Source organism: Sylvia atricapilla, chromosome 6 (assembly GCF_009819655.1).
Source record: "Sylvia atricapilla isolate bSylAtr1 chromosome 6, bSylAtr1.pri, whole genome shotgun sequence".
Taxonomy (NCBI): Eukaryota; Metazoa; Chordata; class Aves; order Passeriformes; family Sylviidae; genus Sylvia; species Sylvia atricapilla.
In genome coordinates this window covers 46,723,451-46,833,179 of record NC_089145.1, presented here as the reverse complement: position 1 = coordinate 46,833,179, position 109,729 = coordinate 46,723,451, and the positions used below count along the sequence as shown (strand labels likewise).

Below are 109,729 nucleotides of genomic sequence, written 5' to 3'. Positions count from 1 at the left end.
TTAATGTTCGTTGATTGACATTTTCAGGGAGGAGGAAAAAAAAAGTTTTGCGTTTGTTTTGATTTGTTTCTTTACTTCAGATCTCTGCAAAAGCTTTTAATGGAAGATAGAGCAGATTTCCGTCGACTTTTCTGGTGGGCTTTTTATGGCACCATTGATACAGGAAAAGATATGGGGGAAATCCAGATGATGAATGTGCTGTTCAATCAGCTGGGATTTCTTTGCTTGCAAGGAGATAACTCGATGAAGTGCAAACAGAGACAGGGAGCAGACGTTGACTGCTTGTCAGCTATATACAGAGCTATCTCTGGCTGGGGCTGCTGGAAAACACAGCAGCTATTAGTCCCCCTTTGCCCTTTCACAGCGCCCTGTCAGAGGGTCCCCAAGCACTGCAGCCAGAGCCATCCATTAAACCTCAGGGCAACAAGTTCTGTTAAATTGCTGCTTCTTTACAAGGAGGGGGATGGCAGCCCTGGGAGGATTCAGCTGACATTTTAACCCCTGGTTCCCTGAACTCCCACTGAAGTGGGTGAGTGAAGACATTCCTGTGGGCACTCTGCATCTCCAGCAGCAGGTCCTGTCTTCGTCCTAGAGGGATGGATGTAGGTGACCCATCTCTACACAGGGACCTTCATCCCCAGGGCAGAGGTGGGGAGGGCACCAGAAATCCCCCTGGGGGAAGTGCATTCTCCCTTCAGGCCTGTGGAGATGCTGGAAGAAGGTTTTGAGAGGTTTCTTTCCAACCCAAAACATCCCCAGGCACAGAGTGAGGCCTCTTGGCCGATGCTGTTCCACTTGAGTGATGGTGTTGGCTGGTTTATCTGGCATTTGAACAAATATCTTTATTAGAGCACCCAGTGGGCTGTGTCAGCTGTGAGGCCTAATTGCAGGGTGAGATGAAAGTGTGAAATGTCCCTCAGAAAGAGCTAAATAGTCATAGAATTATAGGATGGTTTGGGTTGGAAGGGACTTACAAAGATCGTTTCGATCCAACCCTCATTCCTGCCATGAGCAGACACACCTTCCACTAGACCAGGCTGCTCCAATGCCCATCTGGTCTGGCCTTCAATACTTCCAGGGATGGGACATCTGCAATGTCTCTGGGAAACCTGTTCCCGTGCCTCACCACCCTCAGAGTAAAGAATTTCTTCCTAATATCTAATCTACCCTCATTCAGTTTAAAAACATTACCTTTTATTCTGTTGCTGTCTATCCATATAAAAAGTCCCTTTCCCTCTCTTTTATAAGCCTCCTTTAGGTACTGGAAAGCACCAAAAGGTCTCCCTGGAGCCTTCTCTTCTCCAGGCTGAACAAACCCAACTCTGTCAGCCTATCTTCATGGGAGAGTTGTTCCAGCCCTCAGATCATCTTTGTGTCCCCCGTCTAGACTCCCTCCAGAAGTTCTCCCTCCTGGGGCCCCAGAGCTGGACACAGGGCTCCAGGTGGGGTCTCACAAGAGCAGAGTAAATATCAAGAAAAGATAAATGATCCTTTCTTTCTGCCTCTTGCAGCCTGACCCTGCAATGGAGCGGCAGCGTGTCAGCGCAGATGGTTAAATCACCATACTACATTTGACCACATAGTATTTTTTTTATCATTGCACAAACAGAAATGAGCTCGTCTGATCCACTCTTGAGGCAAATTCTTTGCATTTATTGCAGGATTAATTTTTCCCCGATGGCTGATGCATCAACCACCCCATCCCTTTCTCCCGTAATCGCTGGCCTGAATTCAGAGGCAGAAGTGAGTCTTGGGGCCTGACCCTAATGCTCGCCTGCAAATAGGCTTTATGACTTATGCTGAACAAGACACCCAAGCAGTAACATTATATACTGGTTTCTATATTATATTTCTTATTCTTCCAGCATTTTCCTTATGAGGATCTCAAGGCCAACTGCAAGGTTTGACTAATTCTCAACAGTCATCTGTGCATTACGTTCTTTTTGCTGAAATGTTGCCAGGGCTGAAAATTGTTGTTGTTGGGCATCTCTCTACAACAGTATACAATACTTTCACTCAGGACTCTAAAAATAAATTGTAGCGGCTACAGTTCCTTGCATTTTATCATTTTCATTGAGGATTTTGACGTTTGTCTTAAAAAATTTCAAATCCAGGAATAGTAAATGCCGAGTCATAAAAGCTTAGGAAATGGGTCGAATCCAGAGTGCAAGGCAGCATTACAGTGTCTGATCTGCTGTCTCTGATAATACCCTCGTAAGACAAGGGTCTCTTTTTTTTTTTTTTTCCTCCATTCCTGAATAAATGAATTGCAGCATGTATGAAATCTCCAGAGGCCATCTGTGACTGTAATTCATTTACCCACTGTATTATGGAACAGATTTTCCAGTGAGTTCAAAACTCAGGAAAGGGGGGAAGGGAATAGTATGATGAGAAGGATCTGTGATGCATATCTAAAAGTAAAAATATTATTCAATTGTCATATTTGATGAATAAAGTGTCTGACACACCAGGCAAAGCCACAGCAACTAGATAAATATGTTTAAAACATTTAATTTTGATACATTAAGAATGAGTTGGAGCAAGGGCTTATCGACACTGAAATTAAGCAGACATTTCTAAGTTTCTAAAAGCCTCTGATTTTGTTTAGTTTGGAAGAAAATTTGCTGTAGATAACTTGGAAGTGTAAGGGGAAGTTGGACATGGTGCATAAAGGAGCAGCTCTGACAGGTCAGGACTAGCAATTACCTTTCTTCTTCATCTGTTATTTTCCAAGTGCCAGCAGCCCCTACTTCATTTGTGTTAGACCACAAGAGGCCTCTCAGCAAACTTACAGACCCTTGGCTTCTGCTTTTAAATTGAAATTAGTACATTCATTTATGACTTCAGCTGCTACAAAAATATTTTTATATATAGGGCACTCTCAGTACTTCTGTAGTGCTGTTAACTTTCAGTAATTGTAATGAGTAACACATCCTCATGAACAGCCATTTGGTTATGTGGCTGTAAGCATCAGATTTCCTCCCTGAGTAATTCCAAGGATGTCACTGAAGCTGCAGCAGGAATGAATTTGGTCCATGGCAGCTGGCAGGGTTCATGTTTACTCTGCAGGTCATGCTGCTACCTGCTGAAGGGTCTTCGTTCTGCACCAGGTCATGTGTTTGTTCATAAAGTGATACTGTGCAGAAGAGGGAAAAACTTCTAAAAATTGTTTTCTATAGACGTCTGATCAAGAGAGGAAAATGTTCTCCTCCACACAGTAATTAGGGGGCTCTGTTGGAGAGAAGTGAAAGGAAGGCAAGAGAAGGAACAAGGCTCTGGAGGAGAAGCTTTGCCATCAGTCTGAAATCGATGGGATGTGCTTGCACTGAGCCCTTCACCTGCAGCCCCTGGCACCTGCAGGAACCAGCATCACCTTTTTCCTCGTAATGCATGAGGGCCTCAAGTGTCTTTCTTCTGAGCCAGTGCAGAAGTGAAGACACATACAAAACCACCTTCTTTTCCTTCTTTTCCAAAGGCTGGCAAATGCACTCACCTTGCCTGACTCATGGTCACTGTGGAGCCTGAATTGAGCAAGGGCAGGGGAAGAGCTGAGCATCAACAGTGCAGCTTCCAGCCTCTGGAGAAGGAGTCACAGCTCCTCAGCTGAGCAAAGCAAGCCAAGTGCTTGCCTGGGGACTGAGTGAGCCAAATACTGCTAACACAGCTGCATTACTGCTTTCAACTTGACCATCACAGCTCACGAGGGGTGAAGTAAATGACAATTGTATTTCTTTTTTGCTCACACCTTCTCATCTATAGCAGATAGAATACTATGCCGAGTGCCCACAATGCTGAGTGTAATTTTTTTATACAATACTGGCAAAATATTCCGTGACAGGATTTGGTGCACACCAGCAGAACTGTGTCTTTTCAGCAATTCATTTTCCAGTGGAGAACTAAGACGTTGACAGAGATGTGTTTTTATTAGTGCAGTTATGTCTATGCAACAGGCTTTTTTTGCACGCCAGTATATACATACATATATATATATATTTTATATGTATATATATTTATATATATGTATATAATGATAGCCATGATCAACAAACTTTGTAGTGCTTGTCTTGGTGAATGCAGACTCTAGGCAAGAGGTTAGTGAATAAAACCAGTGTAGGCTCCTCTCTGTCTCAGCCCTTCCTGCTACTCTTCAAAAAATGAGAAGATGGTGAGAAATGTGACTGATTGCTTTGGCATTATTGCTTAATTTGGTCCCACAAAACTGAAACCATATTTAACAAAAACCATTCAAACCCCAAATTTCCAAGGCTAAACGAGAAAATGGAAATAAAGGAAAGATGCAGCAGTAAGGTTAAAAGCAAAAGAATAATATAATTTATGTATGGAAAACAAAAAAAAACCACATAAATGACGAATGAAGAGGCAGTTTTCTAAAAAAAAGAGAAGAGGAAAACAGGGTGAGCTGTAGATGAAAATGCTGTTCCAGGAGGAAGAGGAGGGACCTGGCAGGGAGTGGGAGTGGGCAGGAAGGATAGGGCTGGTCCAGTGGGAGGGTGACACAGAGGTGACAGCCTGAAGACACAACATGCCCTTTCTGCTTCCAGCTGGGCCATTGGTGTCTTCTGGTCACAGGGGGAATCAGGGGCAAATCCTACTGTCCCCTGGAAGTCACTCCCAGAACTCCCCTTGGGTGTCCTTCATTTCACAGTGCAATGGCAATTTTGCACTTTGGGAATCTGGCTTTAAGTGGAGAGGAACTAGGGAAAATGTGATGTTTTCCATGACCAGCTGTGAGTATCTGACTTGCAGGAGACCCATGAGAGGCAGGGCTGCAGTAAAGGCACAGTCTCAGGCCATGTGACCCATTGGACATGGGAGCTGCATCCTGGTGCTGCTGGGGGATGCTGATGCCAACTCCCATCCATCCTGTACAGCTGAGGTGAGACCTCCAGGAGCTGATCTGCAAAAAGGGGATAAGCAGGGCTCTGCAGTCAGACCTGCCTATGGATCTCATGAAATTCACACCCCAGCTCTGTGCCCTGAAGCCATGCTGGGTTTCCCAAGGGCAGGGGATGCAGCCAGGCAGCATGTCAGGCAGTGAGGATCCAGTCTGGGCACAGCCATCAGCCTAGAGAGGCACAGCCATGCCAGTGATCTGCTATCCACACCTCAGCGCTGACCAGAAAAGCCAAATGCCTTCTGCCAATAATCACATCTAGAGATACTTTTTAATAACACTTCCAATTGAGAGTCATGTTGCTTATGGTAAGAAATTCCAAACTGATCTTCCACATTGTCACTCTCTTGCTGTGCTTGGCCCTCCAGCTCTCTTACAGCAGCTGGCAGGGAAAAAGTGCTCCTGGCACAGGGGAATGCCCAATCCCCTGCAGAGGAGCCAGAGGCTGCACAGCAGCTGGCCCCAGCCCCGTGTGCAGGCAGGCTGCCAGGGAACCTGTGAGTCTGATCTCCATCAGACACTTGGCAGAACTGACCCCTACCCAGAGATCCTTATAACCAGCAGTTACACCCGTTTTCCCTCCAAAACCACCTCGACAGTGCTGCACTGAAGGCAGAAACCAACCAAAATCAGCTTCTGGCCATGCCCATTGCCACAGGGCACCCACATGCTGTGTCTCTGCCTCCTGGGCTGTCTCCACACACCTTGGACAGTGCTGGGCAACACAGCTGCCTGCCAGCAGCACAGTCCTCTCCAGAGGGCACCTGGCAAAGCTTCAGGAAGGCTAGAGGGGAAGGTTTGATGGAGAGCAAGGGTAAATTTCTGTATGGAAGTAGTTAACCACTGCTAGTGCCTGTCTGCTGTGCTGGAAGGGCAGCTGGAGAATCTGGGTATCTCCTTTCACTTCAGAGCAGTCCCAAAGCACAAGGTTTCATCCCAGAATGAGCAGTCTTGGCCACAGCTGTCCTCCAGGGGCCAGATTTTGAGAAGAGCTATTGCTGCTCTTGTGTGCAGTGCCCTTTCAGACAGTGACAAATGGTTTGTATTTGTCCTTGATAAAAAGCCACGCCTTGTCTGAGTTATTTTTACAGCATTTTAACCACTAGTCAATCACCTTGGTTTTGCTGTGGGAAGAGCTAAATGCAGCAATTAGAAAGAACCAGACACTGTGCAACAATATTTAGTGGTGTGTTTGGTACTGCTGTCCCATACTCACCTCACATGGCAGAGTGCACGACCCTGTCAGCTGGCAGATGGGTCCTGCAGGAGGGGAATGGCTAATGTGTGCATTGCTGGATGATTCCTCCAGGACAGCAAAAAGGGTTTAATTTATTATGACAAAAACAGGGTCGAGAGGAAAAGGTTTGTGATGAGCAGGAGGAGAAATTTTAAGTGTTTTCTTTGGTACCACTTTCTTCCCAGCATTGGAAAATAGAAGTCAACATCCTGGAGAACTGTGTTGGATCAAGCTGGTAACTCAAGGTAGCTACCATGAATACAGGTGTCATGTCATTGCTGTCTGGATGTCACATTGCCCTGGATTTCTTTGCTTATATTGAGGAAAAACTTGGGTTCCATAAACATGGACACTAACTGTTGCATTTGCACAAATTTATTGATAATGGAGAGTGAAGAAACCCAGAACTTACCTACTGGCACCTAAAACATCTCTAAAATCTGACAAAAATCACAGCCAGACATGCATGCCATGCTGCTCACTCCCTGCTCAGATGAATGCAGGTAGGAGTGCCAGCAGCTGGTAGGAAAAGCAACTGGTTTTAAACCCATTTATGTCACATCTCACCTGTAAGGAGCCTGGTGGGTGGACAGCAGTGAGAAAAGTTGGGCAGTTTCACAAGCAGAGAAGTCCCTGGGGTCTCTGTACTGGGAAGATTCCTTCCAGAGAGATATAATCCCAGAGTGTTGGGCATTCACTCAGTAAAAAGCTGCAAAATGAGAGCAGCTGGGAATGGATTAGAATCTGCAGAATAAGAGATGATCTGAGTTTTTAAGGATTTCTGCTTGGAAGACTTGCCTGATAGGACCCTCCTTGAAGGCCCCATGTGCTGACCTTGGATGCAATGGAGTTCCTGGTTTGTATCTCTAATTTGCACTGTTGCTATGGGAAACTCTTTTGGGGCACACGTGTGTGCATGCACACGAGGCTGTGCATGCTTCCCAAGGGAAGGTGGCAGGTTCCATTTCCTCTGCCCCTTTTATACCACAGCCTGAAACATTTCTGTTTAATTTCCATTACGACGTGAAAAACCTCTTCTGTTTCAACCATCCAAAACCAGCTGCTATTTCTTCCTTTGTTTGAAATAGCAAAGCAAAACAGTGTTTACTTTAATTCTTGTGTGTCACAGATAATCTGTGGGATGGAGTCCTCATTTTCCATGCACTCCAAAACCGTGGAGTGTCACGCACAGCTGTCAGTAGTACAAAAAATGAAAACAAGTTGCTTAGCTGAGACAAAAGCAGATAAAAGTTCTGTGTTCATTGCCCTGTAAGAAAAAAGGTGGAAGGGATGAGGAGAAGAATCTTAAAAGAAATGTGAGGATATTAGGCACTCACAGGAGGATAAAAGAATCTGAAATCTGTCAGTAAAGAAGGATCTGTTGCCTTCCTGGAGCATGGGGATCTAATTACTCTTTTCTTCCCCTTCTTCATTATAAAGCAACTATTGCAGAACATAAATGACCTTGTAGACTCATTTTGGCAGAGATATTCCTGCCAAAAAGCGTGTCCATTATCAAGTAATACATTTTCTGCTTGTGTAGTTCCAGTGTGCTCTTTTGAAAAGCAGTAAGTTCTCTTCTGTCTCCCTTATCACATTTCAGGATGCCTTTAGACATAGGACTCTGCTTATTCAGTAGTTCATGTCAAATTTACTTCAGTAAGCAAAACTTAGAGTTCTTTCAGAATTGCTTTCCTGTTCCCTAGTGAGGGAAGTGTTAGGCTTGCTCCTTCTCTCACTAAAATACATTTGAGGTTTGCTGTTGAATTCATGGAGGCCACAAAGGCGTGAGACAATAGATTTTGAGCCTAAGTCTCTCCAGAGCTATTCTAATTTACACCATCTGAAGTGTCTTTCTGCAAGAAATCAACAGTGAAAAGAAAATAAGCTCTAGGGACAAGCACTTCAGAAAGTTAGAAACTAATTTAAAAGTTCACCCTAGATCAAGTCCTCCTGGCCAGCTGTACTGTAGAGCATGAAACCTGGGTCTTTGATAGGGAATAACTTCAGGCTGAAATCAGGCAACAATAATCCCTGATAAACAATAACCCCCAAATGCTAGAAGCAATCTGAAATCAGGAGGCTGCACCCCAGTGCCTTCAGGGACTGCTGTGACCAGTCCTCCCTCTAGCCCAGCCACAAGATGCTGGCTGGCACCAACTACAGCCAGGCCATGGACCATCCCAACAGGTTATCCACACACATGACGGTGGGAATGGTCACTGCAAAAAGTAGTAATATAAATGCACCTGAGAATCCCAAAGTCAGGTAAGTCTGTTGTCCTCTGATGTCAAAACCTCGATTTGAGACCTTTGCTTTGCTGTATCACATTTAATGATACAATAACAGAAGGCTATGGTTTTGTTACGAACGAGCAAGTACCCACTATTTTGGCGAAGAGAGTGAGCCTTTTGTTTGCTCAAAATAACTCATAAATTGGAGTTGTGCCCTTAATAATACAGCTACTTGCTTTCATTTAAGAAAAAATTTAAATTGCTACTGTTATTGTGTCCCAAATTTTATTCAGTCATAATGGGACTCAGGTTTTTATTGTTGCTGTAAAGCATTCAGGCATTTCAGTCCCACGAACAGAACACCAACCATCCATGTGTGGTACATTTTCTATCAGACAATTGCAGGTTTGCAACAAAAGAAAATTTTAAAAAAGGAAACAGAAATTGCAATAAAAGAGTTGAAGAAATGCAGGAAAATTTTCTGAATTTTAAAAGAGATATTTCTTGCTGAGAACTGTGAGTTACAATCACCTCTCCAGTGTGCTGAAATACTGAGTGTCCCACATTCACACCAGGGTCATTAATGGCTGTCCCACAAGCACCATGCTCCCAGAGAAAGTCATGTTTTCCTTGCCATTTTGTGTTTTCCCCAAATCCTGACACAAAGTAAGCTAAACTTTTGCATGTACTCACATTAGATGTTTCAGGCTTTTGTTGGCCTAAGAAGTCCAGTGTCATCACCAGGCTCAGGTTCGTGGCTCTTCCCAGCTCCAGCCTCAACTCCCATCCTTTTGACACATGGAAAGAGGGCAAAATCCAAGCATGTTTTAGTTCAAGTCAAAGCTGTTGCTCAACACCCTGGACAAATGAAGCTGGATGTGGACAAACAGTCCACTTCAGCAGCAAATAACTTGGCTTTGGCATGATTAAGGCTGCTCTTAACTTCTCATTACAAATGGGGCCAGAATGTTCTTTTGCAGAACTTGGAGTGACCCAAACCTAGCTCCTTATGTTCCTGGAAATAATCATGAATACTTGAGAGAAGATTCCCTTCAAGGATTGTGTCACTGTCCCCACTTACAGAGGGACAAGGAGAAGCCATGGGCTGCCTTGTAGGGGTTTACCTGGCATTTCAAGGACCTCAGAATGACAAGCTGGTGTGATGTGTCCTTCACAAGAAATGCAGTTTTTGGCATGGGAGAGCTTTTCCTGAGCCCAGCGTCCCTTTGGAGCCAGTGCTGCCCCAGGGAGACAGACAGTTGGTGCTCTAGGGAGATGCCTGATATGGCACCAGGATGCCAAATCCTGCTGCTCTCTATGCTGCATTGCAGCCTGCATCTCCCCCAGCCATGGGCAAAACAAACCTGGTTTCTGTCTCTCTTGAAAGAATTAAAACGCAATCCCCATAACTTCTGCAGGAGCAGGGTTCCTGGGAAAACTGAAGAGCCACTGATTTATTGGGCCATGAAAGTCTCCAACAGCACATCACAAAGTTCTCTCTGTTGACCTGAATACAGTGGATAAAAAAAAAAAAATACCTTCTGTTTTCATTTCTTTTGGTCAGTTCAAGTTTTATTTCTTGTGCTCAAAATAGGCAAATAAATTTTTTTTTTTTTTTAAATGAGCTTCTTCTCTACTAGTAATGTCCCCACAGCTTTGTCTGTGTGGATGTGACTCCCAGGGTCTCTTCTGTCTCACTGCTGACGTGGGAATGGTTCAGCCAGATCACCTGTAGGCTTCAGACAAGTCAAGGGTATCAGTCTCACTGTGTCCCAGTTTTCTTTTTCTGAGGTAAAATATAGTGTAGCATGAGATGGTTCCACCTTTCTCTATGCCTGGAAAACAGCTTCATGCTGGAGGAGAAATAGTCTTCCAAGGTAAGACAGTGGACTTGTTTGATACAGACTGTCTTCATTTCTTTGCTATCAATGTCTTATTGTTCTGAGACAAATCCTCTGGTCCTAAAATACAAATACTCTCTCTCAAAAATAGGATTATTAATGTGTGTCACATTAAATGGAAAGTATCTATTGATATTTTCTAGAGTGCTGATAAAATAAATGCCACAGAACTGCTTTATAATTACCTCTAAGCAAATAACTATGTCTATCTGTATCATAAGGAACAGATCCTGTTTTCAGATGAATTTGCATCTTGTAGTTGACTCTTTTTTAAAAACTGCATTAGGGTAAATCTGCAGGATGCGTTTGTGAGAGAAGACTTTATGAATGTCCATAGCACCAGAAAAAGCTCAATCAGAATTACCTTTTACTACACACAGGATATGGTCTTCATCCAGGAAAGACAATTTGAATGATTGGTGGATTTTTATGTCTAATAAAGCATTAACTGTGATCTAAACTTTTCCTGCAGTTGAAGTATTTAAAATGGGTCTTTCCTGTGTGGATTCTCTGATACTCTCTCCTCTACCCAGCTGTTTATTTAAGACAGAAATTGCAGGAGCCTCCTATCTTTGTGATTTCTCCTTCTCCATCAAATCTGGTTGAAACTGGTCCATAAGTTCAAAAGTTACTGAGAAGAGCAGTCAGAGATGCGCAAACACACACATGGACATTGACCACATAGGCCTTTTCACCCAAGCTAAAAATAGAAAACCAATTAAATACACAAAAACTGCTTTAAAAGATGGAGGCTTAGGCTTAGGCTGGAAAGAGGCTTTTTTTTCCCTCTCCAGTATTACCCATCAGTGTTTTGGTGTCTGGGCTCAGCACGCTGATGGGGTGCAGGCTGGTGGTGATGGGGTGATGGGGTGCAGCAGTCCTGGCAGTGGTTTCTGTGATGTGAACACCAGGCAGCTGTACCATTACCCCATTCCCAAAAGGACTGTTGCCTCTGGGGAGGAAAAGCACAGTCCTGCCCTTGTATCCAGGCTGCCACACCATCCTTTCCACAGACTGTCTCCATGGAATGCCACTGCCCTCTGACTTACATATACTGATATCACAAATAACCATGGAAATGAGATTAAACCAAGATTCAGATCAGAATTTCTGTGAAAATTTGGATCAAAATCCTCATGGCAGGGTCCACTGAGAACTTCCAGCTTTAGGACTTTGGTGATGTGCCTGCAAAGGCTTGTCAGTCTTTCCTCACAGGACCTTCCCCACGACAACAAACCCACCATCCTGTAAGGCACCAAATCCATCTCTCTTAATGGAGATGATGCACCCTGATGTACCTCAGTGAAGCATGGATTACCCGAGCAAAAACCATCAAGTCAATTTAGCAAACAGCAGCTTTTTGCAGGAATGTGAGCTGCTTGTCTTTGTTTACCCAAATCCGAGGATTTCTCAGCTTTACAGGGAACTGTTTTCATTCCACCTGCTGCCTGTCACAAAGGTATAGTTGTGCTGCCAGGTAAAATGGAGACGGCTGCAGAAAAGCACCCAGACTGCATCAACAAAAGGTCTTAAACATGAGGGAAATAATAAAAAAATAAGGCAGGACATGTAGCTCAGCCAATGCAAACATGTAAGAAACTCTGCAAGGGCTCAGAAGAGAAACCAGATTGCTGTTGAAATAGCTGGTTAACATTTTGTCTGGAAGCACAGCTTCAATAAAAATAGGTAAGGAAACCAGCTAAGGACCCCCAATGGCAAACATATTTATTGAGAATCCAATAAAAGTCTCAGAACAAATAGCCTGAAGGACCTGTAGACACAGCCTCTGCTGTAATAAAAATGCAATACAAGGCATCAGGGAAATGGTAAGGGAAAAGGGCTGCTCCATGAGAAAACCAAACAAGAATCCCAGAGCACGAGGCCTGGAGACACAGGCTGGGATGTAATAAAATAACTGCCATTGGGGAAAAAGAAAGAAAAACAAAACATCTAACAAAGGCACAAAGAAGCCCCAGATACCCCAGCTAGTCTAGAAAATCACCACAAGTTGCCATAAAAACACATGGGAAAATAGGAAAAGGGTAATGGCTGCGAAGTGATCAACTCCTGCAGGTACCTAAGGGCAGTGTGTAGGCGAAGGTCCACAGGAAGCTGTGTCAGCTGCAGTAAACTCTGAGGGTGCCTAGGAGACAAGGCTGTAAAAGGTGACAAAACAGCAGCCTCAGAGGGGCTAAATCTCTGCATGGGAGAAAGATTTACTTTAAATCCAAACCCCACATTTCATGGAGCCACAGTTTTAATTTTATTTACATTGGTCAGCACAGCAAAAGTGTTTTGGTAAGTACAAAAAATGCTAGATTTTTTTCTATCATAAGTGTGCAGGAAAAATTGTTTTCAGAGACATCTGCTAGCTCAAAGGTTTGATCTGCACCCGCTTACTGTGAATTTTTATACACCACAAAAGCAGCCAGAAAAATGGGCAATTATCGTCAAAGTCATTGTCATGTTAAGTACTGTTAATGAAAATTATATAAAAGAAGGGTTTGTAAGAACAAGCACCATTTTTTAAGGGGAGTGAGTAAATTGAGAAAAGAAGGTGATTTTCATTTCCTGGCTTCAGCCACACGCTGCAGGTCTCAGCCATAAAAGAGCAACTCCCGTGGAAAGGTGAAGGAAGAGCTGCGGTGTCGGGCTGTGCCACGGCTGCCTGGGGAGCCCAGGGGACAGGACAGGACAGCATAGGGCAGGACAGCACAGCCCAGAGCCAGGTGACCACACACACCTTTCTGCACTGCCCCTGGATCTACCATCAGTGGGCAAGGGCAGCGTTTGGCAGTTCTGCCTGGGCTCTGCAGGGATGGCCCCAGGACAACCCAAGGTGCAGACTTCACCTGGTTTTCTCCAGGTAAATGCCAGCCCCAGAGGAGCTGTGGCACACAGAATAACACAGGTCTGCAGCGGAGATATGTGCATCTCTTCAAAAATTTATTCAATCCATGTTTAGGGGGTTTGCTTCTTAAACAAAAAAAAATATATATACATACATATACACACACACATATGTATACACAACACATGCTTCTTCTGGAACAGCTGCAGAATTAATTTGCTTATATATGTGCTCGAAGTTGTCAGTAGCAAAGGGTTGTTTTTTTTTAAATTAGGACACCTAAAACTGACAGTGCTTTGGATCCACTTGTCAAGTTTACTTTTCATTCTGATCAAGAATTATGTGGTTTTCAGTAACACTTCTTCCACCTGCTTGTCAGTTCTGCCCCTTGCACCAATCAGTTTAAACCACCCATACTTTTGAAATTGTCCTTCCTGAGCTGGTCTGCCTGGGCTGCACAGTCCTAGGGTTTCCTGGGCACAGGGTTTAATGGTAGAGGATATGGGATTAAGATTTATGAATGAATCCCCAGCCAAGCATGTAGTGAGCTGTTCCTCACAGCTTTGATCTCTCCAGTTCCCATCAATACTTTGGGGCAGAATTTGCCCTTCTTGTGTAATTTACAGTGTCGTTCCCTTTCAAAGACACTTTAAGTTATAGACACTTCTTCCAGCCCACCTGAGGTGGATTTATCCATCATTTCCATGCAGCTTCCATCTGCTGCTATGCCACAAAATGCTCCAAGGACACGGCAGTGTCTGCAGTTCACCAAGCCACACGTGCAGGGGTGCTCTCATCACACGCAGGTCTGGAAGGAAAAAAGCCCAAAAAGACCAGTTACAGCAGAAAGGTTAAGCTCAGAAAGGTTAAGCTGTTATGTCTGTGGTCCAAAAGAGCAGTGAGCTGAGCTCATTCCACCAAGTCTCTTGCTAATCTGGTGCTCTCATGGGTGTGAAATATTATCAGCTGTTAGAGTTATTAACCAGTGTTAACCAGGTAGTGTGTGCACTGAGCTATGTTTAAGGTTAACTGTGCCATTAAGGGCTTACAAACTCAATTAGAGATTTTAGTGCTCAATAGCTAATGGTTAATTTCTGCAGATGTCCTGTTTCCAATTACTATTCATATATAATGTAAGCAGCATGGCATCACACTTCAACTCAGACAGATGGATTTTTTTAATATATATTTTAGACCAGCAGAAGGTTTCACTTAATTGTGTAATACCAATATTTAGTATTCCTGGAGTGTCTTTGAAATCCCTTTTAAATCCCAACTATTTTCACCTTTCTTTTTCTATTATTATCACTGTTCCCCACGTCACTTGTGCTCACCTGCCCTCACAAGGTTACAGAGATGTTCTCTGCTTTGTGCCACGACCCTGCTGCCCAACAGGAAAAAGGACTGCTGCAAAGAGGTCCTTCTGCTTCCCACAATCACGGGGGGAAGCTCAGAGGGTTTTGCTTTTTTTTTTCCTCTCACTGGAGATGACGTGGGAAGCTCACAGCCCCCAAAGTGTATGGAGGAGCTCAAATACAGATTTAAAAGCCTACATTTGATCCTGCTGAGTTTGGAAATTTTTAAGCAACAAAACCCCTCTTGTAAGACCCACTCTGATAAGAGAGAGTTTGACTAAATCTGCAGAGGGAGTTGAGTGGAAAGTTCTGAGTCCTGGAGTTACACCCAGATGGAAGGAAACTTGCTGCTGTCAATAAAGAAAAAGAGTGAATAAATCAGCTCTCAACTAATGAGGCAAATAACTTCATAAATTCACCCATTAGGAGAAATCAATTACTTTCCATACATGCAATTGTGAAATTCCTCCTGAGAAGGACATGAACGCATACCTACCTCTGCACAGACAAGTAAATCTATGCTTATCATTAAATCTAAGTTAAGACTACAATTAAATTGAAATTAAATATGAAATGCCTTGGGAACTACTCATGAGCTTGAAATTCAGGCATTTAACTGCAATGTTGAACTGGGGCCTCTGGGAGAAAAGGAGCCCAGGGAGATGCACGCCACACTGGGCTTGCAAAACCCTATGAGATGGTTTCACAAGCCCTCCTAATGACTACACTGCTATTAAAAAGGCATGTCCCACCTCTTCTCCCTGCCACGCTTCCCCAGCACGGCAACCAACCACGTCATTTGGCCAACTGCATCAGCAAACTGCATCAGCAAACTGATCTGGACCAAAAACAATCCTCCAAAACGCCCAATAATTTTCAGATGGGTGTGTTCCTTGACTCACATGACGACGGTAGGTGCTGTCCTGCAAAATGGTAGGGTGGGAGGGCAGGCTGATCCAACCTCTTCTGGTGGCTGCAGAGCCATCATCTGGTCAAGCTGGTAAGGAAACTCCATGTGCTCTGAGGGCCTGCTATAAAGTTTGTGTCATCTGGAAAGTATTTGCAGTCACTTCTGACCTGTTTTATTGTGTATGAAATCATGGCTGTTTGAGTTTCAGGTACAAGAGCTTTTTGGATGATATCTAAGGAGATGTTGTTCATTGACATTTATAGTCAGTGCAGGCAGTGTCAGTGCCTGTCATGGACATTCAGGTCAGTGTTAGTCTACAGAAAAGGCATGAGCCAGCCAATGATAGAGATCTGCTTTTTTCTGTATGAAACACCAACCAGAGTAATTAACCCCAGTGGTGTAAGTGTGCTCAGCCATTTTAAACTGGGAAAGACTTGAGCAAGAGATTAACAGAAGGGAGATAAAACTTCAGCTCCTAAATACAAAAGAAGAAAAGCTAAGTTCATATAATGGAATATCAAAAAATTATCGTGGATGGGAATAGCAGATGGTTTGAGCTCATAATTTGCCTAGATGTCCCTGAAGTTTTGGGGTGAGATCCACCCTTCTCAGATGTGCAGGGAATTTACATTGTGCATAAAGCTACTCTGGGCAGGGGTCTCCACTCTGGTGGTTGTTCAGAAGCTGTGGGGGGAATTCCAGCAAGATGTTAGGATCCATCCTTATGCTCAGTGCTTTTTGCTGCACGTCTCCCACAGAAATTCAGACTATTGAGCACCTCTAAATGCCCCCCACTAAGTCCCCAAAGGGGAAAGACTCGCCCACACAAGGCTGTAAATGGAAGGCAAGAGAGAGGAGGAATAAGGCACGTATGACAGATATTCATCATATTCTTCAAAGCATCACTGGATGAGGTTCACATGGATTGTGCGAGTGTGAGCAGTATGGAACATATCCAAAACAGGATTCATCTATCCTGCTTAAGGAGTAATTTTCACTTAGCACTTTCACCTTGATGAAGATATTTATTTATATCAGACATTATTTACTTTACAATGGCAGAAGCACCTCTAACCAAGACCAGGCAGAGAACAGCCCCAGCTCCCTAAAAAGAGGCAAAATCAGGAGGAGTTGAAAGGGTTTCTTAGACCTCATAGGATTTTTCCTTGCCTTTTTTTTTTTTTTTCTCAGTAGAAACTCAAAAAAGCACTCAAGTGAATGGCAAAGTGTCTCACAAATATCTTGAATAATTTGGCAACCGCAATGTTCCACATCTAATTTCATTACAGCACATTGAATGTTTTGGGGGTTTTTACAATGGTTTTTGCACCTTTAACAACATGTTGATTATTGCATTTTGAAATAACTCACTTCTTTAAGAATAACTTAAGTGAAAATTTCATTTAGAGTAGCAACACCTGGAGAAAATCAACATCATGTGACTTGTAGGCACTTCTAAACAGGAAATACTCCATTTATTTTTTTAGCTGTGTTTGTGTAATAAAGTCTAGCATCCAAGTGTGAGCAACACATTTTCTCGTTTTATTAAACAGCATGAAAGGATTTATTACTTCTCCTCTGAATGCACTTCTGGCACCAAATTGAGCTGGACAATAATTGTCAGGCACAGAGTTTAACATTATGAGAAAACACCTTTGGTGGAGTTCAGAGTTTATTGTGTAATGAAAAATACACCTAGATGGTGAGGCTTCCTTTGAGAATTTGTTTGGTGAGTATAATCTCAGGTACTGCTGCTAAGAAATTGGATTCGTTGAAACAGAAATTAAAGTACTGAAATAATATCCAAGACAGTTATTTTTCTTTTCCTCCTCCAGCTATGCAAAGTTCCCTGAGAAGGAAAATAAAAACAGAGGGAATGGAGAACACTTCTTCTACCACTCAGCAGGTTAGCACTCTGAGGTGCTCGCAAGAGCCATGTACCACATTTGGAATTTTTCTCCCTTTCTCCTCTGATCTTTCTTGAATGCTCAGGCTGTTCCTCCTCCTGTTGTTCCACCCCTGGCCAGAGAAAGGCTTGAAGGACTTTCCTCTCTCTCTTTGTTTTATTCCCTGTATTGCAAGGGAAAGTTGCCCCAGCCAGGGCAGGACCTTGAACACGGGCTTGGCTGGAGAGAAAGTCAGTGAGTGTTTTGCAGGTGTGCAGCATTCCTGTACCCTCAGGAGTTCGTCAGGAATGGAGACAGATGAGAAAAATGTGGTAAAAAAGGTGTGGTAAAAATTGAAGTCCTGCTCTTCAGAGGATGGGCAGCAGGGAGCGATCAGCAGCACCCGTATCTGAGTGCCCTGCAGCTCGTACAGGCAAAGGTGCCTGTGCAAAGTGCCTGGAAAATGTGGCAGTTTTATGCTCTCTTGACTCAGTCACAAATGACTGCTCAAAGTTGAAATAATAAAAAGGCCCTGTGTGTCTCTAGGGTCCAGGGCTGACAAATTCTCCCCCATGTCTCTGTGGAGCATTGCAACACTCACCATTTGATTTGTTTTCCACTGAGACTGGCAGCATATGTATTAGAGGTTTCAGGTTAACTACAGGAATGGGAATAAGCTTTACACAACCCCCCCAATTAGGGGCTGTAACTAATGAAAAGCTCTCCCATTTCCTGCCTTCCTTGGTGCAGGACAGCAGGCTGCAGGCACCCCAGCATGTCCCACTGGGGAGCGCAGGAGGGTGGGGAGAGGAGCAGGGGTGGGACTGGTGCCATAAGGCAGGGAAGCACTGAAACCATCTTTACTGCCACAATCTTTCACACCCCCTCGTAGTTACCTGCAAATTGGGTTATGGCCGGGAAACCTCATCCTATTTAAGCATCCCGAGATGCGGGCGGGCGCCAGGAGAGGGCAGCGGTGCCCGGGGATCAGCGGTGCCCGCCCGGAGCGCACCACGGCCGGCTCCGCGGGGCGCCCCGACCGGGAAAGGAGATTTTCTGTACCAACCACAGAGGCTCAGATGTGCTGCTTTGCTGCGGTTCGTGCTGCCCGTGACGGCCAGACAGCACATGAGCCATCAGACACATAGGCATTCATTTGTCTCCATCCCCCGGCTGCAGCACAAGCCATTTCTGAAGGGGATGCAGGTTTTAAGGCCAGAAAGGACCTTTATGGTGAGGCACAAAGTCTTTAGCAGGGCCTGTTGCAATAGGACAGGGAATAATGGTTTCAAACTAAAAGGAGGTAGATTTCGACCAGTTATTAGGGAGAATTTTTTTACGATGGGTGTGGTGAAACACTGGTACAGGTTGCCCAGAGAGGTGTGTGGGTGCCCTATTCCTGGAAGCATTCAAGGCTAAATTGGATGAGACTCTGAGCAACATGATCTAGTTGAAGTTGTCCCTGCTCATTGCAGAGAATTTGGACTAGATGACCTTTAAAGGTCGCTTCCAAGCCAAATTATTCTAAATAGCTCTTACTTGGTTACTTTAGTTGCTTCTTCTGAGTTTAAATGATCGTTTTCATTTGTGTGTACATCAAATCTCATTGGCAGTGCATGAGAACCACAGGTGAAGCAAACTGCCAACAAAAGGAAAAGTTGTCAACTGGTCCATGGTGCTCGCAGAAAGGATATAGTAAATCACAGTCAGCAAATACATTTAAAAGTAAGATAAACCTTGAAAATTGTTTGTGCTTTTACATATTAAGGTCTCGATGCAGAAAACAGTTATGCATATAATTGATGTTACCACCTGATAATACCATCGTGACACATTAGCTGTAGGTATTTGTGTTTTTATAGAAAGTCACAACAAGAAAGCACAATAAGGTCTTTCAGTTCTACCTTAGTTAGGCAAGCTGCAGGATTTTATGTCCTTATGGACATGTGGATAAATGACATTTTGAGGAAAATTATTATAATTAATAGATATTACAGGATCAAGACCTGGTTATAAATAACAAGGTCATTGCTAAAATGGGAATACTTTCCAACCAGTTTTAAAGTTTGTTGAGCAAAAATAGGTCAGACCATACTAAATTGCTTCAGGCAATTCTGAAATCAGTTTGGAGGAATTGATTTAGAACTTACATGAGATGTATAGTGAAACTTCAGGAAGCTCAGATCACATTTATGTGATTCTGCTCTGAATATGAAACTTTGGTTTCAAAAAGCAGAATAATAACTGAACCTCAGAAATCAAATGCAAAAAAGAGGTGGTCAGAAAATGTCCTGAAAACAATCTTTTACTTATGAGATAGGTATGTATAGCATGAATGAATGGCAAAGTTCTGAGGCAGATCTCAGGGGCATGTTAATTACCTTCATAATCCTGACTCCTCACAGATCATAGATGTCTCCTTGGCAATCACACCCTGGGGTCACTGATAAAAGCTTCATTTGGCTGGGAAATGTCTCCTTCTGAGTACTGCAGTTGCACACACAAAGGTACATACTGTATGAAGCCTGTTCCTATGGAAAAGTGCTGCTGGGATTCAAGCCATTGCTTATATTTGTACTTGGTTTGTTTTTTCATGAAGTTTCTCCAGTGTGATACCAATGATAATTCTTGCCTGACTAGACAGCTCCGTGCCTGGACACTGTTCCCAGAGACAGAAAAACCTAGCCTGATAACTCACACTGGTGAGACTGAAGTGTGATAGGAGTAAAAATAATAACAAGTATTTTTAAATATGTGGCTACTTCCAAGTTTCTACACAGAAATCTAGAGCTGGCACTCCCATAACATTTTTACAGAGTGGACATTGTTCCTGTCTGACAATTTCAATAAAGCAGCTGACCATGTGTTTAGATATGAATGATGAGGGGAACAGAGAGAGAGAAAAACATAATCAAATGTAGCAATTCTTCCTAGGTGGGCCTGGATCTTGGAGATAATTGGGATGAGGAGGTGATCCTTAGAAACTGGGTAGTTACATTAGAGTTAGCCAGAAAAATGTTACCTCTCCAGAAAGGAGGGAATTGGAAAGACCTATCTTGTACTTGCAGAATATATAACAATACATATATAAATATATAGCCAGCCTCCAAGTCAAGTCCTCTCCAGCGTCATCCCCATGGAATGTCAATAATTCCATCATGTCAGTGTCTGGTACTTGTGCAGGAAGAGGTTAATTCCGCCTCAGCCTCTACTAAGTAAAAGCTCTTGTTATTTTTGTTTTGGTTTGGTTTTTTTAAACTGTGTGAAGAAAGAGGCAGGCTTTAAATATTTGCGTAGGCTGCTTGGCAACAGATTGCATGCGATCTTTACAAAAACAGTGAGCTCTCATAGAATTTGCATTGTTTGAACTGGGTGCTAATGGCTTCTGACCAGCGCTCAATGGCTGGTCTGTGGGAAGAAACAGGGAGAGAGGTGTTACATTGTGCATTGTGTGCTGCTGCTCCAACTTTCCCAGAAAGAGGCGCTGGCAGAAGCTGAGGACCAGGGCGGGAATAAAACCGCGGCTTTTCCAGCACATAAAATGCATGAGGAGAGAGCTGACACCGGCTGTGGCCGTGGGGTTAAATCTGCACACACGACATGGTGCTCGCAGATATAACCGAGGGCTACAGACCTGTCTCCTTTGGTCTCAGGAAACAGCACCCTGCCCAATAGTTTTCCTTCAGAAACGACCTCTGTTTGTCTGCAGCAACAGCACTATTAAGCAGATTGCAATCCTTTCCCTATCTGCTGGGAACTGATTTTAAACTGATATATCATCTGTTCAGGAAAGGTAGAGAATCCGTGTGCCTGCCAGCTGTTCAAAAATAATTGAAAGCAGCTCAGAAATTATGAGATGTCTCAAAGCAATAAGCACTACTTACTTTGTTTGTTTGTTTGATTGGCCCTTTCACCTCTAGGATACAACTGCAGCATGTTTTCTTAGGTTTCTTCTAATACTGTTGGAGCAAAACCATACTTCATCTCTCCCCCAAATTTTCCTCCTGGCAGAGGGAGGGACTTTAAAGCAAATACCTTTTGCAACAGCAGTGAGAAGAAGTCCGAGAATTTCTGGTGTTTCCATAATCTGGGGAGATGACACTATTTCCCTGCACTAACAGCCTTAGGTTAAGAACTTTGGAACCATTCCAGATGATCACAGAGAGGTTAAGCACATGCAGCACCGACTGAGATCCTCAAAAAGAAGACATAAAAGAGCATAAAGGACATAAAAGACCATGGATATATCTGATACCCTACCTTAAAACATGCACAAATAAAAACTCTGATCACTATTGCTTCACTTTCACCAGCCAAAATACAGGCATTGCTTTCTGTTTACACAGGGAATAATGAAGCCACATATCTTTCCTGAAACTACCTCCACATGAAGACAAAAGTGTAGCAGTTCACAAGAGCTGGGAAAAGTAGGGCATAGTAAACCAAGAGCATCCCTATACAAAAACACAATATGAATTCAAAGAAATAAAGTGATTACATATGATCATGTATGCCTTAAGCCAAAGCCAAACTAATATGCAGACTTTTCAAATTCAAGTGCTCTGAATTGAGTGAATGATGTTGATAACGTTCTGTATTGTCACTATTGGTGTTCTAACTCTCAGAACACACCTGAATGGGGAACATGAGCTCTTGACAAGCATCACCTAGTAACGGGGCACACACTGACCCCCTGAGCATCTCTTTACAGATACTGTCTCAATGTTTATGAGTCCTTATGAAGTTACATAAGAGAGGCAGGAGGCAGTAGCTTCTTGTGCACAGATGTGTGCAACTCACAGAAATAGTGCTGAACCAACCAGACATTCACATGCTCATGTTCCACCAACAACACTCTTCTGTTTACTCCCGTATTTATTAATATAGATACACACACGACAATTTTATACACACCTTTGGCAGAGAGGCCATTCAGGTTAGGTATACACACGGCTATGAACTGTACTGTAACAACCATCCAGCAACACATATTTTCAAAGGTTGTTGCATTTACTACAAATTCAGGATAACCTCGCAAAAATGGACTGCATGATTTAGTGACTGTCGTGCTGAATTGATAGAAGAGGATTAAATTATGACTATCAAACCATTCACCTTTGTCAGTGGATCTAATCACGATCTGTTTGATAGCGACAGGAAAAAAAAAAAAAGACCAAAAAAAAGCCGTCTGACGGCAGCTTTGTAGCTTTGTGAATGAGTGAATTAGTTCCCACTGGCTGAGCACTAACTCCTAACTGTTATCACTTCACAGTTGCTATTATGACTTTTGCTTTGCTCAATGGCTTCATTTTCCAAGGTAGAAATCTGTAAGGAATGGAATGAAAATACTTTGACCTACTCTGTGCAAGAGCTGGAAAAATGAAAAGAAAAGCAATACTCTTTTGAGATAAACCTCACAAAACTAAAGGCAAAGGACCATTAGGCAGATCCTCTGATACAGCTTTTATTTTACAAGTCATTATACTTCACACAATTAACCCACTTTTGAATAAACTGTACTGTTAGTATGGCACATCTTCTAGAAAGGCACGCTCTCTCTCTGAAGACATTATGAGTTGGCAAATCGTCATTTTTTTGGATGACTGACTCACTATTAAAATCTCCTCATTTGGATTCATCTTGGCTTCAGCTTCTGGCCATTGGTTTTTGTCTTTCTTGTCCCCAGTGCATTTTAAAACCCCTCGAGGCTGGTGTTTTCTTCTTAAGAAGGAAATTAACTGTGTGTGTGAAGAGCCTCTTCCTCAAACACTTCAGGGATGTTTCTCACCAATGATCATAAGAAAGAGCTCCTCAACATATACATATTTTAAAATCAGTTGTGCAATAAAATGCAACAAGCTTTGTAAATGCTGGTAAAAATCACTGAATACAAAAGGCAGAGCTGTCCAGCACGCCTACACGTGGTCACACTTTTACCTCAACCTGGAATCTCAAAATGCTCCCATAAAAGTTTTTTGGATCAAATGGGATAAGCCATTGACTTGTATAAAAACACGAGAAAGAAAACCTTTGATTTTTAAGTTTTGTGCCTTTTGGCAGTCTTACTCAAACTTAAAAAAGTGGGAAACTTGTCAGATTTTTATCTCAACAATTCTGCAGTACTGGAGATCAATACTGCTCTTGGGACTTGCATTCAAACCCATCACCTGCAACTGTGTTGGTTTTGTGAGGTAGGAGATTGCACCAAATGCTTTTTCTGGTCTCTTTGAAGGGGAGAACTAAGGGTATTTTCAATCCTCCAAAATTTCTTCTCAAATTAGACCAGCTGAAATTTGTACTGTGGTATCTACGATCATCTGCCAGTTCAAGTCAAGGGAACTGCAACATAAATAGATGTATTCCCAAGCTTCTCTTAGAACTAAAGTACAAACATTTCCATCAAAGCTGACTTAAGCGAGGATGCCTCATACTTTTGCCTTCCTTGTTAACTGTTGTTCATTTTTGCAAAGTACTTATTATAACAGGGAAAATTATGCATAAATACATTCAAATCCATTCCTTTTTTCCCCCTCAACCTAACTCTCTGGTACAGGAGGGACTGGGTGATGCAGAGAGAGGCTGGACATGGCAAAAGGCAACATTAATGAAACTTCTATAGTGAACCGTGGGCAAGTTGTCATTCCAGCCTGCATTTCAGCATTTCTATGTTCATGCACACACCAACACCTACAAACTGAGCACAGAAAGTTCTTCTTGGTACTCCATACCCACAATATATTGCTGTTGTTTTCTCTCCAGATTCCAGATTTTTCTGTTCAAAGGATGGGTTTGAAGTCCAGGGGTTGATTTGGAAAATGCATTTGGAAAAGAGGACAAGAACAGACCAGAAGGAAGCAGGCTGCCACCTCTCACTAGAAACCCTTCCTGGCTGGGGTGCTGCTCTCCACACCACCACTGAGGGCCCTGCTGACCACAGTAAAGCAAGCACATCAAAATCTGCTTAAGTAAAAGCTCCACTGTGTGATCTCTTACATGACTTTTAAGGTGATTAGTCTTTCAGGGCATACTGGTTAGAGGATGACAAATCCTGACAGATGCTTGCAGTTAACTATGCTCAGGTGAAATACCACCAACCATGACTTCTAAACTGCCCCTACAAGCACCACAAGGACATTCCTAGCCCTCCTCAAGGTCACACTGAAACACGATAAAGAGAAACTTTCTAAATCATCAACTTTCTTCTGCTAAGGAATGACTGATGGGGTTTAATTCTCCTTATTTTCAGAGGCTTCTGGCAGAACTGTGACATTAAATATTCAGTGAAATATAAGTAAGGTTTGAAAATGCCTGCTCTGAAAGAGCTTGGAATCATTAGTGAGTGTATCTCATACTGCAAAAGCCTCCATCTGGCAGGTTATGCATAGGAGTCTTCCATTTCTTACCTCAAAAAATTATCAGTTTATTTATCAGCTACAGGGTACAGCCCCTCTATTTGAAGCACTTATATATTTCTGTTACTTTCCAAGCTAATATTGATTGGGAAGGTCAGGGAAGGAAGCTCTTCTCACATCTCTTTCACAATCAAACTGACTTGACATTGGATGTAAAATTGAAACCCCTTCTACAAACAGAAACAAACAAATAGGAAAAGGTTGAATTGCTTCAGAAGGGTGCAGCACTGACAGGCAGTTTAACTGAATGTTGCATTTGAAGAATATTTGACATCTTCAGTGCTGTGAAAGAGGTCAGGCAGTTCAAAAGAAGCCTTCTTGCTTGCTGGCTTCTAAGAAACCAATTCATTTTGTTACTATGGTGAAGTACGCAGAATAGATCACACATAATTCATTCCTCCACAAACATTTTATTGCAAAAATATACTGGTTGTTTTCTGTAATACCAAATATTATTTCAGGGCTTGTAGATTTTGTTTCAGACGGGTTATGCAAGGAAATCACAGAAAATTGTAATATACAAGAGATTTGAAATCTGCAGATGGAAAGCTGTGTATAAAAGTCAGCAATGTTAGCATTGTTTATACAGCAACTGCAACTGCAGTCTTGAACACTACTAATTACCTGCTGCCCAGCTTCCAATACTAATATTCATGGGGCAAAAAACCAGACCAGCCAATCTCCATTTTCACTTGATAATTCACTTCTAGTTGGTGTTGAAGAAGGCTGATTCATAATTTACCCCATATTAAATATTTGTAGTTATGTCCAGAAATAGTCTTTGCCAGCAAGTACAATTGCAGAGGCCTTGATTTGTATCTCTGGGGTATACAATGAATGTACCATGAGTTTCTCTACCAAGATAACTGAGGCAGAAGGTGGTAACCAGGCTAGCCAGGGTCACTCAGAGCTGAGCACTGTGCAGGGATGGCCACCCCTGAGCAGCCTTCAGCTGGATTGCTTCTTCCTGCACCATTTCACCAGCTGACACTGCAGGGCCCTCCTGCCACCATCAGCATCTGCAGAGACATTCACACACCAAGACAAAGCTTGCTGTCCCTCTCTCCCTCCATGCAGTAAGCCCTGACACAGAACTGGCCTCTCTGTTTCCTGGGTTACTCTTTAAGGCACTGCTTGCAGCAGGCTGGCATTTCTACCTTTGCACAGAGATCAGACAGAATGAACCCATGAAGCTCATGTTATGGGAGCAGGTTCTGAAGAGATGGAAACCTCCAGGAGATGCTCAGATACTCTCAAGGTGAAAGCTTTGCTTCTTTGGTTGTTTCCCTGGCCAGTGGGGTGCTACACAACATCTAGAACTGGAAAATTGATTCCTTTAGTGGTAAACATTGCAACCTTTGTTCAGTATCTACTGGGGAAGCAAATCTTCATAGCGTGCTGGAGCACACAGAAGGGAATCTGAAGGTCCTGAATTCAGCTGGTCACAGATGAGTGAGAGCAAGTCAGGCTCAAAGGGGCAGAATTACACAATACTGTCACATGGATGAGACAACTGCATCCCGCATCCATCAGAAACAGAAGGAAAACAGAAGAAGAATAAAGGGAAAAAAATAACAAACAAGTTTCCAGAAACTAGATGGAACTTTTTCTGTGTCAAGTCCTCTCTGAATCAAGGAAGGGTTTTGCCCCAGGAAGGGGAGATTTTGAATGAAAGGCTCATGACAACAGAAAGAAATCTGTTCCACAAGTACATAATATTCAAATGAGTTTTACATAACTACTCTCCTTTTCTTCCAACTTTCATCTGCATGAAAGAACAGCAGAAAACCAAACTGAATGTAAGAAAACCAGCCTGAAGGCCAGAGAACAGCCTTTCCCATTGCCTCTGTCAGATAAAGCACATATTTTCTCAATAAATCACACCTTAAAATGAACCACATTTACCAAAGAAAATGAAAAACCAACAGAGGGAGGACTGAGAGTGACCCACACAGCCTTGTTCCCACCACACCAGGTGTCCTGATAAAGAATCAGAAGGAACTCACCTCTAGAGCACTAGCACATGAAAGTTATGCCTATGATCCCACCCTGTCACCCCAAAAGACCCAGACTTCAAAATACCCAAGTGTATTTTGTTACTAAGTCAGTTCAAACCACCTTACCTTGGTAACAAGCAAATAAAACAAATTCACCTTCCAAGTTAGAAGCCACTGTAACTCCTGGCATTAATCATGGACTGTGTGATGAAACTTATACACAGCACATAAAGACCTTCCAGCAATTTCCATAATCTATTTATTGCCAGTATGTGGCAACAGTTGTTGTGAATCACTGTAGTTCATCAGTGTGCCTATGTGGTGGACTTCTGGGAGTCAAGGAAGGAGGACACAGCAGAGGGAGGCTGCTCAACACTACCACAGTCTGTAAATGTGCTCAGTGGTACACTGAGGCAGGGCCAAGAGTCATCACTCCTCTTCCTGTCTTACCATCTGAAAGGGACTAAGAGGAAGATGGGTCTAGTGGGGCACAACACTCCGATTTCTAAGTTCGTATTCATTTTACTGATTATATACATTTTATAAACTAATTCATAACCCTAGTCATCACACTTTGGTTGGACAAGTAGACCACACATTTTAGTGTACACTCCCTTTCCTTCAAAGAAGTCATAAAGCACTTAGGTTTCATATCTTACTTGGGTTTTTTTGCACATGACTTTACTTCCTCCAGTTGCTTAATCCTCTTATTACATTTTTCTCAGTGTCTCCTCTTGACTTGGTTGAATTAGACTGTCTTTTTCTCTCCTGACTTTTTTGGTGTTTTGCTTTGAAAGTATGTTTTACATGGTACCCCTCCCATTGTTTACATGTGTGTGGGCAGAGGAGCCAGACTCTGGGGTGGCTGCTGTCAGACAGGGTAATAGAAAATAAATCTTCACTTACCTGTTCATCTGGGAGAGCTAACGAGTCTTTTCTCTGGGCTGGCCCTCCTTGGTATTTCAGATATGGGCTAAGCAAGGAAAATAAAATGTTGATGAGACCTACAGTGGCATGATTATTGCCTTAAAATGGAGTGATCACTCAACTCCGTCTGTTGTAATGTATCTGTAAAATGCAAGAGTTAAATAAGAATGTGGATTACTTTCCTGTGTTACAGACTTTAACTTTCCTCCTATTTTCTCATTCAGCTATAGGGTAAGACAGTATCCATTTTCAGCCCTCTTCCTGTAAGACTTCAGAAAAAGTGTTAAAAATTGAGTGAGATCCTCACATACTCTGCAGCCCCTTTAACAAGCCAGAAGCACATGCAAACACTCAAGGGCTATGCCAGCAGTGCAGGGGCAGGACAAAAAATGCACACCACCTTTTCTGAAACACTGCTTGTCATGGGGAGAGAAACACCTCGCAGACCTGTGGCACTCAGCAAGGATGTTTTGGGAATGTGGGCAGAGGGAGATCTAGAAAGGATCAGTGGAAAGTTGTTTTTGTAGCTCTTTGGTCAGAGCAGCCATGGATGGCTGAGGCATGTGTGCATAGGAAGTTACACTTCTCTGAGGTTTGGATTGAAATGCAAGCTATTTTCACTTGTTGCAAGATAAACAACACTTTTTTCTGGTCACCACTGGTTTGGAACTATTTTAAACAAAAGCAAGAAAAAATCCATTCCTAGAATGACTGTTCATGTGGAGAACTCTGTTTATTAAGGCAAAGCAAATTATCTACAATGGCATAAATCTCTTCCTTAATTTCAGAAATAGCTTCCTTTCTGTGAGACACCTTTCCTTGCCATTTTAGCAGGAATCACAAGGTACCCTCCACCTGGACAGGCACAAAGCTGAGCTGCAGAGCCTGATGGCTTTGTCCCTACTATTACACAACCCTCAAGTGTAAATTTTCTTCTCAAACTGAGAATTCAACTCATTAAATCACTCACTGGTAAGATAGGCAAAGGATGGAAAACAAAAAGCTTTTAACATCTTTATTCTGCATACACTAAAAAAAAAAAAAAAAAAACAAAAAAAAGAAAAAAAAAGAAAAAAAAAAAAAAAAAAACAAAAAAACAAAAAACAAAAAAAAAACAAAAAAAAAAACCCAACAGATAAAGGCTATGCAGAAGAGTGGTAGGTTCTCCATGAACTTCCTATCAGACTCCCTGCCTTTTCATATGTGACCAAATTCTTTTTTTAATAAACCTGCTATTAGAGTTCAGAGTCTCTGCCAAGTGTTTACAGCATTGCCCTAAGTAACAAGTCTGAGCCAAGGGACTTAATTAAATCTAACCTGCTTTTTCAGTTATAGAATAGTTCTTTAACATCAAAAGGCAAGTGGACTTTGTTAATAAAATCTGAAATAACTTTTTGTTTAAGAGACATTCTGTACTCCTCACTGCATACAATCAGTTACTTCTTAGAAGGCATACAGTATTTTCACAGATAATTTCCACGTCTTTACAGAGTTTGCAATGACTAAAATAACATTTGCTGTTCTAGCTTTATATGAGAATCTCAGATTTCATACTTTCTTGCTGAGCTGTTTCACAGACCCCAGGTTACAGGGAAGAACTCAAAAACTTAAAGAAAAATGTTGATACAGGATACCTTGTTGATCTTACAATTTTTAAATATTCTTTCAACTTTAGAGGCTTACCTTTCCATTTTGGAGCACTTGGTTCTGCATATATTGCAAAGTTTTTTACAGTTACCTCAAAGGATGTTTGAGGAATACATATGAGGGCTTCTGCTAACCACAGAGCTGACTGGGGAAAGCTGCTGCAGAGCCATCTGAAAGTCTTGGGTGGACAAACACATGTGACATGGCTGCTGCCATGGCACACAGCTGCACACCTGCTAAGGGAAACTGGATCAGGGTTTTTATTTGCAGCACCTCATGGGCCATGGTGTTAATGTAAGATGAGGGTGATGTGCCAGGCCAGAAACTGGAGTGATCAGACCTGGCAGAAGGGCAGAACCCCAGGCTGAAGTCCTGCCTGACTCGCTGGCAAGAGAAAGGCAGGCTGCCCTGCTGATGGTTTTGCCTCCACTGGCACAGGCAGAACTGGCAGCCCCAGCCTGTGCTGCTGCTTGACCACAGCAGCCTCTGCTATTGTGCCTTCAGAATACAGGTCAACACAGAGCAGGTGCTTTCCCAGATAAGAACGGTTTAATGCCTTTTTCCTCTGTCTAAGAGGAAGTTTAAACTTCTCTGTGGCCACAGTGTTAATCATTTACATCTTAAACCCAGCCTGACTCTGAGACCCAGACTGTGCAGGTCAAGTGCAGGGACCTGGCAGGCCTGGCAATGTCAGTGACATGGGCTGCTCCCTCAACCACCACAAGAGTGGAGCTGAGTGGAGTGGCAGCTCTTGCATGAGGATAAAGAGGAGGGTGAAGGCAGTAATTAGTTCCAGGTAAATCTGCAAGAACAATGAATCACAGCTGTAACATCACAGGTCAGGTGGGGCTGGCAGTGAGGAGTTACAGCAGAGAGTGTGGCCAGCAGGACCAGGGCAGTGACCGTCCTCCTGTACCTGGCACTGGCACAGCTGCACCTTGAATCCTTTTCAGTTTGGGGGCCTTCATTGCAAGGAAGACAGCCAGGTGATTGTGGGGATGGAGCACATCTTAACAAGGGCAAAGAAGATGGTGACAGGTCTGAAGCTCAAGTCTTGTGAGGAGCTGCTGAGGGAGGGTTAACCTGAGAAAAGAGAGCTCAGGAAGGTTCTTACTACTCTCTACAACCACCTGAAAGGAGATTGTAGCCAGGTGAGGGTCGTGCTCTTCTCACAAGTAACAGGTGATAGAACAAGAGGAAATAGTCCCAAGTTGTGCAGGGGAGGTTTAGATTGGATATAAGAAAAACAATTTTCACTGAAAGAGTTGTCAAGCATTGGAAAAGGTTGCCAAGGGAAATAGTGGAATTCCCATCCCTGGATGTATTTAACAGACTTGTAGATGTGCCACTTAGGGATGTGTCTTTGTGGTGGCCCTGAGAACTAGTTTGAGAGAGTTAGTTTTATGGCTAAGCTTGATGATCTTAAACGTCTTTTCCAACCCACACAATTCCAAATCTGTGCGTCTATGATTCTGCTGCAGAAGGTTGCAGGTTTGTTCGCTTCTCCTCATTCATTTGTCCGCATCTCATACTGCCTCCCTTTGTCCAGCTGGTGTGCTGACCACAGCAAATGGCCACTCAGAGGTCTCACAAGCAGGCCACTGCAGAATGGAAAAGGCTCTTTAGAGAGCTCACGACACTACAGCTCCTGGAGGATGCTCATATACAATGGGACAAAGCCTCAGCTGTCCCTATCCGGTACTGGGAGTAGTCCTGCTTCCAGCTGCAGTGTGGATTAGGGATCTCCAGCTGCCTCTGGCAGACAGTATTTCAACTGATGCTGTGAAGTCATTCACCTGTTTTTCCCACAGCCACACTTGCTCAGTTTCCAGCTCCACCTCTAAATGTGGTACAGATGCATTCAGCCAACTTGGATAATGTCTGGAATAAAAACAGGTCCTCCCAGTGTAAAATGAAGGCAAAGCCTGGCATTGTGATTTGTGCAAATCTATTTGAGTTCAAACACTTTTTCTTTTCCACAAGCTGTTTTTTTCTGCTCCTTACATTCAGGCTTATAAACGTCTTGTCATGGTATTCACATGTCCTTACACCTATGCAAAGCTTTCCAGTCTTGATATGTAAACAGCTGAAGACTGCCTCAGACTCTTGGAGACTGCATTTTGGGATAGCAGACTGCTGCATGTTATGGTGGTGACGAATCCTTATTAGATGCTTAAGGGGTGACTTTGCCTTCTTCCCATCTCCATCTGATTTTGAGTAGTAATGGCAAAATCACCAGAGGAGGCTGTGGGAAGAGCGCTGCATTCCTGAGCTGGGTGAAACAACTGGTTGTGTGGACTATTTGCTTGAGATCACATAAACACTTTAGACTTGAAAGAGCCACAATTTATAGATTCCAGTTTGTTTATATTTAACTTTGTAGATTTTGCTTACATGTTTTGCTAGTCTAAGTCTTGATGCTATACTGGTCTGACTAGATCATGTCAAAATTTGCTGTTTACCAGCACAAAGGTACAAATAGTGGTATATTGCAATGAAACGCCTTGTATGCAAATGAAACGCTCAGGCTGTTCATCAGGTTTGTAGAGAACAGATTTCAGCGACACCCAAGGGCCTTAGTAACAATTACTGTCCAAGCTGCATGAAAAACGGTGTACATGAAGACAGTCAACGTGAGAATTCACCTCAAAGGAAATTTGAGAACCTGAACAGACTACCAAGAGCAAGCCAAATCAGTGTGCAACTGTTTTTATTGTGCAGTGTCACTGATTTCATCCCCACGAGGAAAACCCCTCTGCTGCTCATACTTCCGTTCTTCCATTGCTGCCGTGGGTGCATGACACTTGTTCCAGGACGACCCTCCTGCGGTCCCCCGCCAGGTAGGGCAGGAGGACGCGGGCACAGGCTCGGCGTTGCTCGGGGCGCCCCTGCCCCGGCAGCAAACGCGTTTTCACGGGGCCGGGCGCGGGGTCCCGGCAGCGCCGGGGCCGGTCCCGCCTGCGCCCGAGGGGGCGGCCGGAGGGGCCGGAGGGGCCGGAGGTGCCGCGGGGCCGGAGCGGGGCCGGAGCGGGGCCCGGCCGCCGCCGCTGAGGGGAGGAAGAGGCACCGGGCACGGCGCTGCCCGCGGCGGAGGCACGGCCGGACCCCGGCCCGCTCCGCCCCGCTCCAGCGCTCCGCCGCCCCCGGGCGGGCGGGCAGAGGGAGGAGGCGGCCGCAGGGAGGGACGCGGGGCGGGGCGCAGCCGGCGCGGAGAGGGGCCGGCCCCCGCCCGATCCGCTCCGCGCCCGCCGTCGGTGCCGGTGAAGGCGGCGGTGGCGGTGCCGCCGGCTCCCGCCGCCCCCCCGGCCCCGGCCCCGCGTCCCTATGGCCGGGCAGGAGTGGGACTGGTTCCAGCGCGAGGAGCTCATCGGGCACATCAGCGACATCCGAGTGCAGAACCTCCAAGGTAAACCAACACCCCCGCGGAAACCCCTCCCTCCGCCCCCGCGCCGCCCCGCTCCCCTGCCCGGGCTGCTCCCCTGATTCTGCTGCTCCCATGCCCCTGCTGCTCCCCTGTCCCTGCTGCTCCCCTGTCCCTGCTGCTCCCCTGTCCCTGCTGCTCCCCTGATCCTGCTGCTCCCCTGATCCTGCTGCTCCCCTGTCCCTGCTGCTCTCCTGTCCCTGCTGCTCCCCTGTCCCTGCTGCTCCCCTGTTCCTGCTGCTCCCCTGATCCTTCTGCTCCCCTGATCCTTCTGCTCCCCTGATCCGGCTGCTCCCCTGATCCTGCTGCTCCCCTGATCCGGCTGCTCCCCTGATCCTGCTGCTCCCCTGATCCGGCTGCTCCCCTGATCCTGCTGCTCCCCTGATCCTGCTGCTCTCCTGATCCGGCTGCTCCCCTGTCCGGCTGCTCCCCTGATCCTGCTGCTCCCCTGATCCTGCTGCTCCCCTGTCCCTGCTGCTCCCCTGTCCCTGCTGCTCCCGTGTCCCTGCTGCTCCCCTGTCCCTGCTGTTCCCCTGCCCGGCTGTTCCCCGCCCGCTCTCCGTGCCGCCGTGCTCGGGCTCCGGCAGCTCCGCGGAGCGGGGGCGGCGCGGGTGCGGGGCCGGAGGAGGAGGAGGAGGAGGTCGGCGGGGCCAAAGTTTCCCCCGAGCGCGGCGCCGGCCCGTCCGGCCGCGGAGAGCCCCGGAGCTGGGGCGAGCGGCGCCGGGCCCCGGGGCAAGGACGGGGCGCGGAGGCTCCGCGGCTCTGGGGATGCTGCGGGGGTGGCACTGCCGTGTCCCCCTGGGCGGTGCTGCCACCCACGGCCTCCCCCGAGCACCGTCGGGGCGGGGTTGCGGGCTCCGGCTGGGCTCGGGGGAGGTCGGGGTGGCCGGGCGGCGCCGAGGCTCAGCCTGCCGTGGGGTGACGGGATGGCACCGCCAGGTCCCCGCGGACATGGCCGGGGCGCCCCAGCCGCGGACGGAGCCCGCCCGCCGCTGCCCAGCGCACGTCTGGGGTCACTCGGCCGCGGCCAGAGCACGGCTCCGGCCCCAACGCCGCGATTTGGAGCCGACGACTATCAGAGGACTCGATTTAATGTATCTTCTAATAAGCTGCTGTTGAATAAACATGGGCAGGGCTTTTGGATAAATCATCTACGAGATGCTGTCCTATTCTGCCACAGGCTTTGCAGGCGGAAGGGATGCAAATACCTGACTCTGAATGTAGATCGGTATCAATGTAGTAGTAGTAGTAGTTGTAGTTCCTCCAAAGTTATGTTTGCCCCTCACCAGGTAACTCCTCGTGACTGGAAAAGACTGCGAGATTCCATGGAAGAGGAAAAAAACAGCAGTGGTTTATGGGAGAACAACTTGTTTAGTGTAACATACTGAACTTAATCAATAACTCACATAATACTGCGATGTATCTTCATGTTCCATAAAAATAATTGACTTGAATCAGAGGTCATTATCTCTTCCTGTCTATGCATAATTATATTAAGGCACTGACTACTGGCAGAGCAGTGCAAATGCTGGAAATTACTTTCGGTTTGGATTGATTATAGAAGATACATAATTTATCAGAAAAGAGAGTCAAATTAGCCATTCTTTCAGCTCTGGTGTATTACTGCAGTTAGCTGCTGATGGAGTTGCTCCACATCATTTTGACCTGCATCATCCTAACCTCTGAAATTCAGATTTTGAGTACAGTCAGGACCGTTGTTTCCAGGTTGCATTCCCCTTGGGTTTTGACAGTCTCTCATTACATTGTAGTTCTATGCAGTTTCTGGCTTCTGTCTCAGTCCCTTTTGATTCTCTGTGTTGACATGGCTGGTCTGCCTCTGATCTCTCGTTGCTCAAAACTATAGTAGTTAAACCAAGTTTAATCCGTAATTCATGGGCATTTGTGAGAAAGAATACTCAATCATTTGTGAGAGAATGGTTAATTTCCCTTTCTGGAACTTAAAATGCATGTATACAGATGCACACAGCCTTATCTAAAATTCCAGTAGTTGTGTAGGAGAATGTCATCCTACAGAGCAAATTCCTTTGAATGACGTTATGTTCATGAAAAAAACCTCCTGTTCTCTTCTTACTATCCAAGAGAAATTTTGAAACTTATATTATCACCTTGCGTGCACTACTAAATAGGTTTTTAAGAAGTTTCATGCCTCACATGAGATCTTATAGGGCAGAAAAACCATTTGTTCTAAGGTGCTGATCCAAATCAAGTGATAATAGCTGTCACAAAATATATGATTTGTAACACATAGTTCTCACATGATCTTCTAGAGATGAAAAACATTTTACAGATGGCAAGTCTAATACTCGTGAGAGAGTGTGATTTTTGTCGCTTGGGAGCTTGGTGGCAGAGCATGATGCTTCTCTTCAGAACAGTTTCTTGTAAAATGGCAGCATATGCTCTATGCTCATATGTAGTAATTAAAAGTGTTTCTGCTTTATAATTCAAAATTCATTCTCTCAAAACAATGAAATCTGAATCATTGCTTAGTATCATTGTCTATCTGCTGCAGAATAAATAACACCCTTGATGTGCTAGAAAGTCAAGAGTTTAGGATGAAAAACTAGGTGAGGACAGCAGAGTTTCCATCAGCACCATCAGATCCCCCCACAGGGCCCTGCTGCCCAGAGCCACATTAAAGGTCTCATGCCGTGGTGGTCCCTGTGTGCTGCTGCATCTCCAGCTCCTGCAGAGCTCTCTTGTGACACCAGCTGTGTTTAGAGTACGGAGTGGATGGTTTGTCTGATTCCAGAACACTCCCATTCAGTGGGACATTTAGCATATGGGGAGGTGCCTCCTGGTCTCTGGGGAACCCATCATGGTAATATAGACCCAAGAAGAAGTCAGGAGAGGATAGAAGGCAGCAGCTAAATATTTGCAGATATGAACAACACATGCAAACACTGGCATGTCTGCCTGCAGAGGTGGAGACTTCTGGGCTGATGCACAGAGCCAGGGAAATGTGAGGTGTGCAGGGCAGGTAGAGGCAGTACAGCCACACTGTCCAAGCCATCCTGCCCAGCTTGGAAGAGCTGCAAGAGCCCAAGTGCTGATGACTGTGAGAAAGGGTCCTGAGCAGCCTAACTGGTATTAAGGTTTCTGCAGGAATCATACAGACATCTGCTGTAGTAGTTTACCATACCCTTTCTGCCTCCTTTTTTAAAAGTGAAAATTGTTTATTTCTCTTGAAAATGTCTTCATTATGTCTTAGCTAAGCTGTAAAGCATTGCTGTCATAGAATTCTATTTGAAGATAGCATATGTTGCTTCAGTCTGTTGCATCTTCCCTCTCTAGTTCGGTTGTTCCACATCCAGGAAGAATCCAAATGCCAACTGGAAAGTGTCTGCTCTTATGAAGATGCTTTTGCAGTGGTATGATCCCACCAAATTGAGAAGATGTTGTTGGTGCATGTGCTGGCTGCAGGAATAGCTGCAGGAACTATATGTTCTGTCATGTAACTGTATAACTAATGAGTGAAATTATGGCCTCTGTGGGTTTTTCAGCTTTTCCATAGGAAGACTAAAACAGACAGCAAGGGGTAAAATGTACTAAATGGGCTGGACTTTGGGGGTGAAAAAAAAGAATGATTTTAAAAATGGAATTACATCTTGATGTTTAGGCAATAATGATGGGCTTCTATTTTCCCTTTCCATCAAGAGATTTTCTATTGTATTTTTTGAAAGAAGGAAGTGAGATTTCAAAACTGTGTCAGCTAAGTGATGGTAAAAGCTGGGTGCTATTCTTCCATTTTCAACAGAGGTGATTTCAGAGAACAGAAGCAGAAGTGACAATCTAATGGAGAAGAGGAGAGGGGAATATAAAGAAGGAATAAACACTAGGTGTGGTGATGTACAAACCAATTTCCTCCCTCCTAGTCTGTTTGGTTTCTAAATGCATTTAATAAACTGATACCCTTGTGCTCTTTGTTCTGTTTGTATATTCTCCATAGTGAATTTCTCCATGTACTGAGAGAAAAATGGAAAGCCTGCACAGAATGTTGGAGCGCATTGTCAGGCAGGGGAATGCTCAATAATTAATTTCCTGCCAGGAGATGGGTTTTTTCCCCTTTCTTTCTTTCATTATAACACCATTGGGAACATTTTGTTACGATACAAGAATATTTTAAAATCTTCCCTACTGGAAGCTTGATTTAGGATCATTGAAAATATACTTCCTTATGTGGTGAATTGCACTTGTTAGAAAGAAGCAACATCCTCTCATCCTCATTTGGATGATATGTTGGTTGCGTGCTTTGCAATAGTCTAAATGTCTGTTGAATAGCACATATCTTTCCTTACATTGCTTGGAATGAAATGTATAGAGATGAATAATTGTGCAGTCAGATGTGTTGTTCATCTCTGGCAAACAAGTGCTGCTAACACAATTTTAAAATAACTATGGTTTGAATGTTCATTTTGTATATTTCTAATAAAATAGATAGGCTGGAGTGGCAGAACTCTACATTCTGCTATCAGAGGACAAGTCAAGGTCCTGCTGCTCAAACTCACTCAGGGTTTGATCCAGAACTCACAGAAACCTGTACATGTTTATTCCTTGGTTTCTGTAGATTTAATTATTTTCTTGATCCTCGTTCTTGCTCTGCTGAGGGGCACATGGCCTTGAAAAGGATTTGGAGGGCTACACAGGACTTGTAGCACTGACAGAAATAATAGAGAAAAAAGGAGGGTGACAGACTGGAAGAAATAACCTGAACAATATCAGCCCCATTGGTTCATTGCCAGAGTTTATATCTCTGGGTGAATCACTTAGTCATATAGTCCTAGCACTCTCTGATTTTGCTTGTCTTCCTGTTTGGATCTTTGAGATCTAGACTTCATAAGCTTTGGACAGTAGTAACTGTAATTGTCATTAACATGAATCTCAGCATTTCATGAGGTAACAGATTCTGAAGCCTCTGTCTCAAGAAGTAATACAAATGCTTAACTCACAGAAGTTAATTCTGGCAGTGAGAGTATCTATATATCTTTACTTTGCAGAGGCTTAAGCATCACTGATGGATGATCAAAGGCAGGTGCTATAGTCAGACCTGAAAATGTTTCTCTCTGTACTTTTCTTTTTATTTGTGTGTGAGGCATATTTTTAATTACTTTTGCACTTAACTACAGACAATAATATTTTTCCTTTAATTACAAGATACAGCAGCATTCAACTTGTTTGCTATAGTTTGACACGCTTTTCAAATACATGGAAATTTCACAAGTAGGAGGAAACCTTTTTAATGTATCCATTCTGACAAAAGTAAGGTGCTGTAGCTGTTCAGTACTTTAACTCTTCTATAACTTGTCATCATACTCAGCAGGATTTTTTCTGCCTATAGGCATGTTCATTTAGTGGAGTTCTTTGTAGATTCAGGTGGCATTTGGAAATATTAAATTGTCAGGAGAACCTTAGGCAAAGCCCTGTACAACTACAAAGTGATCCTATTCTATATAAAAGTGAAGTTAAATAGGCCTGAGAATTATAAATGTGAATCCCCCGAATAAAGATTCAGATCCAGGTATAAGATGCCAAAGTTAAAGCTGGAAACCAAAGAGTCCTAGTGGGGATGGTCTTTGTAAGGGCAGTCTCTTACCTGACAGTATTTGTCAGCAATGGAAGGAAGATTTACCTGCTCCAGGTGTAGGAAACCCTGGCACTGAAATAAAGGTGCAGTAAGAGGTGAGACAAAGTGCAGATTGCATGTTTCAGCATGCAGTTTTAACAAGGTTAGTGCCTAATTTCTCTAACAAATTAGAAGTCTGGGTTCTCTGTCCCATTGAATGGATGAAATGACACCAAATTCAAATCATGCCCAGTAGCTCCACAGTCACATGAACTCACTTGTGTACTTACACCTTGTCTTAAGAGAGACGTGTTGAGCAGCTGCATGGATCTGACTCGAGGCATGGGGTTGATGTGCTGTCACTTACCAACATCACCTTCTCTGTCTCTCCTGGGTGAGCTGTTGTTCAAGTGCTGACCAGCCTCAGCATTAGGAGAACTGGTGAGACCTCAGATCATATCACTTGCCTGAAGTCATAGTTTAAAAATGACAGTCTTCAAAACACTGTGTTAAAACTAGTGATGATTTAAAAATATAATGGACTTTTCATAGTTCTCCTGGTTGTTTTTTGTTTTGTCCACTTGACTTGGACAGAACTTCAATTTTCTTTCTCCTAAGGACAATTTCAAGGTTATGCCACTTGCCTTCTGAAGTATGTGTAGCATTTATTTTGAAAATATTACAAAGAGATTACTTGATTTCCTTTTTTCACATTTAAAGGCAGACTTCTGTTGGACTAGAAAAGGCAACCTTGGGCATTTTGGCTTGTCAGTGTCCATTTAGACATTATTTGTTTACGTCCTAAGTTGTTGAACCTTAGGGTTGTTTCAGAATGATTTTTAAGGGCATATGTCTAAAGGGAAAGAGCCAAATATCTGTCTTGTCATGTAGAAGTCAAAATGATCTCAAAAATGTATTAAGGAGTAGATATTATCAGATAAGCAGTGAGATGGCAGTCAGTGCTGGGGTGGTGAAGGGCATCACAGCACCTTATAAGAAATAAGTGTCTTTTTCTACATGTCTCTGTACCTGTTATTCTATTTTTATATCTCCTCAAGCAGTTAAATACAGGGGACTGTAGGTGGAGGATTGCAGGATGAATTTTGCTTCATTGTAATTGCTGCATATTTCTGTGCAAAGAGCTGAGCTGTATTTTAGCTGCAGTTTGAGGCTGTATAGCCATGAATAAAAGTTTTAATTGGAATCTTCTGGGGATGGTTGTAATAGCAACAGCCTGGATTTCTACAGAGTGAATGCCTGTGGACCTGTAAGCTTTAAGCAGAGGATTTCTTTATTAAACCAGAAATCCCACTGAATCTGAATAGATGTTATCAAAAACACTTAAAAGATGACTCTAATCCTGTGCCCATTACTTAATTTGATAGGGTGATTCAAGACATATTTGTTACAATAATGTAATACTTTGAGGGATTCTATTAACTTTCCACTAATTAATTTCAGACCTAAATTAAAATGTATTTTATGCTCTAGTGTCTTGGAAGTTACTGCTGATGTTGGTCAATGTAATTCAGACCTAGTATTTTTGTGAAGAATGAGTTACCTTGGTTTTTATACTTTTAATATTAGCATCTCTTACTGCTAGCAGTCAGAAATGACGTTTCTAGCCTTTCTAGCAAATCTAGTGTTGATTTGCTTCATTGTGTTTTTCCTCTTTTGGTAGTGTAATTGGTAGTTTAACTTCAGTTGTTTACAAAATAAATACTCATTAAATATGTTGTCACCGGGTTAATTTTAAAAACAAAATTTATTCCAGTCCTTGTTATATTTAATGCATTCATCCTTTTGGATCTTCATTTTATCATAATTAAGACTGGAGATGAGTGCATTTTGTAGTGTCCAAAGCTGCTCTTGTGTAGTGTCCATTACCAGGAAACACTTTCTGTTTAGATGCTCCATGTGCCTGAGTTCCTTTTGATGCCTGCTAAGGTCAGAGGTGCTTTATCCATACCCATGGAATGGCCCAGATGCATTTTTACTCATCCAGCAGCTTTTCCTAAGTTTTCTTTAAGAGACACATGTAACAGTGCACTAAACCCCCGACGACTGGGAGGCCATATGTTATTCATATGCTGTGAGAGTCTCAGCACAGCCTGAAGTGTCCATTTCACAGGACTCCAGCTGAAGCTCTGAACTGCAGCCAGAGCAGAGGGAGCAGTTACATGCACAGGCTGTCTTTCTGTTGTGCATTAATGGCCAGATAGAAGTACTTTGCCATTTTGTTCCAGTCTTTTTGAAGAACCCCCTAATGTATGTCAGTAGGTATTTGGTGTATTCAGTCAGGGTGGTTCACAACTGAGGGCTGATTATGCTTCTCTTGGCTCAGTGAGAAATGGGAAGGGCAAGAGAGACCTGGCTCTGTGACAAGTGAAAGCAATGCCAATAAAGATAACTTAAAATCTGATCCTTCATATGGCTGCATCTGGACACATGATTAAAGTTTTTTGGCTCTTACGATGCTCATGATAAACATGAACTGCAGTTGTAACTTAATAAAGATACAGCATTTATAAATAACATAGAATGAAATGTCTTCTTCAGAATTATTGTCTTAAATACAAGGAGTGAAACATGAATCTGTCTGGGCTGTTTGCCCAGGGAGTAACAAGGCAAACAGAAGCAGGCCCATGGGGAAGAGCGTGTTCCTCTGAAACCTAGATAGTGCAGGAGGGACTGTGGCCAGCATTTGCACGTCATACTTAAACTTGGCGAAACAAAAAAAATCCTGCCCAAATGAGAAGATGATCTTTCAGAGACAAAATTCCCGCTGACTCTCCCTTTCTGATAAGGTACTCCATAGGCTTGTTTCTGGTACAAGACCTGAGTCATTCCAAGAGTAAGAGTTAAAGAGTAACTGGGAGACATTTGGTCCCTCTCCTTATTCTCAGATTTCAGGCTGTGTAGGGGACTTCCTGGCTTGATGAGTAATGCCACTGAACAACATTTAGTTCCTGTTGCTTTAATTTTTGTTTGGTTTTTTTCTTGTTTGTTTGTTTGTGTTGCTGTTTTGCTTTTTTAGGTTTGTTTGGTTGGGGTTTTTTTAAGATCTCTCAGGAAAAGGGATGTTTTGGAGTTTTAGACTCTTGCCTGAGTTTTTCTGTTTCTTCCCATCATAGAGAAAAGAGTTGTTAAAGGGCATAATCTTGGTTACAATAACATGTGCTCAGTCTTCTTGCAGAAGTTGTTTGGTTATTGACACTGGAAAGAAGACAGAGTATGAATTTTTACCATCTAAAATGCATTTCTTCTTGTGAAAGTAGACAGTCTTTTTGATGTATTCAGTGTTGGCCTTTCAAAACTTTAAAACATGTTTCCTTATTCTTATCAGAAGGATTAAAGAAGATAGGACACCTTCATTAAACTGTGTGTATGAAGAGAGGAAGCACCATGTCCTGGTTGCTAGCACAGCTAAGGGATGCTGTAAAATCCTTTGTTCTAAGCTGCAGCTGACAGTATCACTCATCATGAGTTTATTTTAATATAAGAATTTGGAGGTTGCACCAGTGTGACTCCTGTGAAGTCAGGAAGTGGTTGATGGGTTGACCCTGGTGATGGGAGCCCATTTCTGCAGGAGAAGGATGGTGCACACTTCCTGTCCACACCCAGGCACAGCCAGGAGGGGCCGTTCTCAGGTGCTGAGAGATCCCAGTGGAGTGAGGAGGTCTGGGAAGCTGATATCCATCTCTTTCAAAACTCTTCGGAAACTAATTAATACAGCAAGTTGTATTCAGACTTTGTTTTAACTGCTCAGATCTTACTACTTTTCAAGCCCTTGGCACTCTTTAATTTTGGGAAAGGACGAAGCATTATTTCATTGCCCATCCCACGGATGACTCTAGAGCAAATTTTTTTCATGCAGGATCTCAGTTTTTTTCATGCACAGTGAGTCCTTTGCTTTTCTGCTGGCACTGATTACGAAAGCCAGTTGCAGAAGCAGTCTGGATGCCCACAGCAAGCACTGATGAGACCCCCTTGCTGCGTCACTCAAGCCAGTAAACAGCTTTGTCATTTAGGCACTTAATTATGAACTGAATGTTCACTTGACCTCTTATATTCTCATTTCACTAATGAACCAAAGCTTAGGAAGAGTGACTGACTTCAGAGCTGCAGCAGTTTGGGCTCTTTGAGCCAAAGTTTCCACTCATTTCATTTATCATACTAATGATCAGTTTTGGAGCCTAAACACAGGAGCTGCATGGAAAATAAAGCATCATGTGCTAATGTGATGGCCACGTGACAGAAAGATTGGCAGGGGCTGCCCACTTCTTGGCTTTCTGGTCCTGCTACACATGTGTATTCTTGCATGCAGCATCCTTAAAGAAGAATGAAGGGGCTGTTATGGATGTGGAAGCAGCTTTTAGGAATTTTGGTTTTACAGAGTGGGTCCAAACTTGAGTTCTGGTACTCAGATAATACTGATGCCCATAGGCTTTCTTTCTTACTGCTTTGTGTTTGACTAAAACTGAAATGTGTTCCTACTGCATTCTAACAGGGGTTAATTTCTGGTATTTTAGTGTTTGAGTGTCTCATGGTGTTACTGTATTTCTGTAGATGACATCCTTAAGTTAGGTTTGAGAATAAAAGACACATGAAAGTCAGAGGATTGATTTCAAAGTTATCGTGGCAATCTAATGACATGCTTTTCTATGTTTGAACATGGAAAATTTTGATGGAGCAGGCCTTGAATCTTGATACTCTCCTTTCAAGGTGACCATTGGAACTACCTGACCAAACTCCTTTCTTCACATATTCCTCTCTCCTTCACTGTGTTACAGCAAAAGCTAACAATGTCCCCTAACAATTCATGTGAGCTCTAACACACATATACTGCCTTCTCCGTAGTAAACCCTTAAATGCTGATAATTACCATGGAGCTACAGACCCATCTTTCACCCCAGCCTGTGGTGTTCTCATGTTTGGTGGCAGGTGGTTCCCCTTTGGGCTTGCATGTGTTTGTTGGTGTTCTGTGCAGTGCACACCAGTTGGTATGAAGGTTAACTGCAACCAGATTTCAGTTTGACTTGGCTTGGCTTGACTTTAAATGCAAGAACAAAATGTTTGTAGAATAAAATAAACCTGCTTTGCTCTACTTTTTCCCCATTTGTGAAGATGCATTTTTTGATGTCTCATGTTGATCATCTCTATAAATTACTAGTTATCATCTTCAGGTAGAAACTCCTTTTTCCTCTAAGGGCTTTGGAATTACCTCAGTTAAGATCCAAATTAGCTGTGCTCCCTCTGGCTCTTTGTACTGTTCTTTCAGTTCACTGAGTTTGTTACAGAAGTTTTGTTTATTTTGTTTTGAGTATGTGTTTCTAGAAAGAAGATAAGTGATGCTGGGGAAGGAAGAAAACTTCCTGCTAGATGGAAGAGGGTAATTAATGATGAACATCTCCAGGAACTATAATTTGTTTTCTTTGAGAAATGTATGCTAATAAAGGCTTTCTGCTTGCATGCATAAATGAATCAGATTAAATTTTATCCCAGCATGAACTTGCTGTCAATTCATGCCCTTCAGTTCAGTTCTCAGAATCATCCAAATGTTATTTTAACAAAAAGCAGTGCTATATCCATTGTCCTAAAATCCTGTCTGCCTTGTGCACAGGTCTGAAAGAGCTTGGTGGGATAGAGAAGACCAAGGAGGAGCTTGCTGAGGGCATGGATGAGGCATATTTATCTTGTGTGAACGTAGGGAAATACCTATCGAAGGATGTATGTCTGCCCTGAGCGATCATAGGAATGAATGTGTTCTGCAAGAGGAAGAAATCAGAGAGTTAATAAAAACAAAATTAGAAATAGGACAGCAATCAGATTCTGTGTTTTCTTACTGCAAAGGTCACAGAGGAATGAGGCAATTAATTGCCTAACCTTTAAATGTGGTTTATAATGGAAGCTCTGCAATATCTGGGAGCGTAAGCTGCCTTGATTTGAAGCCAGTTGAAGCTGGTGTCTTGTGGAGTTACAGTTTGATAAATAAGCCATTCTGACCTGCTCCTGTGAGATTCTTTTCCTTCTTTGTTCTCTATTCCCAGTTTCTCAAGCTCTTTGGTGTTTGTTTGGTCACCTCTATCTAGGCTTGGTTTCATTGCAGGAGCAGAGGAAAGCGTTGCTGTTTAATCTCATTCTTAGAGGCGAGTTATTAATACTAAGAGGAATGAATATATGACAGATGCTTTGCTGAGCACTTTCCCCCCACCTTCTCAATCTTTCTTGCCACTAGAGCATGGGAAGTGATGAGGCTTGGTAAGTCCTGAAATAGCCCCAAGTCTTCCCTGGGCAGGTTCTTCCCACTGCACACAGGCACTGGCTTGTGATCAGCGTGTGCGTAGGAGCTGATCCATTGCTTAAGGCTTCTTTGGGAACCCCAAAGAACAATAATATCCTGTTGACTAGGGTTTTGCTATTTATATCCATCAGCTGAGCAGCCACCTTCTGTGTCTGCTCCTTAGCTACCAGTCTGTAAATCTGTCTTTGGACCACATTGTCTACTGCATGGTTGGCAACACGATTTTCAATTTCAGATGAATTTGCTTGAGACACTTATAAGAGCAAATACATCGATGATGAAAGGCATCAGCTTTTCTTGTTTTGTTGACCTGTTCACTTTTTGGACATCAGACAAAGAGACTGGCAGGAAGGTAACGTAAAACACAAGGGCTTTCATTAGGAAACAGTACAATAACAAGAGGAAAACAATCAGATCCCTTATAGGTATGTTTGTGAAGAAGTGCTGACATACACCTGTCAGATTAAAGACTGAATCCTGCCACCCACATACTGTCCTGGCAGCTTATTTCTTTCCTTTTTTTTTCCACCCATTTTTTTTTCTTTCTGCAGCAGATTTTCAGTCTTCTTGAGTAGAAAAGGTGTCATTTTCTCCCAGAAAAACCCTTCCCTGGCTTTGAAACACAAGGAAAACCTGTCAAATTTAGCCTGGTGTTTTCTAGGCTGTTTTTTTCAAATGTGAGCTTTTTAAGAGGAGCTGTACAATTTGCTTTGAAGAGAAAAAATACAGCCTAACCTGTGGGAGTCAGCTAGAGGGAAGTGAAAAGAAAGCAATTCTTTCACTGCAAGCTTTTATGAAGATTTTTGAGGCTCCTACCAAAAAATTAAGTGTGCTAATAATGGAACTTAGTTATAAAATCCAACTGTTTCGCCTCCCATCGTGGACAGAGGGGGTTAAATCTGATCTGGATCAGAAAGGGACATTGCTCCTCATTGGAGCTAATTTTAATGATTTGAATGCAGAGCACTTAGTTCTGTAATTTTGCTTTTGTGCCATCGTTTGTGACCAGAGACTGGTTCTTTTTTGAAGACCTTGCCAGTCTCCACCAAGAAGAAGCACCATATAGCTCTTGGCTTCCTGGTTCTTTCTTTTCTCACTTCAGACTGTGATGGGTCTGCCCATCTCCCTTCTCCTGTGCTGTCACTCCCCAGCTCTGCCTTTTGAGGTTTTCCAGTGTATATATGTCCTTCTTGTTTAAGTACTGCAAGCAAAATACATGGCACATTCAGCAGTGAAAAGTGAACTAGAAATGAACAGAGAAATCAGTATGTTTTCTGAAACCATTTTTAATTATAGTGAAAGCTTTGTGCTTATAGAAAGTTTGGAGTATTTTTGGTACCATCTGGATACCTAAGCTTGGACAACAAATCACTTTTGACATAATGACGACAGTGTATAATACTGTGTTCTTCTAACCCATGTCTCATTAATGTGGGAGCACATGGATTTTCCTGCAAAATGTGGATTCACCATCTGTGCTAGTATTCTTTGCATGAAGTGAAAGACTGTTCTTTGTGTTGTGATTGCAATAGATTCATTCTGCTTTTACTGCCTCCTCTCTTGGACCAAATGGAGAGGTCACAGAACAAAATAAATCCACACCAAACACTACTTACCTCTAATGCCTATTTACCTTACATCCAATGTGGGAGCTACCAACATTTATTAAAGGTGGAACTCAAAGATTAAGTGACATTTTTATGTTGTTCCCACTTTCACTTCTTTATGATTTGACATTCATTGGCTTATTTGGGCTGGAACCGCTGGCCTTGGGGAAACTGTGAATTTCTTGTATGCCCCTTGTAGATGTCAAAACCTAAGGGACGGTAGCATTAAGAAATAAAATGTTACAGGCAGGTGTGTTGCAGCTTGGTTTGAATCATGTTGCACATCAGTTGTAAAGTAGCTTAGAGGTTATTTGCCTGTAGGACTAGGATTGGTGTTTTAGTCTGATCTAAGGCTGGGGATCCTCAGCTTCACTGTACTTCACCATTGATGTCTGAAATGCTATTTAAACTTTCCTGCCTTCATTGTGACTCCTTTTATATTTATAGAATAGTAGTTAAGATTCTTATTTAGAAGGTATTGCAAAGCAGTCTGTCTTTTAACCATTATGTAATTTGAAGTATTACAAAAAAAGTGTTTTATATGCTCTGAAACTTTATACCACTATCATATTAACTGATAGCTTCATTCATACTCACAAGCTGGTACTGATGCTTTCCCCATGAAACCTGTCAAGCCCGGGGATCTTTGATCATCTTATTCTTTCTTCATCTCTGTCAAGTTCTTCTTTTTCATACTCTAGACACTGAGAAATAGATGGAACATCTTTATGTAATAAATATATTAGCAGTAAAAATTTAATCTGCTTCAGTAAATTAATTGATGTGGTATGACTGAGCAAAAAAGTATTAAATACATGTTCTATTTTCTTGAGCTTTCAGTAGTTTTACTTCTGCAATCTCATGGAGATAAGCTGCTTTATGGAAGATACAGATCTGTGTTTTATTAATGAGCTTTTATGGTAACTTCGATGCATCAGTAAATAACACCAAAGGGGAAGGAAAGAGCTCTATAAAGAAGATTTTTTTGTTGATGGATTCAGAGTATCAGCTGAGGGGTTGGACTTCTCTGAGGACATTGCAGGGGCATGATTTGGAGGCAAGTCCATCTTCCTTCAGACACAGTGAATAACTCTTATTGGATTCGATAACAAATTTGAAACAACAATAGCAAAGCTTTTCCTATGTCCTTAAGGCAAAATTCTGGTGAGGTTTAACAAAGAAGAGCAGGCTGGTGGTGGTCAGCAGGATATTATCAGAGAATTGGCTGGAGTAGCATTTTTGGAAATGAGAGAATGTCAGTAGGAGAGACTTGAACATGTAGGTAGACAAAACCCTATGATTTTGCCTGCTGGGATGAAAAAATCCAAAGCTGCTCACTGGGGATGTGGAGGAGGAGGTAGTTATAGGAAGCTAAAAGATTTTGATGCTTTGTTCATGACTTAAATCCACCAAACCATGCACTTGTGCAAACCTCAGTAACTATAAGCTCTTAAGGTTGCCTTTATCCTTTCTACTTGTCATATAAATTTCTTTGCCTGCAACTGGGATCTGATCTTGCACCCACTGAATTTTTTGCCATTGAGCTCAGTGAGGCTAAATCTGGCTACTGCAGTGGAGAAACAGCTCATCTCTGCCTGCCTCACATGCACAGAGCTGCATGCTAAGGCTCTGAGCACACAGCGAGGGTCCTCCAAGGGCTGCATTTATACATTTATATAAATGTATCTGCCTGCAGTTCAAAAACCTGAATGTACAGAGCTACATACCAGAATTAAATTTAGATCCTCAGATCGGGCTGATAATACCATGCACTTGTCCTGGGTTGGCATGTTTCCAGGTGCACCAGCAGCACACCTGTGTGAGAGGGGTGATGTGGAAGCCCCTGGGTGGATATTGCAATGCTTTATGCATTCATTTGCCTGGCTGTAAGAGTCATGGCTTCTGGCCTATTTCTCAGCAAAGCAATTAGCAAGTCCAAAAGGTCTTGCCTCAAGGCTTTCACAAGCCATGAATTATGCATTTTTCTCTGTATCCTGCCTTTCCTTTCTCTAAAATGCTCTTTTCGATCATGTAATGTCTTATTTTCCCCTCCCATAAAATCTGACAGCCTGGTGCCCAGAGCAGGGGCAAAGGAAAGCCTTTTCATCATCTGTTTCCAAGATACAACTTCTTTAGTTGGTTGGCTGGTTGATTTTTTTTTTTTCAGGTGGTGTTTATGAAAGAAAGTGCTCGTTGCAGACAATGATATCTTTGGGCTATTCAGTGCCTTCCCTTCTGAGAGCAATACCAATCTGCTGGGCATCAGCAGCAACAGCTGCTGCCCACCTGCCACCACTGAAACACAGGTTTAGCATTTATTTACAGCACGGTGGAGACATAAACGTGGCTACTGCCACTCTGGTCTGGTGCAGCGAAGGAATAACACAGGCTGCATCAACATGAGTACTCTCAGAAGGTAACAAAGGTAACAAGAATTAACTTTCCTGAAAGTCAGCCTGGATGCTGGTGTAATGGTTCCCCGAAGAATGAAGGTGGCTCTGCCTCAGCTGTTCGTGATTAAATGTAAACTGAATTCCATTGCATGCTTGAGGTCGACCTTACAAAAGAAGTGGATGCAGAGAAAGCAGTGAGGGTGGCAGAGGACCCTAAATCCGGAGAGGTGGGCCAAGCACGTGTTTTGTACCAGGATCATACCTGTGGAGCTGGGCTCACTCAGCCCCTGGTGCTGGAGGCTGTGCTGGGAGGGGCAGGCAGAGGAGAGCTTTGGCTGCAAAGGCTGAGCACAGAGTCCTGCTGGAGCACTGGGGCTGAGGCTCATTTGTCTGTAATTCTGGTTTTGGCTTTTGACATCGCCTTGAGGCAGGGAGGAGGAGTTATGTGGCTACTCTAAACAAAAACAGGCTAGGAATTAATTTCAAGAGTATTTTCCTGCTTTTCTGTCTCAACAAGAAGCTCAGTGGGGATGCCTGAGCTGCTGTTAATGACAAGGATGCTGGAAAGTCACCACATGCATGTGGGTATGTTTACTCTGCAGCTGACAGAGCAGGGTTATATCCTTAATAGCTCTATACCTATAGTGGTTCCTGTAAGCAGTTTATTGGGCCTCTCCAGACTTCGCGGATGCTCCAGGGAAAATGCCTACATGGCCCCATGGCTGTACATTACCTGTTCATCTGCTGATCCATTGGATGCAATTATTCCTCCAGCCTCCCAGAAAATGCTCTCCTAATTGAGTGCTGCGGTAGTGAGTGTGGAATGAAAGATGACTTTCAGCCACTTCAGGAGCTTGCTGCTGCCTCCTCTCAGGAGTCCCCACGGAATCCTGCACGCCTGCAAGGGAGCCAGCTCGTCTCTCAAATGAGTTATTTGGCATACAGACCCACCCACTCTCACGATGGTAATTGTGGGCAGTGTCAGCTGGGAGGTAATTTGGTCCCCAGGCCCATCGTTTCGCTGCTGGGGATTCTCCTGGATGCTGTGATTGCAGCCTGTGGGGGTGGGGGAACTCGCAGATTCAGAGGCTGTGCTGCCCAAATTGCATGAGCTGTGTTTCCAGTACCAGTGTTCTCATGCTTGCTTTGCTTTTCTGCACTGAAAATCTTGTTTAGTTAACAAAATCAATTATAAGCTGAGGGTGCTCTTGGACTTCTAGTAAATGTAAAATTTAATTGCTAGGATGAGGAATTCTTGAGTAGTGAATTTAGTGCCATGATATAAGCAAGGCAAGGTTTGTAGGGAGAGGTAATGCCTTTTTTTAGGCTGGCTGATAAGTTGCTTTGTTGTTTTTCCTGATCCTGTTTGTTGGCCTAATAAAAGCTCTTACCTCACCTTAGACGTTTTTTGGTGGCTGGTTATCTGAGTAACAGAAATCAATGACATTAGCCTAGTGCAAGTGGTCATGTTTCCAGACTGCAGACAGTGAAACAAACAAATTCAATATTAATTCATATAAATCCAGTTTATTTATTTTCTTGCTTATATTGCTTTTTTATCTAATTTGTGACCATTAAGAATATAATTAGGTTCTTTCATTTATACAGGGTAATCTCTTGAAAGTACACCATTGTAGATTCAACAGCTTGGCTGCAAATAAGAGAGATTACAGCAGTGACTGACTGAGAATAACAAATAATTAACAGCATAGCCAAGGCCCAGCCTGACTGCAGATGCAAAGTGGCAAAATGTGAAATTTAGCCTTGGTGGTAATAAATGGAGAAATTAAACTACAGCTGTAAGCAGGAGAACACAGTTTAGCTGTCCTGCCATAACCGAGTTTTCCTAGAAATGCCCAGTCCCTGAACAAAGTCAGCCATCTGTGCTTCATGGTAAAAAGCAGCACATAAAATTCCTACCCAGTCTGCAGCATGCTAGTAATCCCAGCATGTATAATGTATCAAAACAAGAAGTTTCACTGCTTGAAATGCAAATACTACAATTTATATATACATTTTCCCTAGTTTATTTGACTCTGTAGGGCGAGGCCTATTTAAAGTTCATCCTACCTTAGCTTATTTATGCATGGAAAGTCCTTGAGGAGTACTTCAGGGAGGAGGGAAGAGCAAAGGCTAGGAGATGCCTGAGTGTCATTCCCAAAAACAGTGTTAGGATTTAATTCACCTTTTCTGTTCTTGCAATGGCTAGCGGAGCAAAGTGGAAATATATTTTAATTTACCAAAGCAAGATTTGAGTACTAACAAAAACCCCATGTCTGGGACAACACTGGTGTAAACAGTAGGGAGATTGTTTGAACTGCTCGCTTCCAAACTACTTCAGCAAATGTTTCCTTGATCAGCACAGTCTACTCCTATCTGCAGTCCCCATAGCTGCTGGTGTTACACGCCTGGAAGGTCCCTTCTGTTGACTTAACCCTCATTAAAGCTGTGCCTTTCTCACAGCTGTGACTCTTAATGACAAACCCTTTGAGTTGTGGCACTTTGCAGCGGCTGGATGTGATCCCTGAACTGAGCTGCCCAGTCTCATAAGACTCCTGGGACTGTTCTTACCATTTTGGCTCACTGGGTGGCATTTCTCTTCAGCCCTAACCAACTGGAAGCTGGACCTTCTCAGCTGGTCATGTAGACTTTCCCTGCAGCCGTGACTTCTCCCTGGCTCTGATGGTTGTGTGCAGTGCAGGAGAACGTGAAATGCGAAATGCCAGGGTGGGAAAGCACTCTCATTTGCTGTGAGAGAATTAGGCTTGATTTCAGCCTCTGCTGGTACTGTGCAGACACAGAAAAAGGTTTGGGGCCAGCAATGTAAACACTGCAGGCTACAGTTTAAGCCCTGCAGCTACCGAGGTGGCAGGACTAGCAGGGGGGAGACAGAGGTCGCCCCGATTTCCTTCTGACAGGGTCAGCAAACACTAATCCTTCTCTGCCAGGGGAAGGCTGCTCTGTTTCCTCGCAGGGAGCCCTTGGTCACGTCAGCCCATGTTTATGCACCAAACACAGTATGAGGGCACATAAAAGAGCAGTGTTGTCAGCTGAGCGCCCCCCTGCCCTATACAAACACTGCCTTGTTTGGCCAGCTTGTCATTTTTATTTCATTTTGGTAGGATAAACTCCTTTTCTTTTTCTTCCGTGGTGTTGGTAGAAGACTGTGTTCCATCTATCAGTTGTATGTAGTACTTGCAGGTTGTGTCTGCCTTAGAAACCTCCAGGTTTGTACATCTGCACCATCCCAGGTGAAGACTGCAAGAGGCAATTCCTCCCTGTCACTGTGTATTCTGAACTCAACCTGATCTGCTTACCCACATTCCTGGTTTTCTTACTGAATGCAGATTGAATATCAAGTGCTTATGCACAGGTAAAACTATTTGTTATAATTGAGTCCATCAAGTTAATGCTGAATTAACGGGATAATTAAGTGAAAAAAACCCTTGGTTATGATTGCTCATGTAGGCCCAAAGAGCATTTTGCTGTGGAAAAAGAACAACTCTACTAAACCTGAGTTTCTGTTAATCTACAAAAGAAACTTGTTAGATGATTGCACTTTTTGATTGTTGCTTCATTCCCTTGGCCTTCCCCATCCCACCAGCTTGAAATCACTAATAAATATCACTAAATAATCTCTAAAAATCAGAGTGCTGATATTGGCAAACCTGTCCTTGCAGAGACGTCGTTGCTTTTCATTGTAAAGGATGCAAATGTGGAGCAGAAGATAACTCTAGTCTTTTCTCCCGGAAAAAAAATCCAAGGTCAAGGAGAGAATTTCTGTGTGCAGAACTTAAAAATAATACCCACAACATAACTTTGTTGTAGTCATGCTAACTGTTTTTAAAGAACCATTGAGGTGGTATTGCAAAAAAAAAAAGAAAAACCAAAAAAACAAAACCAAAACAAAACTAAACAGACCAACCAGTGAAAAGCCCTCCAACACTCATTCCTATAGGTGCTGACTCTTCAAGAGCTGCCTGGCTACAGACTCCCTTGTCACTGCTGCCTTGGCATGGTGTGCCACCTTGGACGTGTCTGAACTATGCTGAGCTTGTCTGTAAAGAGATGGGAAGTACTTCAGGGTAGAAGCTTTGTGTATGTGTGTGTGTGTGTATCTATGCAGTCTGGAGCAAACTCTCTTTGATTTTAAGTTGTGCTAATAATTAACTCTCAGCTTGTAGTAACTATCCAGCATAATGATAACCACACTGCTGGCTCCTGTCCACAGGGTTATTGGGTATGTGCTGCACAGCATATCCCTTCCACGCTGTCTGGGAGCTGGTCTCTGTGAACGTGAATGAATGTGAAAGAGTCTAAATTAGGCACACTTGTCAGTATCTTTTTCCAGATTCTAATACTTTATAAGGCACATAGCAGTTCATCTGTCCTTTGACCTGTTATGTCAGACTTGAGAATTCTTCTTGCAGAGACTTCATTAAAGCTCTTGTGCACACACTGTGGGCTGTGTTCTCATGTTTGTGTTAGCGGTGGTGCTTTTTCATGTTAAACTGGTTTGACCATAAACTGTATGAGATTAAGTCCACGTCTGTTTTATCTAGATTGTTTTTTCCTTCTTCTGTGTTACGTGATGGTGGGTAAGCAAAACAGCAGTTGGGTCTTTGTGTTGCTAATCACTCTTTCTGTTCAAATCCTTGAGGTATGGAGGATGCAAACGAGCAGCAAGTGTGTTCATTTCTGCCAATCACTGATGCTTTGGCAGCTCACATAGAAACTAAGAGGTGCAGGAATTAACTTAACTTTTGTTTATACTTAAAATATCATTTGCTTTAAATTTCATCTGCTTCTTCTTGTCAGATGCTTTGCCCTAACTGCATTCCCTCAACTGATTGTCATCAAAGCTGAAATCCTGGCACAGGCGATGTGGCTGCAGATTCCATCACTGACTCTCATCCTGGTGGCTGAAACTCAGCAATGAGAAACTTTTCCTGCAAACCAAACAGGCTGCTCACACAGCCTGGGAAAGGGAGCAGAAAACATGCCCTCCCCCCTGTCTGCCCCTGCCCTGAGCCTGCATGGTGACCCTGTGTGGTGACCCTGTGTCTCACCCTGCAGACCTGCCATCCTGAGTCTCCCACCAAGCTGATTTACAGCCTCTCCTTAAGTGCATGTGTGAAGGAAGGGGAAACTGAGCTGTAGTTAATCTCACGTTTCTAAGCAACCAGGTAATTCTCTGCAGCCAATCCCTAAAGGGAAACTCCTGTTTTCCTGCACCACTGCTCAGAGGACACCTTCCTCTTTGCCTTCTCCAGCTCCTGGGCAACAGGCAGTGGAGTCTGAGGAGGTTCACAGCTTTGCAGCATTTCCCCAAATGCTGTGGGGCAGGGCGAGGAAGCAGAAAATGGGCACTTTGTTAATGGTCTGTAACAGGTAAGGAGGTGTTCCTTGAAAAATCAGTAGAATAGACGGAGTGTGGGAATTTTAAATATTTTTTCCAGAGCTAAACTGAAAATCACAATGAAAAGTTGGAGGGCGGGTGGGGCGGGGGGGGGGGTTGGAAAGCTGTGCTCCAAGAAGCTTAAAGATGTCTGAATTGTGTATTGCCAATCCTGTTTACATTGAAACTTGTTTGCTGTTAAGTTTTGGTGATAGAAGTGACTGAATTCTATTCTGAATCTGTTTGAGCCCCTCAGAGTGACTATAAGCAACTAACCTTCTATTGATAAAAGGTTCCTGAACCTCAGACTATTGAAATAGGAGTTACAGGAAATTGAGATGAAATGAGATCTCTGAGCTTCTCCACTGCTGGGAGAATGGATGCCAGGCTGGAGCTTCATAATACTAATTATTAATTTTAGGGCACTTTTTTTTTTAAAGTCACACGACTTTTGCACAAGCAATTACACTGCAGGGACCTCAATCTGCTCAGCTGCACCACTGAAGGTAATGTGTGATGAACCCAGAGATGTGCTGGAATGGTGACAGGAATTGGGCAATGAGCTCTAGTCACAGCTCCAGGCCAGTGGTCAATACCTGACCCTGGAATTAGCTCATTTGGTTGGAGCATGATGCTAATAATGCCAAGGTCACAGATTTGATCCCTGTGCAGGCCATTCCCATAAGGGTTGGACTCAGTGATCCTCACTGGACCCTTCCAACTCAGAATATTTTGTGTTTCTGCTCAGGGAAGCGGTTTAACTTGAAAGGAAGCAGATAACTTGAGAAATGCTTCTGTTGGTTGAAGGCTGCCTGTTTGACCAAATAGAACTACAGGTTAGAGTGGAGGGGGAAAAACACCCTAGAAATTCAACAGTAGTCAACAGGAGGGAATATAGTTAATAGAAATAGACATGCCATGTAGGACAGGTGCATCGCTGTTTTGAGATTTGGGTTTTTTTGCCTTGCCTGGTGTTTTATAATCTGGAGCTCAGCTGAGAAACTGTCCCTGTTGGCCTTTGTCCTGTTTATTGACAAATATGTGCTATTGGCTACTGTTGAGAACACCAAGTCCACTTCCATTTGATCCAGATAAGATTCTGTGTCAAATAGGCATTTAAGTGTGATCCAGCATTCTGTCCAGAAAAGTGCATACTAAACCACTCTGCAAAAAGGTTTTATAGCTTGGGTAACCAGATGCTGAGAGCATGATTCTTTGGAACAAGTCTACAATCCTGATGCATTTAAGCTTGTAACAGGCATGTACTTTTACAGAGTGAAGTACAGAAATAGGTAACCTTTTGAAAATACAACTTCAAAGTTATATTCCTGAGTTATAACTTATGAAAGGGCCCTAATGAGATGGACTTGCCTTTGGCTGAAGTGCTGACCAGGCAGGGTGCCTTGTGCCATGTACCTCCTCACTTACCTTGGCAGAGCCACACCTCTGTAATGGCCAGCTTCATCCCTAGCATCACCCTGGCCCTTCACTAGTTTGCCCTGGAAGCACAGGGTAAAGTTCACTCCAGGGCTGGCCTGCCCTTGGAGCAGCCTGTGCATGGGCTTGCCTCGTGTGGTGATGTGCAGGGGAGCACAACCAGAGCTGCCTGGGGCTGGACAGATTTTATTTCCAGGCAGGAAATGCTGTCAGGGCAAATTAGGAGGAAATCTTCCAGCAGACTCATTTAAGTCTTAAATCTTGGCTACGTTTATCTCTTCATGTGGCAGTAGAAGGGCACTGGGCTCATGGGGCACTGGGCTCCCAGGGCACTGGGCTCACAGGGCAATGTGGCTCACAGGACAGTGGGCTCACAGGGCAGTGTGGCTGTCAGGGCACTGGGCTCCCAGGGCACTGGGCTCCCAGGGCAGTGTGGCTCAGGGCAGTGTGGCTCAGGGCAGTGGGCTCACAGAGCAGTGGGCTCACAGGGCAGTGTGGCTCACAGGGCACTGGGCTCACAGGGCAGTGTGGCTGGCAGGGCAGTGGGCTCACAGGGCAGTGTGGCTCAGGGCAGGGTGGCTGTCAGGGCACTGGGCTCACAGGGCAGTGTGGCTCACAGGGCAGTGTGGCTGTCACTGGCCTGCCCTTGGTGTTCAGGGCAGCTGACACGGGCACAGCAGGTCCAGTGCCACAGCGTGAAGTCTGCAGAGGCAGGTACCTAGGAGCAGTGTCTGGCTGATACCTGGCAGCCTGTGCACAATGAGCTTCTTCCTCTATGGTACTTTTGTTGGAAGATCTGACCACGGCTAAAGGGAGAATTAGTGGGCAGGAAGTGCCTGAGAAGACAGAGAGATTAAAGCTGTTGTAATTTTGGTTTGGGAACACACAAGAAATATTGTAGCTGACAACCACCAGCACTGCATATGAGGTAGCTGTTTTCTGTCAGGCGTGTCTTCTCTCAGCACCAACATGGGCTTTCATCTGTTTTTAAATTAATGCTAATTACAAGTTATTAATACTTTTTTAAACAGCAAAATGCAGCTGAAAGCAATTACCCCTAATTACTAATTTGTGGATGTACACCCAAAATGGTAATCTCTTCCTCTGAACACCCAGTTCTCACTGGAGTCAGTGTGGTTTTGCTTCCATTTTTTACTTCAGTTTTGGATTGTGTGATAGTCTTTAATGGCTTCGCTGAAAGCTACAAGATCTCTTCTCACAAGTTCTGTGATCTTCTGGAAAGTGTGATCTGGTTAACTGTTAAGGAGGCCTCACTAAGGAGATGTTCTTTGATTTTGGTAGAATGCTTAAATCACAGTCACTGGCATTGGGAATTAATCAGTTCTTGCAAGTTGTGCATAACATGCACTTGAATTTATGCTGGATCTCAATTTCATCTGTGAACACCATCATCCTTCTTCAGAAGCTAAAGGCCACAAAGGCAGCTTGTGCTGCTAAATTTGTGGTACAGTTCAATGCTGACCTTTGCAATCCCAGATCTCAGATGGCTTTGGACTTAAAAATTTAATTCAGAGATACCATGGCTTCTCTTTCCATCTGCATATTTTCATCCTTGCCAATGTAGAAAAGACTCAAAGCTGCCAAATTCTGCCAGTGGGAAATGGCCTTTCTGGTACTGCAATCACAATCTGGTGGAACAGATTGTTAGATGGGTTGAAATCTGCTGGGACCACCTTCAGCTGGACTCCAGGAGATCAAAGGGCTGACATCCAGCTGGCACCAAGTAGTGAGCAGCGTACTCTGCTGGAGTCCACGTTGCTCGACATTTTGATCAGCACAGAGTGTGCCTTCCTCAAATGTGTAAACGACACTAAATTAGGGGTAGCAACAGCAAATGAGAGAGCCTAAATCCACAGGGATAAACTTGGTGACCAGGCCAAGGTGAAGCTCCTGGAGTTCAGAAAGCAAAATGGTCTGCACCTTGGCAAGACCAGCCCCTTGCAGAGGCAGAGGCTGGGAAGCCACTGTGTGGTTCGTAGTCCAACTGATATGGATGTGCCTATTACCATGAATGCCAAAAGATGCCAATAGATCTGAAAGTTGAAAACAACCCAACAGTGCACCTTGACTGTGAATAAGTGAAGCCATTTTCTTGGTTACATTGGGAAGGTCATTGCCTTCTGTGTTTCGGTGTTAGTCATGGCCAGTCTTCTCCAAGGAGCGATCATACTGCAGTTGACATTTACTGGCTGTGGAAGGGCACTTGCCTGAGAGATTGTGCATTTCTGAACATCTGTATTTATCTGAGCACTTGCGTTTGTCTGTGTTTTTATCCTAAAGTTTTACTTGAAATGTGCCTGTTTGCATTTCCTTAAGAGACCTGAAAAAAGTTGAAAACACTAAGGCAGGAAAAATGTTATTGGGCACTGACCAATTGTTAAAACAATGAATTTACTTTGTCTAAAATAGCCCAGCTTTTAAAAAGAACTGAAGGAGGAAATAAAAGTGATTTTTATGCCACCTATTCTTGGTGTTACAAGATCTTTATGGAAGATATGCAGTACTGCAAGTGCTCAGGAATTTCTTTCCAGAAGCCAAGACCTGCAGCTGAGCCCTGTTCCCACTGCCCTTTGGGCTGCCCTTCTACAGCCAGAAAATCCCAACTGCTGTGTGGTCACTCCTTGGTGAATATTTGTTGTGACTGATGCTGAAACACTTCATCCTCACAGTAGTGAGGACTCCCAAGTGAAGGCAGACAGGACTCAGCCATGATCAGGCTTCAGGTGTTTTAGTTCTGTTAAGCAAGCTGAGTATTCAAAGGGCCTTTGTCATCAAAAGTTGTTCTCTTATTTTTCTTGTTTTTACATCCTTACCTCAAATGTTAGATCCACCTCTTAGCCTGAGGTCTATCCAGAGTACTTTTCCTGCACTAAGAAGGGTAAGAGAACTTCTGACTGTGCCACTGGCACTGCAGAGCTGTCGGGCTGTTAAGGAGGAAAGTGCAGCTGCCAGCTCTACTGTAGACCTCACCCATGTCTGCAGGCAGCAGAGCCAGCCTCCATCACAGGGCTGTAACACAGAGGTTTCTGGACTGGAGAAGCATTTGTTGCACGTCCCATCCTACCTGGGTAGGTGAAGATCATGCCATGTGTGCCCAGTCCATCCCACTGTGCCCCAGCAAAGCTGGCAGCACCAAGCCCCCTTGGAGAAGCTGCCAGGGACATCAGCTAGCAGCAAGATTTGCTGAGAGCAGGGATTTTAGTAGGCTTCACCTATGGAAAATGAATTTTCAGCCATGGTCTAGATTTAACTAGCTTCTGTTTGTGCAGCATTAAGTCACTGGATCAAGATGAGTTTGTTTCATTTGCACTGGTATGGCATCTTGCAGTGAATGCCAGTCAAATCCCACACCCTGAGCCCAGCTCTTGTCTAACTATGTGGCACATTTCGTCCTGGAGCAGCTCGTAAAATTAAACTGAAAAGGAGGGAATCTTCATCTGCCTGTGATGTGCCACCAGCAAGGTGAAAACAGGACAGTTGTGTGAGTCCTGCAGGAGGCAAGGATGCCTGTGTGACAAACACATTCCCCAGCTGAGAGCCAGAGTGTCTCAGGATCAGTGGGTGTGTGCTCTGCACATCAGACCTCTTCTGCCAGCCTGCTCTGCATATGTCCAAGGGACCTTTGACTCATCTAAGCTCTTTCTTATATGTGAAAGTCTGGATCTTCTGGATGTTGTTCTGCTCTTAACTAAAGATTTAGTTCCAGTGAAGAATACCTGCTGTCTTTTAATTATTCATTCCTTCAGCTATGAAATAACCAACAGAGAGGATCCTTTTATGGTGAGCTGGATTTAAAAGGTAGCAACCCCTTGTGATTCTGATATTTAATGCATGAGTGAGGGCTGAATGCTGCTATCAGGCCTCCTGAGATGGTGCATCAGCTGCTGCCTTTGGGCAGCATAATGCAGAGATGCCTGAGGGGTGTTGTGTTCGTCTTGTGCTAGCCTGAAATGTTATAGCTGGAGTGACTAGGATGTGTATTGCTCCCCTAACCACAGCTATCACAGAGAAGCATCAGAAATGGGTTATGATTGCTCTGGTTTTCCAAATTGTTGTCTGATAAGAAAAGGAACTACCTCTCTATAGAGCTGCACCACATTATCAGATGTGAGATGGAAAGAAGGAACAGGGAAGGGAAGAGTAAGAGATAACCATGTGCCAAGATTACAGCCAAGATCAAAGACTGAATGGGGAAATCAGCACCAGCAAAACAGAGAGGTAGGAATGATAAATGCAAAGCAGGCAAGGAGGAAGATAGCTATTGATCTTGTGTCTCCAACCACTTGTGCAAAACAAAGTCCTCCATTTATATCGCTGGGAGTAGGATTGGGATGAGCAGCTAACAAAACGTGTAATTTAAATGTTTTAAATCAACAGTGTGTGTATTTTTTTTTCTGTGGCTTATCACTGGATAGGTAAAGGTAAGTATTAGGGAGAGAGGAAATGAAGAAACTCTTAAGAAAAGGACTTTCTTGTAGTGCAGACCCTGCAAATATACAGGAGAGAATGGACAATTCTGTTGACAGATGTTACTCTATGTATGTAACACTCTATGTTAATTTTTGAATGCTTTTAAGGATCTCGAGAATTTAAAGATTTTTTCATAGACATGCAATCAAAATGTTAGTCCTCATCCTGAGACCTTACAAAATGCTTATGGAAGGTAGGGAGACTGGGGCATGGAAACAAATTTGTTTGTTTCTCTCATGTTGGTGGCATACCTCAGCCAATCTTTTGCTTTAACTACCAAACTCTAACTATTTCTGAAAATGCAACCATTGTATGCAGCCATCAGATAACTGAGTATTTTGTTAGACATGCCATAATTTTCCCTCCTGTATGAGGACTCATGCTTTGTTTATGAAATGTCTCCAGTCTGGACAGCAGCAAAAATCTGTGTGATGTATGTGTGACTCAAGAGACTAAATAAAATGGCTCAAGGGCTGTTAAGACATACTTTAACATACAGTTTAAATAGAAATAAGCCAGTGCTGCTGCCAAGGCAGGCAGAGCTATTACACACCCTTTTCCCCCTTGGCTCATACAGGCACAAGTGTTTGTGTGACTGTGCAGTGAATTGGATCGAGTGACCAAGTTAAAATAAACCCTTTTGTCCATCAGGTTAACTTTAGCTGGCATCAAATCCTGCATCTGGTTTCCCGTAGAATTACAGAAGGATTTAGACAGCTCTTCCCTATCCCCCACCCCCAGCCATTTGAGTCTGTGAGCTGATGGAGAACATTAGGCAAATCTTTGCACAGGAGCTATCTGCATGCTCTCATTGGGTGTGTGAACTGTGAATCCATGATAAAGGCAGGGAAAAACAGATATGGCACTACACGTCATGCTTAGTCATGTAGCACTGAAGGTTGAAGAAGAAAGCAAATTGTCATTCTGGGTCTTTTTACCTGATGGGGTACTGCAAACTTGCAGCTCTGTCATGAGATACATGTTATGTGGCTGATGAAGCCTGCCGTAGGTAGGCACTTCTCCGTTTCTGCCTTTGATTGCTTCCTAGGATGGAGGTTTGAATCCAACTACATGAACACTTCTAAGTTAAAGATGTAGTAATATTTTAGTTACAACCTCTGTTTTCAAGAATAGGTTATAACAAATTACATGACTGAGTTATAAACGTATTCAAATGTGACAGTCACATTAAAAGTAGCAAACAAATCTGTTTTTTGCTTTTGAAGATGGTGAGAATATCCCTTCCCTTGCAAATAAGCTCTGATCCAGGCATTCCACAGCCACCTTATTTATAGGTATAAGAGCTTTAATTTGCTTCCAGACCCTCATGGGGAAGGAATTGAGGGCAAAATGAGACAGGCAGAATCTGCTCTTCTTGGTGTGCATTCAGGTGCCCTCAGTGGGTGTAAAAGAAGGTCTGAGGCTCTCCTGGGTTGGATTGCAACTGGCTGTGCTAAAATACAGGATGAGCCAAGAACAGACTTGTGATTAAGTGTTTCCCTCCTTCTGGTGGGTGCCAGGATGCAATGCACAGGCTGATGGGTGACAACCTAACCCAGGAGAGAAGTGTATCCTACTGCCCCAGCTCATTGAAACCAGGAGTTATTTTAACGCTACCTTGCCCATTGCTGTTGTAGATTATATGTTGTTACTGCACAATGAAACAATGCAGAGGTAACTGAGATCACACATGGGCTCACATTTACTTCTCTGCTGCATTTGCCAGAATGTGCAGTGAAGAGTTTGACAGCTCTTCACTGACCTGCTGGCTGCAGAACACCAGCCTGATGTCATCCAAAACTTGGAGATATGAAGTTAACTTCCAACCCCTTTTTTCCATAAAAAAGCTGCTAAGTTAAGGGTGTATTATTAGTTTGGCATTTTCTGTGATGTGGGTTTAAAAAAAAAAAAAAGATTCCAACAAGCTTTAGGATGGATTTACTGTGCTGTTGAACTACAGTGTCGTTCTTTTCTGCTTATGTTACTAAGTTATTATGTTTATCTCTGAATATAATGAAAATTAACTAAAAATTTGCTTTGCAGACATTTTAGAAGGCAAACTCTTGGCTAGGGAAAACAGCCTCAACCCAGCATTAAGAGTATATTTTTGAATGATTTTCTGGGAAAATTACATAACCTACACTTGGGATCCAAGCTACCATGGGGAATAGAGAAATTGAATGCATATGGAGAAAATGACAGTGTCTCTAATTGTGTTTCTTGTCATGAGTCTTGGAACATCAATAAATGTTTAAAAATGACATTTTTTTGAAAGGGTAGGAGTGCATTTTTCTGAAAGCATTAAGCAAGTACTTCAACTTTTTCAGAATGCAGCATAAAAGTTAACTGACAAAGGAATAGAAGATAATGAAAGTTATCCTATTTAAAACAATTAAATAAACATCTAGAAAACACTGGCAGCTTACTAAAGAAATACCCAGTGAGTAATTTCAGTGGTTTGCTAGGCAACAGGTACATTGCTTGGGCTCCTAACATGTAGGTGACCTGAAATCTTGAAATAATTGAATCTTGAAACCTGAATTCTTGAAATATCCTGGCTCCAGAGGTGCACCAGGATATATATCTGTCCTTTCTTGTGAGCACCACCAGTCTCCCTGTGGCACCTTCTTATCCTTTTCCTGCCTCTGTGCCAGGAGAGGAGTCTCAGGTGTCTCTGTGCAGATGTGGCTGCAGGTCTTATATCCTAGTTATAGTTTAAGGATATTTTGCATGTAGTAGAATTAGATTTGGGGATTTGTCATAAAAAAAGTTCATTGTGATATGTAGATAGAATGAACTAGTTTAAACAAGTCAACGGATCTAGTGGACTATCCTTCAGTAAAACTCAGTACACTTTGCATTTTCAAAAAACAATTGACAGTTCAGTGTAACTTTAACCAAAGCTTACAGAAACTTAATGCCTCAGTGAATTGAGTTGGATAGTCATCTTTGGAGCTACAAAAATATCTGAGATGCTGACATTACTCCAAAGATAAAATGTACAGACTGATATTTACTTAATAATATCAATAAATCCTTCCATTTCTTTCTTCCTTCCTTTCACCCAGAATCATTTTGGGTGGAAAGTGTTCTTTTCCATCACACTGCAGTTGCATGGTTCTTTTTGATGTATCGCATTTGCACACTTCCCCCCAGCTCTGAGCTGCTGATTAATCTTATTAAGGAGTTGTACCCAAATTATACAACAAGGAGTCAGTGGGCCTTTTGGAAATCCTAACAAATAGCATTTAGTCAGCTGAGGAACACTGTGCTTATTGATGAGAGTGATGCTTTTAGAAGTGGCCTGCACAGCTGTTTCCTAATTGTTGAAAACATTTCAACTGAAAGCAGTTTCAAACATAATGATGCTTCTGTAGAGGAACCTTTCATGTCCCTGAATTATTTACAATATTGGTGTGCTGTGCTTGCTTTTCCATCTGCCTTTCATAAGCATGAAGAAAAAAATGAAAGTGCCTGTGATTTGCAGCCACATTTTTTCCTTGCTACTCAAAATGTTCCTGCTGAAGGTCAAATTATCAGACCTGGAGAAGAGACAGAGATGTAGGGTGTTTATGAGGAAACAGAAGAACTGCTCAAAAGCAACATGAAGCAATTTGCATTCAAATTTCAGGAAGAAAGGTTACAGAGGAGAGGAATTAGGAGATCCCCACAAGAGTCTGTGTGCACCTAGTGAGACGCAAGACAAGCTGGCCTTGGAATTAGCTGAGGTGTTTCTGAAACCAGCTTTTTCTCATCTTTTCTGAAACATTATATTTTCTGATACTTGGTAAGTGTAATAGAATCAAATAATCAATTTAACAAGTAAAGAATAGAATAGGAAAGCAAAGTAACAATAACTAGAAGGGCTGTGCATCCAGCAGAAACTACCTGGAAAAAGGGGCTCCTTGGCAAATAATGTTTGCTTGCATCTGGAAACTGTACAGAGCCTGAGTGCAGAGAGGACCATAGGAAAAAAAAAGTAATTAAAAAACCTCACTTAATATTACTGTCTAATGGAAGAATGAGGGAAGCAAACGACAAACTGGTGAATCTGCAGGATTTATTTCTGCTGTTTGAAGTACATGCAGCATCAATTTTTAATGGGATAGAGTGTACTTTTTGGAGAGAGAGAAGTAGGCTTTTTTTTTTTTTTTCTGACGACTCAAGAAGCAGAAGGAGGATGGATGGTGGGATAAACAGAACATGTGACTCCATATCCCAGGAAATTTGAAATTCAGCCCTAGAGAAATGCCTGTAAATTGCAAAGGCAGATGAACTCTTCAGGGAAAGGATAAAATAATGCCAGCCACTAGTGTGAAAAAAGCTTCCAGGCTGCAATTAAAGGAGCTCGAAGAGATTAATGAAGACAGAAAAAGTAGCATCTTATCCAGTGTGCATATATTAGACAGTGGCACGTGAAGTATGGAGTAAAACTCGTCCCTGCAGGCTGGGGCAAAGGAGGAGGAAGGGAGGGCAGTTCCCCGTGGCCCAGCTGGCAGAGGTGCTGTGGGGCTGCCCTGGTGCCTGCAGGATGCCAGGCTGAGGCAGGCTGGTGCTCCAGCCATGGCACTGCTGCTCTGGGAGCTGCTTTGCTGCTGCCCCCAGCACCTCCTGGCAGGCGTGGCCGCTGTGGCTGCACTGGTGGTTCTGCCAAGGGGGATCCTTCTGACAGAACTGGGTCAGCTGTGGGCACCTCTGCAGCTCTGAGGAGAATTGGCAGGAGGGTACAAATCTGGGACGGGGATGTGGGACGCTGGCAGGAGCCGTGTGGAGAACAAGGACGTGCAGCTGCACACGGACACCCAGAGGATGTGTGGGTTTGAATTAGTCCTCACTGGACCTGTGACTTCCTAACAAGGAAGGAACTCCCTTTTTCTCTAAAGCAGCAGAGTAGATTATCCATTATCCAAAACGATCCATTTCCAAGGACTAATGCATCTGATACTACTCATACCACCAGCTCCATTCAGGGCAGAGGGTTTCACTGGAAGGAGCATTCACCCAGAATGAGCATGCTGGTGTGCAGAGCTAGCTAGAGCACCTGTGTACCTCTTCTGTACAGACAACTGCAGACAGTGTAACTTGGTTTCAGGGACATTTTTGTACAATTTCAAGCAAGAACCAGGCACTTAAAGGTAAAGCATGAGTTGGAGTTTCCAAACGGAAGGCAAAAATTCAGGTGTGACGTAATTGACCATCAACTTCTCATTGATCCATGTTGCAACTTGGGAAGCTATAAACTTTTTTAAAGAAAGGTCTTCTCCAAAACTGGATTGCTGTCAGCATTCCTTGATGCAAAACAGTTCTACCTTCTCACCTCTGTATCTGAAGTGAATACAAAGTCTCCAAGCCACAAGAAACTGCTGATGAGTGTGTCCAGACCAGTGCAGATCATTTGATGTTTAAGGACTACAGTGTAAGAAGCTCCTGCCCAGGAACTGCAAGGGGTGGCAGATAGTCTGGAGGGAATGTGTCCTTGGGAGTGCAGTACAGGTGGCTTTGTGGAAAAGTGCTTCGATATGCACCTTGTGCACAGGTCATGAGTAGTCGCAGTGCTTGGGGACTGAGCTGCCTCCTCAGTAAGAACACAGAGTCCTTTTTGATAACTTTAGTATTCTCTTTTGCTCCAGGCACAATTCCTGAAAAAAAATCAGTTAAGAAACACCTTTTTTTCCCTCTCAGAAAAGAAGAGGCAGAAATAAAACCCTTTGAATTGAAAGAACATTCTCGTAAATTACCATACCCACAGAATGCATCAAATTCTTTTGAGAAGAGTCAAAAGAGTTTTCTTTGCTTAAAATTTTTCTTCTTGTCTTTGACTGACAACTTCTCTGCCCAGAGTTTATTCCAAAAGTGGCAGGATGCTCTTACAGGCCAAAGGCAAGAACATTGGACAGTAGGTGCTGACATGCCTGGAAGCAGAAGGTTTCTTGACAAACACGCAGTTGATGTTGTAGCATTTCCTTTTTAGAGCAAGTAAATACAGTGGTGACCTTGTCTGTCAAGCAGTTGCATTGTTAGGAAAACCTTAAATAGTAGCATTTTCCATATCCCTAGCTTCTCAGCAAACCTGCTTCACTACAAAAAGCTCTCCTGATGAAGGGAGGGAAAGAAGCGGGGTGTTCATACAACCTATTCAGCCCAAGGAAAAGCAGGCACAGCCCTAGGGAAAGCAGGCAGAAGTGTCTTTTTCTGATGTCCAGGAAAGAATTAGGGGTCAGGCTAAGATAAACAGATCTACAAAGGGATGGAGAAATAAATACTGGCATCAGTGAAATAGTGCTCACTGAGAGGGTAAGAGAAAGCAACTGCTCTTTGCTTCTAGTCCACATTGAGCAGACTGTTTCTGGCTTAAAAATATTCTCTATGGTGACCTGTCTGAGAATAAATTTGTGTTACTTTCCTGACTTTATTTCTGGCTTTTGATTTCCCACAGAGATCTGGAGCCTGATGGATTAGACCTGTTTCTGGGAGTAATTGTGGCAGTCAGGAAGGGCCCTGTATCTGGAATGTGCTTTCCTTGGCAAGCACTGGGTGGTGGCAACCTTCAGGGTGTGACAGGAGACCTATTTTTTTTTTTTTTTTTACTTTGGTTCTTATGCCTACTGCAGGGGTTTTTCTGTATGTCCAGCTTGGGATGGCAATATTTGTCTTCCACCCATGGGCTCTGTGATAGCTACACCATCTGAGACACACACTGCAGAAATTTTTCACAGCTGTTTTATTAACAGACAGCTGGTTTAACAAGGCCAGCTGTTTTATAAATAGATTAGTACATTTTAAATTAACAAAGGAATTTGTTAAAGCAGTTGACTTTAACAAGGTGTGTTAGTTTTTACCAGTAAGAGTGAAAGGCTTTTGCAGCAGGAAGCCAAAAGGGTTTTGTCCTTCCTTCTCCCTGATTTTTTTTTATTTTAATATTTCAGTCCATCTAATGGTCAGACCATACAAGGTTGTGCAGAGAAGACTGTAAATTGATGTCAGGTATGGTAACTATCATCTAGTTATCTGCAGTGGTGGAAGTCCTACTGTAGACTGGACAGAGCAGGCAATAGTGAAAAGGACAACCACACCCAGGCTTCTTGCCTTGCCACTGCTATATAAGTGTGAAAAAGCAAAGGTTTCTCACTTTTTCTTTACCTCCCAGGGTCTTTTATCCAAAGTGGTTTTTTGCTTCAGCCTAGAACATGTCAGTATGCCTTCAGCCCAGGTTCCCTCTGCCCTGTCCTACACCTGAGACTTGTGCACTGCAGTACCTGATATGAGAATGTGCTGGAGATGTGTCCTCACACAAAGGTCTGCCCAGCCAAGTACCTCTCTCTGACAATGCCAAAGGGGATACATGGTTAGTATTAGAAAAGAGCAAGAGTTTTCACAATTTCCTCATCCAGTCTGCAACCATTTGCAAAACAGGGACTTCCAGAGCCAGAAGGGAATATGCTGGTGAATTTTCCTTCTGTCACTGTGCCTCCCCTTGAGTTCTCACTAAATATGTTGAATCCTCAGTGTCTGGCTGTGAAGACTTCAACAGTGCAACTATGTGAAGAGGCAATTCTCTTAGTTTTGTTTCTAAACCTGTGCCCTGGTGTTTTCATTTGATGTTCCTTAGTTCTTTTGCTGGGAAAGACAGCAAATTAGTCTCTCAGTACCACTCATGAGACATCTCACACAAAGAGAAAAAATTATTCTGTCAAATCCTAAATCTTAGTTTCTTCAGATCAAATAATCTTACTCGTGCCACCACTCTTGTGTCAAAAGATAAGAGAATTGTTTTTTCTGCAAAAATACCCATCTGCCAGGTAAGCAGTCACAAGAGATTAGCATGATGTACCTCTGATCTGGTAGAGCATAAAGATAACAGGGCAAAGGCTGGTATCACCCACTGACTCTTTTTCAGAGCCAGCTCTTCCTAGGCAGAGACACAAGACAGCAATTACACCCTGCCAAACCCACTGCAACTTGGAGATCTTGTCAGGAAACATGCCAGGACCAGCGCTGCCTCCTAGTTGTAGGTGGATATTGGCAAGAAGTTCAATGCAGGGTAACCAGAAGGAATGCTGGAAATATGCAGCTCCTTCTTCTTGCACTCTAGATGTGAAATACTCACCAGCATTTATGCTGTATCCATGAGGAAACTGGGATTAATGCTTACATTAGTGCCTGGGTAAAGAGGGAAACCATGCACCATGGTGACTTCACAGATTTCCTCCACTGGCTTCCAGGAGCTCCTCAGGAATGTGTAATTCATCACGGCTTAACTGGTACAGCTCTGGATCTTGACTCTAGGAGTGATTGGTGCTCGAGTGTGCCAGGCATGATTTGAAGTCAGGATACAGTCCCTTTCCTGGAATGCCTCTGGTCCCTGGCTGAGCACCAACTGTCTCAGACTTGAGTAATTAGTCATGCAGCTCTATTTCAGTGCCAGAGGTTAAACATGTTTTAGGGCTACTGCTAAAGTCTGAGATGAGGACTTGCATGCATTGACTTTTGGAAGTAACTTGAACCACAGGTTAGGTTTGTTACATAATGTTGTTACATTATTAAAAATAGGTGGATCCTAAGAAATTGTGGGATTTGACTAGAGTGGGCAAGTTTCGGGGATACTAACTCAGCATTGATTAGCCCACCTCTGTACTTGAAGAAGAAACTGTTAGTACAAGATGGGAGTGGAGCAACTGTATTTAGAAACATGTTTCCAGGGAAACATTAGTTTCCCTGGAAGACAACCCTAAGACATGAAATTTTATGTGACTCTTGGGACAAATGTTAAGTTTGAAGACCTTTTTTTTTCCCTTACTTTTTATAGCAAGTACATTCTGCTCCAAATACATTCACTGCAAACCTGTATGGTGAAACCTATTTTAACTGTGGAGTTCAGTATCTCAGTGGATTTCATTAAGAAAAGGGCCCACACAAACTGCATTTCAAAGATCCATCTCTTGCATAGCAACTCAAATCAAATCAGCTTTCGAAACATATCCTGGCATACCATACTAAGTGTGATTTAAAAGAGCAAGGCTTGAGAGATAGCTTGGCTTCTTGTATGACATCAAACAAATCAATCAAATGTAACTTGTTTGTAAAATCAGTATAGTGATAATTTCTTAGCTTTTACCCTGAAATTGCATGGATCAATTTTATCAGTGTCTAAAAATCCAGAGGAAAAGGGTCAGTTTATACCAGCAGGAAGTTTTTCCTTTGACTGGCAATTCCTCCTGAAACCAGATGATTTCCTCTCTTAACCCCTTGGCAGCTTCCTTACCAGCAAAGTTCTCTAGAAGACTGCTGTATCTCATTAAGTGAGCAAAGTCTATGTTCTTTATGCAAGATCTCTGTTGAAATTGTAAATACTATGAACTCGTCTAAGTACTTTTTTTTCATTATTTTGTGGATTTTAATCTGCTCATAAACTCAAAGGTTTTATTTCTCTTCATATCTGTGACAAAAATCTGTTCTTTGCTATATAAATGTACTTCTATACCTGATTGAATGCAATTTTTTTTTAATGGAGAGAGTTGTCTGAAAGTGTCTAAGTGGAAGGATTTATATAATTAAGCTTTAAAATCTTATGTTTAGTGTCATAGAAGTAAATCAATTGGTTATTGTTTTTCCAGTGGAGACATAGAGACAATACTAGCATTTGTAAAACTCACCAGTTATCTCCATTTTTAATTTTCTGTCCAAAGTGGGAGAGGCAGATGAGATTTTTCTTGGGAACTTTAATGACCCGTGGTCCTTTCTTCTCATCTATTTATGTCAAAGTGTCTTTATTTGCTATATTAAACCACAGGTGAGGTTTAATGTGACCATCCCACAAAAACCAGCTATGAAATTAAACCTTTCCAATGTCAAAAGAACAGAGTAACTATTATATATTATTTTATTTGTAATGAAATTATCAGCAGATTAAATCTGTTTGCTTTATCAGACAAATAAAAGCTAAATCCTGATGCTTATCTTGAGCTGTGGGTGCTGTCAAGGAAGAGCCCCTGTGGGACACAGCTGTGCCCAGAATGCTGCAGGATGTGAGATGAGTGAGGAATGAAGGCTCTGCAGACTTTAAAGAGGTGTGCAGCATGTTGTGGTGTCATAGCATCAAATCCTGATTAAATTATATGCTTAGGGATTTCTGACAAGCTTTTTGTAGTTAATTGCCAGCCACGTGTTTCATCTGGCATGGAACTGTAAGTAATTACATTGCTGTCTTTGGTCCATACATGCTTTCTTTGCTTTTATCAACTGTTGATCTCCAGCAGAGCAGCAAAGCCCTCTTCTGACAATGTGTCTCCACTTAGAGGATTCCCACCTACTCTGCCCACACCACGGAAGATGAAGAGTGTTCATGTTATTGGTGTTGCTGTTGCTGACCATTTGAAAACAAACAAAAAGTGAAATTGCTGGTCTGTCAGCCAGATGCAGCTGTAGGCAATCGTGTGAGCTGACTGGGAGTAAAGCAACATGGAGCAAAGTTATTTTTCAATCAAATTAGGCTTTACTCCATTAATCCACTGAAGCTGCAAAGGCTGTTTTCAGTAGACTCGTCACTTTATTAAATGGGAGCCAAAGCCAGAGGAAATCCACTTAAGAAAGAAAAGTTAAACAATGTAATTCTGCAGCTGTAGCAATAAATGGAAATAGAGAAGGTATAGTTTCAAAGCCATTCTTACAGCTAAATTGCAGTCATAGTTATTAATGGAAAAAATAAACTAAAGGGTAACCGTGAAAAATCTCTGTGAAGTTACACTAAAACAGAATTCCCACTCTGACTTTTCTGGTGACTTTCTACAAATGTCACCTTGGTGAGCAAGGGAAGAATGGGCTGCTGATGAAGTTCAGTTGTAACATTTTCTACTCTGTTACAGTATCAGTAACTTCCAGGGTTAGTCGGTAAAAGGTGTTTCTGTCTTTACAACTTTACTGCCCTGGGGTCAATATACAGGTGCAAACGAAGCTAGCACAAGTGAGGCACACTGTTGTATCATGTCCCGTGGCATTCCTTCCTTGGCTGTGCGAATGTAGTTATTGATCAACAATTTTGGAATTGTTGGATAGATGAATCATGAAAGTCATCTTACAAATTCCTTGTTTTCTAAACACTAGGGCTTGCCTTTGCAGTCAGTGTTTGTGGGTTCGGTTTCAAGTTGGCTTCAAAGTTTGAATGATTGCACTGTTACAGATGAGAACCACAGAGCATGAAAATTTACCCAAGGCCTGAAAGGAATTCCCACAGGCATTTCAGATTTTGAGCCTTCTCCTTGACATACTTTACATAGGATTTTTTTGATAGAGGTCATGCTCTGGTAGCCATGACCTTCCTAGTAATATTTTGTAGCAGAGTCTAAATGCTGTTTTGCATTGAGAGTAATTTTTTTTTTTTTTTTTTTTTTAGTGATACCTCAGTTTCAAAGTAGCATCTTTTGCTTAAAGACTTGGTGTTTTCCTGTTGCCATGCAAGAGGCTGCAATCATGTTGTTGCATTCCTGATTTTTTTTTTCCTCTATGAAGATTTCATTGTGCTTCTAATCCTGAGGGGAGCTGACTGTATGATCATGTTTTAGTCATGATTACTCAATCCTCTGGTCTGACTCTGCTTGTGCTATGGGTGCTGCAAGTGCTTTGATGGTGCTCATTACCATGCACACTTCAAGCCTGCTAGAGTCCTTGGAATACTTAATAATGTCTTTCCATGATCTCCAAATGATACACAATGGGGATATGTGAACTCTGCTCTCAAAATCCATGAGTCACGTCTCATATTTCTGAAATGCTTTGTTTGCTTTAAGTAATTTCATACAGCTGTTAAGAGTAGAAACTCCTCACAAGAGTTAAGCTTCTCGACTTAAAACCAGGCTCTGAAAACTAAGTAGTTCCTGGATGGCATGAGCCAGGCTGATTGCTGCACAGGACCATGGCCATCTGCAAAATGAAAGCACCATGCAATAGCAGAATGGCTCTGTCCTGGCTCTAACACTGCTCTGTGAGATACCTGGGCTTCTTATAAAACAATCTTGTACAAGTCATATACAAACAGTCTTAAAACAACTTTGAAATCTCTAGGTCTGAACACAGGGCCTGAGTGAGAAGATTTTGTCATCTCATTCACCTGCAGTGCCAATGCCTGCGCTTGTACCAGCTCACCTGATCTCAGTGCTGGTGAAGGGTCTGCATGCAGAGCAGCCTTCCTTATGCTTCTGGTATCTTTTCCTATTTTACTGGATTGTCCAGCTCCTTAGGGACTGCCATAAGGAACTGGAGTGTGTAGTCCTGACAGCAGCAGTGTCCTTTCTGCTGTTCATCCATCAATCCATCTCATTCCCTATAGCTGAAGAAGAGTGGAGCCTAAAGTACTGGTTTTTTCCTGTTGGAGAGCCAGCTCTAAAGGTGATTGGAGGCCTAAAGAAGGTGGAGGTATCACCTATTAACCCTATCCAGCACATACCAGCATTCCTCTGGGCTGAAATTGGCAGGTGTGCCTGTCAGAGAGAGGAAAAAGAGGCAGAACAGAAGCTGACTGATTAGGGCTCTTCTGACTCCTACAGCAGCAGGAATGCTGTCAGCCCTCATGCTCTGCGTTACTGCCATTGCACAACATTCCTGATTTGATATGGCAAATGGATAAAAAAAGCACTAACCAGAATCCTGTTGTTAGAACTTGCAGTGAGAGATGCAAGGCAGTGCAATGTGGGGAGCAAGAGGGAGCTCGTGTGATAGTGTTTGTAAGTGCTCTTGGGCCAAGGGCTGCTGTACACAGCAGGCCAGCTCTGCTGCCAAAGTGGGGCTTGACACCCTCCCTCATGCCAAAATGCCTTTATTCCTCTTGCTAACGACTATGACATCTATTGGAAGGTCCTTTCTCTGGAATATCAGATTAACTTCTTCTGAGTACAAGCTAATATAGCAAATAAATGGCTTATGTCCCTTTTTGAAGTGTATCTCTTAAACACATCTCAGGACAGGTCATTATGCATGCTGGGCACAGTTCTTTGCTGGAAAGAAGATTTTCTTGCTGTGGATAATACTGTACATGAGGAATATCTCTCTGGTAAATGTTCTCTTTGGAAATGTCCATAAAGAACAGAGATATTTGCTTGGCAGTTAAATCCAAATGATTTTACATTTGCCTTTCCTTCTGTGTGGATAGTCCATGTTGTATGTGAAGGACAGCATGAGTTTTCATGGTTCCTGCCGTGTCCTCATTTGAAATTTGGAAAATAGTTGCAAAAAATAGCAAGGTAGAGAGGTGGTGACTGTCTTGGAAGCTACAGGTGAACTATTTAATAACAAAGTGAAGAGCCATGTCAGTGTCAGTGTTGAAGATGCATCAAGTATCTACAGCTCACTGTGCTGTGGTTTTTGATGACACTGGTTTAATGCCATAAAATGGTACTATTTTACTGTTGAATCCTCAGAACATGAGAGCTCATACACACATTGCTCTTCCTTGAGTTTTCATCCTGGCAGATTTGTTCAAACTTGCCTTCAGGCATATAGCTAAAATTGTGGAGCTCCATCAAGAGCATCAGTCAGTCACCTGAGGGCTGCATTTCCACATTCTTGGAGAGTCAGGAAAAGCTGGGATTCTGAGTGTTACTGCAGGCCTTAATTGAAACCCAGTCCAAGATTTTGTGTGATACCTTCAAGCTTTGATTGATTGGTAAGTTGTGCCAGCACTATTTCTGAACTATGTTCATACATTATAACCTGGTCTTAGTTCCTGCTGGAGCAAAGGAAAGACTGCTGCTGACTTCAGAAAAATAATTTCTCTGCTCACTTTTGGTAGTTGGATAGCATCACCCAGAATAATACCCAGGACTTGCAGCTCATAGTTCCCTGTGCTACCTAAAGCAGTGCTCACAGGGGTGCAGAGGGGACTAGGCTTTCTGCTGTGCTGCCCACAGAGCCTGTGTTAGTGCTAGAGGGGCCAGGCTTGGGGTCTTGTGGGGGACACTGCATGATTGACTTTGCTGAGCACTCAGAATTTTGCCATCCTTAGTTTGCCTGTAACTTCTTCTGTGGCAGGCACTCTTTCTAGAAAAGTAGGAGTAACTCTCTTGAGGCCTCCTAGAATACCTCCGAACTGGTCATTTAAATCAAATGGCAACTCCTCAGGAGTATGTACTGGTCACTGCTAGACATTTTATAAAATGCATCTTAAAAGAGATTTCTACTGTGGTTCAGCTTTTTATCCATTTTAATCTAACTTCAGCAGCCTACAATCTGCCTTCATCCATTTTTGAATGGTGGTTTCCTTGCACTGCAATACAGCACCTTAAATAGTGTAGCTCCCACCTCTTATATTGTTTTTGGTGTTCTGATCTTCTCTGTCCCTCCAAAAGAGTCTTGTACCCTCTACTTCAGATCACATGTCTGGCCCACAATAAACAAAGCGTCTGCTTATTCCTCCAAAGCAAAGAGGATTTTTCTCTAGTTATTATTAATCTCCATAAATCTCTTCAATCTTTTGCTCTTAGAGTTGCATATATTCCCACATGTTTCCAATATCCACCTGAGTACCATGCTCCTCACTCTGTTTCTTCTGTGCTGCTTATTGGCTTTGATAAAAGACATTAAAAAGATGAATAAGAGGGAGAAAGGCAGAAGGCAGTGTGGCTCTGGATTCTGCATATCCATCCGAGGCTGCTCCATTTCTTGAGGACACCAGTAGGTTTTGGTAGTCCCTGCACTGGGTTACCCTTTCTGGCTTTTATTACTACTCTTTTAGTACTGCACACATACAGTTTTTACTTCTGAAGCTCTTCTAGTGCTGTGGTGTCCAGAAGGCTTTGTAAGCATTCCTTCATTTGGACAGTGTATTGGCTGGGTAATCTCCACTTGTTTGGGGACAGTGGGGGAAGCAGAAATGAGAAATTTAGAAGCCACCAGCACTTCAACAAGCAATTCTTTGTGATTTCAGGGCTTTTGGTAGGTAGTTCTGTGACACATTTGTGGTTGCCTTTCCTTACCTGATTTTAGAAAGTGAAACTGTCTTTTAAGTTTCCCACAGGTAAAGGCAATTTCCTAAGAAGATTATACCACTCTGGCAGTTGTCTTCTCAGCCTTTCTTTACCATCCTGTGGTGCTTTAAAGATCTTGGTTAATAATAGTAAAGAGTTCAAATTTTGTGTTAAAGGCTGGTTTGTCTAAAGAAGCTCAGCAAACTGCCTGGAACTCTTCTGTGTAAAGTGGACGGGTTGCCAATCCCCTGCACCTGCATTTTCTTAATTCCACTCACAGGTTTAAATACAGGGGTTTCAAATGTATAAAAATACAGTTAAATGCCAACCTGTTAACATTAACTGACAAATACAGGAAACAGTGGGACTCTGGGCACGTGCTAGTTCTCATCTGATTCGGAATGTCAAGAAATAACCCTGACACATAATATGGGTTTTGTTTGGTTCCTTTGCTCATCTCAAATTTTTCAGGCTTTAGCACTGCTGTCAGATCTGATGTTTAGCAGAATATCTTACTGCATTTCAGATTTTGATGTTTCTACAAAGTTAACCAGTCAAAAGGATCTATTTTCCCTCTCTAGAAATGAAAAAGGATGTGAAGAATAAAGAATGCTTCACAGTTTAAGTTTTCTAGGTTTGCCATAACAAGTAAAGGTAGATGCAAAGTGGAGATGGATCTTGCCAGGGATCACTTAGAAGTGATACATAGCTACTGGTGCAGATACTGATATGGCTGTGGGAGCTGCTTCTCCATGTGGGAGGGAAAGGTTTGTGCCATGTCGATGTGAACTTTATTCAAGAATCATTTCTCTAACTGCTAAGAAGATATTGCTGACTGGTACCTGTCTGAGCATGGCAACTATGATTTTGTTAGTTTCAGATGGGCGCTCCTGATTTTATTTTTGAGCAAGTGTAGAGAATCTAACCAGATATACTCAAGTAGGTAGAAAAGGTGCAACAGATTGAAATTGAAGTTAAGAATTGTGCTTTAAAGCAGACTTCAATAAGCCACCAATGACAGAGGTGGGATATTTTGCCCACTGCAGAGCTGGGGACCTCAGTTCCTTTAAGAAACATCAGCAGTCCCAGGAGGTGAACCATTTGGAGAAGCCAGTGCTAGTGCAGCAAACATCATGAACTCTGGGTGAGGAACAACTCTTCAACCACAATGTTATGGTTGTTGTTTCCTTTCTCCTAATGGCAATTGTTGATAACAGCAAATCCTGTTTCTTTTCATACTCAGAAGGAGGTATTATGGTCCTTGAACAGTGTGTGATAAACTACAAGAACTGCTCTGCACACCCTGAAATCCCTTGCTGGATTCAATACTTAAGTCACTTTTTAGATCAATTTCAAACCCTATGAATTTAACCTAATTAATACTTTATTTGGGTCCAGCAATCTTCACAGTAAACACTGATGCCTGTTTCATTCAGAGTTCAGAACAGAATTGTATCTCTCTTTTTTAACCTTGTCAGATTTTGTTCCATAACATTCCTGGTATGTAAATGAGAAATTTTGTTAATCTGTTCAATAACATTTCCCATGTATATAAAGAGTCATGCGAAAAAAGATGTTTGCTTTGTGATTGAAGGGTACATGAAGGGGAATCTTTACCATCTGCCACTACTAAATTAGTTTTCAAGGGAAAATGTAAATCTCTCTTATTGGAAGCTATTTTGATCAGCTCTAATAGTAATATTTTATGTAGGATTTCTCTTCCAAAGCCCAATAGAATTTACAAGTAAATTCATCTAATTCTTTGGTAAGAGAAACATCTGTCTCAGACATTATGAGGATTGAAGCACTAAGCGTTTTTTAGAAATCTCATATTCATCCTGTGGTATTTGTCTGGTGCATGTAATCTTAATATACCAATTGCAACAGTAAATATTTTACTATAACCAGGCACTGAAGTCCAAAAGAAACCTGTTTAGCTGCAGCTAATGAAAATCTAATGCTTGGGATCTTACAGTGTTTGCGCTCTGCAACTTGAGTTTTAAAGAATTTTGAACCAATAAGACTTGGACTCTGCAACTTTGATGGAATGAAAAAGCCTCAAGCTTTCAACACCTGCCATAGAAATTTAATAAGGACCCTAATAAATGGGTCAGTTTCAACAAACAATTAACTTAACAACTTCATCTGGAGGGCTTAGAGGCCCTGTTCATAAGAGGTAACTTGAGAGCAGACTCATGTTATATAGTGTAGTTAGTGTTTCCTTTAGAAAACCAGGGTTTTTAAGATTTAATATTTCATGTGCTCCAGATTACATCAAATTGGCATATGGTACACAACAAAGCCTTCAACCCCTGTACAGATCAAACAGAAAATTTATATTAATCTTCTAAGCTGTTTGGGGGTTTCTTAGGCACAAGGAAAATACAGAATTTGCAGGAATTCATAAGCTTATAAAATTAATTTTGTGGGCAATTTGGCTAAAATTATTCATTTTATTTTGATTATGCCTTTAAAATTCACACTCCTACAAATATGGAGATTTTATGAGCAAGTACTGAGTGCTCACAGAACAGTGTTGCTGGACTGCACAGTTTACATGAGAGGAATGCTGTGAGCTATTTTTTCATCCTCTTGTGAAAACATGTAATAGAAACTATGTCTCTGTGCATTCATAGTTCAATGTGTTTAATGTAACTCTGCTTTGAGATGAAACAAAAGTACAAAATTTAATTGCACTTTTCCCTGCCCTACTTTACACATTTCATCTGCAACTCTCCGGTTCTTTGGCTGTCAGTTGCTACCCCCACACCCAGTCTCTCTTGCTCACTCCCTTTCACTTTCCTTACACCTTTAATCCTCCTTCCTGTGTCAGATGTGTTGCTTGCATGTGCTCTGTCCTTGGGCTGTGCACCTGAACTTTGTCCCATGTATTGTGTTTGAACAGTAGAAGGTCTCCCAGACAAAGATCTGTACTTCCCTAGGGTTGTCAGTATCCGGTATCCATCATCAACATCCTGGATCTAGTGCCTGACCACATACTCCAACTAATGGCATGGTCTTTATTTGCCCGTAGGCAATTACTTGCATCTATCATCATCTCAAATGAGCAATTTTAGGTAAAATCCATTTTCTAAGATGTCATTCTGGCTTCTTTTGTGAACGCTGTTTGCAGAGAAAGGAGTGTTCAGATTAGGTAGTATGATGCCTGGTAATCAGAAATACCTAAGCTGTGTCACAGTGCAGGAACACCATGAAGCCCAGTTTAAAATACAGTTCTCATTTTATTTAGTGGCCTGGAGTTCAAAAGTGGATTGTTCAATGTGTGTTCATTAGAGACTGATTGACTGCTTAACTCTATGAACAGGGGCTTAGGGGTGAGGAAGGCAGAAGGAGAGGAATTTGCATTTCCCAAGACTTAGGGTGTCTGAACCACATTCCGCTTTGGAGTTAGGCTGTAGTATTTAATTATCATGCATTTTCCCAGATATTCTTGCTGTGTAGTAAGAAGTGTCATTTTCTCCAGATCAAAGTCTTTGGCAAATGCTGGGATACATCCAGAGCCATGCACATTATGAACTGGTTCTGTGGTGGAACTGGACACTGGGTACTTACAAACTGAATATGGTAGGGCAATTATCCTGGCAAGTTATTGCCACTGAAGCCAAGGGTGGTTAAAGCATCCTCTGTCACAGTTATCTAACACCAGCGTTTCCATCTTGAAGACTTGCTTCTTGTTAATAGTGACTGTATCTATAGATGCTGAGCTTGTGGTAGAAGGAAGCTGGATTTTGTGATTATTGTAAAACTGGAACTTGGCAAGATATCTGGAAGGTAAGTTGTAAGTGGATATACAAGCCAGCTTGGCCTGTTGTGAAGGTTTTAATGTCATTTGATGATGATATCCTAGATGAAATGCTAATAGGTTTGGAAGCAAATTTGAGTGACCTGCTTTGCTTTGGGAGTAATATCCATACATGCAAATCAGGCAGGTTCCTGAAGCTATGTAATTACACACTGACAAGTGTTCTACTCAAATCAGCTTCCATGTTTCATAGTTCCTTGAAGTGCCCAGCCCCACGGTGGTGTGTCTCAGAGGATTATTCATAACTGGTTCTACAACAACAGAATAAATAGTATTTAGAAGCAAATCAATATTTGCTATCTCCAATTTGCTGTTGAACATAGAGGCTCTTAGGGATCAGCTTCCTGCAGGTGATGCAAACAGTAGTGACCTTTGAGGAGATTTGGGAGGGGGTGAAATGGCATTAGCAACTGCCTGAGGAATTTCTACTGATGGGGAAGGAAATAGTGCCACACAGGAAAGCAGCTGAACTCCCTTGTGTATTAGCAGCTTAACTTTGAATTTTACCAACTGGTTTTTGAACTAGCTTAGTTTTACTCTTTGAGGAATTAGTTGCCTTTGCCATAAGATTTTACAAAGCAGTGTATCTTTGTGAATAGTCAATACTGACTAGGGTGCAGTCAGGGCACTGAGCCAAATTCTGCCAAATTCTGCTGTCCTCTGGGACATAGTTGTGGGGCAGAGGGGTTATGTGTGGGTTATACAATAGGGTACACTCAATCCTAACACTACAGCTTTTCCTTCTCCAGTGGCTTCTTTCACTCTAAATTATTGCAGTTAATGCAATAATGCAAATGCCATGCACTTTGATACAAACACTGCCTGTTACACCCTCCTGTGAAAGCATGTTGTAGTTGGGCTTACTGGGAGATTGGGGAAGACCCAGCTCCTGTGAGTGGCCAGAATTTGTCTCCGTAACTTTTCTCCTACATCAAGATCTGAGCTGAGCTGATCAAAAAGGCACTTCCTGACTTTTTACTACCTTCCAGCATAACATCTTTCAATTCAACCCTCACAGCAGGCATCCTTCTTTTCCAGTATAGGATTTGTGTGCAGGCCAGCCATATGGTGGGTGTAATTATTATTTTATAATAGTGTTATTGCTCTCTAGCTGCCCAGTAAACACAGAGCAGTTTTTTGTAAATTATATATGTAAGTATAGGAACTTCGGACTTGAATGATTTTCTTCACTTTTGTATAATATTAGGTGTGAAGGAGAAAAAAAGATTCAATTTAATTTATAGAAACTGCCTGAAGTTTATAGAGTCTCTACAATCATCTTAAATGAAAAGATTGTGGAGAAGAGGGGCTGTACTGAAACTGGGAGGTCCACAACACCAGAGCAGAGTAGCAGTTAAAGGCACACATCAGTAAATAACCTGTGCTGAACTTTTCCCATTAATTCTGCCATCGAGCATATGGACTGCATTAGGGGTTTGTGTGCCTTGGGGATTTTATAAACACATTTCCTCTCCTTTCCTCTTCCCCTTCCAGTTACTGTTGCTTTAGAATTTTACAGAATCAAATAGTGCCCATCCTGGGGTCATCACTCTTCCTGGAAAGAAGCTGTTTGCCATAGAGACAAATTCATCTCAGAAACCTGTCTATGTATGCAAGTGCTTCCCTGAATGTGCCTTTTTTTTAATGTTTGGTGTGTGAGCTTCCCGAAGAAGTAATACCAGCTTGGCTCACCCATCCTATGAGGCATATGTGCAACTCCTGATTTGCATCGTGGCAGAATTTTTGCAGCAAAATTAGGAACCAGTGTGTGCTCAGTTTTATGGATAATCTGTAAATAAACACAGCTCTCTTTTGCATCCTTATTTACACTGAAAGTGAAGGTTGCCAAAGTGACTGGTGAAAAACACAAGAAGAAACCAAGCCTCTGATGATACCAGAAAACACTATATTTGTTTCTGTGAACCTTTCTGTGTTTCCATTTTGGTTGACACTGTAAATCTGTGTATCCAGCCCATTTGATCAGGTCTCTTTTTGCTTTTCTGAAGCCTGGCACTGGTGCCCATCCAAGCATTCCTCAGCATTTCAGACAAGTTTACTAGGTGGCCCTGCTACCTGCTGCTAGCTCCTCTGCGTGTTCTGCCTTCCCCTTTGCACCAACACCTGTATTTGAACAGAAAGAGGTATATCTGGGAACAATTCTGACTTAACCTCCACCCACTGTCAAAGGTTAATTTTAACAGCTCAATTGTCGAAGTTACACCCTGGGTGACACACAGCACTTCTGCTGCTCAGCCGTGGCTGTGGGAGTGAGTGCATGGAAACCCAAATCTGAAGCTGAGGAGCTGCAGAAAGTGAAGCCCAAGAAATATATGACACATCTCTCAGTTTATTGTACTTTGGGATTTGTAGGTGGTAAATGCTGTGGGTGTTTTACAGATACTCTGGAGTCCTAATGTAATTTACAGTTTCATTTGTAGAGAGCTGTTTCAAATCTTTGCACATTCTTCTAAGACTTTTTAAAAGAAAAGCCAAGAGCAATAATTAGTTTGGCATTTTCTATGTTTTCTAAAGCACTTAAAGGGTAATGACTTTTTTTAACCAATCTTAGAGAAAATCAGGTTTTATGGAATAAGATGACATAAAAGGCCTGAATGGACATCAGTGACAGATGTACTTCATGCTGAAAAGCTCTATTCCAATGCATCAAAATAAGGAAAACAGTTATACATATGATTAGAGGCTGCTGACCCTTTGTTTAATATTATCAAAAAGAACAATATTAAAATTTGATTTACAGAAGCTACTGCTTGGCCTATAATCAGTCTGACCAATAAAAGCAACCCAGACTTTTTCAGAATGTGATTTCCCAGTAGATAGGTTAGCTGTTTTTGTAGGGCTGAAGAAACACAAAATGGTTTTAAAATATATTTAATATGCTCTATGAGTAAATTGAAATACTAGCATATTACTAGTTTTAATGGGTTTTGTTCATAAATTGCCAGATTTCCTTAATTCAAGTGAAACTTGAGAACCACTTGAGAATAATTGTCTTTAAAGTGAAATATTACTTTGACAGTCTACTTCATTTATATTAAATATATGGTTTAGTTTTTTATATTAGAAGGTAAATGAAAGCTGGTCAGTAATATGATTCCTTTTGCACTCTTGCCATAGTTCACTATGGAAATGGATTCAGGAAATGGCAGATGTGATTAAAAACTCTTCAGCTGGCCCAAGAGCTGTTTGTACAGCACCCAGTGCACAGCACTCCTGGCAAGGAACAAGCACTCTAGTCTTATTGCAATATAAATAAAATGATTCTTCAGTCTGGAGACTTGGGATTTTGATTCTAAATGCGCTGGTTAGGAGACTGGGAAGATGGGATTTCATGAGGTTTTCCCATTCATAAGAATGAAGACAAAGTTGTTACGTTAGTCCTGTTTCCTTGTGCATGCAAGTACATTGGAATCCACACCAGCCCAATTTGCATGAGGGTGCCAGAGCAATAATCCTATAAATTGACATAGAAGGGTCAAGCTGCCTGCTCAGAGGGTGACAACACTGGAAAGCTGTGCACAGCACATGAATGTTTACCTTGCAGAAGCTAAACACTGCAGATTGCAAAACAAAGAGAATTTCCTTCCTCCTGCCTTAAAAATGCATCTACAAATCTATAGCTCATGTCTAGGCAAAGAATTTGAATAAAACACTGAAACTGGACCTTATATCTCCTGATTTAGAATGTGTTTGTTTTATTCACCAAGTCCTTATGAATTCTAACTCTTTTTGTGCATCAGTTTCTGAAATTTCCTACCAGTTTCCCCTCTTCTGGAAACTTAAGTGCTGTTCTTTGTTTCTGATATTTCTAGTCGAACGTGAAAATGTACAGAAGAGGACTTTTACCAGATGGATAAACCTGCATTTGGGAAAGGTAAGACTGACAAACAGTCTTATATTGGGCTACAAGGACATAGCCATTGCAGTTAACTCCTCTAAAGTAGTTAAACCTTGGAAACAAAGTTGACATCTGTGCATATAGGTGGAGAATAAGCCAAAGCTCAGATCTGGTTTCTGGATTAATTTAATTCTGTTTTCAGGCACAATGAATGCTTCACTGGCATTTATCATCTCAGGCGCATTTAAATCTTTAATGCCACTGCCTGTTACTATGAGGGTAGAATTTTCCCATAGAATGCTCCCACGTAAATCGAATATGGTTGAGGCTCTGAGGTGGTGATGTCTGTGCTCTCCCCTGAACTGGAAGTCTGATCATCTGAGGAATCACGGCTAAAGACAGATGTTCTTCAGAACCTGTCTTCATCCCAGATCTGAGGATGGAAAACAGTAATTCCTTGTCAGCCATGTTATGGGGAGGCCAATATGATGGGATCTTCCCATATCCACTTACCTCAGAGAGCTACTGTTTGGACATCATATCTTTAAGTTGTAATTGTTTCAAAATGACACCATAATATGGCTGTTAAACCTAATTTATTGTTCTTATTGGTGGTAGATAAGTACTGCCTCTCCTGAATAATCTGTCATGCAGAGAATGTTTTTGTTGCTGTTGAGGTTGAAAAGGGGAAAAAAAATTCCAAATATTACTGAGACAGCAGCAACACTTAGTGCAGAATCAAGCAGTGATACCAGGTTCCTGATCTAGACAGAGGCCTGATTCAGACTGCTGATGGAGCTTCACAATGCTTTAGTATGTATGGCTAAATTTCAAAAACTGACGGGGACTAGGTTTGGGCTGACTCTCATTTTAGTAGTTCTTGAGAAGTGATTGCATTTCAGACAGAATAAAGGAAAAGGGTTTTAGAAGAAAGGCATCACACATAGAGTTGCTTAAGTCTACCACTCTGCAGTGAGTGTTTCTGAAGGCATAAAGGGATCCTCTTAAATCTCCCTAGAAAATCAGAATAAGGCTAGTTGGAAATATTTTGACTAGCAATTGCTCTCAAAGGCCTCTCAGAGTGAAGACAGTGTTACATGATGCCTTCGTGAATCAGGCTCTAGGGCTTTAAGCTAACTGCAGTTTTGGAACTTGTCAGAAAGGGTTGTCAAATATGTGACTGCAAAGAAGGTCTTTGATTTACAGAAGGAATTATATAATGAAAATGGCCGTAGGGTGCTGTTAATTCTGCTGTGCCAGGCATAGGAAGTCTTAGAACCTTTGTGGGCAGGTCAGCTTTCTCTGGAGTGCATACAAATTTTTTTCTTCTCTGATTCAACGAATAAAAATGCTTTTCTGGAGAAAGGGTGAAAGCCTTCTGCTTTATTAATATTTTTGCTGGAAGTGGCATAATAAACATAACCATGTAAACAATGACAGCTTCACCAAAGCTGTCTCTAATTACAGGTGATTCCCTGAGGACACTCACTGAGAAAGGTGTCTTATGCCTCCATCCTCAAAGAAGCACTTCTTGCAGAGTGGCTTCTTTTTTTCAGAGGCAGCAAGGAAGTCTTTTGTACTTCTTCAGGAAACTTTTGATGTGATCCCCCTTGGGTCATCTCTTGAGAGAATCTAGCTCTGCTGGTTATGGAATAATTTGGAGTGGTCTGAATTTCTGAGTTCTGTTTGTTCTTCCTTTAAGTACTGAAAGAATAGAAAATTTGGGCTTTAGTCTTTCAGATAAATTACTTAATTTTGAAATGCAAGATACTTTGCTTTCTTTCACGGAGCATTGTTTAGTCTCTTGGCTAGATTAAAGATCAGTAATGAAAATGTGTGGTCCCAGTTTGCCAGGAGCAGTGCTGAATTGAACAGAAGTTGCCCAACCAAAGATGAAAAGATTGGGCTCTTTAGGCACACGTGAGTGAGTGACACCTAAGCAGAGTGTAATTGCTGCAGCTGGGACTACCCCTAAGGGTTGAGCTGACTTGGCTATGTGCTTTGAAATGCACACATCTACCAACACTGAAGTGAAGAGATGTTTTCCTTTGGAGGAGATTGCTGAGGAAAGAGAGACACAATACAAGAAGTTGCTTTTTAAAGTACTCAGAAAATGCTGGGAGAAAGATTGGCACTACCAGAAGCATTTCACATGAGAAGGGACATCGTGGCTGCCTGGATCATGGACTTATTTCAAAGTGGTATTTGCTTCTGCTGGACATGTCTTAGTTTGAGGGATCAGCACCCAACCCCTGGGTGGTTATTTTTTAGTAAGGGTTTTTAGAGTTAGATTCTGTTATGGGAAATCTGAAATTAGTCCTTGTCTGATCTCAGTTTTAGCTCAACATTCATAGGACAGAATTGCCACTAATATGAGGAACAATAAGCTCTTTCTTACAGCAGGCTGAGATTTACCTCTTGTATCTCTGTCTTGTAAAATTCTCCTTCCATCTCTCTGAAATCGTGGTGATTTATCCAAAAGTAGTGCTTTAAAAACTACCTGGTTTCTTTTCTTCACAGTGCAAGCCTCCTTTGAAAGTGAAAGACTTGTTTATTGACATACAAGATGGCAAAATCTTGATGGCGCTCCTGGAAGTCCTGTCAGGACAAAAGCTGGTAGGTACAGAGAGGGGAGAAACCTCCACACCTAGGAGCTCAGTATGTTACAAGCAACAGTGCCTGGACATCCAAGGAATAAGGGTGAATTTGGGCCCATGTCTTGCATAAGGTGGTAAGAATTTCAGCAACTTTGTTGTAATTTCCTTATGTTACAGGTGGATGACCTGAGCTATAATGTTTCCAGGAAAAAGATTTCAAGGAAATATAACAATGAGGTGTAAATGATGTGTGATCAGTGTTAATGTTCCTACCCCTAAGGGTTTTTAAGGCTTTAATACTTTAATACTCACACATTCCATTTGGAGATTACCAAGGTCATATTACCAAGAAAACACATATTTGATGTATCATCTTTTAATCCCTAAATTCTTTTTGTCTAAGTTCATTATGACACTCAGTAGGTCTTCTAATGCCTGCTGTAGGTTTGAGTTTCATTCTGGTATCCTGGCTCAAGTTTCATTTGTCTTACTAATACGGTCTAAATCAGAAGGGCAAAGCTTTACTAATCAGAAACCTCTTCTCTCCTCCTTTCTTTGTAAGAGCTGTGTAAAGTTCCAAATACCACAAATGGAACACCCAATGCAAATATAAATGCCCGGTTGGCTTTCATGTTTTCTTTCTCCATCAGTCTTGTCATCAGAACTCCCCTGTGTGTGGCTATCACACTTGGGTAAGAGGAGCAGCTGTCTCACCACTGCAGATGCACCTGGTGATGCTCTCCAGTGACTGACTACCTGCATATCCTGCAGCAGGGATGCCCCCTGAATGAGTGCCCACACATTTTTTAATATTCTTGAAAGTTAGCAGAGCTGCAGCAGAAGCAGCAGTGTCTCTGTGTATTCACACAGATTGCATTGAAGACCAGGCTTGAAATAAATTGAAGGGAGAGATAGATCATGGTAAACCCTAGGCTATGCTCTGGGAGGTCAGGGGGGAGGTGAGAGAAGGGGGTAACTTCATCTGGCTGCATTTCTTGTTAGCTGTTTCTGCACACCTGGGATAAAAACAGTGTGCCAAAGTGGAACTGCAGGGAGACAGGCATGCAAAATCTTTCATTTCTGCCAAAGTGAAGGATTTTGCCTCCCACCTGCCTGTGCCTGCTATTAGAATTGCTCATGCTTCCTAATTAGGATAATTTCATTTAATTCAAGACAAAAGAAAATCTGTTATTATGAATTTTCAGGCAAATCTGATCCTGTGACTGAACATGGTTGGGGAATGGTTACATAAATAATCAATGTGGCCAGTCCAAGAGAGTGATAACATCTGGAGAACAAGATAGCTGTTTGCTAACCCTGTTTTGTTACAGTCGTGTAGTTGAAGCATTTTACTGCCCACGAAAGATGGCAATAATTTTTCATAGAGAGATTTCCTTAGCTTTATTTTGACTTAGTGCTTGTAGTGTTTTAAGCTTTCTATGATGTAGTGAATGATTCCACCAGTTTAAAAAACAATGTGGAACTTCTTTTTTCTAGATGCACGAATACAAATCTTCAACCCATCGCATTTTTCGTTTGAACAACATAGCAAAAGCACTTAAGTTCTTGGAGGACAGTAATGTGAGTATTGTCAAAGACAGATCTTAATATTTTCTCTTGATGTATGCTGCAAGGGTAATTGTTGCTAATCTGATGTGCTGCATGCATGCAAGGGGAGTGTACTGCTCAAGAAGCTGTGACTTACCTTTGCAGCAATGCTGAAAAGCCACATAAAAATGCACAACAAGAACACCTACGGAGTCTAAAGCAAGGATTATTTTCTCATTTTATATATTAAAGTTCAATGGGATAAAAGGATCAGGAACCCAATATTAAAAGAAAATAAAAAGAAATGCAAGTAATTTTTATGATCTGGGTCTTAGTGGCATTGCTTCAGTTACACTGATGGTAAATTACTTCCTTTTCTCAGAAATACTTTCACTATTAGAAATCGTATATTTATCTGGTAAACTGATTGCTGCAACAGCCGATCATGAGTCAAAAGCAAGAGAAAGCGAGATCTGGGAACATGATATAAATGCATAATTCCAGGAATCAAAGCCTTACAGGGATATAATTTCCCTCACAGTCAGTGCATCACTTCCTACAGTTTTAACTGACCAAGTGTGATCAGACCTTGTAGATGGAAAGGAGTCATTCTTTCTTTTATTTCTCCTGTGGTGGGTTTATTCCAAAACCCTATGCAAGTGGCCCGTGTCTTGTTGAGAGTAATGGGGTCAAGAGAAGCCCCAGCCATGAAACAATTACTGTACATGGTATGCCTAGATCTTCCAGAAAGAGAAAACAGATATTGGGCTATTTCCTATAAAGGACTCCAGTACAGTTCAACTTTATGGGTGAAGAGGGATCAGTGTGTGTGCAAAAACCCTGCCTTGGATGGGATGGGCCAACAGCTACTGGTGTCACTGCTGCTTGCCTGCACTGAGCCTAGCTCCTGCTCCAGCAAGCAGGAGAGTTGCTGGAAACCCCAGAGCAGGAATGAGCACAATGTAAGGTCTTAGCACATCTCTTATGACTTTGTAGATGTGGGAGGTTTAACATCCTTTGCCTTTTTCCCCAGGATAGGATGTGAAAGGTCAAGAAGTTGTCCAGTAACTTCCATGTGTTCCAGCCTCCCTATGGAAACTCCATCAGTAGGGGCTGATCTGGCCCTAAATGTGTACGTCTCAGGTCCTGCTGTAGAACTGCTAAGAAATAGTTTATATATTCACATATTTCTTAACAGTTTCCCAGGTGATGCTCTTTAACCAAATCCAGCTAAGGCCCACTGGCAGATTATGTCTCTCTGTTGGTACCAGTGCTTGGCAGAGCTGCAGCTGAAGCATATCTTGTTGCCAGGACCTCACTAGGTCCTCAATCACCAAGGCCAGGAAGGAGGAACCTTGAATGCAGGTGGCTTTTTAATTAGTAGTGCTAAAACCTACTTTCCTATGGATTTCCTGTTCCCTTAAGAGTAAGCAGTCAATATCTTCTAGCTGAGTATCTCTGCTGGGCTGGGTAACAAACATAAGCAGCAGTAAGAGGACAGAGCTCACACTAAACAATGTAATGATAAATGCAACTTGCTCCCCATTTTGGAGAAACTGCTATTCAAATGTACTGTCTTAAAGTTTTTCCTATGCCAAATACCTTACCTTGGAGCTAGCAAGAAATCTGATCCTTGACATATGACTAGAGGTGTCTTCTTGCTATGACTGAAAATGTTGTGCAAGCCACTAGATAAAAATTCCTTCTTTCAGCTTAACCAAACCAGTTAGTGAAGGGTGGTGATGAAAGTGTTGGCAAAATGCCTTGGCTGCCAAGAGCTTCAAGGTTAGATATTAGACCACAGTGGGTGGAACTCGATAGTGTCCACTTCTGTGGAACTGGGGCAGCAGGGTAAAGCCCTGCTGAGTGATTCACTGTGTCCGGGACTTCTCCGTGATAAATGGGCTGCTGGGCTTTAACTCGGTCTGGGTGCCATGTGCAGTACTGACAGCTTCCTTGTATCCTCCCTCCTCCGTGATCCTTGCCAAAACCAAGTCTGTGTTGTCTAAGAGAATAACATCCTGGTGTTATCAGCTGGAAAAAAACCTCAGTGTGGGAAAGTCTAGAGTTTGCTTGGATTAGGCAACCCTATCCGTTGCTAACTGATGTAATCAAAACTCTGTGACAAGCTGTGTGAGGTGGGATAAGGAAGGAGAAAGGAGATGAATAGGAAAAAAAGAAGTAAGCAGATATCACTAGGATTTTAGGTTTTTGTATGAGAAATGACTCTCTACTTCTTATGAGTGGGATCCACTGGAGGAGAGGCCCCATCTTCTTCCATTTTTGCATGGAGGAAATGCATTTGTAGCATTTCCAAAAATGCAGAACTGAGTTCACTTCTGTTCTGCAGACTGTGCTAGGGGTTTCAGATAGGAGTTCCAGGAGAAGGGTGATTGTGATCAGGGCAAATTTTCATTAATACAAAATTGCACTATTGCTTTTTTCTGGCCTTTCAGTTGCAGCAGTGGTAATGAACATATCCAGTAGTCTCAGTGCATTTTTTGCATATACCTTCCTGCTTTGAATTTGGTTCTGAATTTATGATCTCCTCTACAGGTAAAGCTTGTTAGCATCGATGCAGCAGAAATAGCAGATGGAAATTCCTCTCTGGTACTTGGACTAATATGGAATATAATCTTGTTTTTCCAGGTAATAGAATTTGAATACTTTAACCATAAGTAATCAGTCTTCATGGTATCCATGTATTTCAGCTGAATACTTATTTTTAAATTGATTTTTAATCCTAAAGAACATAATTAATCATGATAAACCTGAGCTTTTCTCCTCCTAATATACACTAATTTTATACTTGCAGATGCTTTCATTTTTCTTCATTGGATGTATTTTGATGTAAATTGGAGACAATTTAAGCCTCATTTAACTTGGACCTGAATTAGGGCTTCAGATTACTATTTTCCCTTCTTTCCTGTGCCTTCTCAGGGTTCTGTTCCAGATTCCCTGTATCTGAACAAATGTCCTGGGTATGGTTCCAGGTCACAGTTTATTTTCAATAACCTTTACCTGGATTTGGTCCAGTGTGGTGGGAAATTCCATTTAGAATCACTGTTCTTTGGAGATTTACTCAACACAGCAAAAATTTGCAACTGATATACATGGTCATATGAAAGATCTCGAAGGACCTGGAACCGATAACACGTATTTGAGCCTGAAAATTGATTTATCCCCAGGCTTAGATTAAAACTGCTCCCTAACCTGCACATAGTTTGAAAATTATCTTCTAGACAATCTCAAATTCTAATGGACAGAGATGGAGGGAGGGTTCTGCAACTCTCATAAGACTGTGAGGCCCTTTCATTCTCTTGGTCTGATTTTAAAAAATGGCTATAAGGTTGACAAAGTGATCTCCAAGTTGCACTGGGGCTTCTCTCCCTGGCTGAGCTCCTCAGGCTGAGCAGTGCTGCACAGAACCAGTTTGGCCAGGCAGACTCACAGGCAAAGACCGTGTGACCAGACCCTGTCACCCTGGCAGCAGAGGGCACAGGGGACTCAAAAGCAGCAAAGTCTCAAATGTCAGTGCTGATCAAGGACAGGAGTGCTGCTGCAGGTCACCCTTTCTTGAAGAAAAATATTTCACTCAAGCAATTCCTGTGAAGAGAACAATTTCGGTTACAGTAACTTTTCTTTCAAGGACATGTTTCTTTGCTTTTTGTTTAATTTGCACAGTTTGGCCTGAACTGATAGCTTGCCCTTTCTGTTGCCTGGGCTGCTGCTGGCTGTCATGCTTGTAAAGTACAAGTTGAGAGTTAAAATGAATAGGTTTATAATTATCACTTAAAATTCAGTTATGGCACCCATCTCTTTAAAGTTTGCATGAAAACAAGGACACGATGCAGCCAGTGATAATAAAGCAGAACACTGTGTATTTCACCTTTTATTACAGATTAAGGAGCTTACAGGCAACCTCAACAGGAACTCCTCCTCCTCCAGCCTGTCCTCTGGGCCCAGTGGTCCAGAGTCAGACACATCCCCCAGCACTCCCAGCGTGGAGAGAAACATGTCCATTACAGTGAAGGATCAGCGGAAAGCCATCAGGGCCCTTCTAATCTGGGTTCAAAGGAAAACCAGAAAGTAAGCTAACAAACCCTTGAACAAAACACTGTCTTGCCACCTGCCCCTTTGAAGCTGAGCCTCTTTTCTCTGTCCTGCCCCACGGGTGTGCTACCATGTGCTGTGGCTTCTTCTGGTTTTGAAATTTGGGAGCACAGGATCTCTGCAGGAGGTGTTTCACTGGGGCCATGTGTTTACAGCAGCCATCTGACCTTGAAGGCCACTGCTGGCTCCATGGTTTGAGTGTTAAATGTTAACTTGCACTAACCTGCTTGGTGCTGTTTAAAGGAGGATCTTTCTCTACTCCCCAGACCCCAGTTTTCATGCAGTCTATTTGACATCTTTTGCTGATTAAAGGTTAGGTATAACCAGGGGGTGAACTGAAAAAATAAATGTACTGAAAGACTTTATCAGCAGCCTTTTAAATTAAGCAGTAGCCCAGATGAAGCTTCTCTGTGCACTGCAGAGTACCTTGAAGGACAGAGCCCCTACTGGAGTCCCTCCTTCCTCAGAATTAAAGAGAGGAAGGGGGTGAAACTTAAGTCACTTCTCTTGAACTTGTAACATTTGAGTGCATTTCCACTGCACAAGACATCTCTCTCCTCTTTAAAAAAAAAGTAGTTCTTTCACCAAAGCATTTTGTGTAGTAATGCTTTATCCTGGCAGAGTTACTGTCAGGTTAAAAAACAGTAGTAAGATGTAAGATGTCTCATGCACGTGCAAATACTTGGAGTGTATTTTACATGTATTCTTATTTGAAGTAGTGACTGGCAAAGAGTTTTAAAGAGGGCATGTGTCAAAGTTACTTATACAGGTTGGTCAGCTGAATACGTGGCATTTTTGTCTCTGGATTTATATCTTGCCTTTGAACACAAATTTTCTGTGTCTGGTGTTGAAGACAAAAATTTACATCTTAAATACTTGGTCCTGTGGGTCACATCATCCTTTGGTTATCTCCAGTGAAGTGAAGACAAAATTGTCTCATTGAGATCTGTAGTTCACTGCTGCCAATGCAAACCATAGAGGAAGTACAGTTTTAGTCCAAAATAATGCTGATGTCATCGTTAATAGGTGGTACAAGGAAAGTGAGGACCTGAGAAGTAAAGGCCACAGGCTTTTCAGCCCAGTCAAAGAGTACAAATTTAAAAGCTCTAATAAGAGAAAATTGTTCTTGCAACTGCAGTATTTAAAACATAATAGCATCATTGTAATCCTGTTATCGCATGATCTGTGCAGAATTTTCTATTCTGGGGCTGTATTCCATTGCAAGTTTGATGGCTGTTTTTCCTCCAAATCTTTGGGCCTCTAACACTCTTGTGGTTTATGCATATGCTGACACCATTTGCATTTGGCAGATTTTCTGCTATAGAAGGCCAAGTACACAGGAATGTGAATCATTTATGCTTATGTGTTTAAATATTTAAATCTTGGAAGTTTTCCCAAGCTATGGCATTAAAATGCTGGAGAGCAACAGAAACAGGAATCACAGAGACAGTTGGGTTTGTGAATGTTAAATGTGGTTACTGAATTCTTAAGGGCTTTGTTTTTACTAACTACTTCCTAAAAGCAGGTTGGTGTCAGCTGTTAGCCACACCGATTCAGTTTGTGAGCCCATGTGTTTTCTGAATGTATGTCTAGATTTTGAAATCCAAAAATATCTCAAATGTGACAAGTGCTACTCAGCAACCTTATGTTTTAACTCTGAGGAGTCTGAAAATGATGATGCCTTCACTCTGGATTTTGTAACACCACTCATGTAAACTGCATGTAATTCTCTTCAGGTATGGCGTTGCAGTCCAGGACTTTACAAGTAGTTGGAGGAGTGGCCTTGCTTTCTTAGCCGTCATAAAAGCCATAGATTGTACTTTGGTAGACATGAAGCATGCACTGGAGAAATCAGCACGAGAAAACCTGGAGGATGCTTTCAGCATAGCACAGAATAAACTGGGTGTCCCTCGGCTCCTCGAACCAGAAGGTAAACACATCAGCTTTGTTGGGTAACACTCAGCCTACAGTGAATTCATGAATATTGCATTGTGATACACACCAAAAGCCTCCCAGTGATTAGGCTGCTGATGGATTCAGTGTGCTGAGCTTTTTGATAAGAAAAATAAAAATGGTCAGTGGCTTGTAATTGTATACTTCCAGTCATATTTGTAAGCTCCTTGAGATCAAAGATCTTACCATGGTTTTAGCTATGAACACTGGTCCTGGCTCATGCTTAGATGCTTTGTGACGTCTGCATTCAGATGCAGGGCATTAATTGTTGTGCTGAGGGGTGTCTCAGTGCATTAGCACTGTTCTGTAACACCTAGCCTGCAGAGACTAAATGTCACTCCAGGATGAACTGTGCGAGGCTGCCATTCCAGGTAAATGGAGTGATACCCACTCAAATGCATCTGCATCTCCCAGTTTTCCCCTTACAGTGCATATATACACACAAGTATTTATACATGTAAACCTAAGTGTGCATGTGTACTTAAAATATGTATAAATGAATTTCTTATTGTTCTTTTTACTGAACTCTAATAGGCTGGTGCTAGGCCTTGGTGTCATGATTGAAAGCACAATTGCACTTTCATGGCCTGTTAGAAGACTGGGCCATCCTGCTAAAAATAAACCTCTGTATTGTCGCTCAACAACAGTTAGCTGTCTAGTAACAACAGCATAAATGGTAGTATAAAAGTGAATGAAAAGGGAGCCCTCATCGGGGTTCAGGATGTGTTTGGAAATAGGAAAAAATGAATGGGAATAGGATGCTGAGAACTCTGTCAAGTGCCATCAGCAGTGAAGAGCATCTCTCTTATCTGTCAGAAAAAAAGAGAAGTAGCTGTTTGTAGCTTGTTATTTCTGTGACCATAATGGCAGGATAAATGTCTGACAATCTGTTCCTTTTAAGAGCGTTTCAAAGCTGTGTGTGCTCAAGCCCCTCTCGTCTGTCTCCACAGATATCATGGTGGAGTCACCCGACGAACAGTCAATTGTGACATATGTGGCACAGTTTTTGGAGCACTTCCCAGAGCTGGAAGGGGTATGTGTTTACTCCTATGTCATGTCATTTCTGTAATTTGCCTTGGTGTACGTAATAAAGTCAGATTTATTTTCTAGGTTTCTTTCTAAGCTATTTAAAGTAAACAACAAAACTGGATTGAATTTTTTATATTTTTGTTAAATCCAGTGAAATGGGCTTTCATTGGTGATTACTAAAATTATCTAGATAGAATTGTGGCTTTCAGAAGTTAGAACTGGTTTTACAGGACTCTACTGCTTTGCTATATTGGTTTATTGGTTTTAAATAAAGCTGGAATTTACTCCTTTATCTATAATGATTCATTGGACCTCAAATTTAATTTTTACTTCTATCTTCTCAAGTTTGAGGGTCATGATCAGTCAGAATTATGCAGGTATGATACAGAAGATACCAAAAGCTGAATCTTGTCAATACAACAGTAAAAAACACTCATTATAAGCATGAAATAAATTGCAGTTTAAATGACTAGGATTTTAATGCAAGAATAAGGAATTGAGGATTAAGCATGGGCTGACATTATCAAGAATTGCCAAATACCTTTTGGAGAAACAGGCATTTTCTTTCACTTCTTGATTGAAGGTTACAGTTGGGATATATATATATTTTGTAGTTGATAAAATTGGCGGGCATTACTAAAGTAATTGCAATTAAAGTTATTATAATAATCTAATTAATACTATTAGATTAAATGACCAATAAGATTGGTCAACGTTAAGACTTGTTGGCACTTTAATGGACAAAGTTAAAAATTACCTTTCTTTTAATGGAGTCTGTTGGGAGGAAATTATCTGGTATATCAATATATTTCACGATAGATTTATTGGAGTTGTTAGATTTATGTTATTCTGAGGGTTTGGGATTGTGTCAAAAAGCCAAGTCAATTGTTTCCACAGGTGCAGGAGGGAGAGATAAATATATTAACAATTGAGGAGTCTTGTCTGCATTCTGATCTTCCTGTACAAATGCTTTCTTGACACTGAGCTTTGTTCAAGGCACTTGACTTGCCAAATCAGTTTTCCTACTTTCAGAATAAGTGAGTCATTAATTGGCCATTTAAAAAGTAATGGACTGAAAGACTAGGTATTTATTCTTTCCATTGTGTTTGGGAAATATAAAATGGTATCTGAGCTAGGATTTGTCTTCTGATGGTTACAGGAAGACTTTACAGATCCTGACAAGGAGCTTCCAATTGAGTCCACATATGTCCACATCAAAGACACACCATCAGAAAAGGAAGGCAAGATCTTGATTTTAAGTGAAAGTGAAGAAAACATGTATACTGTTAATCATGAGAGGAGTCATCCGGCTCCTCCAAAGGTCCATATTCACGACATCCCTGAGAGAATCCCATCAGAAAACACTTCTGAAAATTGTAATGGGAAACTGAGTCAAGTGTTAAGTGATGTACAGGGAATGTCTGATGAGGAGCCTCAAAGGCCTACCTCATTGAAAATTACAGGACCTGTCAGTTTTGAATCCAACTCCTCTTGGGAGGTTCTAAATGATAAATTTGTGCCAGGTGAAGAGAGCATCTCTGATGATGCGCTGAAACAGAATGATGACCTTTCTCCAGCTGTTCTGACAGATCAAAAAAATTCTGTTGACTCTTTTGAAGAATACTCTGAAGAATTAACTAAGGAAACCCCTACTGAATATGACAATGAAACCAAGAGCCTTTCAGCCAATACTTCTTCTTTGAGTCCATTATCCTGGACTTCAGGTATACTTACAGATGATTCTATTAATAAAGTCGAAGAGAGCAAACCCCAGTCTTCAATTCTTTTACCAGAAGATACATCAAAACAAGAAGATACGCAGAAGTACGTTCTCCACCTTCTAAATGATGAAATACAGACACTTCCACAAGATGAACATACAAAGGAATCACCTGTCCTTGAGACAATAGAAACGAACACTTGTTCACCAAATGGTTCTAATCTCGAAAGCCAAGAACTATCTACACAGCATGAAACATCTGATGACTCTCTCTCAGATGTACCTAAAACTCCAGAGGACCTGGACAGCTGTGATGAAGTTGAGCCTGCAGCTGAAGTACTACCCAGTTCTTCGAAAGTATCCGTGATACCCCATGATCTCTTTTATTATCCACATTATAATGTTCCCATATCAGCAGTTCTGAATGCTTACCTCGAGCCTTGTATCGAAGGTTATGATACAGGAAATGAAAAAGCTTCTTCTGAAACAGTAACAGATGTTTTACATGACCAGAATTTACCGGAACAGGACCACAAGGAAGATGCTCCAGAACAAGACTTGGAGAATAAGCTAGGTACCCCTCCATCAGAAACAGATACTGAGAACAGCGAGGAGGAAACTACAAAAACAAGCAGTCTCGTGAATTCTTCCGATGAAAAAGAAGTGCCATTACTAGTAGAAGAGTTAGAAATAGAAGAAGATGGCAATAAGGTCACCAGCCATGAAGATTCCACTATTCCACAACATCCTGAGGTATTTTATTTTATTACCAGCATTTCTTTGTGTATATATGTGGGCTTAGCATCAGATCCCAGCGGTTTTCATTTGCTTTCATTTTGCAGTGTTTGGAAGAAATACTTAAAATGTACTTGGTTTCCTGTTCCATTACACTGTTAGCCACAGCCCCCTACTGGAATGAATGGAATTACAGATCCCTGAGAAGATCTGACATTTAAAGAGAAAATAAGCCCTAATACTAATGGCACTGCAAAAATGTGGATTTATATTGTGTTTTAAAATGATTTGAGGCTTCTGTAATGCCTAAGCCTAAAAGATTACATAAAAGTACAGCAAAAATGTGAATTTTTATTATGTTTTAAAATAGTGAGAGGTTTCTGTATAATTCTTAGGTATAATAGATTACCAGAGAGGGTCTTTTTACTTACCTGTAATGAGATGAACAGAAATTAGTATTGCTTTTATAGAAAGGATACAGGCAATGATAATTTTTGTCTCAATCCAAATAATTTTGCCTACAAAAACTTAGAAAAACAATTTGAGTAGGATATGTTACACGGGTAAAATGTAAACTTGTCTGCACTGGAGGAGGAGAAAGAAGTGGGTGCTTTGAGGGTATTAGGTTTAGGCAGTTTGCGCTGCATCTCCTCTTGTAGACACCAGTTTTTGAAGTGCCATACATGTATCCTAGAACAGTAATTTCTGACAGTGTTTTTCTGGAATGAGTGTCCATTTAATGCTGCTCTACATGTTGCTTAGACATGTTGCTTGAACGTATTTTGGTTCTGATTCTAACTGCAGTAATGATGTCAGTTTGCTGTTGATTTGAAGGGCTAATTGGGAGTAGATTTAAAAAAGTCTAGAGGATTGCTTCAGAGAGCCATGTCATGTCATGTCATGATTTCTTAATAGAAAGATCTGACTTTCCAACTGTATGTATGTATGAACTGATGATTCTTTGTATCCCAAAAGATTTTAAAGAAATTCATTGCTTTTTTATTCCCTTCAGTGAGACATTCAGTTTCATACTATCTACAATTGAGTATCTGAGTAGGCTGCACGACTAATACATTTGGAAGGGTGGGAATCAGTCTTGTTGTCAAAAGCAAAACATTTCTTAATTTTAACAGGCCATAGCAGAAAATCTAGAGGATTTACCAACAGCCATAAAGACACCAGAAGAAAACAGTAATAGGGAGGAGGAAGAGAAAAATATGATTGAAGAAGATTTGCAGATCTCAGAAGTTGGGACTACTACTCTGTCACAAGATGACCTGGAAGAAAATGCTGAATTCCAGGAATTTACCAGGTATTTCACATTAACTTTGTCTTAAATACATCTAACTGATCTTTTGAAATTGCCCTGTCCATTGGATGTTTGTTGTAGTCTTGCTTTAGGAAGAAGTATTGGGATTCATTGGCTTCTACCTCTGTTTCTCTTAAACATGTTGAGTGATTCAGTGGGATTTGATTTGACTGTGCTACAACCTTTGCCCCACAAAACCCGAGTGGAAGTCGAGTGCATTTTGAGCATGAAAGTGTTATAGTTGCTTTTCTAACAGAGTATTTTGTAATGTAGATGAAATAGTCCATGTGCATTGTGACACTACATGGAAGCATGACACTGATTTTAGTAGATACTTTTTGGATGCTTTTTCTGGTTATGAGCAAGTAAATGAGGTGTTAGAAAATGAGATGAAGAACTCATGGGTTGAGGTAAAGGTTTCATTTTAATGAAAAGGCAAAGGCCATGTGTGGAAGCAAATTAGAAGAAGACCAAAAAAATTTTATTTATTCTCTACTTCAAATCAGCATGGCAGTGTCCAGCCACTTCCTGGGAAGCAAGGTGTAGTAGTTGCTTCAGAAGACAGATTTAAGATCAAATGTGTGTGTGTGTGTGTGTCACTGCCCTTTGGTCAGTTTGGGCCAGCTTTCCTGGCTGTGACCCCTCCAAGCCTCTTGACCAGCTCCAGCCCACTGTTCTATGGAAATTCAACTGCAGCCCAGCCAGGCCCAGTATAGACACTCAGCTAATTTTGCTCCATTGACTTCTGGGGTTTTTTATGTTCTAATTTATGTAATCTATTTGAGCAGGACATAAACTATAATTTATTGATGCTTATCACTGAAGCACTCTAATGAATTTGAGAGTTTGCTTAGAAAAACCCATTTTTCCCTTCAAGCTTTCTGTTCCCTGTCAGTCCAGTTTTATTTTTTTTATATCAATGGCCATAAAACTTGAGTATACTCTCACTTAAATGTCAGTGATGTCAAAGGTGCAAAAATGCTTTCAGATACAATTTTTCAGAAAAGATTCCTTTCTGAGCATATGAATTTTTTATTGTGGGTCAGATTTTCCCATTTTATCATGTTATTGATAAATTCTAGCCCATATTCTAATACATGCAACAATGCATATTTGTAGTTTTGTGTAGCTTAAACCTGTCACATCCATTTGCAGTGTCTCTTTTTAACTTAACTTTATGAATTTAAAAGCTTTGCTTTTACATATAGGGGCAGTGACAGTGATGCCAACATTCATCTCCGCAAAAGGTTTTCTCGTAATGCTTCTGAGGAGGTAAGTGTGGACATTTATTTATTGCTGTTTCTCTGGTTCTCTTAAACTCCAGAAGTTCACACACTGTAAAAAGGTCTGTGACAGTATGAAAGTCTTGTGACTTCTAATAATTTTAGTGCTAAAACCAAGCATAGTTACAAAGTTTTACTGAACTCTCCTAAATATGTAGTAAACTTTACTGAACCTTCAAAAAATTCACAAAGGACTACTTTATACTACAGTTAAATCTATTGTAACTTTAAATCTTACTTCATCATACCTGTATAGCTGCAACATTTTGCTTGTTTGAAACTGCCTTTGTATGCTACCCCAGTTTTTTTTAGTTCTTCCATTTTCTGTATGATGTTGGTGCCCTGGTCTCAACCCTGCAAAAATGCTGGGTGTCTCTTGAAGAGCACTGTTTCTGAAAAATTAGGCTCTGTCCCTTTTCCTCACAGTGGCAGTGTATTATATTATCAGTAGCAGCAACTAACCCTAAAAGAATTTTAGTTGTAATGTGAAACTGTGTCCCTAATGACAGATGTGATTCATACTGGCTTCTTGGGAGCACATGATACAGCTGAGGTCTGAATTTTTATTTTTAAAGTCAGAAGGAAGGGACAGCATCAGCAATCTGGGCATGCTGAGCAAAGACAGGATGGCTTTTTTCTGTATGAAAATAAAATTCTGACCATCTTGAAGTTTTAAAAAAAATGCTGCCACCAGTGTTCACTGAAAGGGAGATTTCACACAGATGCTTTAGTTGCAATGTTGTCAGAACTACTAGAAATACATATGAATGAGGGGAGTTTTATTCAACTGATTAAAGCAGTTGAAACCAAAAAAATCTTATTTGATAACTTTTTTACTTCTCTGTGTGTGCACCGGACTGCAGTGCTGTATGTGCTGAAGGGAAATACATTTATAAGCATATTTTCATTTTATTTGAGCAAACATAAGACACAATTTGCATAAAATACACAATTACCACCTTTGTGAGATGCTGAATTTTATTTTTGTTATCTAATCTATTCCTGGTTCGTTTAAGGAAACCTATGGTGTAAATGAGGAGAAGATGACAGATATGAGTGAAAATCCATTATTCATTGGGTGAGTGTTTCTTATTCAAACTTGGGTATAAGACTTTTGCACAGAAGCCATAACTCCTAGGTACTACCAACAGTGATACAGAGGGAGCTGGAAATAAATTATAATGGTAGCAACTGTCTTCTGTAATAGCTCAGAGTCCACATTTCCCATAGGTGTAAGATACAAAATTTCCTTATTGCTCAATCTGTCCCTTGACTAAGATGCTTTTTCTTGACCTGGAAGATTCAGGTCTCTAAGCAAGATTCTTAGCATTTTCCCCATGTGGTGGATATCTGAGGCTGAGAGAAGAGTGGGAGAACTTCAAATGTTAGGCTTTCTGGCAGCAATGACTCTTTCCAGGTTTGGAAGTCTGTTAAACCAAAGTTTAATGAGATCAAGGAAATTGAATTACTTCAGTGGAGGACTGGACTCTGTTGGAGTATCTATGAGTTTTGATAATTTGTATGTGTTTAGTTTAGGCTTAGGGTGACAGGTCATGAACACAGAGTGTGCATCTCTTTGGTATTAGGGTCTAAATATCTATAAGAAACAAGTATTGCATTAGGTTTTGTCTCTTATCTGATACTGAACAGTACCTCTCAGAACTTCCAAAAGTAAAAGTAAAATGGTTGTCATATTCAGATGCAGAAAACACATAAAATAGTAACAGGATCCACTGGCCTGTCTCTCTGTAAAAAAAAGAAAAAAAAACCCCACAAATAGCTTTTACAGTTGTATCAGTAGTACAACTGCTGATATTAAGTGAATTTTGTGTAATACTCAGGTATATATCCAGTAGGAGGCCCCAAACAGAAAAGCACTTTTTTTTTTTTCCAAAAGTAGATTAAAAACAGTTTACCAGAGTATTTTTCATACAGTAACATAAAATTATAAAATGATTGTACCATCTTGTGCCTTTTTAAATTACACCTTTCCTTGTCTTTGTGAGAGCTCAGTGGTGCTGGCAGAATCCACTGGGCTTTGCCCTTATGAACCACAGCTGGAAATTTGGAAAGTTGAAATTTTGGAGTTTTCCTGCAAACCCCCCGCAGTTAGTTGGTTTCTTGGTTGGAAGTCTTGGGCTTTTTCTGTTTAATATTCTAGTGCCTGGCATGAGGGGCTCTGAAAGTAGATGATTTGGGGGAAAGTATATCAAGTCAGATCCAGTGTATAAGCAAAACTACGGAAGTGTGAGATGTGTTGCCCAGTGCTATGTTTACTGTTCTGAAAATAAAAGGGCATCTTTTTGACAGGTGGAAATCTCCTTACATCAGAAGGTTGTGCTGTAATGGCACTTTCTTAAACTACCTGAGAATTTGTCTGGAGTTTTCAGAAGATTGATTCTTATATATGTTGACTCTGGAAGGAACACACTGCTAGCACAGTGTCCTTCCTAGTCTAGCTGGTGCCCTCCAACTGACTAGACTAAAAAGGCTCATTAAACTGCTGTCTTTTAGCCCACCCTCTGATCTTCACAGTAATTATTAACACTGAAAGTTTCTTCTTTTCGTTGCCTCTCACAGAATTCTCTTCTGTTTTCAGGAAGAAAAAGGACTTGGAAGCAAGTGAGACTCCAGCACCAACTCATGAGATAACGATTTTTGAGCAGCCAGAGATATTCTACTTCGTCATTTTCTTCTGGGTGCTGGTCTACTGCCTTTTACTCCTTCCACAGCTTCTTAGCAACAAAGCTTGATCTGTGTGAGGTGTGGAAAATAAAGGGATGGTGGCTGGATTGCTTTGTGTATCTGCATATGAATATGTTCCTTGAGGTGAAGCACAAACAGAAATCCAGGACCTGGTATTTGTGTTTGTTATCAGGTTGTCTTCAATTCCACTACTGTTGTGCTATGACAGTGTCAAAGCACGTTTTATATGATGGTAATTGTGTAAATATATATTAAATTTATCTGATTTAGTAGATGCAATTTTGTACATTTGTGCCTTGCTTTATAAGATGCTAAACAAAACCAGATAATTTTCAGTAGAAGTATGAACAATTCAGAGCTCTAGTCTTCAAAAATTATTCTTCTGGCTTCCTGTTCTTATGTAGGGCCTGATAGCTGTGGAAGAGGGATGGTGTTGACTTATCTCTGGATCTGACCACCTGCAAGGGCAAGGCTAGAAATGCTTCTTCACATTTTCCATATGAAAGTGTTGGAGGCAGAGCAGAGCTACAGGTAGTGAAATACACACCAAGAATTGATTACAGTTCCAGCTGCAAATCCAGTGGAGCAACAAAATCAGGTTGAGGGTTTATTGGGGTAGGGAAGTTTGATTTTTTTTTAGGATTTAAAGTAATTTTTATCCTGCACCTTTTGGTATGTTTGACTTGCAGAAATAAATTTAGTATGGAGATGTGTGAAGAATATGTATGCTAGCTGCTTCTTCGAAGACTTTATATGGGAAATCTCAGGCCAGAAACTAAAGTTTTTTAAAAGTACCTCAGTGCTTCTTAGTCTGCTTCTGCTTCAGTTTCTTTGCTGTTTTTATTTACAGATCACAGAAAAATTTCTCTCTTTTGCAGATACAAGAAATAATAGGTAACCAGCTTTGCTGAGGTTACTGTTAAAAGGCACTAGGGCATGGCAAAAGAATTAGAAATATCTTTTAAGTGTCCAGTTCAATTGAGAAAGAAATGGCAGAGTAAAACTAAACACAAAGAAATGCTGACAAGCAGTATTGACTTCCTAGTGCAGATGAAGAGTGGCTTATCCATGGACCCAGTTGAGCTGCTTCTTTTAAGTTTTGTCCACATCAATGATCACTTTAAGATATTTGATATAGGATTTTTCCCCGAGAAGGTGTACCATGCTTTGTAGGACAAAAGAGAAGTTTTCAATTTCATAGTAATAACTTTTCTCCATGTGGGTTCTAGTGAAGTCATTATTCCTCATTGGCACAATTTTAGTTTCCCTGTATGCTTTATGAGACTACATCACATTGCTGCTTTCACCTGAAAATTCAGAAGGTTGACTGCAATGTGCTTCCTAAAATGAAGGGTGTTATAATTTTACACTGAACGAAAAATAAATGACATGGCTATAAGTGATACATATTTTGTTGTAGCATAAGGTGTATCCCTACCCTGACTAAGTTTTCAGATGAACTAATAGCACCTGGGATCAAGATACATCAAAATATATAGCAATTTGTTTGCAGATTTTTAAAACCTGTCTGTAGTCATGTCTGCTGGGGTAATCCTAACCATCCACCACACTTCATTCTTCTTCATAAGCTTTTTGTTCCCCTGGGATTTTTCTCCCAAGATGCAGTTAGACTTCAATAGAAGTAAGGAATGACAGGAGATCTTAAACATTGAAAATAAGTTTCTGGTCGCTTTTCAACAAAGCTGAAATCTTTCCAATTCTGTCCTGCCACTGTTAACTAGAACTGGATTAATCACATGAACCTAGAAATAAGATCCGTTCTTCTTGGTGAGGAAGAGATCCAAATATCCCAACTTAATTTGGTTTAAATCAGCTTAAGTAAAAAAAAAATACATTTCTTTCATCTTGTTCATGAAAATAGTCAAGATTTTGAGTCAGCCAATTTCGTGATCCATGAACCTGTTTGTGCTTATTGTGGAAGACAATGATACTTTCTTTAAAGAATTTTCGAAGGTGCTTTCTGGAAGAAAGCTAAAATAGAAAGTTGAAGGGTTAGTGTTTTTTCCTCTGAAAGAATAAAACTTAGTACAAGAAAAGTTTTATGCTTATCCTGAAAACCAGAGAATACCAGGCTGGAGTATGGCATCTATTTAATAGCAGCCATCAGCAGTGTACTGCACTAGTTTGGAGCAAAACTGTTGACAGCTTTTCATTATGTTCCACTCTTCATAGACTTCTTTGGTTTATGGTAACTTTTTCTGACCCTTTGTATCTTTACTCTGGTTCTTCCATGTTTATTCATCTTCAGCTATTTAAGAGTTGAATTACATCCTCTTTATAAGGCTTTATGGCTATCAAAGTTAAATCAAGTATGTTCCCTTCTTCTTTCCGTTCTCCTAAAAAAATTAATCAGGATGAGGAGTTCTTTGGATGTCTTAGCTAAACAGCTGACATCCATGAAGAATGGAAAGGTGAACCCGAACGTGCAGGTGCCAGAAATGTCATTACACAGTATTTTTGTCCAAGAAGGAGAAAACCCAAGCTTTTCTTTCTTACCTGCCACTGATGAATAGTGACTGATACATTGAAATGAACAGCTGAAATGTCAAACAGCATCCCGCAATTGTATTAGTCACCTCAGCCAGTGTTTCAATTGATGTACACTTTCCAGTCTATCCCATTTAGAGACAGAGATCCAAAATAGATGAAAGAAAAATACTAGGCCATTCCATGATACTTGGTATTATATTGCTTTCAATTTTGAGGTTTCTTTTGTTCTGAGTGTGCTATAACAGAAGCAGTGTACTTTACCCAGCCATTCCATGGGTGAGAAGATCCAGGGTGAAACGCTAAGAGTGATTACACTGGTGGTGTCAACTGTACTTAAAAAAACTACCGAACTCTTGAGGAGTTTCGCCTTTACCTGGAACTGTAGAGACTGACATCTGCATAAGCAGCAGCTTTCTGATCACTTTCTGATCAGTTTAACTGATCACTTTAACTAATCAGTTAAACTGATTAGTGAGCCTGCATCTCTTCTTCCACAGTTCAAGGTCCAATTCCTTAATGTAAGTGCCCTGTTCTGAAAACACTGCTTGGTTTTGGGTTTGTAGCCTATTCTGAGCTACTGCCTAAAAGCCTGATTATGAAACATTTATCATGGCAAAGCCTATTTTAACTTGCTGCCTAGAGGACTGGCTGGTGATAGTGGAGGGTTTAAACCCTGGTGGGCATTGTCTACCATTTTCCAACAGGTATGTGTGCACTGTCTGAATACTGAAGCTTTTGCAGAACTTTTGCCTGGATTGAAAAATGCTAATCTTGAACTGACGACATTTGGTGTATTGATTTAGAGGCTTGATTCAGATACACAGGGGTACTGATCTGTTAAGACTCTAAAACCTGCTGGTTTTGAGCAAATGTGAGTAGCAGAGCATTGTGAAGTGTAAGTGTCAGGAAGTGCCTTGAGGATCACTGGATAAAGGATGTTTGGTGTTCACAGCAGCATTAAAGAGAGTGGCAACTGTGCTAGGATGGTTCAATGTCACTGTAGTCATGTAACTTAACTGCAAAATGTTTCATTGTGATTTTAAAGGAGGTGCAAGGAAAGATACACTATTAAAGAGAGAACCTCATTAAACATTTATGGGGCAGATGACTTAGAGTTGAGGAAATGAGTCAAACAGTCACATAATCTACAAACTGACTGGAATATAGCTTTTGCCAAATTGTAGGAAATTATCAGTGCAAAGGCAGGGTCAGCACAGACTACAGTAAAAAATGACAATCAATTTTCAACGCCATGAATATTTTTGAGAGACTGAGCTCTAAAATGTATTTTTATTGAGTTTCTAGATTGTAATGAATGTGTCTACCGAATTTTATGCAAAGCTTGAGAGTTCAGCTGTTTTAAAATGATTTTTTTTATATAGCAGTGATTATTTTATCTATATATTTAATAGAACTGTAAAACCATTTTAAGAGTACCTGTAAAATTCTATGTATGTGATACAATTATTTATTAATTATGACTCATGAGAATGAACATTAAGCTATGCATTGGTTGTGTCATCCATTTGAAAACTGGAAACTGCAAACAGGAGAAGAGCTTTTGATGAACAGCAGATCTGAAAAGCAGGGAAAATGATTGAATACATTTGTGTGATTCTTAAAGCTGCATAGCAATGTGTCATTTTGTGATGGTAAACTTTCACCTAAAGTTGCAAAATATACTGAGTGATTGAGCTACTTTCTTCCATTAAAACTTCCTGAGGCTGAAATTTCTACATGTTATTTGGCGCCTAAACACACTTAAATCCCGTGCATTTTCTGGACACTCTCAGTTTACTCCTGTTCAGTATAACTGTAACTTCTTTATTCACATAGTGCTCCACAGAGTTTACAAGGGTACCATGCCATACCCAGGGGTTTTTAGGGTTCTCTGCACTAATCCTCAAAGAATCCAAGCTTTAGGACATTCATTTGGCCTGTGTATGTGGTATCACATCCAGCCATCTAACACAATAATAATTATAATAGTGCATTATCACTTATGCTAGCTTTAAATACTTGGAAGTCCCTTCTTGCCAAGCACAAACGTGAATGCATCCAGCGATGTGTTCAGTTCCTCTACTTCTGTGGAAGTCAGTGCAACACATCTGTGTGCTAAGCACACACTACAAGATCTGGCCCTGAGGGCACTTAAATCAACATCAACCACATAGGCCAGAAGTTGCTGAAGCCTATGCAATGCCCATACAAATCCAATGTACACCGACCATACACCACTCATTTCAGTTACCTCCATTTTACACAGAGCATTTGTTTGCCTAAATTCTGCATAATCAACCCTCCAAACAGAGGAAGTTAACCTCTACTTCCATCTTCAATCAAGAGAACAGCAGCAGGGAACAAATAACTGGAAAACAAGAGTGAGGTTTCAGGCTGGGGTATGGCCATGGAAGTTCCCAAACTGCTACAGCTGAAAGCTCATACCCTGGCAATTGGTTTCCTACTGTTTCCATTGAGCTTATAGGTAACAGATCTGAATGGAGGTAAAAACATTAAATGCTTTGTATTTCTGCATTGTGCAGGTTTTTGTCAGGTAAATAAATTCCCCTGGCACACCACTGATAACACTAATTTACAGCCACCCAAATTACCATTGCTCACATTCCAGGTTTGTATATAAACAGGACACACAGATTTGGCTTGTCCTCACCATACCAGCCCAAGATCATGAAGCCATTCATGCAGGGGGAGGGGATACATGCACATTAAATTATATGGAAAAGTCATCTTCTCCATGGAGTAGCTCGCTTGCTCTGTCCATCGCTTCACCCAACTCCAGAGCTCACAAAGGGTGAAAAATTAATCCTTATTTTTTCAAGTGCCATAGTCATTTCAGGTTTGTCTTAACTGAAATTGTGGAACATCAAAATATTTCTTTCCTCCACTAAATGTAAGACGTGGAAAACCTCTTTTCACCTCAGTGGCACTTTTGACAATTCCTTTTCAAGCAGCTGCTAATGCTGATATTGGAAAATGAGACCCATGTTATTTTCTCCACATAGTGGGGGAAAATGTCTAAGTTTTCATGGAACATAAAATTTGCCCCTGAGTGATTATTTTTTTTTTTTTTTCATAAAAAGGTTAGAAGGACCAATAAAAATGATTTTACCTTAGTAAGAAATACTAAAACCTACTATTCCAAGAAAGGCTAGTTCCTGGTCGTCGCTGCTGTGTTAAGGCCAGGTAATATCTTATTCCCCAAAGTTTCACTACTTTCACTGGACCTTCCTGGAATCTCTTTGATTCACAGAATAGATTTGCTGTGTCCAAGGACCAGTTTGTACAGCCGGGTCCCTGGTCCATGGCCATTATTAAGACTGTGACAGAAAATCACTCTTATTTCAAAATGACTGGTCTGATGTGAATCAAGTAACTTTAATGTAAATGCTGCTGAGTTCTTGAGAGAAACAATGCAGTCACATTTTAATGCCAAATAAGTTACACAAGTCAAATATTTTTACTGTAATAAAAAATTCAACTTGTACTTTTGTCTTGAACAAAACATTTTAGTAGGCATACCACCTTGTGCTATTGTATACCGCTGTGTAAAAAGCTGAATAAACTGTTTTACCTTTCTTGTAAAGTTCTCTAGTTTAAAATGTAAAGTACTAGATGGCTAAAGAGTTAATGAGGGGCTTCATCTTAAATAAATCATTTGTAACTAAGGAATGTAATATTTAAAATACATGTTTCTCTTTGGCAAGTGGTGAGGAATTATGATTTTTTTAAATGAGAACAAATGCTGGGAGGATTTGAGTGGTGTCCAGATACACTGAAGGAAAGGCATTTTCATGTACTTTTAAATATATTTCTTCTGAACACTTCCAGTCAGAGGCTTGTATTAGATGTTTGCACTAGTTGAGCAAAGCTAATTTTTCTGAGAAAGAACTAAATTCTTCTGTATAGCTGGTAAACAAAATGTTTTTAGAAACTGTTACGCTGTAATAAGAATAGTATTTACTAGTGAATAGCTCCAATTTATTTTACAGAATCTCAAATTTTGAAATAAATGGACAGGCTTCCTGTATCTAATCTGTTACCTGTGGATTTGTCCTTGTGGATTCTAATTGTTTAATTTAATAATTGTTGTTGTTATTATTATATATTGTCTCTTTTATATATATTATCTTTATCTATTCACACATTTTCATGCCCTAAATGCACTTTTTAGGAGAGAAAACCTCACTAAAGACTGCATATTCATAAAGTGCATTGTTTCCTACTTACCCAAAAAGTGACTTTTCATTTTGGAGGAAGAATCTAAACTTTTTTTCCAGTCAAAAAACAAATGGATTTTTAAATTTTTATAAAGGGGAAGAATTACTAATTTATTTATGCATGCTGGCATTATAAAGGGAAGCCATGGGAAAGCTTACAAAAACAGTTGTGCTTAAACAAATTGTAAGAGCAGTAAGTAATTATCTGCACTGTTTCTATATTCATGTTTAGACTTGGGGATTAGTAAATTACTAGCTCCAGTACCATTTAATATTTACTATGTACTTCCCCCTACACCTGAATTCCCTTTACAGTGTATGAGAAAAAGAAAATAAAGTACCACAGAGTTGCAATACAGTTCAGAATCAGCCCCATGATGTGTGTCCTGAAAAATATATCTAAATTGGATAAACAGAGAGAAAGGAAATGGCATATGGGAAAGGTATAGGAATGCTTCTTCTCTAAAAGTTTCATGGGTATCATGCTTTAGGACTTGCAAATACTCCTCTAATCCTTCTATAAAATCAAATCATCCCACATGACTTCAAAGTGTTTCTAACCACTCCTGTAGTAGCTGTACCTGCTATTGGACCACCCTCCCCCACACCTAAGCATACACAGCAAGAGAATATTCATGGTACTTTTGAGAATCTGGGATAATTTGGCTCCAGTCCTGTTAGCAATGCAGTTTTCCAGAATCATAGAATGGTTTGGGCTGGAAGAGACCTTTAAATGTTAAAATGTTATCCAGTCTAACTGCTCCACCATGGGCACCTTCACCAAATCAGGTTGCTCAGAGACCTGTCCAGTCTGACCAAATGTTTCCAGGGATAGGGCATCTACCACTTTTCATTACCAGGACTTTAAAATCTCTAAATATCTTTTTTTTTTTTTTTTTGGGGGGGGGGGGGTGTTGTTTGGGGTTTTTTTATATTGACACTGTGGATAGGAATTTGCAAATGCACTGGGAAGGGTATGAAGTTCAAATAGGCAAGATGGGTCATCTCAGTGTGTGGAAGCAGAGTAAGCTTTTACAGTGATATGAGATCCAAACTTGAGTTCAATTTCAAACATAATAACACAGGAACCATTGGACTGGTTTTCTTTTAACTGCTCTGGAATAAAAATAATTCTGACAGAAACTCAAAAATAATCTCCCTTATCCTCGCTGTGTAATCACAGTTTTTGTAGCTTGAAGATGATGCACATGCAGTGTTGGAAACACTGGATCCATCTGAATGTTGGCAGCAACAAAGACAAGCACAGGGTTCATTTCAGATAAGGAGCCCTACACATGTGTACACACTGAGCATATACTTGGGTTGTGCAGGAGCCCAGACCTTAAGAATACGCTGTGGCAATCACATACATTCTTGCTGGTAGTGTAAACTGAAACCTTCACCTTTCTCCAGGGCTCATTTTACCTGGTCAGTAAACAAAAAGCCAGCA

At 41.7% G+C, this 109,729-nt stretch overlaps 1 protein-coding gene across 1 annotated transcript; it reads left to right on the top strand.

Moving 5' to 3' along the window:
* Positions 1–32,515: 32,515 nt before the first annotated feature.
* On the top strand, positions 32,516–108,089 carry CLMN (calmin). The gene is made up of 13 exons (XM_066321813.1): positions 32,516–32,678; positions 82,512–82,573; positions 85,058–85,153; positions 86,632–86,715; positions 89,239–89,331; positions 90,584–90,771; positions 92,532–92,725; positions 93,699–93,781; positions 94,937–96,250; positions 97,366–97,544; positions 98,750–98,813; positions 99,841–99,902; positions 101,424–108,089. The coding sequence occupies exons 1-13, from the start codon at positions 32,597–32,599 to the stop codon at positions 101,575–101,577; spliced, it is 2,655 nt and encodes an 884-aa protein (XP_066177910.1). The 5' UTR covers positions 32,516–32,596; the 3' UTR covers positions 101,578–108,089.
* The last annotated feature ends 1,640 nt before the right edge of the window (positions 108,090–109,729 follow it).

Excerpts from the sequence above, each read along its gene's own strand:
- CLMN (XM_066321813.1), top strand. The coding sequence starts at position 32,597 with ATGGCCGGGCAGGAGTGGGACTGGTTCCAGCGCGAGGAGCTCATCGGG. Across the intron at positions 82,574-85,057 it reads TAAACCTGCATTTGGGAAAG|TGCAAGCCTCCTTTGAAAGT; the intron begins GTAAGACTGACA and ends TTTTCTTCACAG. Across the intron at positions 97,545-98,749 it reads GAATTCCAGGAATTTACCAG|GGGCAGTGACAGTGATGCCA; the intron begins GTATTTCACATT and ends TTTTACATATAG.